Consider the following 121896-nt stretch of genomic DNA (forward strand, 5'->3'; position numbering starts at 1 on the left):
CACAGACCCCTTAGGACAAGGGAAAAAGGCAGACTTCCCAGCCCGAGGGCCCCTCAGTGGAGGCCCCGCAGATTTCCCAGGGCTCCCTGCAGAAAGATAGCCTATTCTTACTTTCATTTACTTAAAATAACAGCTTTGGCAGCAATGAAACCACCCAAAATACTCACTCCTTTATTTCCAACTAAACAAGTTGAACTCAATTTGCATTGGATAATTATTTTCAATTAAGTGATAACAATCTTGTTTCGTGCAAAAATAATCTTGTCCAAAGGCCAAACAGTTTATCCCATGCAAGAAACAAGGCTGCAGTGACAGGAGGAGGCCGATCTGCACGCTCTCCATGAGGGTGGAGGGATGCCCCAGCTGAGCTCCTCAGGGACACGTCTCAGCCTACAGGCCAGTTGGGACTGTTGACCTGGAGCTTGGCTCCCCGCTCTTTTGCTCTGAACTAAGAAGAGACCACCTCCTGACAGCTGCCAGTTGCCAGAAACAGCCTCGAGTACAGAAAAGGGCCCAGGACAGAGGCCAGCGACCTGAGTTCCAGTAGCTCTGTGTCCCTGGCTGTCATCCTTCACGTGGGCCTCAGGATCCGCCTCTGTTTAGGAAGTTTTCCATCTCAGATGTTCTGTCTGAGATTCTGTCCAGAGCTACCCAGGTCTAGAGTCAGGTTTTCTCTAAGGGAACCAGCCCAGCAGCAAAGCCTCACTTGCGGGGTATTCTGAGCACAGCTGAGGTGGAGCTTTACCCCCAGCAAGCAGAGAGAGGAAGGTCTGAGTTCTGAAGCCTCATTCAGGAGCATATGTCATCCTTTTAAAAAATTTTTTTTAATTTAAGTATCACTACATTATAGCATGATCTAAGTTTCAGCTGTGCATCATAGAATATACATTACATTCACTCAAGCCCAAGTCTTTTTTTTTTTTAAAGATTTATTTTTATTTATACAAGAACTGGGGTACAGGCCAGATGAAGGGAAGGGTGAGAGGATTCACCAGAGACAGTGCAGGGAGCAGAACAGGCAGACTGATGAAATACACTGCTGAGGGGAGCAGCGGGCGAGATAGGAGAGGTCTGCTCACCATGTGGGTTGCTCCGAGGCTGGTGGGGATCGAACCGGCACTGCAGAGGCTGTGAACAGCTTCACAGTGCTGCGCTTGACCGCCTGCACCGCCAGGGAGGCCCCCAAGTCTTTTTTTAAAAAGATTTATTTATTTATGCATACAAGAACTGGAGTGCAGGCCAGAGGTGTGGGGGGTGAGAGGATTCCCTAGAGACAGAGTGGGGAGCAGAACTGGCAGATCTACCTAAATACACTGCTGAGGGGAGCAGCGGGCCACTGTGCCTGGTGATAGCTTGATAGCACTGAGACTTTAACCCCTGCGCCACCAGGGAGGCCCCTCAAAGCCCAATTCTTTTCTTCACTATACAGTTGTCCCCTTTGTTCCAACTTACCCATTCCTCTGCCCCTCCCCTTAGTTAGACACTAATTGGTCTTCTAGACCTACATCACTCATCCTGTCCTACGGAAATTGTGTCACATGCAGAGCAGAGAGAGTGGTGAGCAGAGGGACCCACAGGCATGCGCGGGTGATGTTAGCTGTGTCTCTCCAGACCAGGCAGCCATCACAACGCAGCCAATGATTGCTGGTCTCTGTTAAGTGTCTTGTCTTGTAATCTCAACATGTATTTTTGACCTTGCTTGATGTTCATTGTCTGTTAAATGCACTACAAAATTTAATCCCCTTGGTTTGTGACTGAGTAAAGGATGTTTTGAAAGAAAGACACACACTTTCTAGTCCAAGAGTCCTTGTAATTTTTTTTAAAAGATTCTATTTTCTAGAGCTGTTTTATTTTTTTTTTTAAAGATTTATTTATGCATTAAAGAGCTGGGGTATAGGCCAGAGATGTGGGGGTGAGAGGATTCACCAGAGACAGAGTGGGGAGCAGAACAGGCAGACTGACTGAAATACACTGCTGAGGGGAGCAGTGGGTGAGTCAGGAGAGGTCTGCTGCGCCATGTGGGTAGCTCCCTGGCCAGCCGGGGATCAAACTCGTTCTGCAGAAGCTGCGGATTGCTTCATAGTGCGGTGTTTAACCCCTAGCACCAGCAGGGAGGCCCTGTAGAGCTGTTTTAAATGAACAGAAAAATTGAGAGGAAGGTACAGAGATTTCCCACATACCCTCTCCCCCACCATCAACATCCTGCAGCAGTAGGGTACATTTTTAACCAAGGATGAACTTACATTGGCACACCATTGTGACCCGAAGCCTGTTGTGTTAAATCAGGGTCCACTCTTGGTGTTATACATTCTATGAGTGTGAACAAATATATAATGACATGGATCCACTATTTATACTACCAAATAGAGTTTCCACTGCCCTAGAAATCCTTCGTGCTTTGACTATTCATTGTTCCTTCCCCAGGGAACCACAAATCTTCTTCTGTCTCCATAGTTCTGCCTTTTCCAAATGTCATAAAGGTGGGTTCATACACTGAGCCCATATCAGGTGGACTTCTTTCATGTAGGAATATGCTTTTAGGTTCATGACTTGATAATCCATTTCTTTTTAATGCTGAACAATATTTTGTTTGAGTTTACCAAATTTATTTATCCATTCACCCTGGTTCCATTCATTTGGTTGCTTCCAAGTTTGGAGAATCATGAATGGAGCTGCTCTATACATGTGTGTGCAGCTGTTGGCATGGAGACAAGTTTTCAACTCCTTTGGATAAATACCCAGGAGCATAATTGCTGGATTTCATGGTAAGAATATTTGGTTTCCTAAGAAATTACCAAATCGTCCTCCAAAGTGGATGTAGCATCACACAGTCCCATCTAGTTTGTTTTAAAGAATATTCTCCTTGTAATTGCCACAGAATAGTACTATGGATCAGAAGTTGACAAACTTTTTCCTGTAAAGTATGGAAGGCTTTGTAGACACATGGTTTCTATCACAACCCCTCAACTCTGCTGCTGTAGCACAAAAGTAGCCACAGTGTATAGAGGAATAAACCTGGCTGCATTCCAATAAACCTTTATAGGCGCAAGTGTCATATAATTTCCCTGTGTTACAAAATGTGTGAAAAATCATTCTTAGCAATCAGGTTATGTAAAAACAGACACCTGGCTGGATTTGGCCCACAGGTTTGCTAATCCCTGGTATAGATGGTCCCTGGTCATTACCATCCACAGGGAGGAACGTGGCAGCTCTCCCTGACTGGATTCCTGGAGCTGGAACCTTCTCCTGCCTTCGCTATGAGGATCAGGGATTTGGGTGACTTGTGGCTTATCAGGAGGGGGAGGGTCTTGGGGACCACACAGCACAACCCCATGACTGTAAACCCAGGGAACTGAGTGTGCTGTCCTTCCAGAGGTCTTCACCAAACCACCCAGAAGGGGCAAGAAGAGGCTTATTTCTGAAGCCATAATCCTCCAGGTGCTGACCTCACATTCATGCATCCTCATGCACTTGGCTCTTAGCTGCACCCCCAAACACCCCCCAAATTTGCCAAGCTGAGACAGAGAGGCAGTGGCCTTTTCCCTCCCCCGTGAGGCCCAGATCTCTGCCACACGCTGTGGGCCTCATGCTCTAGGTCCCCTCAGCCCCATACCAGCCCAGCCCATAGAGTGGGAAGGCACCTTTGTACTCGGGTCTGTTTCACGGGCCCAGATGGCTCCAAGCTCGTCTTCTCCATCTGCAAGAGATAACGGATGTGCATTTAAAAAAAGGAATAAATACATATTTAATGATTTAGTTTAAGTAACTGGGCAAATATTCATTTTCTTACAATGTTAATACATAATTAACTGATAATAAAATTAATTGGGTAAAACAGTCTAAAAATAATGCAATACTTATTACATGAGGGAATATAACTGTATCAAAAGAGGTTTAATTGTCCCAGAGACAAATGAGTCCCCAAAAGCAGTGCAGCCACCGGATAAGGCTCTGGGGGTGGGAATCCTGAACCCCCTGATACGGTGGATGAATGTGAAAACTACCTTTGCAACTCAACAACCAACCGGACAATGGATGTAGGGAGCCATCCCATCCACCCCAGCCCTGCCCGCACCCAGTTACCACCAACAACTTCGAAAAAGAAAGAAAAGGAAAAAATCCACAATGCACAATCCTGTGTTAGATTATAAGAGAAAATATATGGAGACACTGTGAACGCGTTCTTACCTTCCTAGTGCCCGTGCCAGGCTGGGCACAGCAGGGAGGCTGCCTGGGTGAGGCTCTCCTCTAAGGTCTGGTGCTGGGGGAAGAAAGACATGGATACAAAATTCTCTTAATAATTGCAGAAAAGAAGGGCGCTTTCAGGGCGGTGGGGGTGCAGTCCGGGAAGGGGGGAGGTATTCTGGGACAGGCCTGGGAAGCAGTGGGCTTTGAGGTTACTGATGAGGGACAAGCAGGGGGAAGCCTGAGGCAGGGAGAGAGATGACCTGCAGGAAACAAGATTTTCTGTGGCTGCCACAGGGCCGGGCAGAGGTGAGGCTGGAAGCTGGGGAAGAGTCTTGGCCCACAGGTTGGCGAGGAGCGCCGCTCTGCTGCGGCCACCACACCCAGGACAGCCCAGCGCACCCTGGGTCCCTCTGTAGACCCTGACTTTTATTATTCATCTCTTGTGAATTCAGGTGGGAAAGGCCCGCTGAGAGTCATGCCAGAATTCACAGGAGAAAGACTCTGTAATTTCTTTTAGCTCTGTGACTCGGGACAAAGTATTCAGTATTAATGCAGTTGACCATGACGTCTTCTGTGTGCGCGACTGACAGACCAAATTACCTTTCCTTATCTCCTGGAGAGAAAAAAGGACCATTTATTTGACATATTTCATAATCATTTCACCTGCTTGCCCCCTACGGAGCGCACCGGTGACCTGCTCCCTCGCTCCCGCGCGATGCAGGAAGCATGTCATCTAATAAAGCCTCGCTTCTAAAGAATGTTTTTAATCTTGGAATAGTGAGCATGATTTTCTATTGTATTTTTAATACTCTATCTACTTTTTAAAAGCCCACGTTTCCCTTCCTGTTAATTCTCATCTCAGCTCATCAGAGCTGGGAGGAAGCTTGGACACCTCATGCTCCCATCTCCTTCCTGGGCATTTGACAGGCCAGTAAGGAAGTAGACAAAGTCGCTTGGGATTCAGAGATGCCCACTTGAAAATCCCAGAAGCATGTTCTTTTTGCAGTTCTGGTAAGACTCATAAAACTTACCATCTTAGCGATGCTTCAGTGCTCGGCTCAGTGACACTGAGCACATTCACGCTGTCTTGCAGCTGCCCCTCCATCCACCGGCAGAACTCTTAGCATCTTGCAGTAGTGAAACTCTGTCCACATTAAACACTAACTTCCCCCCAACTCCCTTATCCTCCAACCCCCCACCCCCAGTAACCACCATTCTACTCTCTATCTCTATGAATTTGACTACCCTGGATACTTCATGTAAGTATAATCACGTTGTATTTGTCTTTTTTGTAACTGACTTATTGCACTTAGCATAATGTCCTCATGTGTGGTAGCACGTGTCGGAATTTCCTTCCTTTTTTAACACTGAATAATATTCCAGTGTGTGTGTGTAATACCACATGTTCATCCTCTCATCCACTGATGGACACTTGGGCGGCTTCCACCTTTTGGCTATTGTGAATATGCTTCTATGAACAGAAATATCTCCTCGAGTCCCTGCTTTCATCTCTGACATACCTAAGAAGTGAGATTGCTTAATTATATGGTGACTCTGTTTTTAATTTTTTTCAGCAGAAGCATTTTTTTCACGTAATCACCTCTCTGGTCTTCTTTCAATCCTCAGGCTTGGAAGCCCAGCCAGGTAGTATAGAGAGTATCAGGGCCCGCCAGGCTCTGTAGAACTTTTCCAATGGGAGGGGAAACCGACTGTGGGGTGGTTTGCCCCTGTCTGCCAGGTTCTGTACATTGCTTCTCAGGGTTGCTTCTGTAAATTTCAAGTCAATGTTTCCTGGGAAAGATATGAAATCTTAAAATTAATTTGAAAAAGAGAAAGTAAAGCTTGTTAAAGCACTACTCTTGCAAAAGAATACAGGTTGTTCTCAGGATGAAACTTGTCAAAGTTTCACATAACAGCTCGTCCCTGTGCTATTTAACCTTTTCCAGAGCTTAGGGAAATTTTAAATCTTTCCAATTAATTTTCACACTTCAAATAACTCAAATACCAAGAATAGAAGAAAAATAAAGAGCAGAAGATAAAAGTATATTTATCTAAAGTCAAGAACTAATATCATTCCAAATGATGCAATGCTAAATTCTAGAGAAATGAAGTCAGAATTAAGACAATTCCATCAGTTAGGTATCAACAATGCTAACTGCTATAACAAACAAAGCCCTGATCTCAATGGCTTAACACAATAGCAACAATAGCAGTTTATTACTTACTCCCTCAAAAGCAATGAGGATTCCTGGTCACCAGGCATTGCCTATGTGGCGATTCAAGGACCCAAGCTCTTTCTGCCCTCTGGTTCCGTCATCATCGAGAACCTCCGCTAGATCCTCTGATGTAAGCAAGGGAGAATCCTTGGGAGGTCCCATACCTCATCTATACCCACACTCCAATGGTTAAAACTCAGTCACATGGACACACCTAACTGCAAGTGGTGCTGGGAAATGTGGTCTAGTGCTGTGCCCAGGTGATTATGCAGTATTTCTTAAAGAGGGCTCCACCGTTGTCTCTAGGACTTTCTTTTACAAGCAGTTGACATTTTCTGCACATTTTGATATGTGTCAGGCAAGCAATGTCTGCCTCTGGAGCACCAGTTATTATAAACACATCCCAATTAAAGAGATTTAAAATGTAAAATACTTAATGAATGAAACACTTAAGTAATGAAATACTGTGTGCGAATACTAGACCAAAAAATGATAAGAAATGCTGTATTTGTAAAAACCTATGAATGAACAAGGACTTTCCTGGCCATGATCCCAAAGGCAAAAAACATAGAAGATAGACTTAACTACATAAAAATGAAAAATACCTTATATCATAAAAGAAAATTAAAAACAGAAGAACCCACCCTGGTGGGGAGGGGAGAGTATTTGTAACATGTGTGATAGACAGAGATTTGGTAAACTTACTATTTTAGGAGTCCTTATAAAAAAGTGAAAGAACGAAGACTCCAAGATAAAAATGAGCAAAGAACTAAAACAGGAAATTAATAAAAGAAGAACTAAAAATGGTTAAATATATTAGATATGTAAAACTATTTGGTAGTCAAAGAAATACAAAATAAAACCACATGACACCTTTATCTAAACCACCGAACCCGCAGAGATCTAAAAATTGATGATGGTGTAGGCGAGGATGGGAAAATAGAGCTGTTAGACTTCTGGAAGGGGCAAGGTTGGTGCACCATTTAGCACTGTGCCTGAGTTCTTTAAAATGTTCTTTTGAAAACAACTGTTAATGAGGTAGCATTGATATAACAACAAAAAAAATGTTTTTATTAAAAAAAAAAAACTGTTAAACAATAACATCCTGCTGACCCAGCAATCCCACTTCTGGAATTTATCCTAAGAAACAAAAGAAATCTTTAAGATCTGCATATGAGACTGCTAATCATGCAGGTGGGGGAAGTTTGGATTTTTAGTTTTTGTTTTTATCAAGATTATACATGCAGGGGCCTCCCTGGTGGTGCAAGGGGTTAAGACACAATCTATGTAGCAATCCGCAGCCTCTGCAGCAAAAGTTCGATCCCCTGGCCGGCCAGGGAGCAACCCACATGGCGCAGCAGACCTCTCCTGACTCGCCCGCTGCTCCCCTCAGCAGTGTATTTCAGTCAATCTGCCTGTTCTGTTCCTCACTCTGTCTCTGGTGAATCCTCTCACCCCCCACACCTCTGGCCTGTACCCCAGTTCTTGTATGCATAAATAAATAAATCTTTTAAAAAAAAAGATTATACATCCACATAATTTTAGAACTTGAAAATTTTACCTAATTTGTTATGAAAATCTGTAATTCCCTGAAGCCCCTTCTTCTCCATTCCCCAATCCTCTTTCTCAGGGTCAGAAATGATGCTTTTAAACCTTTCAATATGCTGTATTTTTCTCTAAATAACATGGTTATATGATTACTGCTTGATTTGGGGCATTATCTAATGATAATGGAAAGGGAGGATTTAGCTCTCTCTCACCAACTTCCTCCCCCTACACACCCTTTCACAAAACACCGAAGCACACTTCCCCCCATCAGCCTCCAAATATAGTTTATTGGTAACTCTGATTAGAGCAATATTTATTTTTTGACACATTATGAAAATGAATTATTTTAAGAACAAAATTCAAATTTTAGAAATCCAATGGACTTTAGTCAATGATTCATGAATCAGGCAGCATCCCATCTAGATACTGCAGAGTGGGCACAAAATGGAGGATAATTATAGACAGAAAGAGGGTGGGACAAAGTTGTTAGCAATAGAAAAGATTGTTTCAGGTAAAACTACCTTCCCTCAGGGGAGTGCAAGGCAGTCTTAGCAAAGGGATGGCTTCACCGCTGCTGATTAGGAAACTCCAGATTGATGGTTTCTGATGACCCTGGGGTTAAAACTGCCATCGGCATTAAATACAGGCGGGAGCCAGCATGAAGGACTCCATTTTGAGCCTTTTTTTCTGTTTTTAACAAAATCTTTGGTCAAACTGTTACAGGGCAACCCCAATATGAAATTGTTGCCTGACTGTGGGTCCTCAACTACGCGCCTGAAAGGTACTTATAATAAGACTCAACTGCAGGCACACACAAAAAGGTTAGTAAAGGGTTTGTTTACAAAAGAAGGGGAAATGAAGAAATGAATAACTCAGGGAGAAAGAGAGGGAGATAAATTGGTGAATGTGTCGTACCAGTTCTGCTGAGCTGGGCCCACAATAGCATGCTGAAAACCAGCAAACACCAAGAGCCCCCCCAAGGCCCACATGTCTGGTTTTATACCAAACCTGGCTGCTTATAATGTCACCCTCAGGTCCCAGCAATCCTCCCTTTGGTGATGATGACATCCTGGGATTTGTAGTTCTTGGTGTCCTGGATCTCTTTGTTCTGGAGTGGGGGTGGGGTCCATAAAACCTATCTGTGGAGTTTGTTCAGGACATCGACATCCTTTCCCCCTAACACTTTCCCCCTAACAAAATGAGCTGTGTAGGATACTATTTTTTTCTTTTCCTGCATTCCATTTGTTTACCCTGGAGTTGGTAATGGACTTATTTTTATCGTTGTCTTCGTTTGCTCGTTTTTTATCACCAATTTTAATACAAACTTTCTCAGCAATTTGATTATGTGACTCTGCTTTGTCTGGCTCCAGTGATGCTATTGATCACTCCAATGGCATTCTGAGCTATCATCCTTTGTATACAATCTATGTTTTCTCTGCAAACTTGCAGGACTTTTCTTGCATCTACCTCACCCCAGGACACTTGGCATGCCTGCTTTCAGGCCCTCTTCATGGTTCTGATGGAGTTTTGTAGAGTGCGGGGTCCTTGGGCTCACTCTAGGAAAGGTGTCACCAGAGCTCCCGTTTCAGCGGCACACGGCGAGTTCCCCAGGCAAGGTTCTCCATGAGGCAGAGACATTAGTCACACTTAAAGGGCAGGTATATTAGGGAAAGGGACAGGTTTTGTTAAGAGAGGTCTGCATAGTTCAGGCGGGCAGCCTTGAGGAGAGCGGCCTCCCCTGAGGGAGGTCCGCGGAGCTGGGACCCCAATAGCATGCTGAAAACCAGCATGGTACAGGTCACAGGCAGGCAGGAAGCTGCTGCCCTGAGGAGGGAGAGAGTTGGTGAAAAGAAGCACCTGCATAGTCACAGGTGGGCAGTGGGAGTGCTGCCCCCAGCCTGTGCAGAGACTGCACTGACAAAGTCCTCTTCTCTTTGGGAGGGCTCACTCCTCCGCGGAAGGGTCTGCTTATTGCTGATGTTGGGTAACAGGCAAAACCAGGAAGGGACCAGAGATTCCAGGGTGGGCCCAATCTCCATATCTTTACCCTCAGGCCTGTGTTCCACTCCCTGTAGCATCTGAGACCGCTTGGGTCTCATGCCTTGTGATAAGGCGCTGGTGCCTAAGCGTCACGACCTCTACAGCTGGGTTAAATGGTCAAGTTATTCCCCTCGACCCCCACCTCCTTGTGTGAGTCAGGTTTTAGTCTCGTGAGGCCTCCTTTCCAGTTTTTCTATTCTTGTCCTCCATCAGTTCTACCACATACATCAGGCTTCTTTGTCATGTGTGGGAACTGGCTTTCTTGAAACTTAAATTCACCTACTTTCAAAAAAATGTTGCTGCTGATGACTCTTCTATCATTCTCCTGTCCTTGGGGCCTTTTTCTTTATTCGTTTGTCTACCTAAGTTTGGAGTAAAATGCCATTGCAGCAAGGTGAGACCTTACGAGTCCCTGAGGAGAGCCTCTGACTACACAGCCTCTCTCCTCCTCCTGCCCAGTCCCAAAGGCAAATACCTGAGGAGTGTATTAATGACCTAAGTGTCCAGTATGAGAAGTTAAAAAAAAATACAATAACCCTCCGCAAAGCAATGTATGAAAAGATATGCTAAAAACAGAATAGAAACAAATGAAGTGGAAGATAAAAAGCCAAAGACTTGATTCTTTGAAAAGACAAAACAGATAAATCTCTGGGGAGACTGATGAAGGGAAAAAAAAAAAGGATACAAGTAAATAATATCATAAATGAAAAGGACAACTATAGTTAGAATAGTCTTAGAGGAGACAATTAAAACAGTCAAATACTTGGCAATTTCATGCAACTATATTTGAAAATAAAAAGTATATTAAAAAAAAGACATGAGGGCCTCCCCAGTGGCGCAGTGGTTGAGCGCAGGGTTGCGAAGCTGCCCACGGCCTCTGCAGCGCCGGTTCGATCCTCGGCTGCTCCCCGGCCACCGGAGGAGGGTCCCGCATGGCGCGCAGACCTCTCCTGCCGCCCGCTGCTCCCCTCAGCAGTGTACTTCGGTCCTTCTGCCTGCTCTGCCTCCAGCTCTGAGTCTGGTGAATTCTCTCACCCTCCCGCGCTTCTGACTGTACCCAGTGCTTGTATAAATAAATAAATAAATCTTTTTTAAAAAAAAAAAGACATGAAAATGTTATCAATAGCTTTATGTCAGCTAATTTGAAGTATTAATAGAAACAGATACTTTCTTGTCAAACCTGGGAAAAATACTCTGAATAATCCTAAAGCTTTTAAAGAAATTGAAGCAAGAATTAAAACCCTTCCTACAAAGAAAACTCAAGGCCTAGGTGGTTTTACAGGTAAATTCTAATACCTTAAGGAGTAGATAATCCCAATCTTAAGTAAATTCCTTGAGGGGCAAGAAAAATAAGGAATACTTCCAAATTCATGATTTGAAACCAGTATAATCTTAATACCAAAATCAGACAACTAAAACATCAGAGAGGAAAAGTACAGGCTCATTTCACTCATCAAAATAGATGTAACAATTCTAAGTAAAACATTATTAAAATAATTCAACTTATATAAAAAAGATAATATACCATAACCAAGTTGAGTTTGTCCCAAGAGGACAATGATGACTTGATATTAGAAAATTTATACATGTTAGTTATATTTATAACAAATATAAATTCAGCAGATTAAAGACAAGTCATGTGATAAGCTAAGTAGGCACAGAAAAGATATTTGATAAAATATGTACTGATTGTTGATAAAACTCTAAGGAGACTTGAAATATAGGGGAATTTCCTTATCCTGATACAGGATATCTGTAAAAATATATATAAAGGAAGCATGACTTATCTGGAAGCAATAGAAACATTTCTTTTAAAATAAAAAAAAAAAGGGGGCCTCCCCGGTGGCGCAGCGGTTGAGCGCTGGGTTGAGAAGCTGCCTGCAGCCTCTGCAGTGCTAGTTCGTACCTGGCCACTGGGTGAGGGTCCCACGTGGTGCACAGACCTCTCCTGCCGCCCGCTGCTCCCCTCAGCAGTGTACTTCGGTCCTTCTGCCTGCTCTGCTCCCCGCTCTGGCTCTGGTGAATTCTCTCACCCTCCCGCGCTTCTGACTGTACCCAGTGCTTGTATAAATAAATAAATAAATCTTTTTTTTTTTAAAAAATCATAAAATAAAATTTAAAAAATAAGGATGCTCGCTCTTACGTTTTTTTATTCAACATCATACTTTTCCATTTATTTTTCTTAGTGGCAGAAGTTTTTAAATAAATAAACAAATGAATGACATACATTTGAAATAAGATAAACTATTATCACAGATGAGATGAATGTCTACCTAGAAAACCCAAAGGAATCTGCATGGCACTGGTTAGTCGACAAGATTTCTGGATATCAAATCAGCAGGCAAAAGTCGGCAAAATCCCTTGTCACCAAAGAAGCAAAACAAATGGCAAACAAACAGGAAAACATGTTCAACCTTAGTCATTTCCTGGGAAATTCAGATTTTAACAAACGTACATTTTATACTTAACAGTTGAGCAAGTATTCAAAAAGCCTGACAATACCAAATGTTGGAGGAGTAACTAGAATCTCATATACTGTCAAGCCATTGGTACCATCCCCTAGGTTACGGGCAAGATGCCTGGGACCTGGGACCAGGGAATTCTGTACTAGGGTGCTGCCCAGAAAAATGCTCACAAAGAGATATTTACAAGAATGCTTATGGGGGCCTCCCTGGTGGCGCAAGGCGTTAAGACGCAACTTATGAAGCAATCTGCAGCCTCTGCAGCACAAGTTTGATCCCTGGCCAGCCAGGGAGCTACCCACATGGCACAGCAGACCTTTCCTGGCTCGCCCGCTGCTCCCCTCAGCAGTGTATTTCAGTCAGTCTGCCGGTTCTATTCTCTGTTCTGTTTCTGGTGAATCCTCTCACCCCCCCCACCCCGCACCTCTGGCTTGTACCCCAGCTCTTGTATCCATAAATAAATAACTCTTAAAAAAAAAAAAAGAATGCTTATCGTTTATAATGTCCACACAAAAGAGGAAAGAAGGGAGAGAGGGAGGGAGGGAAAGAGGTAGGAAGAGGAGGAAGGGACCTTAAGTGTTTAGTGACAAGGAAATGAACGGAGACAGTACATTCGTTAAAAAGAATATAATACCGAGGAAATAAACGATATAGATATGCTCCTACTTAAAATTTCCACACTCCACCCCCCTCCTCTCCAACCATTTTCATTTTCCCCTCTGCATCTCTCACATTCTAACATTCTGCATTATCTATAATCCACAAATTTTGCCTATCATTTGCCTCACCCCACAGGAACGTGCACACCACAAAAGCAGTGATCTTGTTCACTGATGTTCCCAGGGCTTAGAATGGTGCCCAGCATACAGTAGGTGCTCAATAAATATTTGGTGAATGAGTATAAGACAGTATGAAACCACACACTGAAAGTTTAAAAACGTGCAAGTTGTTTGCACGTTTGCACGTTGTTTGCACACTACTCAACTTGGGAAAACACCCAATTCAGGTGTAGGCCACCTCCATGCAGAGGAAGGGGCACCCAGAAACTTCCAAGTGTCCCTATAAGAGTTTATTTCTAAGCTAGACAAAGGAGATGGGAATGTTTGTTGGATCATTAGCAACAACTTTTGCGGTGAAAAAGATTCATGTGACAACATTTTTGAAATTCTAGGAAAAACAAGCACCTGCAGTGGAGCTGGAGTTTCTTCTAAGGGTTTTCCCACATGACCTCAAATGTGTAGAGGGGCTTCCTATAAGCTCAACTCAGACAAGGATGGGGCCTGGGACTGGAGGTTCTTCCAAATCTCCCGAGGGGGAAATCCCATCCGGAGAGGGAGGTAGGGGCTACCCAGGCAGCCGGCAATCCTAGAGGCGAGGGGCTAGTGTGTCAGAAGGGGCCTCAGTCTAATGCCATCTCTTCCCCTTCTCTGGGGCTGGGGGTCTGCTGCCGTTCCCCTGTCAAGGGCAAGCTCCTAGTTTACCCCCACCCTCAGAACTCGGGCTGCATTTCCTCCCCTGAATCACTGATAATAAATGATGACTGGGTTTGGTCTACTTCAAAGGGCTTCAGTGAGGATGAAACGGGTGAGAAAAAATTGCCCGGACAGGGGCCCAGAGTCTCATTGCAGTTTTTGCATTTTCTCCTTTGATTTGAAACCTTTTATTTATCTATTTATTTTCAGATTTATTTTTATTTATGCAAACAAGAGCTGGGGTACAGGTCAGAGGTGGAGGGGTGAGAGGATTCACCAGAGACAGTGGGGAGCAGAACAGGCAGACTTGACCGAAGTACACTGCTGAGGGGAGCAGCAGGCAAGTCAGGAGAGGTCTGCTCCGCATGTGGACTGCTCCCTGGCCGGCTGGGGATCGAACTCGTGCTGCAGAGGCTGCGGACTGCCTCATAGGTTGTGTTTTAACACCTTGCGCCACCAAGGAGGCCCTGATTTGAACCCTTTTAAACATGAACATCATCCACGTAGTCAGCCTTAAAAATGATCGGTTTTCATTGTCTGAAAACCATCAAGGACTTGAGTGTATTCGACTAAGTTATTCCCCTGTTGCTATAGATTGCAACGTTTCCTCATCTCTAAACAACACTGTAATAAATATCTTTATGTACTTAAAATTTTGCTTTGCTTTTTTTGAAATACCTCACCAGGATAAATTCCCCAGAGAAGCACTTAAACAAGTTTGCAGCCTGGGCCTGAGAGGTCCATTTGTCATGCAGGGAAGTAGGGGCGCTGTAACCTGCCGCCTTGCCTGCAGCCAGCTGATAATTGTGTGCACCATTTTTAAAATTTTCTTTCAAGATTTATTTATTTATGCACACAAGAACTGGGGTCCAGGGCAAAGGTGGAGGGGTTGTGGGGGAGGGGGAGAGGATTCATCAGAGACAGAGTGGGGAACAGAAAAGGCGGAGTGACTGAAATGCACTGCTGAGGGGAGCAGCAGGCACGACAGGAGAGGTCTGCTGTGCCATGTGGGTCACCTCCCTGGCCAGGGACCCAACTCATGCTGCAGTGGCTCCTGCAGCTTCATAGTGCTGAGACTTAACCCCTTGCGCCACCAGGGAGGTTCCTGTGTGCAGTTTATTAAGAATTTACTTTCTGCCAACCACTTTTCTTGTGATAGCTTATTTTTTCATTCATCCTATTAGTGAGACACAATTTTCGCACTTTACTGATGAGGAAACTGAGGCACAGCGCTTAGGAATATAGCCCTTACAGATCTGGCAGGCAGACCTAGACAACAGAGGCAGGCCTGGCATCAAGCAGCCCTGCTCTGCTCCCGCCGGCATCAATCAGCTCTGCTCCCACCGCCAGCTCATCACCCAATCCTTCTAGACCTTGTCTATGCTCAGGGAGAGGCTGAGGACCCTCCACACCCCACAGTTGGGACCCCCTGGTCATCTGAAAAGGAAAGTTACTATCTTTTCTTCCTCTACACAGACCACCAGGAGAGTCGCCATCCAGGGGGGCTCAGCCTAACTGGGGATCAGCGCTGCATTGTGCTGGCACATGCTGCGGCTACAAGGTCTGAAGTGCTCACGGAGGAGCTGGAAACTCAGACTTGCTCTTTTACTTATTCTCCAAACACTCGCTGAGCACTGCCAGTGAAAGCAACCGTGCTGCCTTGGCGGGGAGGAACCTGGCTCCACTCCACCTGGGGACCCAGGCATGGGGCGTGGGTAAGTCACTTCTGTGGCCTCTGACCGCAGTTTCCTCATCTGTAAAATGGGGATAATAATGATCACCTCGGAGGGTTGTTGTGTGGCTTCAGTGAGAAGGGCGTGCCTGAGGCCACAGTGGCAGCCCTTAAAGCTGAGCTGAAACAGTCTCCCAGGTGCGCTCTGGGTATGACTCAGGTAAGCTGCCTGACACTTTCTGACCTGACACTGACTCCAAGACAGACCACAAAGGTGAAAGTGTGGGAGTGGGGGTGGAGGAGAGGAGACGACACAAACATTGCCTGAGGATTGGGAAGCGTTCTGGGAGGACTCCTTGGAAGAGGTGGTATTTGCACCAAAGGAAAATCAGTCCTGATTTTGGCTGATCAGAGCTGTTGCCTGCAGCCAGAACATTCAGGAACTTCCACACAGATGCTGGCCTGAAGACTTTTGCAGGGAGTATCAAGGGGGTGACTCAACACATACATAGGGGATGCCCCCGGAACATCTTGGGGAACTCTGCCCACCCTCTCCTTCAAATGACAGTTATGGTTTATTCATTCATTTAATAAATATTATTGAGCACCTGCTGCTAGCCAGGCCTTGCTCTTGGCACTGGAGATTTGGCAGCAAACAAAACAAGTCCTGTGTCCTCAGAGCTTGCACTCTGGTGTGGAATAGAGGGAAACTGAACAAAAAACAAAAAGAATCTACTGGGTTGCTGGTGAGTGCCAAGGGGAGAGACAAAGCAGGGTGAAGGCGTAGAGAGGGAATGGTGGGGAGGAGTGGTGCGAGCAGGGAAGGCTGGGAAGGCTGGAAGGGCTGCCTTCTGAGAGAGATCTGTAAGCAATGAGAGGAAGAGCGTTCCAGGCAGGAGAAACAGCAAGTGGAGGGGCCCAGAGTGCAGGATTAAGGGCAAGGCAGCAGGGATTCCTGGGAAGAAGGAGGGAGGGGTGGGGGCAGAGGGCATCGTGAGGGTGTGCTAGGACAGGATAGGACTCTGGGTTCCTCGAGGGAGATGGAGAGCTTCTCGGAGGGGTGACACACCTGCCTGACTGTCTGGGAGAAGGGACTAGCACCAGGCAGGTGGAAGCGGAAACACCACGCCAGGAACCCTGTGCAGAGGGGCTGGCTGCTCAGAACTGGCTGCAGACAGACGGGAGGGAGCCTAAGGTAGAGCCAAAGGCTTCTGCCCCCACCCCCACCCCTCCTGGGGCCACAGGAGGGCAGGGTCCCTGTGGCCTCACCCAGCACCGCTGGGAATCTCCTTCTGCAAGTGATTGTGAAGACCTTAAATGCTTCATTTGGGGTTTTATTTTTTTTCCTGAAATAAAACCAAATATAAGCACTGTAAGAAAAAGCTCCACCCCCAGGGGCGCTGCTCCCTCCGGTAGAGGCAGGATTAGGTAAGCTTTGCAGGAATGTGTTGACTCCTAATTTAGATGCTTTCCATAAATTAGTTATAGAGGCAAAGGGGGGGAAGGAGGCTCGGCCAGGTCCTGGGTAGCTCTTTCCAGACAGCTAGGCTACTGTCTGCCATGCCCTGCAGGCTCGGGGGAGCTGCTGCCCAACTCCTGATTCCGCCTGAGTTTGCTGCTCTCAGTACCCGTGGGTTAAGCATCTTCATCACCAGGAGAGAACTTAGAGGAACCGCAGGACTTGGATCTTTCTCCCGAGGGCATTGGGGACCCATGGGAGATGGCAAGCAAGGGAGGGGACTGAAAACTGGCATTTCTAGGAGATCAGAGGCAAGGCTGAAGGCTGTCAGGGGCAGGTGGAGCCTCATGGTGGGTAGAAGAGAAGTGAGGTCAATTCAAGGGCAGAGAATTGCACAGAATAATACAGACCCACCTCCCTGGGATGCCCCTAGTCACTTATGGCTCTGCCCTTTGGACCCAGACCTGAAACCACCTTGTCTGGGGCCCTGAGCACCTGTTGGTGCAGCCTCTTGAGACCAGGTCAGGTGAGTGACTCATTTCTGAACATTTTTAGCTAAATAAAATAGTTCTACCTTTCACCTGAGCTCTCTATCCCTCCTTATGACATATTAGGGTTTTGGCCACAAACAGCACAGATGAGAGAGGGATTTCCAGATATAGTTTATGGGACTTTTGCTGAAACAGTTGAGTGAACTTCACCCATGCCTGCAGGGAGCCAACCCCTCTCTGAGCTCCACACTCCTCCTTGGCCTGTCTAAAATCAGGGGTGCAGCCTTGGCGTTCATCCAGGTAGGAAACGGCCACCTTGACCTTCCAGAAAAGTATCAGAGTTCCCACCTCCAGTCCTGCCCAAACCCTCAGGAGAACCTGCATATCCTGCTGTCACCAGGTGGCAAGGCCACACCTCCTCCAGGAAGCGGTCCTCTGCCCGGATCTCCCTGGATGGTGTGGAAAGTCTGGAAGCCCAACTCCCTTGCCTGGGGTTCTGACAATCACAAGATGCACCCATACTTCAGAGGACCCCATGGGATCAGACTGAGGCTACCCTATCCAGAAATGGGGCCATTTATCCATGCCCCCCCTTCCCGCCCCCACACACAGTCAGGCTCTTTTCCTTATACCTTCCCTTTAGTGCTCCCTGGATAAATCACTCGTACACGAAGGCTAAGAGCCTGCAGTGGGGACGGCTGAGGACACAGCTTCCATGCCTTTACTCCTGCTGTTTCCTTTTCTTAGACCATCTTCCGGGCAACTCCCTTACCAGTGAGGAGGCCGGACAGGTCCCACACAACCTCCCTTCCTGCACAAAACCTTCCCAATGGGAACAGCCCTGCCTGCGGTCCTGATGACCAGCCTGGGCTCCTGGGAGGTGGACCACTCCCTTTCGCTCTGCCCTGCTGCACCCACAGTCCAGTCTGCATACAGAATGGCACTGCCCCCAGCTGGTGACTCTGCCCCCAGCCTGCCAGTGTCCCTGGGCCTCTGTGGTGCCATCTGTGTAACGAGGCGGTAGACTCTGGTCTGTATGAGCAATGGTCTTGTTCTGGATCCTGCCCCCTACCTCCACCCCGGGACAGCTGAACAAAAGAGGAACTTGGCTAGTTTAAGAATGAGCAGTTGTTCCTCACTCACAGAGCCAAATGTTCTGGCTGTTATAGCTCATGGCCGAATCCCAGCCATGCCCTGAGAAGGATTAAGGAAATGGTTCTGGTAAAAATGCTCAACAGAAGTAATTCACTCCCACCCCAGGGAGCCTAGAAATCTGACCACAGAAATCTGGCTGGCTACTCCCAAGCACATTCTGGGGGTTTTCACACCCCGGGGTCAGCCAGCACCAGGGACCTGACGTCCTCTCAGTCTTGCCGGCAGAAAGTGGCCCAAACTGGCAACTTGGGGATCCGTGGGCAGGACTTTGGGCAGCACAGCTGCTGGGGGAGTTTTCTCAGGCCCAGGCACCATGGAGCGAACCTGGGGCTGATTCACAGGAAGGCCGGGCAGGACATTCCTCTGCCTGGAGGCTGCTGGGACCCCTAGGCCCCCTCAGCTTTCCATCCTCGCTCCCACAGAGATCATGCCTACTGAGTGTCCGTGCTGGCTCGGTACTGGGGCCTCAGAAAAGGCTTGGACCCTACACTTTCCTTGACCTGGTCCTGCCCCCTATTTGTGGATTGACGGGCAGAGAAGGGGAGCACAAAGGGTCAGAGGGAGAAATGGGGTATGAGGGTGGGGGCCACCCTAGGATGAAGCCTGAAGCTTGCAGGCAGTATCCCAAGCTAGGGCGGCCTGGCAGGAAGTTGCTCAGGAAGATGCCCTGAGGCCAAGGAAGAATCACAGCCGTGGAAACTGCTCTGGACTCGGCACAGAGCACAGGTCAGCAGCTAGTCATCAGTTGTGGTCAAATGCTTTGGTGTCACTCTGACTCGTGTCAAAATTGGTGACCGTGGGCAAATCCTTTTGCCTCTCTGAGGCTTGGTGTTCTCTTCTAGGAAGTGCGGATCGTATAGGTGTCCACTGTCAGCCTGTGAGGTGGTGAAGATGGGCTCAGCCTGAATCCGCCTCCCCCAGGTGAGGGTCCTCTGCTTCCCAGATCAGGCCAAGGGGGCTCGGTGGTTGGACACAGAGCAGGTGGTGGGAGGCAGGGCTGCAGCTGGACCAAAAGTCTAGAGGCCACCCCTCTCGGCTGTCCAGCTGGGAAACCTGGGTGGCCCTCCTGCCCTTCCCTCTGCCCTGCTGAGCCACATATGGGGCCAGTCCTCGTGAGCCTCCCTTCCTTCCTTGGGGAGACCTCAAGCTCCCAGCTTGTGGCTCCATAGACTCAGCCCCTCCCCAGATACCCACCTCATTGGGAACTGAAACTCAGACACATTTCCCAGTATGGCCCAGTATGGCCAAAGGGGACCAGCTGGGTCCCCTGCCACCCTCTGCACCCAGGCTTTCGTTGGAGGATAACATTAGTTTCCCATTGCTGGACAGAAGCCTGACCCAGACCAGGGTGAATGCTGCACTGAGCCTAGCTCAGTGTGCACCACGTGGGCAGTTCTTGTCCCTCTCTGGACCTCAGATCCCCTATCTGTATCATGGCAGAGTAAGTGATCTCTGCGATTCCTTTACCAGTCATGACAGCCATTTTACTCTGTGGCCCGGAGGGAGGAAAGCCCGGGCAAGATCTGGGACTACGGCTCAGGGCTCCTGCCACGCAGGCATCCTGCCACCCAGCCCCAGGTCTATGACCTGACAAGGGTAGGCACCCAGCCCCGGGTCTATGACCTGACAAGGGTAGGCAGAGGGGGGCCCCCAGGCCCTGAGACAGTGAGGAGGAGTCAGAAGCTCAGGGCTCTGGGTGTCTTGCACCTCAGCCCCTGGCCTCTCACACACACCCACCAACATACCCCCAATTCTAAGCACCCACAGCAGGGAAGAGAGAATCCGTCCAATACTCTAGGTTCAAATCCAGTTATGCCTCTTACCAGCTATGTGACCTGGGGCAAGTCATTTTTATTAATCTATGCTTCAGCTTCATCAGCTGTAAGGTGGGGGTCCTAAAACTAACCTTTGCTGTGTATGAAGTTCCTGGCTCGGATCAAATACTCTCTTTCCTCGGGACCTCTTACTCTCATCCCGTCTCATTGTCTGGCCTCATCTGCCCCCCGCTGCCCATCTCATCCACCCTGTTTCTCTTCCTTTTGGGCACATGCATGCTTTCCAGCCTCCAGGCCTTTGCTCATGCTGCCCATCCTGCCAGGAACGCCTTTTCCCCCTGGAATGCCTTTCCTCCCTCTCTCCATTCCCCCCATTCCAAATTTTATTGCTTCATTATTTGGCTCAAATGCTGTCACCTGAACAAATTGTCTCCTCCAAAGGGCTCTGTGTCCGCAAACAAGAGCACAGATAACAGGGGCAGCAGAAGGGGTAGTTTCCAGCCCACCACGCCCCCTCTCCCTGCAGCCTGGCTTTCAAACACAGGTGGAGCCTTTTTCTCCCCCACCCTGCAGTTCACAAAGGTGCCCACTAGGTGGTGATAGAATGACAGAGTCCCTGCAGGGATCAGCGATAATAAGAGGAAGACACCACCTGCATCACTTATTCATGTCTTTAGCAAATATTTACTGAGCACCTACCATGTGCAGGGCTGTTGGACACTGAGGGGAAGCAAAGCAACAAAGCCCCTGCTCTCAAGGAGCTTATGGTTTAGTGAGGGAAGCAGCGCCACCAAAAAAAAGGCCTGAAATAAGGCCAGAAAACCTTAGGACAGAAGTGAAGGTTGAAAATACAGAAAATGCCAGGGCCCACTTGCATCCAGACCTATGAGAGAGCAGTTCTTCAATGTACAGCAGGATGGGTAATCACAGCAGCACTCAGAATCTGCGAGACTAGCAAGGCTGGAAGTCTCCCTAGGCCCTTGCTATTCTAAGTGTGATAAGGAAACTGTGGCTTAAAAAATTTTAAGAAATTTGCTGCAGTCTTATGGAGAGTAAGCAACTGATGTTTAAATTAAAGTATGAATGACCTTAGGAATGGGCTTTTATCTCCTCTGCTCCCCCTTCAACAGGAGAGGAAAGCTCTAATTCAGTAGACTTGGGGGATACCAGAGAATCTATATGTCCTATCAGCTTCCACATGATGCCATGCTGTAAGTCCACCCCAACGCTGACCTTGTGACCTCACCCCTTCCCCACACCCACTCAGGCTTCGACTGAATCGGCCAGAGCATGTGGCCCAGAGACCCCTGAATATCGAACAGCCAGGGGGAAGCTGAAGACTGGGAGGCAGGACAAGGTGAAGGTCAGTAAGAGGTGACTGTGGAAAAGTGCCTGTCAGTACTGGGCACAGTGCAGGTGCCTGTGCTAGTCAACATATCCTGTGCACCCCCTGAGGCCCTGGCCTGAGCTTAACACCTACTGACCCCTGACATCAAATGATTGCCCACCCATTTGTGGTTTGGGCACCAAGGATCAGACGGAAGAGCTTTGCCTCCTGGCCATTGTGAGGCCAAAGCAGATCTGTTCAGCCAGCCTTGTTCTCCAGAAACCTCGGAAATGACACAGCCACAAGTACCCAACGTTCTGCTTCTAAAGGGTGTGTCTTCACTTCTATGAATGTACTATTGTTGCATAACAAATAAGCACAGATTTAGCGGCTTACAAACCCTCCGCTATCTCACAAGTGACTAATCACGCAAGACCAGATAGCTCAATAGAACAGAACAGAATATAAAGTTTAGAAATAGACTGTACTTGACACAAATTTAGTATAAGATAGTGGTAGAATTTCAAATCAGCGGGGGAAAGAGGAATTGTTTTATAGAAGGTGTTGGACTACTTACTATCTGAAAAAAAAAATGGATCAAAATGTCAGTAAAAATTAAACCATAAAAGTACCAGTTCTATGGAGCTTCCCTGGTGGCGCAAGGGGTTGAGGCGCAGCCTATGAGGTTGTCCGCAGTCTCTGCAGCACAAGTTCGATCCCCCGGCCAGCCAGGGGGCAGCCCACATGGTGCAGCAGACCTCTCCTGACTTGCCTGCTGCTCCCCTCAGCAGTGTACTTTGGTCCATTTTTCTGCATGTTCCATAGCGCACTCTGTCTCTGGTGAATCCTCTCAGCCCCCGCACCTCTGGCCTGTATCCCAGCTCTTGTATGCATAAATAAATAAATCTTTTTTTTTAAAGTACAAGGTCTAGAAAGCAGGAAATACACCTTTTTTTAAGATTTATTTTATTTATTGATACATATGCGGTGTAGGCCAGAGGTGCAGGGGCTGAGAGGATTCACTAGAGACAGAGTGGGGAGAAGAACAAACAGATCTACTGAGATACACTGCTGAGGGGAGCAGTGGGCAAGAGAGGAGAGATCTTTTGCACCATATGTGGCCTGGGATCCCTGGCCTGGGATCGAACTCATGTCGCAGTTGCTGGTGGTAGCTTGATAGTGCTTAGACTTTAACCCCTGGGCCACCAGGGATGCCCTATACCTTTTTTTAAAAAACTAAACCTTCTGTGAAAAATGCCTTTTTATGTGTGGCAGTTTTAAACATGACCCCAAAATTCTTTCATGCTATCCCCATAAAGAGTAGGGTCTATTCATTCTCTCACTTTACTTTATCAGAACAGGTCATTTGTGCAATGCACTTCACCCTCTTTTATTGTCAAATGCAGGATCCCAAAGGCAGTAGATGCAAATCGCATGACTCAAATCTGGCACAGAAATGGCTGGGGGAAGCTAGGAAAGATAGTTCTGAAGGCCAAGGTAAGGTTTAACAGGCAGTAATTGCTGAGTAGGTGTCTGCATCTCAGAGATCACTGTCCTGAAGGTAAGAGCTAAGCAATAGATCGTAACAACAGCAACAATGGGGCTCTATCAGCGCCTCTCCTAGAATGGGGACGCTGTGACTGTGACCCACAGGATATGGCAGAGGACATGCAGCACCGTGTCTGGCTCAGGCCTTAAGAGACGAAAGCTGGTCTCTTCTGTCTCTTAGAACCCAGGCTCCAGGCTGTGAGGCAGTCCAGGCCACCAGGAGGACCTTCAGAGAGGTGGCGGTGGCAGCCCAGCCCAGGCGCTACACAGGCAGCGTCAGCAACCCACAAACGAGCTTGCCTGCAGGCGGCTCCAGCCAACCTGCTTGTAACTATACAGAATGACAGAGCCTGAAAGAGAAGCTCTAGCTGAGCCCAGCTACCTCCGGAGTCATAGTAGTGATCGCTGTGTAGAGCCACTGCATTTTAGAATAATTCCTATGCAGCAGTGATACCTGTCATACTGTGTATGACAAAACCTAGAAGCCATAAGACTAAAAATTCTCTACATTAAAAATAATTACAACAAACAACAAACTGGGGTAAAGACCATCTTTGTAACTCAGATTACAAAGGGCTAATTTCCTTACTGTATAAATTGTTCTTACAAATCACTAAGACGAGATGTCCTGCTCCCCTGAATTGGCAAAAGGCAGCAATAGATAGCGTATAGAAACAAACACAGCTCTGAAATATATGGGAAGTGATCATTTGGCTCATAAGAGAACTGTAAATTGAAATTACAGTAAGATGCCTTTAAAAAAATACACTGGACAAAGACTGTTTTCATATATTACTGGTAGAAAAGTAAGTTGAACAACTTTTAAAAGGCATTTTATCAGTATCTATCCAAGCTTATAGTGCATGTATTTTTTTGACCCAGTAATTTGTTTCTAGGAATTTATCTTACAGATATATTAGCACATGTGCAAAATGACTGCCAAAGGCTTTTCATTGTGGCGTTGTAATAATAACAGGTGGACACAGCCCAAATGTCCATGAAAGGGGCTGCTCATTATTTATGGTTCAAAATACTGAAACAGGGGCCTCCCTGGTGGCTCAAGGGGTTAAGTGTCAGCACTGTGAAATTATCCGCAGCTACTGAAGCACTGAATTTGATCCTCTGCCAGGGCGGTGACCCATATGGCACAACAGACCTCTCCTGTCCTGCCCACTGCTCCCCTCAGCAGTGTACTTCTGTCAGTCCACTGTTCTGCTCCCCACTCTGTCTCTGGTGAATCCTCTCACCCCACCATACCTCTGCCCTGCACTCCAGTTCTTGTATGCATAAATAAATAAAATAAATCTTAAAAAAAAAATAAACATCAGTCCCCAGGCGGAGTTGTTGCCCTGCCCTTCCGTCACCAGGTGTCTCCCAGGCTCCCACTTGCACACACATGACCCTGGAATAGCAGCTCCAGCTGCCACCTCTCAGTGGCCTTCTTTGCTCCAGGTCTCCTCCACCTGACATCCCCCAGGCATCTGGCACTCTCCTCCTACCAAGCTGAACTCAGCCTCTCCTGGCTGCGCCCCTCCTGGAGATCCGTCAAATTGACAAAGTGGCAGTTACCTCCAAGAGTGCTCCCAAGTCAATACCTAGAAGTCACAGCTCACTTCCCCCTTCACCTTAGGCTATGGGTCTGAACGTTTGCATCTCCCAACCCCCACGGCAAATTCATATGTTGAAATCCTCGTTGCCCACAGGACAGCATTTGGCTCCTTCATGAGGATGGAGTGGGATTAGTGCCCTTGGAAGAGAGACGCCAGTGAGATCACCTTGGCCCTTCTTTTGTCAAGGGCACAGCAAAAAGAACACTCTCTATAAACCAGGAAATGGTCCCTCACGGGATACGGAATCTGCCGCTGCCTTGATTCTGGACTTCCTAGTCTCCAGAAGCGTGAGAAAGAAATGTTCCTGGCTTAGCCCACCTGTCTATGGAATTTTTGTTATACCCGCCCGAATGGACTAAGATACCCTCTTGGTTCTGGAGTCAGAGAGGCTTCATCCAGCTCTGCCTCTTTGTTACTGTGTGACAAAGCCAGGTGTAGCGCCAGCAAGGCACAGAGCAGGATTTCTATGATCGCCACAGGGCAGACGACAGGTAAAGGAGAGTCCTGGAGCCCTTGGTGACTTTTTCAGGCTTTTATTGAGTTTTCACAAGGCAGAGGGGTGGGAGGGGGGCCAGGCCGGCGAGTCTTCACTTTCTGGGCTCTTTGCCGTTCTCTTGGGGTCTCTGCTGTGGCTTTGCGTTCTTGTTCTGCTGCTCTTCTTTTGTTCTCTGCTGGCGTCTCCGTGACACTGCCCTTATAAGCCCAGTCTCAGCCAGGTGTGCCCACCTATGCATGCCCACACGCTACTCCAGGTGTCCGCCATCAGGCATGCGTGTAGGACCGCAGGGATCCATCATAATGCTAATGGCGGGAAGGCAGAAAAGCCTGATAATTTTTCACTTATCCTACACCAGGTAAGCAACAGTGTGACTTGGAGGAGCTTGAGACGTGAGTTATCATGTTCTGTCATGTACAGTGCTCAGGACATGCTTGGAAATTGCTCCAGACATCTTGCTACTTATTTGACCCACAGTTTTACCCAGGGAAGCCCAGATCAGGCCTCCTATCCTCTCCAGTTTGAACCCTTTCTTTCCCTACCACTTCACCAGATCCCTCCTGCTGGGCTCTTAGCTCGCTGTGTTCTGGCTTCAAGGCCTCCACTGGTAGCACTTACTGAGCTTTGCCTTGAGGGAAGGGGACCATTCAAGCATCATGAGCCCTGCTGCCCTGGTGGACCTGCTTGCCTGGTGACCTTTCTCCTAGTGTAGCCCAGCTGGGGGAGCTGGGCTCAGTTGTGACCACTTATTAACAGAGGATGGAGTCAGATGGCCGTGCTTTCTCCCAGAGGGCCTGACCTGGGGACAGAAAAATACCTGGTTTGGTCAATATTTGAGGTATTTCAGAAATTGCCCCAAAGGTGGCCTAGCAGTGTAAATATGAGACATTCATTAACGTATTACTTAGGAGAGGGGAGATGGCAGGGTAGAGCACTGGCTAGAGTCCAGGTAACCCTGTGGACCGTTTCTGGCTTCTCTAGTGACTAGCTGTGTGTCCAGGCTAGATGTCCCTTCTCTGTGCCAGTCTCTGTTTCTTATTTAGGATCCCAGGAGCAAAATGGATTCAGGTAAAGTCAGCAAAGAAAAAACATGCAGGATTTTTGCACTCCGAGTGCTCCCATGCCTGGGAACAAGTACCTGAACAGCCTCTGGCAGAAATGAAGCTAGTAGAGCTGAGGGACAGGCCTGGTTCTCTCCCACCTGTCCTAAGCCTGGCTTCAGCATCTGCATCTCTGACCAATTGCCAGCCAGGGCCCAAGGGTATGGGTTTTGTTGGATGTGTTACTATTTGCCAAGCACCCACAACATGTATTACATGTAGCCATAAGCACTATACATAGTTCATCCTCTCAACAAGCTCTGAGGCAGGTACTACCATTATCCGCATATTACAGATGACGGAACTGAGGCACACAGAAGCTTACTGAGTTGTTACGGGTGGCAGAGCTGGGATTTAAACCCTGACTCCAGAACCTGAGCCCGTCACCTCTCCTCTACAATCTTGGTAATGCAAATGCTGCTTGCTTGGGAATCACAGTAACCTGCAGAGACCCATTCTGAAGGAACTGAGGCTTAGTAAGATGATGTGAACTCACCAAACCACACAGCTTGTAGGAGGCAGAGCCAGGATTCAGACCCAGGTCCGTCTGACTGCAACCACAGGTTCATCCATGACCCCATGCAGGCCTACCCAGCACCTTGGTCCTGGCCCTATGCATGACTGCCTCCAGCTGTCAGCAGGTGTCTAGCAAGCTGGGTGGCCCATGACCAGTTAACTTTCTTTCACAACTGTGTGCTTCATGGGCGGAACTGCACCAAGTGTTAAACACTGGTCCCAGATCAGACTGTCCTGGTCAGTTTTTGTGCATGCACCAAGGGCCAGGCTTATCCCGGTCTCTGTGCCCTAACACCCCTGCCTGGAGCAGTGTGACCATAAAGGAAAAGACCTAAGGGCATGAGGTCCTGACTGCATCCCCTCCCCCAACACAGACACAGAGTAGTAGAGCAGCCTGCCCGACATCCACACATGTTCACACAGGACTCTCCCCGGGTGCCTCTTTACCCTCCCCAGCCCAAGCACCCCTGCCAGTCTCTGAGCCTCTGGGGCAGTGGGTGCTCAGAGGGAGGCGCTGGGGGCCCGTGCCAAATCACAATCCTGGCCACATCACCCCAGAACCAGAACCAGTTTTATTTAGGCTTGACCACACACACACAGATGCACAAGGCGCACACTCAAAGCCCCACAGTTACACCCCACACAAAGACACGCTGTCACTGCCCCGGCCGAACACACACAGCTAGGAACAGCAGCAAACCCGCGTGTCCGCCCCTAGCGCCCGCCCCGCCCCCTCCAACGCTGACCCGCCCCTTCCCGGCCCCGCCCCGCGTCCCGCCCCGCCCCTCCAGCGCCGGCCCGCCCCTTCCTAGCCCCGCCCCGAGCCACACCACGCCCCCTCCAGCGCCGACCCGCCCCTTTCTGGCCCCGCCCCCGCGTCCCGCTCCGCCCCCTCCAGCGCCGACCCGCCCCTTCCTAGCCCCGCCCCCGAGCCCGTCCCGCTTCCGGCCGGCGGGGTCCGGGGCAGGTCGGTGTCCAGTAGCTGCTGGGTGCATGAGGCCAGTACGACTCATGAAGGTGTTCGTCACTCGTAGGATCCCCCCGGAGGGCAGGGCCGCGCTGGCCAAGGCGGCAGAGTAAGAGTCGGGCGCCCGCGCGCCGAGACCCCTCCCGCGGGCACTCGGGCGGGGGTGGGCGGGGGAAGGCGCCGCGCGCCCTGGGCACCTCCCTGGCATCGCGGCGGCCTGCGCTCAAGGAGAATCGGCGTCTCCGGGCGGGCCTTTTCTTCGGAGGCGTGGAGGGCTGCACCCCAGCGGGCTCGGGAGGGCCTCCGGGGACTCATTTTTCTTTTTTTTTTTTAAGATTAATTTATTTATGCATACAAGAGCTGGGGTACAGGCCAGAGGTGCGGGGGGGGGGGGGTGAGACGATTCACCAGAGACAGAGTGGGAAACAGAATGGGCAGATTGACCAAAGTGCACTGCTGAGGGGAGCAGCAGGCGAGTCAGGAGAGGTCTGCTGCGCCATTTGGGTAGCCCCCTGGCCTGCCGGGGATCGAACTCAAGTTGCAGAGGCTGCTGCGGACAGCTTCATAGTGCGGTGCTTAACCCCTTGCACCACCAGGGAGACCCCTCATTTTTCTTTGAGGAGTAGGACGGGGTGTTCCCAGGCACCAGAGAGAACAGGGATCCCGAGCTTTGACCTTGGCTGTACTTTCCAGCTTGTACCCGACGGTCTTGGAGTTTGAGGGAGGCTTAGAGAAAGTTCGCGGAGACCTAATTATCTCGCCATTTGTGGTGGGGGTGGGGATGTTGGAATGGCTGGAGCCCTTACCGTCTTGGGCCTGGAAAGTGGGGAGACAAGGGCCCATCTGTTAAAGTTTTACTCTGCGAGGTCACTTGGAAGGGTCAGGGACCTTGGCAGCCACCGTTGGACAGTTAACAGGGGACTTTGGTGACCTATATTAAGTTGAACCCTGCCTGTCAGACTTGCCAGGCAAGTCTTTATATAAATAAATCCTTTTAATCCTTGCAACACTGGAAGTTACTACTGGAGTTCCCATTTTACAGGTGAGATAAGTGGGAGCGGCTAAGTACCTTGGCCAAAAGTCATACCTGTCTGCAGAACTGGGATTGGAACTCAGCTCTGTCGGGCTGGGGTCTGAGCACTGCCTTATACAGACTTGCTTTGCCAGTGTCAGGCCGGGAAAAGAAAGTGGAACCCAGCCTCAGAAACCAGTGCCTGGGGAAAATGAGATTTATTTGTTCAATGCAACAGATCCTTTGCTGAGGACCTGCTGTGAACTGAGAGTGAGGGGGGAGGCAGTGAAGGCAAAAACAATGGTAGTAATAACGGCAGTAGTCACACTGCTATAGTGTGTATGTCACGCTCATGGACTGGAGGGTGCGAAGTGGCCTGTGCTTGGGGCTTAATTGGCCAGGTGTCCATTAAGGCTGTTGCAAAGTGTTCTGGGTAGGTCCTCATCCAGCCTTGCAGCAGTCTGGCTTTACGACCTGGAGCAAGGCCCCGCACCCCCATGGAGGGAGAGGTGGCTTAGTGCCAAGTACCAGCAGGCCCCACAGGCCCCACGATTGAGTTACCTTTGTCACAGCCAGGGGGCAAGGTAAACATTATCTTATGAAGTTGTTGTCACAATGGCTTTGAGAAAAGGTTTATGGTTAGAGATTTCTAGGAGGGGAGTCAGCACCACCCTGTGTCCTGCACATGTGGGTTCTTGATACATGTTGGCTGTATGAATAAATGGCAAGGGCTGGGAGGCTGGCATCGTGCCCAGTGCCACAGGCTGCCATGGAAGTGTACCCTAAAACTCTTCCATCATGCTTTGATCTTGATGAGAGTTTCCATTTCATGGGCTCACTGACCAGGACATACAATTGGACATGGAATCCATGTAGAAACCCCCTCGCCCCCCACACTGGCCTTTGTTACCATCAGTTGGTGGACCCTGGACTGGGAGCTCTGCCCCATGAGGGTGAGAAAGCTCTTCCTCTGACTTTCTCCTTTCTGCTTTGGGTGGTTCCACAGCCTGTCAGCATTCTCCACTCTATGGCAGCCATTTACCTTTCAGCCACCCTCTCAGGACTGTTGTAAGGCTGCCCACCACAGACCCTTACTCAGCCAGAGCAAGCAGAGGCAAAATGTGCTGCAGATGTGACTGGGACTTTGCAAATCAAAGTCCCCAGGTGCACCTGTAAGGCTTCTCTGTTTCTGAGTGGTGTTTCCTTTGTCTTCAGCTGTGAAGTGGAGCAGTGGGATTCCGACGAGCCCATCCCCACTAAGGAGCTGGAACGAGGTGTGGCCGGGGCGCACGGCCTGCTTTGCCTGCTCACTGACCGTGTGGACAAGAAGATCCTGGACACCGCGGGTCTGTGTACTGGGCAGGACCGGGAGGATGCCGAGGGTATCCTGGCTCAATGGGGCACATCAGCCTGCAGCTGGCTGCCCGAGCAGGTCTGCAGGACATTCTAAGGGCATTCACTGCACTACCAGGCCTGAGGGAGTGGTTGTGGGCTCCCCTTCCGACACATGCATTGCTCTCTCTTTTGGCCGTGAATTTCGGCGGGGGGGGAGGCCCTAGAAGGGCAAAGACCGAGGCGTGAGGGTAGCCAGGTACTAGGGAGAGCACCCAAAGCCCTGGGTCCTTGTCCAGCCCCTGCAGCAATCCGGCTTTATGACCTGGAGCAAGGCCCATGTGGGGAGAAGGTGGCTTAGTGCCAAGTACCAGCAGACCCCATGATGAGTTACCTTAGTCTCAGCCAGGGGGCAAGGTAAACATTACCTTGTGAGGTTGTTGTCACAATGGCTTTGAGACAAGGTTCATGCATAGAGATTGCTAGGAGGGGGTCAGTGATGAGCCAACCTGTGCCTCAGTGTCGGCCCAGAGCTTAGAGGTGAGGGTATGAGGGTCATGCCCCAGCTGCCTCTGAGAGCTCTCAGAGTTTCCACAGGGAGGTTCCAGGTGTGGCCGAAGGACAGGCAAGCTGTTAAGAGTGGGCCTCGGTGTCCAGGCCCACTTGGCGCCTTGTGACAGAGGCAAGCCGCCTAACCTCCCTGGCCTGCAGTCTGTGCCTGTCAAATAGCAGCATTTGGAGTTTTCACTGAGATACAGAGATGTCAGTCTTTGGTTCTAACACGGCAGTAAGCAGGCATCCCGCAGTGGTCCCCAGTGTCTGGCGTTGAAGCCCACGGCGAGACACAGACAGTGCTTCTTCCACACAGGAGCCAATCTCAAAGTCATCAGCACGCTGTCCGTGGGTGTCGACCACTTGGCTTTGGATGAAATCAAGAAGCGGTAAATGCAGCTGGGGCTCTGGGAGGGGGCAGGAGTGAGGGGCCCAGAGAGAGGGGAAGAGGAGCTGTGTTTCATGTCATATCCCCGTCATTCAGTGGGAATGGGAGGTGGCTGATGGACGAAGCCTGCCCCCACCCGCACAGGCCAGTTAATATAAGCATGGTAGGTCAGAAACAGTGGGACCATCTGTGCAGGTAGCACGTTTTCATATGCTTTTTGGTTTTGCCCCCACAACAATCCCCTGAGTAGAACAGGTGGGTCTTATTATTTCCCTCTGGATGAGGAACTTCAGAAAGGCTAAGTAGCTTCTTTCCCCATACTCTGGGGCCTGGTCTTCCACCTTCATATTCTTCTCAAAGTGGGAGATAATGAAAATGGGACTGGGGGCTCACCACCTGTAAGTGCTCATTTACAGCTCTGAGCTTCCCGGCAGGCAGTGCAATGAGGGAGCAAAGCAGCAGCATGGAAATTGGTGAAGGTGCTTGAGGCCAGTGTTACCACCAGTGTTTGATTCATAGCGGGATCCGTGTGGGCTACACCCCAGACGTCCTGACAGACGCCACAGCGGAACTGGCCGTCTCCCTGCTGCTCACCACTTGTCGCCGGTTGCCGGAGGCCATCGAGGAGGTGAAGAAGTGAGTGGCGCCTGGTGGGAAAGTCTGCTCTGCCTAACAGAGCCAGTTCCTGGAACACCTAGCATGGTCCTGGCCCAGGCGTGACCCTAAATCCAGATGTTTGCCATATAATTTGGGGCGGGGGGCAGAATCAGCCAAAATACCAAAGTACTAGGCAGAGCTGAAATAAACAACCTGAAGGGAAATTGTGAGAACAGAGTCAGGTGGAAGGAGTGTGGATCAGGGAAGGCTTCTTGGAGGAAGTAGCTCCTGAGCACTTAGAGGGACTGTTCACCATCCCACCTTGCATTCGAGAATCCCAAAAGCTCTGAAAACTGAAGGTTCATCGATCTTTTCTTAGCCAAACCTGACCAGAAATAACAGGAGGCTATATTTTGTTTTTTATTTCTCCTACTCAGTGTGAATATTCATGTGTTGTTGCAGAAACACTCATGTGTTTGATAGAGTACTCCCCACCCCTTCTCGCTGCTGTGCATGTTTTGTACAATACGGCATAAGTACCACGTCACCTTTCTAAAGCTGAAAACTTTTCAAGTCTGGCCTGAGGGTTTCAATCAGGGATTTTGGTCTGTATATCCAGAGCTGGGGAGGCATTCCAGGAGCAGGAAGCGCTGGAGCGAAGTCCAGAAGGCATGCAAATGCAGGCCCTTGGAGAGTCCAGAGCTCTGGGGTAGGGTGGAGTATGGCAGAGGTATTGAGGGGCTGATGAGACCCAGTGTCCTGCTCCCCCTCTGACCAAGGGAGCCAGCACCTTCATTGTTGGTGACTTTGCCTTTCCACCCAGGGAGCTAGGGGGGTGGTATGGTTTCATTTCTTGTTGCTTCTTTGGTGCCCTGTTTTCTGGTTTTGGAATCCCAAACCTGAGTTTACTCTCAGCTCTCACCTGGCTTTTTGTTCTCAGGCAGCTTTCCCTTTCTGGTCTCAGTTTCGCCACCTGCAGAATGGGATGGGAAATTCTCAGGTCTCTTCTGCTATCAGATCTGTGTCTCCACTGACTTGTAAGGACGGTTACTCCTGCTGCTTGTCTGCAGCACTGAGTGACTGTGGGTGTTCCTCATGTCACTCTCAGTTCTCTGACCTGGAGGCCAGGGTCTACCCTTTGGACCATAGGCCTGGCCCTGCAGTGCCGGGCCTGTGAGTTCCAGTGGGCCTCATCCTTGTACAAGTCCAGGGCTCACCCGCCTCATTTCCTCCCTGCAGTGGTGGCTGGACCTCATGGAAGCCCCTGTGGATGTGTGGCTATGGCCTCTCGCAGAGCACCGTGGGCATCATCGGCCTGGGACGCATAGGTGAGGCTCCACCCGACTGCTTGCCTGCCCCAGCGTCCATGCTCAGTCTCCACCTCTGCAACAATCCCCTGGAAAGGGCCCTGGGTTATCAGTGCCTTTGGCATACAGTAGGGATATCTGTAATGCAAAGACGTGGCTTCATAAAACACAGGCCAAAACAGCAAACCAGCCAGAAGCTACTTAAGAACTCACTTGGTGGGCCTCCCCGTGGCGCAGCCATTGAGCGCTGGGTTGCGAAGCTGCCTGCAGCCTCTGCAGCGCCGGTTCGATCCCCGGCTGCTCCCCGGCCACCGGAGGAGGGTCCCACATGGCGCGCAGACCTCTCCTGCCGCCCGCTGCTCCCCTCAGCAGTGTACTTCGGTCCTTCTGCCTGCTGTGCTCCCCGCTCTGGCTCTGGTGAATTCTCTCACCCTCCCGCACTTCTGACTATACCCGGTGCTGGTATAAATAAATAAATAAATAAATCTTAAAAAATAAATAAAATAAAATGTCTTTTAAAAAAAAATGCTTAAAGGACCCTACCAGCTTCAGCACATGTTCAGAATCTGAAAATTTAACTGTCTGGATCTGTCTCAGCCACAGTCTATGTGAAGTGGTCTCTGTGGAGAACTGGCTGCTTGGCAATGACACCACAAAATCAAATGGGGACTGAGGCTGCATTAAGAGAAGCAGAGGGAGCCTCCCTGGTGGCCTACGGATTAAGTCTCAGCGCTGTCACCACCACAGCCTGAGTTCTGTCCCCAGCCAGGGAGCTACCCACATGGTACAGCAAACCTCTCTTGACTCACCCGCTGCTCCCCTCAGCAGTGTATTTCATCAGTCTGCCTGCTCTGTTCCCCACTCTGTCTCTGGTGAATCCTCTTACCCCCTGCACTTCTGGCCTATAGTCCAGTTCTTCTAAAGAAAGAAATAAAAACAGAGAAGCAGAGGGTGCAGAAGGAGGGCGGGGACTGTTTGGTCAGACCTCTGTAGGATGCCAGGTCCAGCTCTAGGGAAGGTTAGCAGTAGCCCTAGAAGGCTGGACCGTGTAAGGAAAGCATCTGCCTCCAGAGGTGAAAGGCTCTCTTGTGGACCATGGAGCTGGTTGTGTGAGCACTGGCCTGGCTGAGGGCTAGATACCCTAGGACAGGACTAGCAAACGCTGGGCTGTGCTGATAGATCTGCCACTAGGGCCTCCCTGGCCCTGGAGCTGCTGAGGGGTGGGGAGCGTGGGGGAGGGGTACGTGGTTGGGGACAAGCCATGACTCTTGACTCCTTGCCACCAGGCCAGGCCATTGCTCGGCGTCTGAAACCATTTGGTGTCCAGAAATTTCTGTACTCCGGGCGCCAGCCCAGACCTCAGGAAGCAGCAGAATTCCAGGCAGAGTTTGGTAAGTAAAACCTTGATTTCCACAGGAGCCCATCTGTCAAGGGACTCTCCCTGTTTTCTGTGGTGGCAGCATTTACACACAAAGTATGAACACAGCAGCTGTAGGTTTCCCAGGACCTGCAGCCTCCCTTAGGTGTGATGTCATGTATCGGCTCCTGAGGGTGCTTACCCAGGCCCCACGGTGAGTTCTCTCAGTGCTAGGAGAGCGCTGATGTCCTGTCTTTCAGAGACCGTCACCATTGGTGGCGTGTGAAGGGAGCAGCAGGGGTGCTGACAGATGTCAGGAAGAGCTGGAAACTTTCTTTGACTCAGTTTCCTTAGTAAACTCATGAGCACTGTCCCCCAGCCTGCATGTGCCCCTCCGTCCAGGTGCAAGGTGGGCTTAGCCCCCTGGTAGGGTTGATAGCTTGTTGAGGGCAGGCTGGATTTCAGCCATTCCTCGCCTCCTTGGCATAGCGGGCCTGGAAGAAGAAAGAACTAAAGTGGCCAGACCCCTCTGTGATCTTGAACAAGTTTCTGCCCTTCTCTGCCTCAACTTCCCCATCTGTTAGACCAGGGGATGGGTTAGACCAAGGGATGGGTGAATGATGTCATATACCATAATCCCATAAGCAGCTATTGACTTTGTACAGTTATCAGAGTTCTCCAGGCCTTCAGGAAGCATCTTGGGAGTTTCCATTACGGGAGGAGGACAGGTCTACTCTCCCACCCTCTTGCATCTAACTGTCTTCCCCTAGTGCCCACCTCTCAGCTGGCCGCAGAGTCTGATTTCATCGTTTTGGCCTGCTCCTTAACGCCTGCCACCAAGGGACTCTGCAACAAGGACTTCTTCCAGCGGATGAAAAAAACGGCTGTGCTTGTCAATATCAGCAGGTTAGCCTGGGGCCTCCCAACATCTTGGGGGGGGGGGGTCACTGGGCAGTCCGGGAGAGGGACTGGCTTTCCTTCCCCCTGGATTGTCGAGAAGACTCAGGCTGAGCTCATCACTCTACATAAACCAATCTACCAGCCAAGCCAGAAATACAGTAAAGGCCATGCACATGTACTCCAGGCTGGGGGGAAGTGCTCTCAGAACATGCTCAGAACCCCCAGCCTTGCTTGGGCCCAGCACACAGTAGCGTTGGTTTGGGGACTGAAGGCATGATGGCAGCGAGTTAGCAGGTAGCCTTGGGCAGGCCTGTGTAACTCTGCATCACTTTACTATCCTTAGGGCCCTTTGGAGGCCTTCACTGTGCTGCACTTGGGTCCATGTGTCAGTAAAACCTGGAACCTTTGTGCTCTTGGGGAGTAAGACTCAAAACCCAATTGTCTTGGTTCCTCAAAATATCTCCAGAGGACCTTCAGGTGCCTGAGCATTGTATGGGTGCAGATCTGCCTTCTCTGCCTCTCCACCCGCTTCCTAGCAGGTGGAGGTGTAGACAGGCTAAGGGAAGGGATTGGATGAGGTCACCTGAGAGCTTGGCTACCCAGAGGCAGCTGTAGTCACTAATGTTTAGCTAAAAGGCTAGGGGGTGGAGCGAAACTTGCAGGAACACAGGGTTCACACCGACAGCCAACAGTGCCATAGCTTCTCACTGAGCCCCCACAGGTAGCGGGTACAGTGCAGGGCACTGCACTTTGGTTGTTATTCTTTTTTAGTCTCTAGCAAATCTGTTCTTTACTTCAGTGGTTCATTCACAGGAAGGATGGCTGCTCACGTGGATGGGTCTAGTTAGGTCTATCCTGGGTCTCTGCCCCCAGCTGGCAGGTGCCTGATGGCAAGCTGCAGTGGTTTTCAGCCAGTGGTTCTGGCTCTGGGGACCAACCAGATCAGAAACACCTGGAAGGGACCCAACAAATGCAGATTTTTGAGCTGTGTTCATGCAATAGTGGGTATAGGTAAACTTGAACCCTTCATGTCCTCCTGGGAGTAGGTGGTACCCCCTGTCTGACAGAGGAAGAACTTGGGGCCATAGAGAATTTGACACACTTGCTAAAGTCACAAGTGGCAGGTCTGGGTTGTCTAAGACCATCTTCCTGTATGACTTACTGTAGCTGGTTTGAAAGTCAGTGCCAAGACCCAGACTGGTGGAGAAATTCATTCTGTGGGTTGTTCTGCCCTAAAGGTGACCTGAGTGGAGGGAGTTTTGGGGGCACTCACATCCTACTGTCATTCCCAGGGGAGACGTCGTAAACCAGGACGACCTGTACCAGGCCTTGACCAGTGGTCAGATTGCAGGGGCTGGACTGGATGTGACGACCCCGGAACCACTGCCTACAAACCACCCTCTCCTGACCCTGAAGAACTGTGGTAAGACAGACCTGTGCTTTTCCAGTGTGGTCCCCGCCACCACTGTAGGACCAAGGCAGCTAGAGGGCTGAAGGTGCCGGGTGTGAGGCTACCTCAAGGGCACCCACACAGGCAGGGACCACGTGTTTATAGTTAGCAGCGCTGGTGGCAGGGAGAGGCCTTCTGCGCTTGCTCCACTAGGTCCGTGTCCCTCGAGAAGTAACTGTAGGGGTGACCGGGTTTATTTAAAAACAGTGGATGTGGCGGTCACCCCAGCTATCCCCACGCCCCTCCCGTCCTGGGTAAACCTGTTTGTCTAAATGTGAGCAACTAAAGGTGGAATTACTGTACCTTGTGCCTTTACAACGCATGCCAGTTAGTAAACCTTTCTCCCTTGGCTCCAAACCCATCTTTGTATATTCTGCTTTGTGCTGCAGGGGCTGGGCCCGGTCAGGGAGGAGCCTGGAGGCAGCAGGACTTAAACCTCCTGCCTCCACATCTGTCAGCGGCACTTGGCAACTTCAGTTGGTGGCAGCAGCTCCTCCCTGTAGCAGCTGGCGAATCTGGTTTAGTTTTTGCAGCGTTTGGTTAACCATGTGCCCCCTCAGGGACAAGGTCCCAGCCAGTCAGCGCTGCCATGGGCTACAGCTCCAGCAGGGCCTCCCTTCACTCTTGCCTTTCCCATCCCGACCCCAGCCCTAGGGCAGTCACTGCCTGACCTTACCTGTGGTGGTCACCTGGGGGGACTGATCAAATGCGGGGTGTCGGGTCCCGAAGGGTTGCTGCTTCCACAGGCTGGGTGCTGGGACCTGGTATATGCACTTCTAACGCGCTCCCAGATGACGCTGCTTTCCAGGGCCACACTAGTTAACAGTTCTTCATATCAGCTTCTCTTCAGGCAGCTGGTGTGGTTTGTCTCCAGACTAAGATGTAGCCATGAATGCTTAGGTCGCCTGGGCCTGTCCCTGTCCTTTAGTTCCTTTATGGAATGGAAACCCAGAGGGAAGGCCACGGCCTGCCTTCCCCACCATGAATGCTCCCATTCTTGTAGCCCCTGGGAACTCTACCGTCCCCACCCCCCAAGCCAGCCTGAAAGGACTAGCTGTGATGTCAGGCCTGCCCCCAGCCAGGACAGCTGTCCCCATCCCCCAGAGCCTGGGAGTGGAGCTCAGGCTCCTGGGTACTACTTGAAAAGGTGTTCCTTGGGGACAAGTGACCTCACTTGCTCCACAGAGGGGCCGAAGGGAGCTCGCCTGTCCAGCATTTCATGTCATTTGTATAGCTCAGAAGCCCTGTGGCATCACTTTCAGGGGTGCAGGGAGTGGATGACAATGCAGAAATTCCTAAGCCATACTGGCACGTCTCACCATCCAGTAACTGAAGGGCTCTAGCGCTCTGCTAGCTTGACATTCTGGTATTTAGGATACATACCCTTTGTCGCCCTTGCCCGTGTTTCATAGCCTGGAGTCCTTTTCCTGTTGCTCTGGCCCTCAGCCCCAGGGGGCGGGATGTTGAGTGACGGTGTAGGAAGGCGAATCGAGACAGGGTCTCTTTGTTCTTACTGGCAAACCCTCACCCTGCTAAAGGCCTGCTTTAAAAAGGCTCTTGAGCCACCATTCTTACCTCCCTTCTCCTTTCCAGTGATCCTGCCCCACATTGGCAGTGCCACCCACGGAACCCGAAACACCATGTCTCTGTTGGCCGCTAACAACTTGCTGGCTGGCCTGCGAGGGGAGCCGATGCCCAGTGAACTCAAGCTGTAACCAGACAGGGAACCTGGAGGGTCAGGAGGAAACAGACGCCGCCAGGCTTGGTTCGGACCCACAGGACGGGAGCCAAGGAAGAAAACCTGATCTGTGCTGATTCTGTGGAGGGAGGCTGGTGCTGAGGGCTGTGCTTGCTGCGTCTGTGATTGGAAACATCTGCGCCCAAAGCGTTTAATTAAATGATTCTCTGCAAGAGTGTCTCTGCCTGTAACTGGGAGAAGCTAAGCAAGGAGCAACTGCCTACTTTTCCTCCTGAGGAAAGTGCCCTGCGGGCTGCTGCCCGACCCAGTCCTCACGCCTCGGCGTTTTCATTCCCAGAACCTGCCCAAGCCACTCCACCCCTCCCCTTCTGCTCACATTCCTTCGTGTGTCCCTCGTGGAGGCTAGGACAGCCGCACCCCGTGGTCACCATCTTGTATCTGCTGCCTGGACCCAATTAAATAAGCTGCTGCAATTAAATATGCACAGCCAAGAGAGCTACCTAAGGTCACAACACTTTTCTCGGTCAAGACTAACCAGGTAGGTAGGCGTCTTAATTTTTGTTTTAAAAATGTGTTTCAGCACCTTCGCACTCCTTTGTCCACTTCTTCCCACCCCCACCTGTGCCGCCCGTGGAGTGATGCCCTTTTTCTAATCATCTCCTCACTCGCTCCACCCCAAGGCCTGGCCGTCGGCACTACCAAGGCCCAGCTCCTGCCAAAGCAGGCAGGATCCAGCTCTTCCCACAGCCAAGCCAAAGTGGCAGACGGAGCTTCCAACCTGGGAGGCAGGTGAGTGAGCAGCAGAAAGCAGGTCCTCGAAGAAGGAAACTGGGTGGACTGAGAACAAAGCCTTACACGTTCAAAGACAAAGGGCAGGGAGGGCAGAGGGACTAAATTGAGGGGAGCAACCAGTAATTGCTACTTAACTGACAGCATTAGCGGACTTTCTAGGTAAAGTAAACAAAACAAAAAAACAGGTAAAAGCAGGGTTAGCAGAGTAGTAGTACTTCCCTTTTTTGCTTTAACTTTAATAACCTAAGCAAAGAAAAAGCACATATTAGATAGAGGCATGAATGTGGTAAGTTTTTTATTTCAAAATCTCACCTATTGGCTAGCATAGCACCACTGACATAGGCGCCCTGACAGAACTTTGATATTTAATCACCAGGAATGATTATGCCAGGCTTTCATTAAGGCTAACCAACAAAATCCAGGTACTCGATACCAGTTAGAATTCAGGTAGGAACTATGATCATAAGGACCCTGGAGCTGGTTTCCAGGGAACCTCTGAATTAATATTTTAAGTGCTACAGCGTGTACAAGGACTCTGGCCCACAGCTTGCTTCTCACATGTAGGAACTGATAGACTAAGAGGTAGATGAGATTCCAGATTCCATCTAGCAGTGGAGAGGCAGGGCTCCAGCCGCTGTATGGAGCCTCCGAAAGCCAAGTCTGCTTAAGCCCGAGCTGAGGTGAAGGGGCAGCCAGGCACCTCCTCGCAATGGCCGAGGAGGAGGGCGGCCACCACCTTCCCAGTGTCACTGGTTCCTCTCCCCAGGCCCAGGCCGGGCCTCTCGTTCTCCACGCTGACCCACCTGCCTCCCAAGGTTAATCTGACCAGACAGTGGTCGCCACGTCATGCAGAGGGTGGATGCAGAGCTGCCTCACATCGAGTCAGAACATGACTGCCAACAATTAGCCACACACACAACTGAATTCCCCAGGTGATCCCATCTCTTCCAGCGTCTCTTCCCCACGTCTGCTGCAAAGGAGAGGAATCAGAGGCTTCCCTTAGGCTTTCCTCCCTGGGAATCAGTTCATAGGAGATGCTATGACCATTATGAGTTTATCCACAGACAGATGTTTAACTGCACACACTAGACTGAGAGGAGGAAACACACTAATTTTTGTTTTAGGCTATACCTACATAGCTTTCTAACATCTGAAGGGTTTCTCTCAATTATGCACTATGGTTCAGTGTCTTCTAAAAAAGCTAGGATAGAAAATGAACTCCTGCTCATGCATGAACTAAAACTCTGCAGACACATTAACCTGTGCTATTCCCTGGGAAGACATGAGCCAGGGTGCAGCCAGACACAGGTGCCACCACAGCTCTGCTGGCACGAGGAGGTCAGAAGACAGCCAGGTGAGGCTGGGGAAGTCGGGGGGAGCCCAGAGAGGCCTTGGCAGTGACCCAGATGTCTCCTGGAACAGTCTCAGATGCTACCTGGTGACATCTATGCTCTGGGCTGCCCAACCATCTTACAGTGTGGACCCTGCTAAGGCTGGGTTACCAACAGTTGTACACATACAGTACTGGGTTGGGGAAAGCAAAAGTTCTGCATCTGTACTTGTAAACCACAATATGTATCAGTAATAAAACCCACGGTAGAGGGGGCTGACATTACTTTTGGTTAGTTTGTAACCGAAAACAATCTAGGCCTGGGACAGATGCCCCTCAGGCAACAGAGTGTGAAGAAGCAAAGCAGAGAATGGATGGGTTTGTCACTGGGTGAGGTGTGTCGGGCCAGACTGCATGGGCAATGGGTAAACGCACCAAGAAAGCTTCCAGGTCCCGTGTCCCACAAAACATGACTCCATATCATCAGAACCAAGACAAACACTAGCTCTTTTCTGACTTCCAAACATGGAACTGTAACATATGTAATACAAGTTGGTTAAAATATTGCTAAAACAGCACATACAGAAACAATACCTTACTTGTCACTCCCTACAAGTACATACTCCATTTACAACTCTGATTTTAAAACCAGGAAAAATTGTTAAAACATCTGTCCATTAGTGATGTCTTCAAAAGTATATACACCTAGTAGTCCAGAGAATGTTCCCTCTGGACCCAGTGTCAGCACCATCAGAGTGCAGTGTCTGTGACTGCAAATCAGACAAAAATAAAAAATACAGTACTTTCTGAGGCCTAGGACTAGCTCATGATACACTTTAAAGCATTTGTGGCAGACAGGCATGTCTTCAAGGGTCCTCCTTGTAGACAGACACAAAGTGCCACTGGTTACACATAAGTGCATTTTGCATCACTATACAGGTATATAATCCTATCCAGGAGTATAGGAAATTTAATTAAATGCTTGAGTTTTACAAAAATCGCTAAAAAAATTTTTTTTTGCACTTCCATTTTTAATTTTTCAATGTGCCACTTTTAACAACATCAATTGCAAACTACTTTCTGACTCAATCCTAAGGAAGAACTTGGTTTCAGGGATCTCATCCCTCTGAGAATGCGCATTTCAAAAGAAATGCAAGGGCACAAGCGCTACGAGTATTAGTTCTCTACTTATTACTCGTGGAAACTTGCAAGAGCCACTGGGCAGCCTGAAGCCTAAACCTAATGGCGTTAGCCACCAACCATGAGATTTAATTTCAGTCCTACAACCGGCGTGGGCACTATTTCAAGAAGCTGGGGTTAGAGCAAAGTGCTGGGGAGATTGCTGCTCTGCCAGCGCAGGCAGGTAGTCTTCGAGTGTTTATACAGGTGGCTGGACTGGCTGAACCTCTTGCCACACTTCAGGCAGGCATAGGGTTTCTCACCTGTGTGAACACGGATGTGCTTCTTGCAATCAGTCAAGGTCAGAAAAGTCTTGCAGCAGATTTTGCAGGCATACTTGCGAGCTCCCTCGACAACCAAGACGTTGTGCTCTGATAAGGCCTTCTTGCACTTTGACAGGACATCAGCAGATGCCCTGGTCAACTGTGGAGGGCCAGGCTGGGAAGGATGGCCGTTTTCAAACGAGGATGTGGCCCCATTCATCAGTAGCTGGGAACTGGCAGGGTTTTCTGGGATCTGTGAGCTTCTGACAGAAGTTACCACTGGCATCTTGGGAGCTATGCGGCGGTAGTATGGAAAGTTGCTGGCTCCTCCTCTTGGGGAGCCCATCATTACCCTGGAGAAGGAGGAGTGGAGCCCCAAACCAGACCTGGAAAAATCCAACCCAAACTGTTCTCCTCCTTGGTAGCCCGAAGTCTGCACACAAGGCAGGCCCATCACTTCCTGCATTGGCCTAACGAAGTGGGAGTCGGCAGGCTCACTGAATGGGTTCTCCACGTGAGAGCCAGAGGCTGAGGAGGGCGCTCCTGCAGGCCCAGCCTCTGGACTCAACAAATAGGGGGCCTCGCCTTCCAGTCTGCAGTCACTAGTGGTGTTTGGGATATTGTCATCATTGTTCTGATTTGCACTAAAGTTACTTCCTCTGCTCTTGTTAAGAAAATTTGAAATGCTAAAAGTGGATTTATGTTCTAGGTTATTTGTGACTTCCAAAATATGGATGTCACCTACCCTATCAGTGCTAGACTGGGGATCTGAAAAACTCCGGTCACTGCTTTCAGGGCTGAGGTCTATCTTCTCGGCACTGACCACAACTCCTTCCACTTCCACAGATTCGCTGCCTTCTGCCTGTGAGGTCACATCGCTCACTTCATCCTGAGGTTCAGGAGAGCTCAGGGGCTCAGATTTTACCACCACTCTCATGTGCTCCTTTTCACCAAGGCCGGCCTCAGGATTTTCACACTGAAAAGCGCTTTTTTCAGTCACAGCTTCCTGTTCAAAACTAGTCTCAACCTGAGTTGCACGAGAGGCCATGGACAACTGTGCCATGTTGCCGGCACCGTTGTCAGACTGGCTGGGCACCTGGGCATCTTCTTGAGCACCAAAAGACTGGTCAAATATGATGGCACTGTCTTCCTGGTTGTCGGTCATGCCGTCAGCCTTAGGGTTATCCACAATTTTCAGAGAATCTGGTGAAAAGAACTCCTCTCGAGAATGAACCCCCGATGGCCCATTCTCAGGCGTGACATCAGAAATGGCAGACTCATCCATGGTGGGCCGGAGGCGCTGTCTGGCCCGCTCCTCTGCAGACTGCTTGCGCTTATGAAGGCGTCTCATGGGGAAGGGTGTCCGCTGGTCCAGGTTACTGCGGATCGATGAGCTCATGGGGGCCGGCTGCTCCTCCCCACTCTGGCTGGAATTGAGGGCTGAGCTCACGATGCTTAGACCCAGCTGCTGCAGCATAAAAGAGCGCTGCATGCGGGCACTCTGCTCCTGAACGCGCTCACTGGGGGGAGACATGGGCAGTGTCCTTGTTGTTAGGTAATGTTTACATGCCTTAACAACAGAGTTCAAATGCAGGTGAGAGGCTGCCAATAAGACATCCATAACATTGCTCTCCCCCAGCATGAGGGTGGAGGTATACATCATGTCAATCAGTGCGGCAAAGGCCTCTGCTGTCACTACCTCGCTATCCAACTGGATCATGTTCATGGTCTGATCTCCCTCTGCTACTGAGAACAGGGCTCGGAAATGCGTGCTGCATGCTGCCAGTACGGAGCGGTGAGCTTTAAAATGCCGATTCCCCACCACAATAACACAATCACACAGCTGGCCATGAAGTCTCTGGTAATTCAGCTGCTGGAAGATCTGTTCAAAGTGTCCTGGGAAATCCATGATCCTATGGGAAAGAAAAGGAAAGTGTTAAGACTTAGGAAAGCTTCAGGGAAAGTCAGAGCACACAGGGCATGACAAGGAGAGACACATGGACAGTCAACCTTGGACTCGGAAAGCTTGCGATATTTCTAATAATAAGCACATGGACTAACAACCTGTCAAATAAGGAACAAATGCAAATTTGGCTAACAGACCTGGAAGCATGCACACATGGGGAGCAACTACTGGCTGTTTACAGACTCCTCTTCAGTCCACTTTTAACACTTTTTTTTTTAAAGATTTATTTATTTATTTATACAAGCACTGGGTACAGTCAGAAGCGCGGGAGGGTGAGAGAATTCACCAGAGCCAGAGCGGGGAACAGAACAGGCAGAAGGACCGAAGCACACTGCTGAGGGGAGCAGCGGGCGGCAGGAGAGGTCTGCACGCCATGTGGGACCCTCCTCCGGTGGCCGGGGAGCAGCTGGGGATCGAACCGGTGCCGCAGAGGCTGCGGGCAACTTCACAACCCAGCGCTCAACCGCTGCGCCACCGGGGAGGCCCCCCACTTTTAACACTTAACACTTGTGTGAAAAAAGACCAACATGTGGGTGAGGCATATCTACACCACAGAAGTTGGTTGGACTTCTGCATTCTGAGGACAATAAAAAAGTCCAAGAAGTTGCAGTCTTTAGCAACCTTAAATAATTGAAAAGGGCAAATCAATATTAGTGAAGAAGATTTCCTGTTACAGATGGTAGTAGACTGTATTTACTTCCCACTCCTTCCTGAACTCCAATTAAAAGACACTAAAGCTTTTTGGTTTTGTTATTTTAAACAAACCCATGAGGGAAAAAAAAATGGGAAAAAACATCAATAGTGTTTTAGAAGCTGATGAGCAGGTAAATGAACGCTGACTTAGCATACCTGGGAAGCTAAATACCAAACTGGTAATGGATAAGCAACCTGACATCTCATCCATAAGCTCCTTACCTATTAAAAGCTAGGGAACTGGGTGCTGCGGTACCAGGGAAGAGTGACGGTGACACCGAGAACCGGCTGGAAATCTGGTCAGTAAATAATAATGTACTGGACTCTGCTGTACCACAGAAAAGGCAAACCTATGGAAACAGAGTAGACTAATGGAAATCTCAGGTTACACTACAACTTTTTAAAATAAGGAAAGAAAAAACCAGATGAACAAACTAGAACCATTTTTTCTCTAAAACTAAATTGCTTGGAATACCACATATATCACTGATATTACAGATTTATTGTTATTTTTTCCCCCCTTAGGTGTGATAATGGCATTCAGATTTTTTGACTATTTTTTAAAGACAAAATATTACACTTACAGATGTAAATGAAAGTTTTCATAAGTGTTAAAATTTAAAAAGGAGTCCACGTGGCCTAGGGGGGGATCATTTCCAGGGCTGAATCGGAACCATCCCGCATCTGCGCATTTTCACCTGTACTCAACAAAAACAAGTATTTGCTTATTTCAGCTACACCTCCTAGGAACATGACCGCTGATTCAGTTTCTGACTAGTGCTCCTGACAGACTTTCATGTAGTTAGATAACAGGGTCAATAACCCCAAAATGGCATTCCTCAGTGCCTTCTGCCCACTGGCTCTGTAGAAGTCGAAGGAGCCAGAATTAAAAGTCCCATTTTTCCCTCTCAGGAGAATGAACCTCTGGTCTTCTGGGATGGAGGGGACACAGAACCCGATGGCTAAGCCCCTGGATACAAACATATGTAGATTTACTATCTACTGTGCCTGGCACTAGAAATAAAAGGTTCAACAAGACAGATCCAATCCGATTCCAAAAAAGCATTGTAAGTGTTCCGATGGCACAAGGTGCCATCGGAAAAAAAGAAAGGCACCTGCCTCATCCATGGGGGCAGGGAGTGTGGAAGGTCTCCTGGGGAAGAAGCCTGCATTCTGCTGGGCTTAGGGCTGAACCAGAAAGACTCGGTGCTCGGAACAGATGAGCTGCCACAATGAAAACTAAGTTAAAGCCATACAGAAGGTAAGACATACCCCTCTTTTCCCTTCACTCCCTCCCTGTACCTGCTCAGCTACTAGAAGACTAGCAGCCAGATTACTGAGGTCCCCATCTTGCTATGGGGAAGCCCACTAGTCCTCAAGGCACAACCATCCATTCAGCCTCCAATCAGGGCTTTATTTTTAAATACCTACAGTTAAGGAGCATACACACTGAGGGGAAAGGAGGGTCTCTAACATGAAAGAAAAAGCACCAAACAATGTGGCAATTGGAGGAAACAAACAGTGCAGAGAAAAGGAAAACAGGAGGGGGGAAAAAAAAACCAGTATAATTAACATCCTCACAGAGAGAAGTCACCATATCCATGAAAGAAAAAAGAGAATATATATATACTTCTATATGTGTGTGTATACATACATAATATACTTATATACACCTATATACGTGTGTATATGTATATATGGAATATTCACGAAACAAGAAAACTACTGGAAATGAGTTCCAAGAACTGAAGTTACTTATTCAGACTAAAAAGATCCACCAAGTGCTCAGCAACATGAATAAAGAAATCCCCAGAGCAGGTTCATTACAGTGACATTTTAGAACACCTAGGATAAAGACCCCTAAAGCTTCTGGGGGTTGACAGGTTACAAAGAATCAGGAAAAAAAGGGGTATCAGACTTTTCAAAAGCAATACTGAAGCTAAAAGGTGATAGTTCCTTCAAAATTCTCCAAGAAAAGTATATCCATCTTAGCCATATCCAGTCAAACAATCAATCGTGGGTAGACGAAAGCCATTTTCAGGCAAGAATCCAAGTTTCCCTCTCATCTATCCTTCCTTAGGAAGCTACTAAAGGTTGTGCTTAAATAAGGTGGGAATAAACCAAGAAAAGGAGGACAAAGAATGTAGAAATTGGAGATCAAGCACAGAAGACAGGCAGAGAATCCTGAAGATGAAGGCCCAAGGTGACAGCTCGGCAGAAGGGCTGGAGAGTAACCAGTTCAGACTGGAGTAGGAAGAGGGAAAACTCCAAGGAGCTCCTCAAGGGAAATGACCTCCTGTATTTTTTCTACTTTTGATAAGTGTCCAACGACAAAATGTATCACTAAAACACACTTTCCCACTGCCATCGTCTTGCTTTATCAAGGTTCCCCGCCAGAAGCAATGTGTCAACAGTGGCAGGCCCACCCAACTTACTCAGGGAACAACAAGTTCAAGGCTTGGGGTTAAACAAAATGTAGTTATTGCTCACAAATCTGCAGCCCCTGCTTAACCGGGTAAACTCATAGACTAAGTGCTATGTGCCAAGGAGGTGATTATTTTACAGCAGTAACAGAGAAGAAAGACTCACTCATTCAAGAAGCAAAACAATTAACCAGGGAGTTAAAGCCTTCTATGTGTTAGTCATCATGCATATATTTTTCATTTACATTCTTTCCAAATTTCAAAATAGCCCTGCCAGGTTGAACTTACTATCGTAATTTAACATATGAGGGGGAACATAAGAGATGCACTTCCCAAACAAATATTTCAACCAAGCAAACCAATATTGAAAGCAGCAGCAGAAATATGATTATCCAAAAAAAAAAAAATCATCATTTTTTGAATGTCAGTTACCTTGAGTATAAGAAACCACCTCTCCTTTCCATAAAAGATCATCCACTCATTGAATTCTTTTTTGTTCAATTTGCCAAATTCTTTTTCCTTCAGTCCCCACTGTCAATAGAAAAGGCATAAGCAATAAGGAAATTACAGTCCCAGAAGCACTATTTTGAGGAAATTCACAGGGACCAGAGACCTTTGAGATTACTGAGGTAGCTAAACATGACCCCAACAAAGACAGAGGTTTAAATATTTGAAGAGATTAAAGAGAAGGCAATTATGCTGTGAAAAATTAAACAGTACATTGGAAGATAGGTAAAAAGGCCATACTGTCTTTTAACTTCCCATAAGCCTAAAGATGTCTGCCCTGCCCTGGATGCCCTCCCATAGACCCTGAGATCACAATTCAAGTACTCCAGACTCCTGAAAACATGAGGGATGCCTGGAACTTCCTGCTATGCCTTGGTGGCAGGCAATCTTCACGGCAGTACACAGGTTAAGAATTCTTTCCTCTTAAGGAGCTCTACAAGTTCTGATTACCAACATGGTAATAATCAAACCAACATGATTAAAACCTGGAGATATGACTGTCCTCTAAGTTAACATTATCTGTTTGGAGATACTCCAAACTAAATTCTCCTTAGTGGTAATAATAATTTCATCTCAATATTATTTAATAAGTCAATTTATGATCACTTAAATTAGCAATAGAAATCAAGCCCATTAAGATCAAAGAATCTTAGGAGTAAAATGGCCAACCAGATTATTCTAGTTTTTCTTTCCTATATCAAGACTGTCAAAAAGCATTATTAGTGTAACTCAGAGTTCGTAAATGAGTAAAAAGGGTCCACTCAACTGATTTAATTACCATTTGAACCTTTAAAGTAGAAAGTTTCCTATGATGCAGTAGTGAAGTAGTTCCGACATGCCAACCAATGCAATTACATACTGATCAACCTTTCTGAATGGATAGGAAACGAGTTGTGCAAAGTGAAAAACAAAAGGATTTGTGATTAGAGGATCTTAGAAAGTTCATAAAATCTTCATGAGGGTGGGAGAAGTACATGCACGTACCCTAGAAACCCAACTGCGTCATGGAACCATTCTAAATAAACCATTACTGCCACTGCTACCTGCTGCTTTGTGTGGATCTTGCTTTAGGTTAGGTGCTCAGAAGAGTAGCTGCCATCACACCTTCTAGACCAGAACAGTGCAACAGATCTTTTGCAGTGACGGACATCATCAGCATAACCACATGATGTGCACTAGTCACATGTGGCTACTGAGCATCTAAAATGTGGCTAGTGCAACTGAAGAACTTAGTTTTTAATTTTATTTAATGGCTCCTCTATTGGATAGATTAGCTCTAAATGCTCACTCCTATTTCATATTGCTCACATCAAAACCTCACTTAGGTATATGAGATTAAGAGAACCTAATTCTTATATCTGCAGTATAATGATGATTCTATCTTGGGAATGTGGGACTCACAATTTGCAGGCTATCCAAAGGTTAAGAAGGAGATGTTCAAAAGATCCCAGACCTCTGCAAATGACAAATGTCCACTACAGTGTTCCTCTGACAATGAGAAGCCTCCACCTGTCCGTAGTGGGCTGGTGACTTTGGAAATGCATAGCTGTACTGGGAAAGAGGTGATCATTCTAGAAGTGAAAGAAAGAACCCAAAGAGCAGAAGGCTGGTAGAGTTAGCATCTTACCACCTGTGTATAGGCGGCCAGGCATCTTCATCTGACACTTACTTGAGCCCTGACTCCTCTTCCATGGGCTGTATTAAAGAATTAGGGTTAAATAATAGAAAAAATTAGGGTTAAGTAATAAAAAAAAACAAAAAACAAAACTCTAGGATATTTAAATCCAAGAAAAAAAATTGTTGATTTATTTTTAAATAATAAACAATTGCATATCAACAAAAAACTTTTATGAAAATATGTATTTTCAAATAAAATGAGAATAGTGGGTGGCATGGTTTTACATTTCTTGCACCAACAGAAGACAGCTGGATCTTATACTTGCTTCTACATTCAGGTCTTTACAGTATCACATCACTTGGTCTCTGGAAAACACTGTACACTTACAAAAGAAAGTGATTAAAAAAAAAAAGAAAAAAGTCTTTGTATTCTTATGAAAATAGTTTTGACCTCATAGGCCTCAGGGGACATTATGGGTCCTTGGATTATACTTTGAGAACTGCTGATAGCACAAAGCTAAAATGGTATAAGAAAAAATTAACAAATTCATAAAAAAAAAACTCTTATCACTAACCAAGGGGAAGTCAATAGATAATGCCTAAACTGAAAAATCAGAATTAGTTAATAGCTGAAAGTAGTAAACTTGAGGAAGAGAAAATGGGGTGTTTGTCTTAAGAAATCTTGTGAACTATCTGACTCTCAAAGAAACATGTACTTAGAAAACTGCATATACTTTTGGTAAAATTTCTTTTCAAGAATTTGAGTGCCTGAGCAGGTTATACATCTACACATACACATAAAGTTAGAAAAAGCTGCCCCCAAAATTATTTGCCCCAGAAAAGATATCAGTACCAAATCATACTGATATTTTTATAGGAAATATCTATCAAATGCTATGGAAAAGGTAACTCCTAATTTAAACAGTTCTCTATGATACAATAGTGAAATAGTTTCTACATACCAACCAATGCAATTAAATACTGACTGGTCAACCTTTCTGAATGGAAAAGAAAGGATGAGTTATACATAGTGAAAGGCAAGCTACTGCTGTTTATGCTCTGACTTTTAAGAGAAGCTATTTAATATCTAAATAATGCAGGCATAACTCAGTTAAGGTAACAATGGAGCCATGAGTTAAAATGAGAAATTCAGCCGATGCACTAGTGTGAATTTTAATATATATTTTGTTCATCCCAAAGTGTCAAAAGTCAATATTCTGAGAATGAGCTGGAAACAGCAAGATATTACTATGATGCACAAAAGTGATGGCAGAGTAGGAAGAAGGCTTAGATTCATACGGTCTTAGGCAGGGATTCCTGGAAGCAGATCATGAGAGGATTCAAATGCAAGTGCTTTATCAAGGAGAAACTGGGAGTAGCTACAGAGAGGGAAGCAACAGCAGTCAATCAAGAATGCAATTGGAGGCAAAATTTCAGTCTTAGCCTGGTATAGCAGGGGAGCTCTGGAGAATAAATCACTGAGTTTGCGCATTAGTTAATCAACAGCTGAGAGCCTTTCCTGGGGGATGGAAGCTGCTAGGTACTTGCGACTCTTTAGGCCCATGTGAAAAGTGATGCCAGTCACCCAAAGACAGGTCTCAAAAGAGTCCCAGACATAAGCCATTAGAAGCAAAAGAACACAGAAGCTGAAGGCCGGGTGCACAGAAGCGGCAAAAGGGATCAAGAGGATCTGGTCAGAACCCAGACAATATCTGCTATAGACATTAGGTGATACTAGAAAATAAAGCCTTGTGTAACCACATGGAGAAACAGATGCTGTCTTTTAGTGAACAGCTGTTGCCTTAAGATAAACATATTTAGTATATGTTTCATTCTTAATCCCGCTGCTGCCCCAAAACTAAGTCAACAAGAAATCTCAATTCCTTTCTTCGATTCTGATGCTACTTAGCATTGAGATCCAGTGTAGAAAAGTCAGTACACACTGCTCTAACAAAATAACTTATCATAACATCCTTTCTCAATTGAGTTTTCCAGCATAACTAAAGAAATCTATTAAAATACAACTAGCAACACATTACTATGATGTGCAAATGTAGTTATTCCAAACCCTCAATAAATCCTAGCAAACTCAAAGATGCAGTATCAAAGTTATACAAGAGCTCATGCTCTTCTCTAAGAGTTTGATTTTTCTGTTGTTGTCTGTTTGCCTGTTTTTTTTTTTTTTAAATAACCAAAAGTTGCCTGTCTGCAGCCTTTAAATCAAGGGAAAATGCTTCAGGTCTCTTTAAAAGATTTTAAAGTATTACAGTATGAATCTATACAGTTGGAGAGCTGTGGCTAAGTAATCCACCAATTTGTATCTGAACCAAAGCAAATGTACACTACAGAATTGGTAATCTGCAGGAACAGATTTTTAGTAATTTCCAAAGTAAGTATAATTAAGAAAATACGCTCAGGGCTTCCCCAGTGGCGCAGCGGTTGAGCGCTGGGTTGCGAAGCTGCCCACAGCCTCTGCAGCGCCGGTTCAATCCCTGGCTGCTTCCCGGCCACCGGAGGAGGGTCCTACATGACGCACAGACCTCTCCTGCTGCCCGCTGCTCCCCTCAGCAGTGTACTTCAGTCCTTCTGCCTGCTCTGCTCCCCACTCTGGCTCTGGTGAATTCTCTCACCCTCCCGCGCTTCTGACTGTACCCAGTGCTTGTACAAATAAATAAATAAATAAATAAATAAATAAATAAACAAACCTTAAAAAAAAAAAGAAAATACACTCATACCACTGCTCATTACATTAACGTGAATAATCAAGAGTCCTGTTTTGTCAGTAGATTTACTTCCTAATCCTTTACTTAGCCTAATAAAAAAGTTCACTTTTGTTCTAGAACAAGCCAGCTAATAGCACATTTTAAACTACTTGACTAACATATTGACCTATCCACAAGTTTTTCAACATACTTAGTTTATGAAGAAAAGTATACTTGGACCTCCCTGGTGGTGCAGGGGTTAGGTTAAAGTCTCAGCGCTAACAAGCTGATACCACCCACTGTGACCTGAGACTGTGACCAGAGTTCGACCCTCACCTAAGAAGCTAATCTACATGGCGCAGCAGACCTCTCCTGTCTCCCCCACTGCTCTCCTCAGCAGTGCATTTCGGTAGATCCATCTGTTTTGCTCCCCACTCTATCTCTGGTGAATCCTCTCACCCCCGGCATCTCTGGCCCATACCCCAGTTTTTTGTATGCATAAATAAATAAATCCTTAAAAAAGAAAAAAGTACACTTACACTCAAACATCTACCATCGTATCAAGTGATTTGCTGCCTGTGTGCCAGGCAGGTCCTGCAAAATTGCCACTTTCAGAAAGTATCCTAACATTCTAAGGAGCTCTTAACATTCACTATGTCTAATCTAGATAAAACCCTAGCAGAAAATAACCAAACAGAACTCTTCCTCTGCTTATAGAAAGAAAACAGAATTAAGAGAGAAAACTTGGCAAGGTCAGGCAAGCTGGGGTTTTTGATGGAGCTACAAGTCTTGGAGGCTTGGAACATCCCTCCATTGTTCTGATTTCACCAACTACTGTTAGGTGATAGAGGGAAAGGTGTGGATTACGTGGGCACACAGGTGTCCAAGGTTAACTCCAAATACCAAATCCATCGGCACAACTAATTCCATAACCTCTCTGGACCTGCTCTCTCAGGGCTCGGTCAGAAACCAGATCAAGCAGGTCTATAAACAAGGGAATCCATCAATGACTAAAGGTGAGAACAAGTGGGGAAATCAAAATAACACCAGAACACTTAACCATCTTACCATACCCTCTAACTTCCCTTGTTTTCCAGTTCAAAATTTCTGGTGACAGAGTGATCTAGAACTTTCTAATTCTGTTTGCGTAAGAAAAACTGTTAGTGGCCTACATATCCCCAGTGCAACACAAAGTGCTTTTTCTACTAAAACAGTTTGCTCAAGCCAAGGACTACATTTCCCCTACTTAGCTGTTTGCTAAGTGCCTAATACACAGTGCTGTGAACTAACTTTTTGAATGAACTTTGTGTATAGATGAACTTGCATGCCATACCCAATAGCTATTTTCCTAAGATTTTCATCTCTAAAATCAGCCAAAATGTCAGACTATCCCAAAGAAAGATCAAAGTCTATGTAGAAAAGATTTCCTCACAGGAAAGTCCCTCAAGCCCTCACACTGTCATTTGTTTTTTAAAAAAAAATTCAAGTGTTTTAGTTTTCCAAACTGAAGATGAGCAATAGCAATCTAGAATGAGTGTAGTAGGTGATGCAAAAGGAGACAGCTACCCACTAAGGGAGAAAAGAAGGCTAGCTGCTATATAGCCCTAGAACTCTCAATAGCCCCTGAAGGTGCTTGTATATTTGGTATACAGAGTCAATCATGCAATGTCTTTTTTTTTTTTAAGATTTATTTATTTATTTGTTTGTTTGTTTATTTATTTATTTATTTATACATACAAGCACTGGGTACAGTCAGAAGCGCGGGAGGGTGAGAGAATTCACCAGAGCCAGAGCGGAGAGCAGAGCAGGCAGAAGGACTGAAGTACACTGCTAAGGGGAGCAGCGAGTGGCAGGAGAGGTCTGCGTGCCACGGAGCTGCAGAGGCTGCAGGCAGCTTGGCAACCCAGAGCTCAACCACTGTGCCACCGGGGAGGCCCACAATCATGCAATGTTTTGAACTGCTTACTTCATTCAAGGTTGCATGCTGTGGAACTGAAATTTGTATGGTGTAGTCCTTACTGGAAATAAGATACAAACAATCACATTACAAAGTAAAGATAAAGTGCACTTGATGGGTTAGAGAAGACAAAGGTTATTTCCAGTTTCATGGTGGCATTGACAACAAAACTGGGTTTTGGATACACTGAAATGTAAAGTACATTCTAGACAGAGGTAGAGATGTGGCGAGATTTGAGGTGGGGAAGCAATGTGCACAATCTGGCTGGAAAGTAGGTAAGGCTAGAAAGGTGGCACTGGGTGATTAATGCTCATAACTGAAATTAATTACTACATGTTCAGAAAAGTTAACCACACAGCACAAAATTCTGAGCTAAAGACTACCATCATTTTTCAATACTTCTGTAAAAAAAATTTTACTCTATTTTTTAAAGCACAGTATCACTCAGGAGTTTGGATGCAGCAACAGAAAGATTCTAGCTAACTTAAGCATAAGTTAAGAGGTTACTGGTTTGCATACAGAATTGATGGGAAGGGTGGACACTTGAGCTTGAACTGGGTAACAGGGAGAAACTGTTGGGAATCCTGCCTCTGTGTGGGACACAGCCATTATTACATGAATGCTGACTCTACAGGGGACCTAACCTTCCCTCCCTCTCATTTCTGTTAGTTAGTCTTGATTTCTTGAATACATGTTTTTAATATTATGTGAAATGAAATGAGAAGTACAGTTGAAGTAACTGTGCTGTACACTGGAATACAACATTATCTCAAGGAAATATGCTTGTGAATTTTTTACTTATAAAGTGAACTAAACGCTTTTTTCATAAAACACCATATTTACTTGGAAGAATAAGAGACAAACTACGATCATTAAGACTTGAGTATCTGCCATACATTTTCTTGAAAATGAATGAAATGAGCTTGTCGTTTCAAGGAAAACAATTTACAGCATTGTTATCGCTCACAAAATTCAAGCTTTCAGGAGAAAACTAGAATTTAGGAAAATTTGTATCTGTCATTGTCAATCTGACAGTTTTCCAATCCTCAAATGCCTTCTGATGAGATCACTGGTAATACTAATGAAATATGACTTTTCAGGGGGCCACCCTGGTGGTGCAAGGGGCTAAGGCTCAGCACTATGAAGCTATCTGCAGCCACCACAACGCCAGGGAACTAACCCACATGACACAGCAAACCTCTCCTGTCTCTCCTGCTGTTCCCCTCAGCAGTGTATTTCAGTCACTCTGCCTGTTCTGCTCCCCACTCTGTCTCTGGTGAATCCTCTCACTCTCTAGCACCTCTGACCTACACCTCAGCTCTTGTATGCATAAACAAACAAATCTTTTTTAAAAATATGAATTTTTAAAATATTCTTGTTCACCTATCTAGTAATTTGGTATTAATAAAGCATTCAACACAAGGATTTAACGAAAAGCTATTGTTATTTAAAATGTTGACCACTCTTTTTTTTTTTAATAATAAATTTTATTTTTATATTCCCCATACAATTGCAGCCCCCCCATTCTGACCCCAATCCCTCCCCTCCCACCCCCGCCCCCCTAAAAGTGTCTCTGGTTCGTAGTTTTTTGTTGATTTTGATTTTCACTTTCTTATAGTTATTCGTTTTCCTGGTCCCTTATTTAAGTTTTCTAGATTCCTGCTATGAGTGAGACCATCCGGTATTTTTCTTTTTCATTTTGGCTTATTTTGCTGAGCATGATCCCTTCCAGTGCCATCCATGTTGCTGCAAATTGCATGTGTTTATCTTTTTTGAATGCTGAGTAATATTCCATGGTATATATGTACCACATCTTCTTGATCCAGTCATCTATTTTAGGGCATTTGGGTTGTTTCCAAAGCTTAGCTATTGTAAACAGTGCTGCTATAAACATAGGGGTGCAGGTGTTCTTTGGAATTGATGTTTCTGTGCCCTTTGGGTAAATACCTAGGAGTGGAATTGCTGGATCATATGGAAGCTCTATGTTTAGTAGGTCCAGAAATCTCCACACAGCTCTCCACAGTGGTTGGACCAGTTTGCACTCCCACCAACAGTGCAGGAGAGTTCCTTTTTCTCCACACCCTCGCCAACATAAAATGTTGACCACTCTTAATGTGCCCTTGTAGTAGCTACATAAAGTCTGTTACTCCACGTTTCTGGCAAATGTACTGGAGAATACAGGTAGGACTGCTCTTTTTAGCTCAGATCCCATTATTTCTGTGGATAACTGTGGGACAGTTAACCCATAACAGCTAATGCAGCTGGAAAAAAGTTTGTGCTTGACCAGATTAGTCATTAGATCAACTTCAGATGTTTGGCAAGTTACTTAATCATTCTAAGATTGAATTATTCGTTCTTTAAAAAAAAGATAGAAATAATATTTCATGGGTTGCTTATAAGTGAGATGATAGAATTACAGATACTATGTATACTGGAATGTGACACAATGTGCTGTTTAGTATATATTATCTTTTACTTTGTGCAATTAATTTATTAAGATTCTCAACTCAGCATATAATTATGAAGCTGGATCAAGGACAACATCAACAGTGATAAGTCATGATAATTGTATGTACGTTAGTGCAATCACATGCTGATGTGATCAAAATGGCATTTTATCTCTGTGGTTAAAAAAACCAAAAACCTAGGGCCTCCCCTGGTGGCGCAGCGGTTGAGCGCTGGGCTGCAAAGCTGCCCGCAGCTTCTGCAGCACTGGTTCGATCCCCGGCCACTGGCGAGGGTCCCACGTGGCGCGCAGACCTCTCCTGCCACCCGCTGCTCCCCTCAGCAGTGTACTTCGGTCCTTCTGCCTGTTCTGCTCCCCGCTCTGGCTCTGGAGAATCCTCTCACCCTCCCGCACTTCTGACTGTACCCAGTGCTTGTATGAATAAATAAATCTTAAAAAAAAAATAAAACCTATAAAAACCCATAGCAACCCTGGTCTAATCATGAGAAAAACATCACACATACCCTAAGTGAGAAACATGCTACAAAAAACCTGGCAGTATTCCTCAAAACTCTTATGAGAAACTGTCATAGACAAGAGCAGCCTCAGGAGACACAATGACTGAAAGTAAAGTAATACCCGAGGTGAGATCTTGGAACAGAAAAAGGACAAGCTGTGAAAACTAGGAAAACCTGAACAAACAATGGATTTGGTTAATAATATATTGATAACGGTTCATTAGTTGCAACATACTACCGCTAAGATGGTGATAATAGGGAAACTAGGTATGGGTATATGCGAACTCTGTACTACCCTCACAATCTTTGTATAAACTGAAAATTGTTGCAAAACACAAAGTTCTTTTTCTGAAATGCCACTCTTTTCACTATTTGTTTTGGAAAAGTTATTTCCATAAAAATGTGTTACTTACGTGTTAACATAATGAATGCTTACATTTTTCTCAATTTTAATTTCTAATACGTCAAATCCGAATAGCTATAACTCATTAAAAAAAGTTCTCTGGAGTCATCAATCATTGTTAGATGTGCAAAGAAACACTTACTAAATCAGTAATGTTCAACAAGTGACCTGCTAAGCTGCTTTTGACTTTCTACTCAAAATAAATATAATGTATATTAGTGAATGTGGTTAGATTTTTGTACATTCCATAGGTTTCTCTCACAACTGAACTCGAAAATACTGTATTTTCTTCTCCCTGTCCTACCTCAAATCCACTGTTCAGGAGTAACTAAAACTGTAATGACAGGAGGATTTAAAAATTGAAGCTCCTGAATGTTTAGAGAAAGATGGCTGTGTGGATTTGAAATTATTTTCAGTACCTAAAGATGAACTGAAAAACTAATTATGCCAAATTAACAGTATCATATACAGAAGGGGAGGGGGAATTCACCCTAATCATTTTAAACCTAGTAAGTTGTAAATAATGCAATGCTGTTATCAAGTACAGAATAACAGACAACCAAGTAAAATTTCTGAAATGCAGACCCATTGTTAATTTCCATTTTCATAAGAATAAAATATCCCTTCCAACAGGATTTCTTTCAATAACAAACTTTCTTCAGGATACAAAGCCAAATTTGGAAAATTAAGTGGTTACAATTACAATGAATTGAGTACACAGTCCTAACTGTATCAAGTTTTATTAAATCTAAGATACCAGTGACTACGAAATGCAACATTATAACACTAGGAAAGAAAGCTGCCAATTAAGCTTAAGGCATAATGCTTACTGTCTTCAAGATTAAAATGTGAACAAAATGTGGGTTACAATCAAGAAAATACTGGAACCTTAAACATACAATTAAAATGTCAGAAAATTATCAATATTAGAAAATCACAAAGAAGGGCCTCCCTGGTGGTGCAGGAGTTAAAGACAGCACTATAAAGCTATCTTCAGCCACTGCAGCAGGAGCTCAATCCCCTGCCAGGGAGCCACCCACATGTCGCAGCAGACCTCTCCTGCCTCGCCCACTGCTCCCCTCAGCAATGTGTTTCAGTAGATCTGCCTGTTCTGTCTCCCACTCTGTCTCTGGTGAATCCTCTCACCACCACCACCCCGACTCCTCTGGCTTACACCCCAGTTTTTGTATGCATAAATAAATAAATCTTCATAAAAAAAGAAAATTATCTACTAATAATCTTGGACACTTAAAAAGTAATTTATCTATGCCCTATATATTACAATATAGTCAGTACTTGAACAGAAATCCTAACCTGTTTGAACTGTCAGAAAGGTAATCCACGCTTTGAGCAAATACATGTGTAATTAATGAAATGAAAAGGCACCTCCCAAAACAGGATCTTGAGATTGAAAGTCACTATTCAGTAATAAAAATGATGAAAACAACTGTAAAGAGCAAGAGTTCACTCAGAAACAGTTGGTCTGTTAGCATATGAAAAGTTACTTCAAACTTAGACAAAAGGTACAGGGGAGTATCACATTTCATTTCACTTGCCCCGTTAAGGAAAAGTAGCTCTACTGAACAGCCTCCGCGGCTGAATAGAGTAAGAGAAAGTCTATGCTTAAAATTGACAGGGAGAAAGTGTTTGTTTACAACAGATTTATATTAAGAAATAAAAGTTAAATGTTAACAGCCGATCGAAAGGTTTTTCTTTTTCCTTTCGAAGGAGAAACTGAAGCAGATTCAAGATTCTATGTCAGGATACAACCAACTTTGTCAGATCTCACTGTACATAAAATATGCTGCAATCTTACCCACACAGAATTCAATATAATTCATGTCAAGTATTTTAAATACTACAATAAAACCTTTAAGTGCTTGTATCCAAATGAAATTTTTAAATAAACTGTACTGATCTCTCAACTTAGAAAAATGCCCCACTCTAAGATGGTTTTTTAACAAATCTTAACATTTTCAGAATTTTTCAAGATACCTCAAAACCAGAAAACAGCTTGCCATACCTCCTGCTAACTATACTGCCTGACACACTAATAGGAGAGGAAAAAGGCAAATCAGAAAACAAGTTGACTTCAGGACTCTTGAAAGTTCTGGTTCATTTACTCAGCAAAACCCAAGGGCCCAGAGTCTTACCTGGCAGGTCACCAAGTTGGCTGTGGTGGCCAGACCTGTCTTCCCTAATTTGCAGGGATTTCCAGAGGGAGATAAAGCAATAGCAGAAAGTTTTCCCTTGATTTAGAGAATTTCCCCTAGAACTCTCTCTTCTCTTCTGGCCTCTTCCCCCACCTTCTTCCACTCTTTGAGCTTACAGCCAACTACCTTCACCACAAAAATCACCAAGACTTTACCAAATGAAAAGCAAGTTCAGAAAACGACGAGGCGCCCAGCCCACCCTTTTGAAAATACCTAAGGCACAACACCCCACACAAGGACAACAAATCATCAGTGAAGACAGGCACAGCATTCTCTCCAGCCTCTAATGAAAGATCCCGCTGCATGGGGTGGCGTTTGACTTAATGCAACGGAAAAGCTTATTAACGAATTTGGGGAGAAAGTTTCCATTCTTGAAGGTGAAAGATTTCTTCTATTCACTCAAATTAGCCAGAATCCAAACATACCCGTGAGCAACCAAGACTTCACGGCGTCTTTACCTAAAAATTTTCCTCCAAAATATTCAGAACTTGTCTGCCATCCAAACATTAGCATCTACAGTAATCTACAGTACTCTTCGCAATGCCAGACTGCAGACGGGCTTAATAACAAACGACCTTTCGAGAAAGAAGACGAAGAAGAAGAAGAAGAAGAAGAAGAAAAAGAACCTTCAATCCCCTTAAGTTAGGTATCCACGGACAAATCTGCCCGGCCTCCCAGCAAGAGCGGAACGGCTGATCTCACCCCTGCATCGCCCACAGCTCCTAGCTCGAAGCCTGGAAGTAGCGGGCATTCAGTGCGTGTCCAGAAACACTCTGGTCCTCTGATAACAAGTTGGGGCATTCCAGAGCACCGGCTCCACCCCTCCCGGGTCAGCCGCCCGCGGCCGATTCCAGACCGCCTCGGTCTCGCTCCGGTGAAATGAAACCCCGTCGCTCAAGGAGACCCGGGCTGAGGGCAAGGCGGCCACTCGGTCCCACCCCACGGGGCGACAGATGCTCTATTCACCCCATCAGGCTGCTGGTCCGCAGGCCTCCCCACCGCATCCCCGTCACCGCCGACGCCCGCCCGCAGATGCGAGGGGGCGAGCGCCCCCGCCCCACCCGGCAGACAGCCTGGCGTCGGGACACGGGGGACGCCTGCGCAGAAGAACCCGCCTCCCACCGGTCTAGTCCCTCGGCTCCGAAGGGTAACAATACCCCCTCGGAGAGCCCGGCAGGGGCACCCGTACGCGTCTGCGCGCGCCCCGAAGCCTCGGCGCGACCCTACTGACGCCACCCGCCCTGCGCCCCCGGAGCGCAACCGTCTACACGTGAGCGCGCGCGCGCCACCACCGCTCGCGCTGACAGGGTCGCCTCACCTGAGCCGGGCTCCGCCCCCCTTCTCACTGGAGGAGGCGGTGACCCTTCTCCGAGCCGACCCGACAGTGGCGGAGGAGGTGGGAACGTCCAGGCTGGCGTCTCCGCGGTGGGATTTTCTCCCCCTTCCGCCCACCCCCCCCGCCCACCCTGCCTCTTGTCCGCCAGCTCCTTCAGCCCGTTCGCCGCCGTACTCAGAGAATACAGCGGCGGCGGCGGCAGACAGTAAACGGAAGTGACGCATGCGAGAGCGCCTACGCCTCTCTTTGCCTCCGCCCCTCTCGCGGAATTGCAGCCAATCATCAAGGGGCGGGGCGGGGCCTGGCTAGAAGAACAGCCAGCCGGAACGCGGATTCCGGAGGAATTTCCTTGGCCCCACAGAACACTGACCAATCACGGTCCCAAGAGCCTCGCTATGTTTACTACCGACCGAATCCCTGAGCGCAATGACCAATCACTGTTGGCCTTACAACACGTAAAACTGTTATCAAACGCCTTTTAAGGCGGGATTTATCACGGAGGCTGTTTGAGCTGGAGGAAAGCGACTGTAGGCCGCAGCCAATCAGGGCCCGTTATGGCTGAGAAAAGCGGGTTTTCCGCCTAATTCCACCAATCAAAATCGCAACTGCCTTAAGTCTGCGGGAGCCGCAAGGCGGACCCTCAAGGCAGTGCGAACCGTCATCATTGGCTGAACCTGAAAGATTTTCCCATCCTCGGGGCGCCCGTCCCTTCTGTGAACCCCCACGCCCCAAACAAGTTCTCTGCGCGGGACCTGCACACGCACGGGGTCAGAGGTTCGGTTCCGACCTCGTAGACTTCAGAAAAAATAAATTCCGAGTTGTCTAGGTTCAGTGAGCCAAAATCCTGGCTGAAAATGGTCATTCAAAAATGCGGTCCGTCTACTGACAGTTGGCCCCGACGCCGCCCTCGCCTAGTGCAGGCGGCTGCCGCTCAGAGCCTTGGGGTCTGAGGGGTCCCGCGCGCCCGGCTCCCGATTCGCCTTTGCCTCCGCAGTCTATGCGGTGGGTTAAATGGGTCTCCAGAATCAGCCTCCCGAAAAGCAAAATCGGAAACGTGGAAGGATCCTGGGCTCCCATAGGAGGCTGTCAGCAAAGAGCAAGCACCAGGGCGGCTGTTGGGCTCCCGGGTGAGCGCCAGGATGCTGAGCCCCAACCCTGAGCAGACCCGCCCTCCCAGACTGCCGCGCCCGGGGGCAAGGAAGACGCCCACCTTCCACGCGGGAAGAGGCGAGCTCGAGAGAGGCCTCCCCGGCGGGAGCTGTCCAGGAATGGCACCCGCCGGAGATGAAGGCTGGGCCACGCTCTGCCATCTGTGTTAGGGTGTGTGTGGGAAGGGGGGAGGGGGGAGTGCCTTTTGAAAATGGAATGAAATGCTTTAGAATTTAACAACCAAAAGCCGTTACAACTGATTCTTCTCCCTTCAGCCGTTACAGGTTGGAAATGTTGCCTCTGGGGTTTATTTCTTTAAGGCTTCAATGAAGTCTGATGTTAAAGTCTGTTAAGATTCCCTGACATTGTAGAGTCCTTACACGCAATTTACCGCCACATTGGGCGGTAAAATAAAGACAATATGGAAGGCTGACTTAGCAGAAACCAGGTTAAAAATTTTGCTTATCATTAACTCCTAATTAGTTAATATATAGGTGCTTAGAATAAATGCACATATTGGTTTTCTTAGGAGAGGTATGGCGTGAAGCACAGGATCCTCTCTCTTCTGTGCTACATAGCCCAGAGCTTAAGCATGTGGGACCCAGACCCAGCATGTGGGACCCCACAATGAGAGAAGGATCTGGATATACTGCCCTGTGTCCAGCAGTGTTGGATAAATAGGTCAGGGTCAGGAGAGACCTAGAAATGTTGGTGTATGAAATAAATAGCTGAGGGGCTGGAAAGAGGTGCTGAGAAGAGGCTTAGGTAAATACAAGGTCAGAGTATTCAGGCTTTTGAAGGACTCAGGGCAGAGGAGGTGATTGTTTTCTGTGTGGCCTTTGCCAGCAGAACAGGAACTACAAGAAGAAACTACAGAAGGCAGCTCTGTATAAGGAGAAATCTGTTTAAGGTGAAATGTCTGCCTTATAAGGAATGACCATCGGTGTCTATAGGTATACAAGAAGAGTCTGCATCGGGGACAGGAAGAGAGAGTGAGACTCAGAAAAAGGGAGTGGGGGAATGAGGCAGAATCAAAGAAAGAAAGAGAAAAGGAGCAGCAGAAGAAACAGCTTTGAAATTATGCGGTGAGTTGCTGCCAACACACTGTAGGATCTGACCTGCCTTTTCAGGTCTTCATTAGCGATATCCTAAAACACCAGCAGATGGAGATATTACCCCAAGAAAGGAGGACTCCGCCTCATCACACCCACCCCCACCCCAGCCCCACTTACTCACAAAATTCCATTTCCTCCTCTGAAAGTGATGCTAAAGAGAACGCCAGAAGTATCTGAATTTCCAAACTGAATTTATAAACAAACATTTATGGTAAATTCTGCCTGTGATTTTCCCCAATTCTAATTTAGAAAAAGTCCCTATATATAGCTTTTTACATTTGGTTACTGCAGGTGGCTCCCTCCACCTTCCCCCACCCCAGTTATATAAACATGTATTTATATGTATATGATATCTGTGCATTTGGAATAATTGTTAAATAGTTAATTTAAATAACATAGGAGTACCTGGCCCTAACACTTTCCCTCCCCAGATAGAATCTCTATAACTTTGAGTTCTTATCAGTGGTAATTCTGGCAGTTTTTGTCTCAGTCCATGTCTGATAATCTTTACTCTTCCACCTGGCTGAAAAGCAGAATGAACCTTATGGTACTGGATTGGAATTAGAGGTCAGCGTGAACTCAGAGTTCTATGTATACATATATTTAGAAATTCTAAATTTTAGGAATGAATCACTTCTATTAAATTACTTTTAGTTCTGAAAGTATGTATGTGTATACATATTCCCTAGTTAAGTCCACCGAGAAGACCTGGAAGCAGTAACACTGCCAATATAGTCCACACCTAGCACGCTGATCTTGATATCTAAATACCCTTCCCTACCAAAAGAAATGAGAACTCCCTGAGGAAATGGCTGATTTCAGGGCTGCAGCAGGTAAAGGGCACAATGAAATGAGACATTTTGTGCCAGAAAGTAATGGCATGTTCAAAAAATGTTGTGGACATATTTTTTTAAAGATTTATTTATGTATGCATACAAGAGTTGGGGTACAGGCCAGAGATGCGGGGGATGAGAGGATTCACCAGAGACCGAGTGGGGAACAGAACAGGCAGATTGACCAAAGTGCACTGCTGAGGGAAGCAGCGGGTGCGTCAGGAGAGGTCTGCTGCGCCAAGTGGGTTTTTCCCTGGCCTGCTGGGGATCGAACTCATGCTGCAGAGACCGTCGATTGCTTCATAGTCCGGTGCTTAACCCCTTGCGCCACCAGGGAGCCCATGTTGGGGACATATTAAAAGAACACTGAAGCCAGCTTGATGGGCTTTCCATAGGTTCAATATGGGAAATGCTGAACATGAATGATGATAGCAGATTCTAATCTGTTGAACAAAATTGGGATCCACAAGTCTCTACTTATATAAATAAGTAGGAAGTAGAATGAACAGAATTACTTAGTTTCTAAGTACCTGCTCCTTAAAAAACAATTTCAAGGGGAAAAAATAATTTTTCAGTGGAAAAACTTGGTTAATACCACTTTAATTAAGTGACCAAAGTTAATACAACCGGTAATTGGGCAAGTTGAAGTTTGGTGCTCCCTGATAGGATATGGAGAGAAGAGCATCATATCGGTGATTTGCCTGCCAAAGTTGTATCACCTTGAAACTAATCATTTGGAAACAGTAGACAAATGCTGATTGAGGGACATTCTACAAAACAAGTGGCCCGTAAAATTTAACATTTAAATTGAAAGTCGAAGAGTGAGGAACTGTTCCAGGTTGAAAGAGACTAAAGAGCTTACAACTAAATGCGATTCTGAACGTATGATTTGCTATAGGGTAATCGGTGAATTTAGAGTTTAAAATGGGCTTAAAGGCCCTACTTTGGCCCTCCTCCTGCTCTGATAACTCCCACGTTGAGGGAGGGTTGAATTCACAGGGACATAGAAACATATCCTTCAGATCGGGATCCCCCTTTTAGTTCACAGCAGAATTCCCTGCCCAAAACCGTGCTTGATCCTGCCGGAACTCTCCCCTGGTCCATCCTCGCGGAATTGATAGGGCCACAGGTGTATGCAACGCTTACGCCAGAGAATTGATCATGGAGGGGCCTGTTGACAGGATTGTGGACAAAGCTTAGATTTCACGATTGGCTGTCCATGGCTGTGAATAGAAAGTCCTAGAGAGCAGCTGGTCTCTGCCAGCCACATTTAGTTGGTACTCAAGTAGTTTAGGTTAGAGAATTCTAAATTTGAACTAGGCCTTTAAGATCTTACTAAGATGTATTTGTCCACATAGGTGAGCTGAACCATACTTTGGCCAGACCGTGCTGTGCAAGGAGAAAACTCATGGAAAGATTAGGCACAAGTCTCACGGCTTACAAAAGCCTTGGGACCTTAGGGCCACACCCCCATAGGCGCTGGGCCAATCAGGTGCTGCGCCTGGGGGAGGGGCGGAGCAAGTGTGGGCGGAGACCACGCCTTACTGCGCGAAGGGGCGGGGCGAAGTGTGGGCGGATGTTCGCACCTCTGGTTCCGGGAGGAGCGCCTAGAGGAAGGGGGCGGAGACGGTGACGGTGGTGTGGTCACGTGACGGTGACCGGCGAGGACCCGCCTCTTCCTGCCTGCCTCCTCGGCACACTGTCTCCTTTCACGCGTGTGGACAATTTCGCTGGTAGCTGCTGCTCTCTCGACTCCTGGGCTTGGCGGCCAGACAAGCGAGATGGCGGCGGAGTTGTTGCCCAGCGCGAGGTGGCAGTATTGTGGGGAGCCCGACAAGAGCCAGAGAGCTGTACTGGGTAAAAATTGCGGAGTTGGGCTAATACCCCGCCCTAGTTCTCCCCTTCCGTGTCGGTACTTTTACAGCCCTTCCGCCTCCTATCGGGTCCCTTTCCCAGCTCCGCCTAGACCCCCCTCAAGTCATCACCGCTACTTGGGGCTCGGTCAGGGCGCTTCATCCCCCCATTTGTATAACCAGCTTCCCAGCTGGATGGGGACACCTCAGCTACCCCTCCCCAGGACTGTACTCAGACCCTGTCATACCTCACCTGCCAGGTATCAAACTTGGCCCTTCTCTCCACTAGGCAGGGGTTTTCTGTTTCTCTTGACCACTATTGTCAGCCTCATCCCCGTAGTCATTCCCTCCAGTCACAGCTCCTCCCTAAGACTCCCCTCACTTCCCCATTCTCTCTTCCCAACTGCTCCAGGACTTCCTTCAGAACCTCTTTAGGTCAGGATCAGGACTTCCTTGCCATCCCCATTCCTGCAGTCTCTCCTGCCCAACAATAATACAATTCCTCCCCTCCACACGCTGGGTCTTTCTGCTCTCATCTCATTCTTGGGTTGTAATCTTGCAGTCCAGTTCTCCAATGGGAAGCTGCAAAATCCAGGCAATATGCGCTTTACCTTGTACAAGAGCAGCGACTCCACAAACCCTAGGAAGCGGAGTCAGCGGATCCTGGTAAGTGCTGCAGTGCCCAGTTGCCTCCATTTTGCAGGTCTCACTTTGCAGGGACCCCTTGGGTTTGGTGGATGTAGTTCATACAAGTAGACAAAGCTCAGGGCCCCAGGGAGGGTGAGTTCAGGGCAGAGTAAGTTCAATGGGAGAAGTCTCTGCTTACCTGAATGCCTTTCTGGGGAGGGTGCATTGGAGCTGAGCCCTGTAGGATGGGAGAACTCTTGACAGCTGAGGCTTAGTATTCCAAGTGAAGAAGCTAACAGGGACAAACTCAGGGAAGTGAGAAAGCTTGGCTGTGATTGAGGAATGAATGAGAAGGTGGGCACAGAGGATGAAGAAGGCCTTGGACTTTGGGCCAAGGAGGTTGCCTGTAGAATCATTTTGTTGCATGCCTGTAAGTGCTGGGAGCTCAGGGCCTCTCTCCCTAGTTTTGTGATACAACTCCCCAAAGGACTTTTATTGCAAGATAGAAAATAGCATTATCTGGGGCTTCCCTTTCAAACATCTTACACCTTTTCCCCAGGGGACACCCCAGTTTGACTTAACTATAGTGGGGTTCGGTTATCTTTCAGAGAATCTCTTATTCGAATCTACCGTGGTTCTGGATGCTAAAGCTTTAGCATATGTGGAAAAGAGAGATGAAAGGCTGAATGCCTTTCAATATTGGTTGTAAATGCAGCTTTTCCCACTTTATGTTTTAGGCGGCTGAAACAGACAGACTTTCCTATGTGGGAAACAATTTTGGGACCGGAGCCCTCAAATGCAACACTCTGTGCAGGTACCAAATGCAACACTCTGTGCAAGAGAGAGCGGGGACCTGGAGGGTAGTGATGTTGGGCCTGGCACTGATGTTCTCAGTCTTTATTTTGGGGATGGTGGGAGATTCTAGGAGGTTTATCAAGCCCCTGTGTTTCCAGACCCAGAGGCCCTCACTCCAGCCTGTGGACATTCCAGGAAAGGAAAGATGACTTATTTGTTCAGTTTTCTAAAATCTTCATTAATATGTAATATTCTTTATAACTGTCTAGAAGGCAGTTGTTTCCAGTAACTTTGTTTTTTTAATGATATACCCTTATGTCATTGATATAGGATTTCTTGCCTCAGGTATGGTCACCATAGTTTTCCAACCACTAAAACCACCATAGTCCTCCACCATTTTGCATTGTGCTCTCCCACCCCTACCCCCGCCAATTGTTTTCTCTCCTCTTCTACTCCCTCTCTTCCTGGATACCTCAGATCTCTGGTCAGTTGTCAAGGGTTGGTTTTAAAGTTTGTCTTTAGTTTCTCTATATGCCTCCAGTAATTTGGAATATGGAATTATCAGGCCACAGTTTGTCTGCATTGTGCCTTGGAACTAACTACAAGAAAAGATTCAGCAATGTCAAAGACTCCGGGCTAGAAGAGTGCAGCCTGTGGTTCCCATCCAGCTCTGCCACTGGTTCACTGAGTGACCTTACCTTCACTGCCCTTCCTTATCTCCAGTCTCTCTTGGTACAATGAAGACTGTCCAGACTGAACAGTCTTAACTGTAGGGTCTGGCTTAATGCAGACAGTGTCCCTGTGATGATACCTAACAGTGAACCACAAACAAGACTTTTTGGGAGCCCCCCAAAACCACCCTAACACTGCATCATCCTTAGCAGAAACTCTCAAGATCAGACTGGTCTTACCAAGGTTTTACTTGTCTTTACTGCTATAAAATTTACGTGTGAAGTAAATTCTAGTATAATTCTAGATTCTTACATCCCAAAAGGGATTCTCATTACAGCAGTGAGCCCAAATGTGATCAGCTACCAACATCACCTGGTTGGTTTTTCCCCACATAACTATCTCACATGCCTTTTTTTCCCCTTTGTATTTCCTACCCCTACCCAAATGCTGCTGTGTGTATGTTGGGGGTGGGGGGTGGTAATTGTTACTCATGAACATGTGATACATTCATTCCTCAGGAATGAGTTGGGGCTGAAGGGCGAGTAAGAACTTTTAAAGAGGAAAAAAGGAAACTGTATAAACAGTATCTTTTGAATAATCCATTGTCATTGGTATTATTCCTTCTGTATTAAGGCACTTTGTTGGAATTTTGAATAAGACTTCTGGTCAAATGGAAGTATACGATGCTGAATTGTTCAACATGCAGCCTCTTTTTTCAGGTAGGTCCCAAACTGAAGGCTCAGAGAAACACTGTTAGGTTTCTTGGTTGAGCTGGCTTGAGTTTTTGTTTTGTAAAACACATTTTGTAGTTATTTCTAAAAGGATGCTTTCCAGCCAAGTTTGTTGTTACTGCCATTTTCATTTGAAAACTTTTAAGGGGTTTTCTACTTGGTAAATATCTATTTATGTCCTGCTGTATACCAGGCACAAATTAGGAGCTTTGGTTGTAGTAGTAGTAAGCACAGCAGCACAGATCTATCTCCACAGCGTTTGCAGACTTGAGATCAGAAGGGAATTGTGTTTAAAGCAAGTTGAGCATTACTGGAGCAGAATGTTGAAGGCACATCTGACATTCTTTCCCATCAAAGGCCTTTCTTAGTTATTAGCTGTTATAGTTGAAGTAACGTTTTTAGAATCTCTGGTAGGCAGTGGAAGTTGATTATAGGTTTTGGACAGTAACTTTCAGGGTGATGAGAGCTCTATAGTCTAATTTGGGAGGGCATCTATTTTTTCCCCTAGTATAGTGGGAGAAGTTGCACTGCTTCTCTGCTTTGGCACCTTAGACTATGTACAGGGCTAGAGTGGGCTCTTGCGAAATGATAGGTGCGAGGGTCATATTGAAGGGACCCCTTCCTGTTCCCTGAATCTTAAATACTGAGAACCATGGCTGGGAGGGTGTTGGATAAGGAAGGTGACCAAATCTGCTGATACCTTAAGAAGCTTTAGTTATTAGTTCTAATTTCAAAGCAGTGGTCCCATCCCTTTCAAGAATCTGAGAAGCACTGGGACCTTCTTTCCAGAAACATACCTAGTATATAAAAATAGGAGTTTTTGCCTCTAGTTTTAAAGGACTCTTAAGTTCCAGAGCCCATCTGACTTTCTTATAGGTCCTTAGTTTTTAGGGCAAGAATGCCCTGCTTTGTAAACAAATAATTACATTTAAATTATCCATCAAATGCGCTTCTAACTTCAAAAGCCCAGAGAAAAGTATTCACTGATTTGTTGGTTAAACACAGTTTGTTTTTTCATGTAAAAAAATTTATAAATACTGGTTTATTCTAGTCAGCATGTACATACATACAAACATATGTATCGGTTCTCATTTCATGTGAAGCACTGGTTTCAATACTTTTTTTTTTTAAATCTGCATATGTTTATTAAGCCCGGGACAATATTTTTCTTGAAATCACTTTTCAGAAATAGTGAAACTTTTTTCTTTTAAGATTTATTTATTTATGCATACAAGAGCTGGGGTACAGGCCAGAGGTGTGGGGGGTGAGAGGATTCACCAGAGACAGAGTGGGGAACAGAACAGGCAGATTGACTGAAGTACACTGCTGAGGGGAGCAGCGGGCAAGGCAGGGAGAGGTCTGCTGCACCATGTGGGTAGCTCCCTGGCTGGCCGGGGATTAAACATGTGTTGCAGAGGCTGCGGACAGCTTCATAGGTTGGGTCTTAACCCCTTGTGCCACCAGGGAGGCCCTGGTCTCAATATTTTCAATGCACCACATCACTTCCCAGAGCAACCCTCTGTGGCAGTGTTCCTTTTTTATTGAGGTTTTATTTGGCACAGAGGTGAATGCTTTGGCAGGGACATACTATTGATTTACATGAGCCTGGGATTTAAATTTTGGCGAAGTCAGTCTGAGCTAGAGCTCCTGTCCACTAGATGATACTGCCCCTTTATGAACACCTTGTGGGAGGTTGGAGAAGTTTGTGTAAATGATATGTACTTCATGTTTAGGCTTGGTTTTAGGTCTTTTACAAAGAGGGCAAAGCTTTACTAGATGCTGTTGAAGACTTAGATGGGTCTGTGCCATTGCCTGGTGAACTGCCTGGGACAAGTCATTTCATCTGGAGGCTCTTTTTTTTGTGTGTGTGTGATTTGCAAAATGAGGAGGTAGCACCAGATGGCCCCTTCATTTGACTTCTTAATTTATCTCTGCATACTAAAGTTACATACTGAATGTTCACAGTATACACTCGTTAAGCTCTGGGAGGCTCTGTAAGAAAGAAGCCTTTTCTTCTTATTATCTGAAAAACAAATATTAAACACTGTTAGTATTTGCAGGTCTTATGGTTTGCTTTCTTTTCTGTGTGTTTGTTTTGTGTTCTCATAGATGAATCAATAGAGAGTGAATCTACAGAGAATCAGACCAAAACTTTCAGAGAAAAGGTAAGTGTGACAGAATAAGACATGGGCCTTAAGCAAAGTCCTTTCAAAAGCTGAGGTTTGTCCATAAGTAAAATGAACTGATTGAACACAGGGTCTCCCTGGCCGCTCCCAGTGCATTTCATCTGTGGTTCTCTGCACAGTTTCTTCCTGCAGTGGCCGTGCTGATGTTGGCACCGGTTCTCTGAACTGATTCAGGTGTAGGCTAACGCTTGTTTTTAAGATTTAGGCCAGTATTGCAAAATATTGGCTGTCTCCTAGAGACTATCATATAAAAATAAACTAGGATTTTCAGTATAGAAGATTCCTACCAATGTCATTTCATCCCAGGATGGCAGATTGATTGACTCTTCAATTGACTGATGAACCGCTGTCTTTTTTTTTTTTTTTTTAAAAGATTTATTTATTTATATAAGCACTGGGTACAGTCAGAAGCGCAGGAGGGTGAGAGAATTCACCAGAGCCAGAGTGGGGAACAGAATGGGCAGAAGGACCGAAATACACTGCTGAGGGGAGCAGCGGGCGGCAGGAGAGGTCTGCGCACCATGTGGGACCCTCCTCCGGTGGCCGGGGAGCAGCCGGGGATCGAACCGGCGCCGCAGAGGCCGCGGGCAGCTTCGCAACCCAGCGCTCAACCGCTGCGCCACCGGGGAGGCCCACTGAACCTCTGTCTTGAGAAGAGGTGTGAAGCTACCTTTAGACACAGAGGGACTATTTCCAGTGTCTGCTGTGGATGTAGGACGGTGGAATAGTAGTATGCCATAGTCTACCAACCTTAGTTGTAGTCGAGTCTTTTCATTTTATGGGAGACACTGTTGCCTTATGTAGGGGCAGGACAGGACACAGTGCAGGTTTTCTGATCCAGCAGACTGGGTAAAGAAGGAGTCCTGGAGCTCTCAATGGCTTTTGCAGGCTTTTATTGGGATTTACCAGGTACATGGCAGGCAGGGGCGCTGGGGGGCCGGGAGGCCTCCCAACCCCCAGCAAGTTTTCACTCCGGGCTCTCCGGCCTTCTCTCATGTTCTCTCTGTTCTTCTCATGGATCTGCTTCTCTCTTGGCTTCTTCTGGCGTCCCCAGATGCCACCCTTAAAAGCCCAGTTTCAGCCCAGGTGAATCCCATCTACTCATGCCCACACCCTATTCCAGGTGCCTGTCATCAGGCATGCATTTGGGACCACAGGGTTCTGTCATCTGTCCCAATGGCGGGAGGGCAGAAAAGCCTGATACTTTTTACCTTACTCTGCACCTTACAAATAGATCTTTACAATTTATAAAGTTTGTAATGAATCTGTTTATATCGTTTGATTCTTACAACAAGTCTATGAAGTAGATAGGTAGGACTCAGCCTGACTTAGAGGTGAGAGAATGCTTTAGAGGCCTAGAGTCTCTCCGTAGTCACACAGCTGGGAGGAACAGTGCCTGTCTGTTCCCAGTAACCAAGTTTGTTTTTTGCACAGATGGACTCTTGCATTGAAGCCTTTGGTACCGTCAAACAGAAGCGGGCCCTGAACTCCAGGAGGATGAACAGTGTTGGCAGTGACTCTTTGAACCGTGCAGTTGCTAAAGCTGCAGAGAGTATCATTGATACAAAGGGTGTGACTGGTAAGCAAGTGGAACTTGGGGTAAGAATTGGTTCCTGAAGACAGCTTTTCCTCTGGAACCTGTTCCCACCCCACAGGTGGAAATGATGGGAATTAGATTCCTTCCTACTCCTTGCTGAGGCCTTCTCGGAAACAGAGATAGTAAGGAACACCTGCCCTCAGTGAGCTCACGGTCAGCAAGAGGAGATAGACTTGGGAACGTTTATGTGCACGTGTCCTTGGTCCCTGAATTCAAGGTTGCAGGGCAGAGCGGAGGGAGAAGGCCCAAGATACTGATGTGACAATGATGAACTGAGCCTCTGGAGGCACTGTTGTGTGTTGTTGTATTTTTTTTTTTCGGCTTCTAAATTTCATTCCCTCCACCCGTATTTGTCTACTTCAAAATATATTTATTAAGTGATTTTTTTTTAAAGATTTATTTATTTATACAAGAGCTGGGGTACAGGCCAGATAAGCAGGAGGGTGAGAGAATTCACCAGAGACAGAGCAGGGAGCAGAACAGGCAGATGGACTGAAGGCATTGCTGAGGGGAGCAATGGGCGAGACATGAGAGGTCAGCTGCACCATATGGATATCTCCCTGGCCGGCCGGGAGTTGAACCTGCGCTGCAGAGGCTGCGGACAGCTTCACAGCGCTGCGCTCAACCCACTGCGCCACTGGGGAGGCCCTTAAGTGATTATTATTTTTTAAAAAAGAGAAAGGATTTGTAAGAGCAGTTTCTGTTAAAATGGAATTTTAGTAATTTTTAGGAAATCCATACCCCATGATTATATGGATATTTTTCTATTTCTACCTAGTATGTGGAAAAGTTTTCTCAAGTTAAGCCATTGCAGACTCTTTTGATTATCCCTTATTTTTAACTTCTCTCTTATTGTCTTGTGAATATTTATGAGCACATGTGACTCTCCAAACTGTAATGCAAGGTTCCTGTGGGGGAATGTGCAGTGGGTGCCTTCTCTAGCACCTGAGAAAGCGTGTGTCAGGAGTTGACAGCTCTGGAGTTGGTAGTTGCTGGGGCAGTTGGGCTACACAGCCAGACACATTCATGTTAGAGGTTTCTGGATCGATTGTGATCTCAGTGCATTGGTTGCAAAGAGTATTGGAGAATCCGAAGCCACACAGGGTCACACCGACACTGACTTTTTCCTGTATTGAAAAGCTCTGGTCAATGATGCCATCCAGGATGACTCGCAAGATGACTCCGCCTACCTCCCTCCCTGTCATGCTGATGCAACCAAGCCTGAAGATGTATATAAGTTTGAAGACCGTATCCTTCTTGCATTAGAAAAACTGCTTTCATAAGTTGGGGTGCTTGCTTACATATTAGTGGCACAGATAGACTTTGAAGGTGTCAGTGGTCCTGTGACATTCACAGCAGCTGTGTCTAGAACCCTGCTCTTTCTGGGCTGTGAGCTAGGCTTCCTCACTGGCTGGGGACCTACTCTGGCACCAGCACCTGTGATTCAAATCCTTTTGCAGCAAAATACCAAATGTCCACTTCTCGGCCCCGGGAGGGTATTCACCCCACCATGAATATAAAAAAATGTCAAAATATGACACTTAAGTCTATCCCTGTCCAAGAGCTAGGGCAGACTGATTTTGTAAAAGGAAAGGTTAGCATAAAATATCCCTACTTGCGGGTCTAGTGAGATGTAAAGTGCCTGGCAGTGGCTTTGTGGTAAGAAAGAGAAGGCAGAAAAGCCTAGGCAAAGAAGGAGGTCTAGACTGGGAGTCTGGACAGCTGAGTCCTTGAGCCCTGCTCATATACTGAGTGCTCTTCCCCTCAGCCTTTGTTTTCTCCTGTGTAAAATGAGGCTGCTACAGGTTGATCGAGCTAGTTGGAAGTTTCCATTTGTGGTCAGATCGTATCCTTGACCTGTAACTAGTTCTTTCCCCTTCGGAATATGAAGCTCTTCAGAGCCCATCTGAAGCTTTTAAGAATGTCACATCGGAAGAAATACTAAAGATGATCGAGGAGAACAGGTACCCCCCTCTTGGATCAATGGAGTGTCTGCGGGAGCCATATGGGCCACAACAGTAGTCAGAAGCGGACCTTTGGGTGTCAGTCAGAGAGGACATACGTCTGTTCAGCACCACAACACAAATGAGCCAGTGTTTCCTTGAACGTTTGGGCTTCCAGGCCTGTAGTCCCAAGGCCATGAGTGGCATTCAAGGGAGAAAGTTGGCCTCTGAGCATGGACTCTGACAGAGGGTGATGAGGTCTTATGATCTGGGGCCAGAAGCTGGAGCTGGCCCGTGTCCCACAGTGTCCTGCTGATGCTGGTTGTCACTGGCGGGGCACGAGTGCTGGTCTGGGAGTAGGTGCCAGCTGAAGTGGTCGTTTGTCCGTGATCACGTACTGAGTGAGCTTCTTTTGAAATTAAACTTAGTATTTTACGTATTGTATGTTTTAAATAATTATGAGATTATTGTCCTTTCTCCTCCCCCTCGCCCCTCAGCACCCTTGCACTAACCCACATTCCTCCTGCTCTAAGGGGCATTGGCGGCCGACCCTTCCTCAGGGGCTGAGTATGTGTCAGCTGTGAGTGGGCGCTGGTTCCGGACAGAGTGTGTTCTTTACCAGATACATTCACCCCTTTCCCTCCCTTGTTTTAGCCACTGCTGCTTTGTCATAGAAGCTCTGAAAAATTTACCATTCGACAAGGAGAGCCGAGACCGCCAGGCCCGGTGCATATGGTTTCTGGACACCCTCATCAAATTTCGAGCCCAGAAAGTAATTAAGCGGAAAAGTAAGTCCACGATGGACCTTTTTTTCTAGTTCATTATTTGTAGTTCTTAGACCAACTCTGATGAGAGAAGGAAATGGGTATGTCTGCCCAGGTCTTTATTTTTAACTGTAATGATGAAGCTCCTGTTGCTACTGCTGATGTGCTGAGAGGACTCAGCTAGCTCTTCCCCAGCTGAGAATAGGAACAGGTTGGAATACATGATTGTTCAGACCTAACATTCACTACCTCTGTTCTGCAGTAGGCAAGGTCTGCTATCCAGCCAGACCAGGTAAAAATGGGGAAAGTATTAGACAAACATCAGTCATACAGCAAGAAACATTGGCCTTGCTCACGAAAGCTTGTGACAGGTTATTTCTGTGTTGGGTCAGTTCATGTCTGTCTGCCTGGGAGAGGAGTCCCACCCCATTCTCAACTGTAGCTGGGGCTGAAGGGAGCTGTCATGCTCACGTGTACCTGGAGGTGAACGCCCAACAGTTTTAGGGGTGGGCGTGTGTAGTCATTACTATGATCAGGTACCCAAGAGTCTATTCATGCTTTTCAGTTATTGTTTAATTCTTATTTTCACAATCTAGTCTCCTTTCTCTCTCTCCTTGGATTTTCTGTAGTCATTTTGCATTCTAACATTTAATGACTTCTTGTGTCTTTAGACCTCACTGGAGTCAATTCTTACTCTTTCTTATCACCACCCTATTGCAGATCTCTGCTGTTCATATATGGTCTGTAGGCTGAAGCACACCTGAGTGGATTTTCAGTGCAAAAGTGGCTGTTCTGTTTGCTGGGGCCCTGCTTCTCTGACCACTTGGTTCTGATCATTCTAGTGACTCAGCTGTTGCCTTCTCCCCGCACATGGATGAGGTGTGTGGTCCGAGGGTTTTGCAAGAAAATGTTTAAATTCATCTTTGTATTATAGGTGCCCTGGGGCCTGGAATCCCACACATCATCAACACCAAATTGCTGAAGCACTTTACCTGCTTGACTTACAGCAATGGCAGGTCAGTAGGGTTGATTTCTGGGGTTCTGCCCTATACAGGTGATAGCAGCTGGGGAGGGTGAGCACGGCGAGGAGGGTTTTGTATTTAATTCCATATCCACAGAGATGCTGTGCTGAAGAGAGCAATGCATTTGGAGGGGTTCTGGGGTCAAGTAAGTTAAGGAAGCACTGTATGTTATGTACCCTGTTCCCTTTGGAGAAGTTCACCTAAAGGCCCTAGCACGTCCTGCAGCAGACTTCCCTTCACACTCTTGCCATCCTCCCTGAGGTCCCGAGGAACTAGTGTTCTATGGGAGCACATTGCTGTAGTCAAAGGCAGCTGTGTGATGATTTGGGGGGAGAGAAGACTAAACAGCGCTCCCGGGCTTTCTTCCTGCTGTTCACTTGGGAAGTGTCTCGTGCTGAGTGTGCTTGGCAGATTTATCAGCAGCTGGGTTTGGGATGACTTTCGCAGCAGCCATGCTGAGGAAGGGAACAGATTCAGAAGGTCCTCACTTGCAAGGCACTAACTGTGCCTGGGGAAAGTGTGGCTGCGCCTTTCTCTCCCCTTTGAGGGAACACTGGGATTAGCTCACTGCTGCTGTGCAAAGGCTCGTTCTCCTTGAAGGACAGGGGTGTCGCTTGAATTCCTTTTCTTCTCTCCAGGATGGGAAGACATGGAGTGGGCAGGGGGACAGGCGTGGCTGTTTTTATTTTACCTTTGGAGAAATCATCCTGGAGTTTAACATTGTCTCTCCTTTGCTGTTACTGATCCTGCAGTTTACGGAACTTCATTTCGGATTCTATGAAGGCAAAGATCACTGCATACGTGATCATACTCGCCTTGCACATAAATGACTTCCAGATTGACCTGACAATATTACAGAGGGACTTGAAACTCAGTGAGAGGAGGTGAGCCCAACAGACTCAAACACCCCTGTGGCTACCTTAACGTGCCCCCAGTAACACTGTGAAGCTTGAGGCACCTTTGTGGGACCTGGGGATGTTCAATATGGGAAAGACTGGGAAACAGGTGCCAGTTTTCAGTGAGTGAATGATTGGATGAGCACCCAGATATTCCAGTGCCTTCTCTGTGCTAGGTATGGTGTTCGTCCCGTTACGCTAATATTTCGGTGATTTCTCTAAAAGACATTTGAAGAATTTTAGTTTCAGAGAAGTCAGTGACCTTTGCAACACCAGTCAGGGAGGGGGATAGCTGGGCTTCACCCCTGAGCCTTCCCATAGTATCTGTTCTTGTTAACCAAGCAGCCTTGAGAAGCTCTGGAAACTTCCTTGTTGGGACTCCTCACAGTCCTTGAGGGGATTATTCAGAAGGCTAGTCTCACAGGCAGTGAGGTTAAAAAGAAAAGATAAACAGATACTTGGAGCCTGTAGAATTTGAACAAATGCTCAATCCACATTCTAGGAAGTGCATGACATTATTAATGGGATCTAGATATCTCAGTTTCCTTTACCTATGTAGACATTTTCTAATGGCAGCCCATTGAAGTGAAATTATCTGATGCTCTGGTGCAGAGTGGGAAGCCGGGGGACCTGTCTGTCGGGGGTTTTGCTTTTGGTGGATTGACTTCCTGGGCTGGAGCATGAGTGGGCCGCCCCCTCTTGCCAAGCCTCCCTGAGTGGGCACATTGTGGAGACTCTTCATTCTTGTGTACTTTCTCCTTAGGATGATTGAGATCGCAAAAGCCATGAGGCTCAGGATCTCCAAAAGAAGGGTGGCCCTGGCAGCTGGCATGGAGGAGGATCACAAACTGGGCACGCTGCACATCCCACTGCCTCCAGCCCAGAACGCTGAGCGCCAGTCAAAACGGAGGAAAATCACCTAGAGGTGTGCTTTCCAGACTCAGCATTTTGGCCACATTGTAGCACTCTTTTTTATTCATTTCCAGTTTTATTTTTCAAACAAGACAAAGGAAGAAGCCCTGTTTTGGCATGGGCGTAAAGTCAGAAGTCAGCATCTGTCACGCTGGTGTCAAGCCGACACAGAATGTGACCACCACCGTGAACTTCCTCCCCCACGGTGTTGCTGGGACTACAAATGGAAGTTGTTCCTGGTGTTGGTTCACACATGGGGATGTGGGGGGGTGGGGTCCAGGGAATTTGGGGTCAAAAGATCTCACTAGGCTGAACCCTGGGCCATATGTAATGGATGAAGATTAATAAAGAGAAACATGAAGTGACGTGCTTAGGTCTGGAAAGACCAGTAGAATAGATAGTGAGGAGGCCTCTGCTCAGGGGCTGGATCTTCACAGAGCCCTGGGACAGCGGGCCTGAATGCAGTACAAGTTCTGACTGGCTTGAGGACACATCCCTCTGAGCCAGAACTGTGGAGCTACGAGCTGGATGGCCGGGCTGTGTAACCCTGGACTGTCCTGCCTCCTCCAGTGGCAGCGGTGGGGCCTGGGGAAGGTAGAGCAGTCCTGGCCTGTACCCAGCCACCTCTGAACTCCAGCCTGTGCCCAGACCAAGGAAAGTCCTCCTCCCCAAAGCACCTTTTAAAATACACCACTTTATTTTGGTTGCTGAGATTTTCATAAGCACTTGGTTCACAGAAAAGTCATTTCATACAAAATTATAAAGGCAGCATTTTGTACAGCGACTCACATTGAGGCCACCAGAGAAGTGCAAAGGACAGCGCTGGGGATGGGGGGGTGGGGACTGTACTCTTGTGCCAGAGTCCTCAGGGAGAAGCCAGTGCTCCTGGGTCCTTCTAGCTCCCTCCCACCCCACCAGGCAGAGCAGCACCAGGGGCCTTGGCAGAACCAGCCTGGAAAGGCACAGTGACCCCAACAGGCTGGTGAGAGCCCCACATGAAAGGCCGAGTGGGAAGGGGAGTGTTCAGGCTGAGCTATCCTGCATTCAGCCCCCTTCAAGCAGTTGAGGCCTGAGCCTGCCTGGCTCTGGAAGCTTGACACATTCACAGTAGGAATCAGTAAAGCCCTTTGGGAACTGGCCTTCGTCTCTTCACTCAGCTACTAGCCCCACTGCAGTCCCAGCAGGGGAACACAGGCAGTGAGACGTGGTCCCACCCTCAGCGCCCCCGGGCAGGTGAGTGGGACAGAGATGGGCCTGGAGAATCCAAAGCAAGGCAGAAAGTGCTCAGTACCTGAGAGGAAGGGGCAGAGGAGGCTCAGAGGGGGAAGAGCATTGTCACCTGGAGGGTGGGGAGTGCTCTGTGGAGAAGGCAGTGTCTGAGCTGAACCTTGAAGAGGGGGTGTGATCGGGATGTATAGGTGAGGAGAAGGCATGCCGGGAAGAGGGACAAGCACGAGCCAAGGCACAGAATGGGGAAGTCACGGTGGGGTCAGTGAAGGCAGGTAGTGGTCCACGAGAACATGGATACAGATGGGGGCCGGAGGCACTTCCATCTCCACCAGTCTGGTGCCCAGGAGGGACAGCTGATGGGGGTGGGCGCAGGGGAACTGAATCCCCGTTGTGTGGCAGGCGCAGAGCTAACATCCTCCTGAGTTCAGGAATTTGGGGAGGTCAGCGTGGAGCTGCATGCATCCCTGCACTGCCCAGGAGCACCTACCTGCACAGCCAAGCTGCTCAAAGGATGCCTTCTCCACAGGCCCCTCCTCTTTTCGGCAAGCCCCTTATCATCCCTGGGGCAGCCTTTCAAAAGGAGCTCCCTTTCGAGTTCCTTTCTTCCAGATACATTCATGTCCAAATCTAAGAACTGTGTCCTCAAGGAAACCAAGCTCGACTCCCCTCCACAGGCTGGTCTAGGAAAGGGAAAATTCTGGGGCAGTCATCTCTTCCCACCTCACTGGAATTACTGCCCTCCTTCAGGAGTAAATCTGCTCTTTCCTGAGAAGAGTCTGGGTTTGGTGTGTGTAAAATGCAGTTCCCTGTAACTCAAACAGAAAACCCTGACCAACACTTCAGTATCTGTTTCCTGAACTCAATCTCTACAAGAGTCTGAGTGACTGGAAACCTGCCAACTCTTTCCTTTTTCTCCTTACAAATCACTTCCAAGTCCCTTTCTGCTGAGGCAGTTGTGGAGTGGAAGGGCTTGAGAGGTACCTTGTACTTAGTTCCCAGGAGGTGTGAGAGCCTGTTTTCTCAGTGGGGTGGTGAATAAGGATGGAGAGGGGCCCAGCACCCCTGCAATACTACTGCTTCCATCCCGAAAATCTCACCTCTTGGCATGGCTGAGCCCCTATCAGCGCCAAGCCTGAGAGCAGGGTGTGTGGTCACTGCTCCTGGAGTCTTTGGACAGTGTGCCCCCCATTAGCCCATTTTGAGGTGCCCCCATCCTTATAGGATGGTGCAGAAGATGCTACGGTTGCTGTGGTAGCCCCCTTCCACACGGGCAGTGATCCTGGTGGCCATGGCTGTCACCTTCTGTCCACTGTGGGCTGCAGAGGGGCCTCGGAGAGAGTTTTCAAGGTGAGGCCGTGCTGGTGGATTCACCAGGCGCCATGTATCAGACCTGGAGATAGAAAAAGAGAGTTGATGAACACCTAGGGTCCACAGCACTTGCTGAATGCCCTGCACTATGTTACCTTTGACTCAAGACCACGGGATCCAGGTGTTTATTAATCTTAGTGTCACCTCTGTCTCTTAAGTTAGTGAAAGCCCAAGGAGGTGGGATGTGGGAAACCAAGGGGCAATAGTTGCATTTTCTAGTTCCAGCGCTGCCTTCAATTCTGCATGTATCTTGGACAAGTTCCCTCTGTGGGCCTCAATTTCCTCATCTTTAAATTAAGATGTGGATAAGGTAAGTGGTTTTATTTTTTCCTTTTATTTTCCAGGCAGCATGACCAGGAATGTTTATAGAAGCTTTATTTATAATCACCCAAAACTAGAAACGACCTAGGGGCTTCCCTGGTGGCACAGGCAGTTGAGTGCAGCGCTGTGAAGCTGTCCGCAGCCTCTGCAGTGCCGGTTCGATCCCCACCGGCCACGGAGCAACCCACATGGCACAGCAGACCTCTCCTGTCTTGCCCGCTCAGCAGTGTGTTTCGTCAGTCTGCCTGTTCTGCTCCCCACTCTGTCTCTGGTGAATCCTCTCACCCTCCTGCGCATCTGGCCTATATCCCGGTTCTTGTATAAATAAAAAATAAATCTTTTAAAAAAACCCAAAAAAACTAGAAACTACCTAAATGCCCTTCAGCTCATGCATTGATTGATAAACTGTGGTACCTTCATTTATGAATGACAGATGAATGCCATGGGTGAAACTCGGGTGCATCAGGCTAAGGCATAGAAGCCAAACTCAAGACTACATTGTGTAAGAGTTCTATAGGACAGGCTAGAATGTGCAAACCTACAGGGGACTGAATTGGTGGGTTTCTAGTTCCTCTAGCTCTTAATGGAGATGATAAAGGATCAGGGTCAGAGAAGCTTTGGTCATGGCTTTGTTTGAATTGAAAGGAATCGTCTCCCACACATACATGATCCTAAATTGCTTAGGTCAGCAACAATGTTTTATATGTATGTGGGGGAGATGGAGAAGGGGGTGTGGTGGTAGCCTAAAGTCAGATTAGGTAAGAGGCTGTGGCTACAGGACAGGAGAAACACCAACACTGATAATTATTTTTATAACCAAGTTTAGCAAAGCACCAGCCAATCAGAACAGAGTTAATCCATAAAAGACTGGAACAGCTGTTCTGGTAATTCAGTAGGAGTTGGGGGAGAGGGGGTGATCTGATACTGGGACCTGAACTAGGGTGGCGGCAGCTGGGGAGAGGAGGTACCAGATACAAGGACGTTTTAGAAGCAGAATCCAGAGGACCTGGTAAAGGGCTAGGAAGGGGGAGGAAGGGGGAGGAGCCAAAGGTTTTGCTGCCAGAACAGAATGGATAGAGATGTTATTAAAATGGGGAACAGGGAAAAGGATTTGGGGAAGATGTGTGCAAGGCAGTTATTGTAGTCTGAGGCAGATGTAAGGTTCTAAACGTGATTGACAACAGTAGTGGCAGCAATGAACATTTTGTGATACCTCAGATATCCTGCTACGTGCATGATCTTATTTTATCTTAAATTGGTGCTCCAATTTAAGAGTGACTGGATTTTACTAAGGCTCAGAGATGTTGAGTCACTTGCCCAAGGTCACATAGTAACTGGCAGAGCTGATCTTTGAAGCCTCGTATCCCTGATTCAAAGCCCCTTCCCTCCCATGCAGTCAGGCGCAGGTCCTCAGCCCAGGCCTTTATCTGATCAGAGTCCAGGACTGCAGGGAACAAGTATAGCTGCAATCACTGGGTCTGTGACTCACTGTGGTTCTAGAAGGTAGGTTTAAGCACTAAAAACACTTACTTTTTCTTGAAGACCAAGAACTTGTTGTTTTGCATGATGCATTCTCGGTTGTTTGAGATCTGCTGAAAGATGGTCTTATTGGTCTTCCCCTGGAAGATGATGTTCTCCTGCACCAGGGCCTTGGCACGGCCCCGCACTGCAATGCCATAGGCCCGGAATGAATGGATCCGGTTCTTTATTACCTAGGAGAGGTGGTCAGAGATGGTCACACAACAGAGATTCCCAGCCTTGGGGAGGGGGCAAGTGAACCACTATTTATAAAACTGGAGGGTAAGAGATGTTAGGTCAGCAGTGAGCCATGGGAGCCCAGAGAAAGGATACTGAGGTCAGCAGGGGGTGGGGGGGGTGTGCTTGGGAGGGCTAGCAGGGGTGATGGGTAAACAGCAGTTTATCAGGTGCAGAGGGAGAGAGTTGTTCCAGGAAGAAGGAACTGTGTGCAAAGCCCTGGCAATGAGGGGAGTGGTGTCAGAAGCCAGGGCCACTGGCAATGCAACAGAGGTGACAGCATGCTCCCACCTCCCCTCTCTGCTCCCACAGTGCTCAGATGCAAGACAAGGAATTCTTTACTCCTTGCCTAAGTTACCAACTTATGAAGCCACAGAGCCAAACTGAGGCTCAGGGATCACAGTATGACAAGGGTAGGGGCGGGTCTATTGAGTTCAACACTGAACCCTAGCACCCAGCACAGTGCTTTGCATAAAAATGGAGCTCAGAGCTCAGTGCCCTAATGGGGAGACAAGCAAAGGAACAAGTAGTGGGACGTGCTGTGTGAGACAGGGGTGGACATGGCCTCAAACTGTCTGGGGTGGCAGGTGGTCAGAAGGGGTTTCCAGAAATGACACTCAAAACTATTGAACTGAAGTACTGGGGTTGGAAAAATCGTGTCGCATTTTTAAATAATGTCATGACTTTTCCAACAACCCAATAGAAAACAGGGAAGAAGGGGTTTTCTGGTTATACAGGAAGTAGACTGTGCAAAGGCCCCAAAGCGAGACTTCACTCCTTAAGCACTTACTGCATACCAGTTCCTGTGTGGGATTATTCTGGTAGGGGAAAAGAGATGAAACAGCCCTCCCTGACCTTGACCTGGAGACCCCAGAGATTCCTCAGGTGGCAACTCCTGTATCCTTCAGGACCGAGTGTACACGTCCCCTCCCTTGTGAAGCCCCACCTGCATCTCCCAGGTTGTGTTTTGGCAGAAGGAATGATATCCCTTGCAGCGCTGAGTGCTTAAAGCCCTGCTTCTCAGCACAGAGAGAATGAGGGCTCTCCCGGGGCCGTGCCCGTGCTGGAACCACCCATCACACGTGCACACATATACACACCTTAGTATCAGACCTGGGCAGCAGCTGCAGCCCACTGCCCCGGTTGCCAATGATGTCGTTTTCAATGACAACTGTGCTGTCACCTTTGGTGATGACACCGTGGCCTCTGTTGTCATAGATACCATTGCCCCGGAGCTCCACCTTGCACTGGGCCTCCACTTTGACCCCACTCTGGCGGTTGCAGGAGATGCTGTTGTTGGCCACACGGGTGAGCTGGCTGCTCTGGGCCACAGTGATGCCTCTGTCTCCATTAGCATGGATCACATTGGTGATGACGTGCAGCGCCTCACTGCTCTGGACATAGAGTCCTGAGGCTACAGGTGGGAGCAGAGAGAGCACAAAGTGGTCAAGTGGTCAGGAAAGCCTTCCTGGAACTGTGCACCCCAGGAAAGAAGTGTGGAGGAAACCCTGAGCTGGGAGGGGATAGACCCCACTTTTCAGACAATCAGGCTGGGGCTGCCGGTCACCACCTTCTCTGCCCTCTGCCACTCCCAGAGAAATGAGCTTATTACCAGGGCCCAGAAGCTTATTTACCAGTCCTTCCTCCATCAGCCCCCCTTACTGATTCTGGCAACCAGCCAAGTTTGGGAGCTCTGGCGTTAGATGAACTCCACAATAATTTTTTTTCAATTTAAGAAACATCAAAGGCCTTTTACTTTTACCAAGATAACGTGAATTTAAAACATAATCTAATAAAAAATCATTGCCAATTAAACTATTGTGCCATTAATTACAAGAAGCTTCTCATTAGAAATGTTAAAATGTGAAAAATATGTCTCACAAATTGCTTAGCAATATGTATGCCACATGTAGGATTTGGTACAGGGGGCACTGACAGGAGTGGGATTCAGTCCCTTTCCTCAAGTTTACAGCCAATCAGAGTTGATAAAATGCCCCAAAACCAGTATATTCTCAGACCCTGTAACCAACGAGGATGAGGGGAGGGTACAGTCAAGAGGAGGAGGATGGAGTGTGCAAAGGGACCCTGCGAAGGCCAATTGGCTTGGGATGTGTAGAGGGGAGAGCAGGAATTTCAGGCAGGAGAACTTGAGCTAAGTAGGGAGGTACAAGCAAGCAAGAAAGGATTCACATTCAGGGAACTTAAAGGCCAGGGTGCTGGGGTATTAGGTCGGTGACTGTGAAGGGCCCACAAGGCAGTGAGAGAGAGCACAGAGGCCCCTGCGCAGGGTCTGGGGGGAGGGTAGGGGTGGGGGCCTCACCTCCATTGTGGTTAATACTGTTAGACTCCACCAGGGCGATGGTGACTGGCCGGCGCAGCGGGTCATCATCCTTCTCCAGCTCTGTCTCCCAAAGGATAGCGTCCCCGTCCTCGCTGAAGTTCTCCTGGGCCCCATGGCCTCCAGGGAACTCACTGGAGCCGTCCTTCTGGCTAAACACTGCCACTCCATACAGGCCATTGTAACTGACGTGATTGCTGGTGACATGGGGCAGGCTGGATGACATCATCCACACACCACAGCCCTTATTAGCTGGACAATGAAAGGATCTGGTCACTGACACTGAGGCAGCTCCCTGAAAAAGATACTGGTCTAGAAGATTGTCCCTGATTTGCTATTGGCTTTGGACAACTTACTCGATGGCTCTGGCTGTAGGCTTCTCCTCACACAAGAGGATAGTTAACAGTTAGCTCAGTCATGCCTGGCATCATTCCACAGTGTGAAAGTGCTCTGGGATTGTCAAGGCCACACTTTCAGACCATAAGCGTGAGGGACCCCTCATGACAGTCCAGAGGGACCCGATCTCTCCTGGCACAGAGGTCGAGGTGGCCTCAGTCTGAAGCCCAGACCTGCCATGATCTAACTGTGTGATGTTGAGCAGGGGCGGGGAACCTGTCTGTGCTGTGCTTTCCTAGTCTTTAAAATAGGGCTAATAACTGTATCAACCTCAGAAAGCAGTCATGCAATAATGCATATATAGGACCTAGCAGAGCATCAGGCCTGAATACATATGTCATCCTTATTATCTCATGATTAGAGGTACAGTTCAGAAAGATTACTGTTTGGCCCACAGTCCCAAAGTGACTGAGTTTTCTTTCTTTGATTATCCTATTTTCCCCATTATATTTTCAGTTCTCTGGATCAAAAGAAAGGATGAGAGGAGTTAGATGTTCATGTCAGAGCTTAATTCCAACTTCTGCCTTTTGTTATTTCAGGTGGGGATAAAGCTCTGTGTTGCTGAGCTCATGGGGTCGGATCCATTCTGTTCTTCAGATGTGGTCTTTGAGGCCCAGGGAAAGGCAGTGACTTTCTCAGCACCCACAAGCAGGAGATAGAACCTGGGCTCCCTGCCTCCCCTGCTGCTCTTGATCCCAAGCCCCTTTTCCCCAGGATGTGCCCTCACCATAGATGGTGTTTCCTTCTATCAGCCCTTTGCCTTCATCCCCCACGACCACACCATCTGAATAGCCAAAGCAGATGAGGTTGCTCCTGAGGACGGGGATGCCTCCGCGGCGGATGTCCACGCCTCCCCACTGATTCTCACGGATGACGTTCTCTGTGGAGGCAGAAAAGAGGGTCGATATCCAAGGGCCACCTCTGTGCTGGCAACAAAGACTTGGACAGGTGAGAAAGGACACTTTGGACGGGATGCCTAGGCCCGACCCTGTCAGCAGTCAGTTACCCCAAATCTAGTGTGGCCGTTGACATTTTGAGGACTTGTCTTCTGTCCTTTCCCCCAGGACAAGGCTTGTGTCTGTCTCATGCGCTCCTATAAACCGTTAACCATTGTACCCCTTGGCCTTAAGCACTGATGACCAAGAATAAACTGGCCTTAGAGTGCCTGGACCATGGCCAGGCAGGGGATGTCCACCCTTGGGGCTGATTCCGGGAGGGTTCGGAGGTGGACTCCTGCCAGCCCCACACAAGCCTGCAAGGTGCCAGCCTGTCCGCTCAGCCTCAGCTCTGGGCCCTGACTGCACATTCCCTCTCCATTCCCGCACCTCTCCAGGAGTGGGCTGAAGGGCCACAAGTCAGAGGGGTGGTCTTGGGACATTGCTGCCTGGCGCCAGGGAGGGAAGAAAGCAAAGGCTTGAGATACCCTATGAGTCACCAGTCCTGTCCTGTCTGAGACCCCATCTCATATCCCTCGTCCTCACTCACCACACTCCAGTCACACAAGCAATGGAGGTCCCTGCTCCCCAAGCATGCAGGGTCTCTTCCCACAGGCAGTCTGGTGTGGAATTTGGTCTCTTCCAGGCTCCTTCCCATCATCAGGTCCTCACATGTCACCTTCTCAGGAAAGCCCGCCCTGACCACACAATCACTTGCAGTGAATATCGCCATCTGACACTCTGGTGAATGAAACTCTATGACCCTCAGGTGTAACTTCTCTTCTTTAGTTCTTTGCTTTTCCTCCTAAAATGTCAGTTCCCAGGAGAAGGGCTGGTATCTATTTTGTTCACTGCTGTGTCCCTGGTTCCTGTATACAGCCTGTGCTCAATAAATGTCTGATGAATGAAGAAGGCTGCACTCAGTCAGGGGGAGCCTGATAGTCACTAAATCGCTTTTATGTCTTAGATATGGCTGTACTCTGTGCTAAGGCTAAATCGATGTACCAGACACACTTGATCCTTGCCTCATGGAATTTACCACTCGACAGCAAAGGAGACTGACATTAAACAGATCACTAAGAAATGAAGTAAAATGTCCCACAGAGCAGGCCTTCTAGACAAAGTGAGTGTTTATGTGTGTAATGGTGGTGGTGGGGGGATTCAGGGCATGCTTCCCTGAGGAAGTGACACTTAAGTGCGATCCTAAGGATGAGAAGTTGGCAGGGCAGAGGGGAAGGAGGGTGGCTTTCCAGAACAGGCAGACACATGTAAAAAGTCAGGATGGGGGATTCAGTCACTTTGTGTGGCATGTTTTTGACAGTGTTATATGAGCCACCCAGTGTGACCCTGTAAGCACCAGTCTGGCAACGAGCAGACAGTCACACCCTCTCAGGCCTATGTGTGATAAGTATGGCCAGTATATGAAGCAGCTTCCCGAGCCCTAGCCCACTATTCAGAGAAGGAGGCCAGTCTGTGCAGGGAAAGGGCTGGGCAGGGGTGAAGCCAAGATGCTGACTTGGCTGCTGGACTGGTCACAGCTCCAGGCAGTTCCCACCCCTACCTGTAATGAGGCCTTTGCCATTCTCATTCACTGCTATGCCGGCCGCGCGGCCCTTGAAAATGTGGTTCCCGCTAAAATGGAAGGAGAACAAGACAAAGAGGTGAGACCAGATCAGTCATGCTTCAGACAATGCCCATCCAAGGTGAATGCCTTCTGTGGGCTTCCCCAGCTGGCTCAAGTCCACAAGGGCATAAAGCACGTCCTGAAGTCCTGAAGTGCTGGCAGTAAGAAATCTTTAATTTTTATTCAGACACTTTGACCAAAAACTCAACCCTCAACCCACAACTATGTCAGGTAAGCCTAACAATTTCCAAGTCTCTGTGGACTCTCTTGACTGTCATCCACATATAAACACCCTTATTAAAGGGTGCTATCACGTGCACAGGTTGCAGGTAATGTCTTGGCGGTGTCAAGAAGTCCAAAGAGAATGCTACATTTGCATGGGAGCGATCTATGTCCAAACCTGGATGAGACTTTCTGTAGTGAGCCTACCATCTTCTGTTTGTATTTTACAGCTACTCTACCTTATTTTCTGTTAATCACCTGTGTATTTGAATGATGTGAAATAATGACATGCCTTAGAAAGCCAGATTTCAAAAAGGGAGTTTCAAGAACATCAGACAACACGAATGTGAAACCTCATGGCATGGGGGAGCCACGGTGGAAGAGAAAGGGCACTATAAAGACACATGGCCCTCACTGCCACGCAAAGTCCTGGTGAATGAAACTCAAAACCAGATGCGCGAGTGGTGGTTAACTGTAAAAACAAAGCCAGTTCTGGACCTTAGCAGAAATGGATTATCCTGGAGAATATACATCTGTGGTTTGTTATTTTGATTAACAGGAATGCTGCACTCCCGTTGCCTACTGGAAGGACCCTTCCCCTTTCTCAGGAGGTGGTGGTCTTTTTTTTTTTTAAGTTTTGTTTATTTATTTATTTATTTGTTTGTTTTGTTTATACAAGCACTGGGTACAGTCAGAAGCGCGGGAGGGTGAGAGAATTCACCAGAGCCAGAGCGGGGAGCAGAGCAGGCAGAAGGACCGAAGTACACTGCTGAGGGGAGCAGTGGGCGGCAGGAGAGGTCTGCGCGCCATAGCAGCCGGGGATCGAACCGGCACCACAGAGGCCGCGGGCAGCTTCGCAACCCAGCGCTCAACCGCTGCGCCACCGGGGAGGCCCAGGAGGTGGTGGTCTTACTTCCCATCATGTCACTGAGAGATATGGGCTGAAGTGTCATCTGGCCCTTCAGAGTCTCCCATAGGGCCTGACACCCCATAGAATGTCACTGAACAGGAGTTGGTTGACTATGTTTCCCTGTTTTCTGATGCAGGGCCCAAAAGGTTTACTTCCTTGGGGGAAAACAGTATCTACGTTGATTCTGGGGAAGCCAAATATCAATTCATTTACACTATGCATTTTGGAGTTGAAAAAGTGGAATTATTTGCTTAAAAATCCCCATATTTCCCCTCAGATCTAAACTGGCTTTGATCTGGTAAAGTTCTGTCAACTGACGATGGTTACTACAGGTTTCTAAAATTCACAGATGTGGTCCCTGGGCTGGGGGCTGATAGCTATGACATAGCAACAAAGGCAGACTGGTGTATTTTAATACAAATCTAACTTACAAAGGGTCTGTGGCCACTTGGATAAAGATATGTGTGTATACACAGGGTGAGTAGAATAAAGATAAGAGGTATCAGAGGCCTTCCCTGTGGTGCAGAGGGTTGAGCACAGCTCATGAAGCTGACCCAGCCTCTGGAGCGCGGGTTCGATTCCTGGTCAACCAGGGAGAAACCTACATGGCGCAGCAGACCTTTCCTGTCTTGCCTGCTGCTCCCCTCAGCAGTGCTTTCGGTCATCTGCCTGTTCTGTTCCCCACTCTGTCTCTGGTGAATTTTCTCACCCTCCCGCACCTCTCACCTGTACCCCAGTTCTTGTATAAATAAATCTTTTTTTAAAAAAAAAGTTATCAGAAAGCATTTAAAAAAAAGGGGACCAATCTTTGTAGCAGAATCAAGGAGGGAATATTTACTGCAGATGAGCACAGCTGGAGGCCTGTGTTTCTCTGCAGCCAAGGCAAAAAAGAGATGGAATAGGTTATATAACTCTCACTGGCAAGAAAAAAAAATGCTGTGGTTTGCCTTATTCAGGTCACTTCAGAGATTTTGAAATTCACTCTGTATCCTCCCCCAGATCCCTACATCCTACCACAAAGAAACATAAAGGGTAAAAGAACAACCTGCTCTCTCAAAGTGATTGTTTTAAGAACCAAAGACACTGATTTGATTTTAAAGTCTCAACTTCCTAGCTTGGTCTATAGCTGCTACAACAAATTACCAGAAATTTTGTAGCTCAAAATAACACAAATTTATTATTTTCCAGTTTAGGAGGTCAGGAGTCCCAAATGGATCTTATCAGGCTAACTAGAAGTCTAACTGACCTGGATCTGGAGCTCTAAAGGGGAGTCTGTTTATCTTTTCCAGATTTTAGTGGCTGCCCATTTTTCTTGGCCTGTGGCGTCACCATGCTGACCCCGGCTTCTGTTGTCATGGTTCCTTTTCTCTGCCTCTGTCTCCTGCCTCCCGCTTACAATGACCCTTATGATAACATTGAGAAACCTGGACAATCCAGAACCATATCCCCAATGCAAGGTCCTTAATCACAATTGCAAAGTCCCTTTTGTCACATAAAATAACAGGTTCTAAGGATTAGGACATGGACACCTGCGGAGGGCTATTTTACCTGCCACACATGCATCTAGGCCACCCCCCGCCCCTTCTCCAGCTCCACCTTCCTGTGGAGGCTGAACTTTGGCTTAATTCGCCTGAGCGTCTCGTGCACAGACACACCATGTTGATTAGCATTTTCCCAGACATATCTTAGATTTCACTGTCTCAAGGCCCAGAATGCCTCTTAGCAGGCCATGAAATCCTATTTACCCTTCAAGCAGAACTCAGTTGTTCTTCCCTAACACACTCAGCTGAAAGCTTGGCTGGGATCCTCTGGTATTCTGTATGAAGACCTTATAAAGTGCTCGTTTTGGTGAGTCTTCCCTGTGGTTATTGGATTCTACTTCAAGGAGTAGAAACTGCTTTTATATACTTTACTTAAAATCACTGTCCCATATTTACATACACTTAAATGTGTGTTAAGTGAGTAACATGCATACATACAAACACTCTTATCTTAAAGGCAATAATGCAAAGGATGGAAAAGAGCTTTAACAGTGAAAAGTTGATTCCGAACAGTATAGTAATGGGTTCAAAAAATTAGGGACTATCAAAACACATGCTCTGAAATGTTCCAAAGTTCATAAATACAAAGGTCATACAACAAGATGGGAAAGGACTTGTGGAATAATGCTGGGGAAAGCCTCAGAATATATTTGCTGCAGGTAAATGCCAGTTATTTTCCTGAAGCACAGACATCATTGTGTGAATCTGGATTTCCGTGGTACAGGATATAAATGCCAGCCTCCTTATTTGAAAAGATTTGATTGTTCCGGATGATGCCTTTCCCATTGCCAAGGACAAATTTTCAATAATTTCCCCTATCATCTAAAGAGAATCCACCTTCCTCAGCTTGGTCTACAGAAGGCCTTCCTCAGCCAGGCCAAGACTTGCTTTCCATCACCCAACACACTGCATGGCAGAGATGGGCTGCCAGGGGGGTGTAAAGTGTCACCCTGCAGTGACCACAGGACCCAAGATTTTCAGGGACCATCCCAATTTAAAATATTCTATACCCCTACTGCACCTTTATCATACTCTTTCTCAAGACACAAGGACTGTTTGCTGACTAAGCCCTGAATCTGCTGTGCTTGGCTACCTTTCTTTATGTTTCCTATACTGGGAAGGCCCAATCCCCATCTCAATGAGAGTCCAAGTTCCACCCAGATCCCAACACCAGTGCCACCCCTTAAATGAGGATGTTCTTGCGTCCCCTAGCCAGAAACTTCCCTCCCTCTCTTGCTCCACGTCCATGGCATACCTCACAGTCTGCCCCACCTGAGCAGGAATGGCAAGTACACACTTCCATCCTGCCACTGTCTCTCCCACCCGTGGCCCACAGACTGGTTATGTCCTGCTTGCAGGCTGAGGCCACCTGCAGCCTCCCAACTGTAACATGGTATCCCAGGCAGCCACTATCAATGGGCTGGAGTTGTCAGGTGAGTTGAAACTTCTGTGTCTTCTCTCTGTTAGGTTACTTTGGGGGCACATATGCCCTCCAGGCTAGAGTAAGTGCCCAGGAAGCAGAGACCCTTTGTTACCTTCATACTCACTATTAGAAGGGCTCGGGCCTGTTTGCTGAATAGAATGGCTACCTGCAGTTAACCAGAAAGGCACGCAGAAGCACAAAGCAGTGTCACTGTTATGGGATAATGCCTGCATCTCTACAGTTGTTTCCAAACAACAAGAAACAAGAAATATTTTGAAACAGGAAAAAAACAAACAAACAAACAAAAACAGGGAGTAGGGAAACAGAAAGGTGAGAGGGACCAGAACAAGCAGGATGGCTGGACACAGCAACACATACCTCACAACTGGATTTCCGTGGTACAGGATATAAATGCCAGCCTCCTTATTTGAAAAGATTTGATTGTTCCGGATGATGCCTTTCCCATTGCCAAGGACAACAATGCCAGAGCGAAGGCCGTGGTGGATCTGGTTACACTGCAGGTGAACAAGAGACACCACAGAACAGGTCAGATATTCCTGCAAGAAGTAGGGTGAGAAGTGGAGAAAACAATGTCCCTGGAAGGCCCCTAGTACATGACAGAGTGGACTGTGGGGCTATCCTGCCCTTCCTGCACAGGGGTATACCCCAAAACCCATCAGGGAGGATCTAAAGATAGGTGTCTTCCCTGCCCCACCACTGGGATGTGGTTGACACTTCATCTATAAACCTTGCTACTGAAGGTTTTTGAGCACAGCACCGCCCACCCCCATCCCCACCCAAAGCCTCCAAACACACAATTATCTGGCCAGGCCACTGTCCAGGGCTCAGTGAGCCCTCCTCCCAGCATCCTGTTGGCTAAGCATAGTCCTAAGAGAAGGGCTTTGTCCTAAGAGATTTGGCTTCTTGTCCTCTCTCTCCTCATAAGAGATTTGGCTTCTTGCCCTCTCTCCTCATTCAGGGGAGGATATGCAGAAAGGTGTGGAGAACTTGTGTCACGTGAGCATGAGGCCATAGAGATGGACTGTAAGGACCGTACAAATAAGACTGCCTGATACCTTGTTATACAAATGGAGAAACAGACCCAAGGTCACATAGCATGTGTGCGACAGAGCCAGATTTCAAACCTAGTTTTTCTGTTGCCCACTCAGTTGTTTATGCATAGTGACAAAAATTTTAAATTATAATAAAACCGTTTCACTCTAATTGTTCATTATAGTGCCAACACAATCCCATACATATACCAGGAAGCTCACTGTCTCATCCAAAATGATTTCACAGAAACAAAGTTCTAGTTTGCTTGAAAGCATTTGATGCTGCAAGTACTCCTATTCTTATTCATTTTGCATATTTTCTCAGCTTTGGCAGATTCACCAGGGCAACCACATCCTCAAAGAAGTCCCTCACAGGGTTGGAAAGTGCAGAGAAAGAGAGATGTGGGCATGGCATGCCCATCCCCACACCTGGATAAAGCCAGGCCTGAAATGAAATACCCCAGCACCACTTCCACCTGCTAAACCGGCCTGTCCCCTCTGTCCCATAAGGGAAGCCAAACTCCACTTATCTCTTTGGCAACAATGGCAATCATTTTTTAAGCCAAGGCCAAGCATCAAACACCAGCTGCCTGGCAGAAACACAGAAAGGGGTTGGCAGAGGGCATTGGCTAGACATGTCTCTTTAAACAGAGGGAGGAATTTTCCTTTCTCTGCATTTGTAAGGGCAGTGTCGATATAAGGGGTTCAGAATGTTAACCGTGATTCCAATCCCAGTTCTGTCATTAGTGTGCCTTTGTACCTGCTTTGTGACTCAATGTCTTCACCTATAAAATGGGGATATTAATTCTACCTTAGAGGCTGTGTAAGGACTAAGTCATAATTAAACAAACATATACAAGTATTTAGAATATCCCTTGCATACAGTAGGCACTATGCATAACAGTGGGTATTTTTTCCAAGCTCACAAAGTCTCACATTTCCCAATTTCTGGGAAATCTGTTAATCAGGGAAGGTCAGAGCAGGTAAAGAGGCTGGTCTTGTTTGTCACTTGTCATTGGAGTTGCGTGGCTTTCATGCTGGTGTGAAATCAAACTGTGTCCTTACAGTATCCAAGAATTCTCAGAACTTAGTGTCGTAAATATCCTTTTCATAGAAAAGAGCTAATTTTGTGTTTTGTTTTGTCTCATTTTGGATCCACCTGTCTTTCAGGGCAGATATAGTATCTTTATTCAAAGTCAACCACAGTATATCTGGACCGAGTGAGGGCCCTGAGAAATCTCTCTGGTCCACTTTCTGACCCACAAGGAGACAGCAGGGCAGTGACTTATCCAAACCCACCCCTACCTAACACATGGGGAACAGGGACCCGGAGCCACAGGGACAGAAAAGCGTCAGGAACGAAGCACTGCAAACAGGAAGCATTATCAATTCCAGACAGCACCATTTATTTAAATATCCTCAAAAAAGAATCAAGAGTCAGCCTGAAAAGGGCATGAAGACAGAGAGAAAGTACCAGGATGAGCGGGTTGGACTTTTTCCGGATGTCAACGCCAGCCTCCGCGTTGTGGTAAATGTTGTTGCCGGCGATCAGGCCTCCGCCCTCCAAGCGCAGAAAGATGCCTGAAGCTCTACAGCGGTGAATGTCGTTTCTGAGCATGACGATCTACACGGAGAGAGAAAGCGTTTGTTTTGTTCACATGGTTTTTAAAAACCACTTGGAGGACGCCGACTCTTTTCCTTACCATCTGGTCCATGCTGTTCAACCCACAGGCAAGAGGCGCTTCAGTGCCAGCACAGCCACTTCCCACCGTGCTCACCAGCTCAGCAGTCTCCCTGCCCTTCCCGCCTTTGCCCTCAGGCTCCTCACCAAGCTCACATCCGTTCGCTAATAAAACCTGGATGGAAGCCTGGTTCCCTGGGCTCCTAACGCACAGTTGGCGAACAAAGCAACTGGACGGGGGGATGGAAAGCAGCTCAGAGAAGATGGGATTTGCTGGTCTTCAAACTCTACACACACTGGGGTTACAAGATTTTCCCAGGGGTGCAAGGGCACAGCTACTTTCAATGGAATCAAGTTCCAGATCCACCACTTCCACAGGCACGGAATTCACCAGCCTGAGAAAGCACCAGAGGATTGGGGGTGGAGGGGCTCCCACTCTCCCTTTCACTTCGTAAGACAAAGGCCCATTCTTGCCTGTTTGGAATCTTTCTGGTGCACTATCCTGGGGTAGAAGCAGCAGTGGAGCTCCAAACTAAGAGACAATCAGAAGTACTGGTATAAGGAAGTCCCCTGTAAACAACGCACCAAAATCCAGCACACAGCTTATTAAGGGGATACATTGCCCTTTATATTTTCTTTTCATATTTCATAATTATATTAAAAATCTAGAATATCTTTCTAGAGATGGTTTTAATTGTAAGTCTTAATTACATCAGGATATATTGTATACTACTAGTAATACAGGATGAAATATGGCACTGGAAGTTCACAAACCCTGGATGAGAGTGGCAAGGGGAGAATGCTTGTTTGCATTTACAGAAGAGGAAGGTAAAGCTCACAGTGAATTAGTGGAGAGGTGAGACTCAAGCCTAGGAGCATGCCAAGCTACTTTCCTGTTAGCTGTCTGTGGGATTCGCAGACTGTCCTGCCAAGCAAGGCACTGACACATCCACGGAGGGACACAGCACTTTAGCAGCCAGGCCCAAGGTCTCAGTGGGGTTCTCCAGGCTCTGGGTGAGGGGGCTTCTGCTCACCAACCCAGCCTCATTTCTCAAACTCTTCCTCCACTTCACCCCACTGCTGAATTCAGCCACATAACCACATTCTAGCACAGGATGTTCCTGCTCTCTGGCTTACTCTGCACACCCCCTTCTTAGTACATGCATCCCATCTTCCTTGGCTACCTGCTACTCCTGTTTAGCATAGACAACTCCTTTCCGAGAAGCCTTCTCAATTACCCCACACAGATTTGGAATCAAAGGCAATAATCATGTCTCCCTGAACTCTCTCTCATTCCTTCCACTAGGACTTGGGTGACATGTCAAGAAGCAGCTGATGTAGTGAAAGGAGGGGGAAGATCTGGGTTCCAGTTCTCAGTCTGCCTCTAAATGACGTGTGACCCTGAGTAACTGACCTTCCCTTTCTGGGCCTGTTTTCTCCTGGGAATAACAGTTTTTCCCCTATTCAAATCAGATGATGAACATGAGGCTAGTGTTACAAGCTTAAGAAAAAGATGATTCTTTAGGAAAATGCAAAACAGCCCCAGCAAGACCTTCATGCTTATAGCCATAGGAGCTCTCCTGCCAATCAAAATCTAGGTCCTGATGACCCAGTGCAGCTCAGGGATCTGTAGAGTAAGGCTAGGCAGCACCTTGCTATTATGTATACACCGCACAGCGTAAGTCAGGTTCCGGAAGATGTTTCCTTCCATCTTGGCACGACCATAGGAACAGACGAAGACGCCTCCCTTCCCATCCCGGAAGAGGCACTTGCGGATGAGGCAGCCCTGCACGGAGCTGGCCAGTGCCATGGCCTCCTTGTCCTTCTGTAGCTCCTGCTGCAGTGAGTTCAGCACTAGACAGCTGGGCAGCTGAATGGATGCTCCTGGCAGTGGTGGACCCAGAAAGGAGCCCCCCAGTACAGGGCGTGGGCCCTGTACTTGGTAGGACAGTCTGTATGTGAGCTGGTCCTCATCTTCATCCTCCCCACTGGGACTCAGGCCTCCATCGCTGCTGTCTGGGGTCTGGGCTACCCTTTCCCCATCGCTGCCCACCTCTGCCTCCTGTGAGCCAGCCCTAGAGCGTGGCTTTGGGGAGCTGGAGGCTGGGCTGGTAGGGCTCTGACTGCCCTCAATGACAATGTCACAGGTCCTTGGACTCCAGGCCTGGTCTCTGCTCTCTAAGTCCAGGGACATTAAAGAGTCAGAGTCCTCTGTGGGGAGCAAACTGGGTGAGGACCTGATCAGCCCCAGTAGATATTTGTAAGCCCAGTTCTTGTCTGCAGATGGGTGGCCCTCAACAGTCACAGAGTTGTTTTCACTGCCCACAAATTCACAGTTTTCCAGGACACACAGGGGCACATTGTGCAGGAAGACATGGGTGTTTTTGAAGGTGCAGAACTTCACTTGGCAGGTGCCTGGGCCATGGACCTGAATGTGCCCATTCTCAAAGTTGCAGTTGTCAAACTGGACATGACCTGATGTTGTCTGGGAAGTGAAAATGAGAAAATCGATAAAACAGGGGTGAGATATGTTTTGCTGGTCAAAACTCTAACCGCTCTCAATGGAGGTTCGAGCATGGAGGGGCTCTTTGTCCTACTGTTCCCTTCCCCACCAGGCTGGTGTCAGCTGGCCCCACGAGAAGCTGGGGAGCTGCTCCACTGGAAGGAGGTAGCTGGGAATTGCCTGCCCTTCCCTCCTACCAACCCCAAAGAAGAGAGACAAGAGTGGACATGGATAATGGCAGAAAAGTTTATACTGTGTGGCAGGATCCTTCCTAAAAACTTCAAATCTTATGAAATACTTAGTGAGAAAAAAGTTGGTTGGGGATGAAAATGGGGATGAGGGAAGAAGCTAAATGCTCAGAGGATGCTGGAAGAAATGGAATCAACACATGCTAATACAGGAGGTGAACGAGGAGAGGGTCACACTGGGATAGTCAGATGACTGGGAGAGCTGTGAGTTTTTACAAACATGGACTGTCATGTAAACCCAATTTGACCAAGACTTCTGGAGTCCCAGCTCAGGGTCTTAGTACATAAAGAATGTACCAGCTCATGAGTAACTAATTCTGATAGATTCCTGACCCTCCCTGACAGTCACAGGATGGGGTTGAAGTGTTGGGTTTACAGGCTGCAGAGCTTCCCCTCTCTGGCTCTCTTGGGGCTTGCCACCATGAGCTCCTGAGATGTTCTCTGCGGCCTGTCACCCATGGTGTGCTCCTGAACCTGGCTTTCCCACCTAATTGCTCAACCTGTGGCTCCAGTTGGTCCAATTTGGAAGTACAAAATATAAAGCAATTTTGGCCTCAAGTCCAAGGCTCATTGTTCAATATACCTTTGCCAGGAAGGCCTCTATGGATCCCTGTGCCTATTTCTCAGCTGTACAGAACTTATGAGTATGTGCATCAGGACAACAGTAAATTCTCATTTCCAACAAAAAAGGAGTAATCAACCCACTGAGAAGAGATCAAAGTCCAGGATCAGGACTCAACAGTCCAAACATGTGATGCAGACCCTCACCTTAAACATGAAGGGTGAGAACCAGGCTGGCATGAAGACGAGGTTGCACAGGCGCGTGGTTGAGCAGTGCTGGTCAATGCTCGCTAACAGGGCCACTTCACCTAACTTCCCGTGGCCTACAATCTCCACGGGCACCTTCAGGATGATTTCACCTTGCTCTTCATATACACCTGGGAACAGCACAATTCGGTCATACAGGCTGGCCATGGCCAAGGCGCTGCCCAAGCTATCAAACTCATGGCCTGGTCCCACGCTCAGGGTGCGTCGTTCCCTCCTCCGGCGAAATAGAGAAAAGCAGACAGAGGACTCCAAGTCCAGAGCATTCTTGGTCCACGTCTTGGAGGCAAGGTAATGCTGCTTGAAGGCTTCCCTCCAAGACTCAGGCTCCACATCAGGTTGGTTGGGCCAGTTGGGGTGGCGGCACTCGGTGCAGCCCAGACACAGCTGCCGCCAACGGGTGCTGTCGAGACTGAGGATCAGCTCGTACCAGGCCCTGCACACCAGACTGCAGCGGCCCAGGTCGGGAAGGTGTAGGTAGGCCAAGATCATGCGCCAAAGCTCCAGGGGGAGCCCTCCAGCCTCCATAGTCACCTGGAAGACAGACACAAAACATGAGGTTTTTGTCTATCCTGCTTTATCACCTTGTTAAAATATTCCAAGTGAACAAAGTCCAGTTAATCAGAGGACTTGATCCCCCTCTATTGGAATCCATCTGTACAATTTTCCTACTGGGACCAGAAGGGAAGACTCCTTTCTCTTTGGTCAGATACTGTAAGGATAATACCCCAGAACTTCAGGCAGGCAGATCCCCCAAGTGGTGGAGAAATCTTGGTACCAGAAGCCAAGGAGGAAGAATAGACATGAAAGATGAAAACTGAAAAATAAATAAAGTGAGGACTTATGTGTGTGTCCTGGTGGTACTGAGTCCAATTCCCAAAGAGTCCCTGGAATTTACACCTTTTCTTTTAAATCTGTGAGGTACCTCAATGCACCTCCAATTAATTCTTTTGTTTGAGCTGGTTTGATCTGGGTTTCTGTGACTTGTAACCCAAAGAGCATGGACTAATGCAGAGGGAACCCACCTTTGTCTGTGACGTTTCTAGAGCTCTGGACACACACACTCCCAGGGAAGGGACCTCCATATCTTTACACCGATAGGAACAAGAACAGAGACGATGAGTGTCTGTCTGCCCATCTCTCCTCATTCCAGATTAAGTAATTACCATGGTCGCCCATGTGGTACAGCCTCAGGAAAGCCTGCTATGGTTTTGGGTCCTGGCTCTGCCACTAGTTACCAACATAACCCTAAGTGTCCTAAACATCTACTGGGCTGGGTGCCCAGCCACCTGCACCCTTGTTTTCTCTGGAAATTATCTGTCCTCCCACCAACAATTTATGCCATCTGATTATACCCCACAGCATGTGTGCAAAACAACTCTAGCCCAGCCCCTGACTCCAACTGTTGGATGCCAGGTGGCTCCAACTGGGCCACTGAACCCCAGGGGAATATAATTTGCAGTGGCAGAATCTGGCTTCTTATCTGAATGGAGCAGAATGAATGCCCGATTTCCTAAATTGTAAACTATAAACCAGTTATAGTTGCTGGTAGCCAGTCTCAGCAGGGTAGTGGTGGTGTTACAGAGGATGCTAGTCTATGTCAGAGAAGAATGAGTCAGAGACAGAGAAAAATATTGCAGGGTGGGCCCGGGACATCCCAGCTTCTTGATGGTACGCAAGATCTAGTCTACTCTCAAAGCTCAGCTTTGCACTTGCCATCAGCTACCTCCAAACTCTTACAACACAACCTCGCCTTTGCTTAAGCTGGCTTCTTTGGATTTCTGTTATTCATATTCAATTAAAGCCCTTTTATTTATGAGTGTCAGTCCCCACCTAAAACAACAACAGGCTTGACTTAGATGACCCAGAGCAATGTCCAAGCCTGAAGGTCTAGACAACGGCAGCAATAAACAGGGCCGACTTCACAGCTGACTTTTATCGAATTGGAAACCTCTGCAGGGTCTTGGTTTTCCTCCCAATTTTATAAAACTAAAGATCGTACTTGTCAGCTACCTAAGCTCCAAGAAAGGCAGAAGCACAAATGTGTGCTTTTGTCTGAGGAAAATTTGAGCTTCCCCAAGACAGATGTGGTCTGAACTCTACGGTATGACGGTTTGTCATAACGATGGCACAGTAAGACTTTTTACCAAGTCCTCAGCAGGACTAGAAAAAGCTGGTTCCTGATAGCTGCACCCCCAGCTGAAACTTTATTCACAGTGGTTTCTGTACCTTCTGAATCTCCTGTTTCTCACCTACTTCTTTAGCCACACCTCAGGGTTTCTGAGAGAAAAACGTTCTTCTACTCCTTCTCTCACCACTCTTAATCTAGTTATCATTCTGTAGCTAAATGATCATACAAATTCCCTTGGCTTCAATTACCACTTCAATTACCATAAATTCATGACTACAAAATCTGAATCTTTAGCTCCTGTATCTCTTTCAAGTACCATTCACGAACATCCAATTGCCTGTTGGCATTTCTGCCTGGCTGTTCCACAGACAATAAAACCCCAGCATCCTATCCAAAATGGAACTTCAACTTCCATTTCAACCCAGAATAGAATAACTGCAACTGGATTCTCCCTTCTACCACAAACAACCCCCATAAAGCTGGACAAAGTATATGAGACAAATGAATATATGCTTTTGGGCACTGAAGAGCAAGCTGTGCACAACTGTGATCTTTGAGGGAAGCAAAGCATGAAGGGGAGTCATGACCACCCCAACTTTCATGCCGGGCATTTTCTCACTGTGGTGTAGGGAGATAGAGCCCAAGCTCAGTGCTAGTCTCACTGAGCAGGTACATCTGCATTCTGTGCTGCTGAAGTGGCTGGAATCTGGGGAGGTGCCAGGATGGAGTGAGAGGCACAGAGTAGGAGTGGGGTGGGTGGCCAGTTTCTTGGTGGAAAGCTAGACATGCACAGAGCAAGAAGAGACTACCTATGGGGTCTCCCTGGTAGCGCAAGGGGTTAAGCACAGCACTATGAAGTTATCTGGAGCCTCTGAAGCATGAGTTCGATCCCCGGGCTGGCCAGAGAGCTACCCATATAGCGCAGCAGACCTCTCCTGTCTCGCCCACTGCTCCCTTCAGCAGTATATTTGAGTACATCTGTCTATTCTGTTCCCCACTCTGTCTCTGGTGAATCTTCTCAGCCCCCGCACCTCTGGCCTGTACCCCAGTTCTTGTATGCATAAACAAATCTTTAAAAAAAAAGAGACTATCTGCTAAGGCATCACAGTGACACTGAGTCATGCACATCTGGGAGACAAGGAAATTCCAGCCCAGAATATGAAATGTACACCCTGAGACTCTGAAACCATATACCATAGGAATAAATTTAAATTGGAAGGAGAAAAACAAACCTGATAGAAGCAAAGCGTTCTGCCAGTATTTTTTAAATTTTATTTTAATTTTGGAGGTTACAGCTTTGCTCTTTTTTATATGCACATGTTCCACTCATCGTCCACTAAATCACCCATGCCCATATCTGCCAGTAACTTAACCACCTGCTAGAATAAAACTCAACACTCTTTTTTTAAAAAAATGACAGCATAAATTAGAGACACCCTCAACCTATCAGCAACAGACAATGTGGTACTGGCACAAGAAAAATAGGGTCCAAAAACCGATCCCTACATACACGGGTCAATTATTTTTTGACAAAAAATCAATGAAATTCAAGAGCAAAGAAGTCTTTGCATCATATAGAGCTGGAAAACTTGATATTCATACGCCAAAAATGAACTTTTGACCCATATGCAAAACTAACTTAAGATTGCAGACCTAAACATAAAAACCGTACCTATTATAAAACTTCTAGAAGAAAACAGCAAATATATTCACAGCCTTAAGGTAGGCAAAGGTAATTGAAACAAAAAGCACTAATCACCAAAGAAAAAATTTATAAATTGGTCTGTCAAAGAAAATGAAAAGAGGGCCTCCCTGGCACAAAGTTGTTAAGCATTAGCACTATGAAGCAATCCGCAGCCACTGCAGCACAGGTTCGAACCCCGGCCAGGGCGCTAACCCACATGGTGCAGCAGATGTCTTCTGTCTCGCCTGCTGCTCCCCTCAGCAGTGTATTTCAGTAGATACACCTGTTCTGCTCCCCACTTTGTCTATGGTGAAGTGTCTCTCCACCACCCCTCTGCATCTCTGGCCTATACCCAGCTCTTGTAGGCATCAATAAAATAAATCTTTAAAAAAAAACCCAGTTAATATGGATGGATCACAAAAACAATACACTGAGCCAAAGAAACCAGTCACAATGATAAGGTATCATAGGTTTCTACGTAGGTGAAGTAAAAAACAGGCAACATAATCTATGGTGATTAACATTAGAACAGTGTTTGCCAATGGGTTAGGGATTGAGGTCACAAGGAAAACTTTAGAGGATAAAGGAAATATTTCATATCTTGACTGGCATGTCAGTTACATGGGTACATACATTTAAAAAACCACTGGATTGTATGCCTCCCTTCTGTGCATTTTATTGTATATCAACTTTATCTCACTTTAAGAAACTGTACATATAATCTATTTCCACTCTTGCCCTACCAAAAATATTCCATGTTCCAATCAGTGACACTGTCATCTTCCACCCAGCTGCCCCACTAAGTAACCCAACGGAACCTCCTTTCTTCTCTCTCTCCAGGTTAGTCTCTAATGTCCTGTGTTCCTGCCTCCCGAAGTACTCTCAAATTATCCTTTCCTCCCTGCCCTCTCAGTCACTGTGTTATTTCTGGCCTTACCATCTTTAGATTGGATTACTATAATAGATTCTTAACTGGCCACCCTGGAACCAGTCAGTCCTGCCTCCATCTAATCCATCTGATATACAGCTGTCGTGGGGAGTTTTCTAAAATATAAATCTGGTCATACCACTTGTCAGCTTAAAATTCCTCAGCGGTTCCCCCATGGTTTCTGGATAAAGTTTAGTATGGAGTTTATCTGTTTCTTGAGCTTCATCCCTGACATCTGTCCTACCTGAGCCTGACTCTTCCAATACACCTCTTTTAGATGGGCCTTTCTTCACGCTTTCTCCTCAGACTTACAGTGTCTCCTCTACCCACTCCGTAAAAAGCTCTATCACAGAAAGACATGTGACAGATACCAAAGAAATACAGGGTGCCAAAAAAGACAAGAGGAGAATGTAAGTGGAAGGTACCTATTCCTTTCAATAGTACATCCACTTGCCCCAGGGGCTAGGAAATTGGGATTCTGTTTTTCTCCCAGGTTCTTGGTTCTTTCAGGCAACAATGCCAATCATTAATCCAGTGGCACTGGGAGAACAGGGCAGCAGTACCTCTGGTGAAATTAAGCTAACCCTTTTATATTTTAACACTCACATGACTCATTTGTTCCGGCATAATTTCATATCTTTTCACTCCACACTCCTCCCAAACTTCTTCCCAGGCTTTTCCCAAGGTTGTGGGTGACTCTGCCTGTAATTATTCTTTTCCTAATTTGAATGTTGCTTTTCTCATTACAACATTATTCACGTGGGGAAGGAACTTTGATGCCTGGGCCACTCTTCATGGGTTAGATGCACTTCAGTTTCAGGCCCTCTCCTCCAGCTATGTTCTTGGTTCTTTTTTGTCACCTTGCTTATGGGATAACAATAGTTACTCTGCTGCCCCTGCATAAGGACTTGGTAATGTGTATACTGTTCGCTGAATTCAATGACTCTGTATATCACATTTCTTCTGACAAACCCTGACCCTTGACATAATACATTTCTGCAAAATGGTTCCGCTACAGTCTCCTTCCATATAACAGACGCCCCTCTGCCCATACTGTATACCATAGTTTATAGTTATCTTTCTATTTTTTAATATCCCCATAGAGAAGAGTTCATTTGTAAAGCCTCACTAGCTATCCTTGCTTCACTTCTTTTATTTTCTTTTTTTTTTTAAGATTTATTTATGCATACAAGAACTGGGGTACAGGTCAGAGATGAGGAGGGTGAGAGGATTCACCAGAGACAGAGCAGGGAACAGAACTGGCAGATCGACGGAAATACACTGCTGAGGGGAGCAGCGGCTGAGGCAGGAGAGGTCTGCTGCACCTTGTGGGTAGCTCCCTGGCTGGGGATCAAACTCATGCTGCAGTGGCTGCGGACAGCCTCATAGGTTGTGTCTTAACTTCGGTGCCACCAGGGTTGCTCTTCACTTCTTTTGTCCTTTTTATTTTGCTTCTTCAATTTAAAACTGCCAGAACAGGTCTCCTGCCTGCCTGTCTATGCAGGTACCTCTCTGTTTCTTTCTCCTTTCCTAATAAGCCTGTCCTTTAAAAAAAAAAATTAAAATTAAAAATACAAATAAACCACCAGAAGAATACCATTATTTCCATTTTAACAAGTTCCTATGTGAAAACATATAAACCATCAATCACCCAAAATTTCTTCCCAGAGACTAGCTCATCTTAACCAGGACCAATTGTTGCATGTGGAGGGAGTAGCTTTTGATCATTACTAACAGCTCTGACCTACTTCCTAGACTCTTTGTTCTCCTCATCCCCACCTCCCACTTTGCAATTAATTAGCTTCTCTGATTATGACAGCATGCTGTTCTTCCACGGAGCACCACATACGGTGTACTTGCTGAGGTACCTCATCCATGATGCTCTTACCCTCTCTAAAGGACAGGTGTTCAAAAATGAACCACTAACCGCTGAGGAACCTAATCTGCAGGTACACCCAGGAGAGTACTCTCTGGGGCCTATTGCTAAGGGTCACTATTCCAATTCTCAGGAGGGATATGAGAGATTCAATCACAACTACCCAAATTACAACCACCTACCCTGGTAACTGCATGTCTCATTGACAACTTGAACCCGGTACATTATTTAACAGTATTCAACCCAGCCAACTTGTTGTGTGACCAGTGTGACATCCCAGAGCACTCAGCACTGCCAACTTCTGGCCCAGATGACTTTCCCACAGTTCCCATAGCAGCCCATCAATAAGGAATATCCTGGGCCACCACAACTGAGTTACAGAGAATACAGTAAGAACCCAATACATCATCTAATTTGCTCTTAAGTAATTGAATAAGCACAAGTGAACTATCAACAGCACTACCCACCCCAATTTTTAGATAGTTATTTCCACATTATGTAAATTTGTTATATAAACACAGCTCCAAGGACTCTCCCACCCCTCACATATGAAATTACTGCATCTATACAAATTCCTACATCAAAATTTTTAAATAAAATGAAAAATTATTTGAGCTTACAGAGTTCAAGAGGCAGGAAGTTCTTTAAACCAGAGTTGGTGAGAATTTGAATAACATGGCTCTTGGCCATCCACCTCAGAATCACCCACAGTCTATTCTTAGCTCTACTTCAGATCTCCAGAGGCTGAATCTCTGGAATGGAGCCAATTTTCTGCATTTTTAGAGAGCTCTCTGGTGACTGCAATGAAAAGGCCCCACTCCACACTTCAGTGCAGCATACTCAATAAATGGTTCTCAGCTTCACCCCTATCAATGATGTTGCTCTCCCTGTATCATGAAAAGACTAATAATGTCAAAGTCAGAAGACCTGGGATCAAGTTGTATGTGACCTTAAGCAAATAACTTAAATTCCCACCCATTTTGATTTCCTCCTATATAAATCGGAGATCTTGATGCTCCAAAGTATTGTTATGACAATTAAAAGATCTAATGCATATTGTGTTGGTAATCAGTGCTGTTTTTCCAACTATTTTCAGTTTCCCCTTTTTCTGGACATGTGATTAGATTACACTGATCCGTCCTGTGGTTGGGTGAGGCCACATGACTAGTGCTAGACAATGAATTTTGAGTTAAAGACTCAGGTGCTACTTCTCCACTGGAGCATTTACCTACCTAAGCAAGATCAGTAGGAGCTCTTTTCTCTCTGGTACAGCAATTGGCAACATTTGAGACAATGGATACTCTGGCATCCTGGGTCCTTTTGTTGTAGAGTACCCCCGATACAAACGGGGTGCCTGACTGTGGGTCCTCACCTGCGCGCTTAAAAGGACTTATCAAAGGCCGGAAGGAAACTGAAAGAACTCAGGCTAGGGATGAAACTGTATAGGCTCATGGTTGAGGCCATATTTGAGTCAAAAACGCCCCCACAAGGGCTGTACACACAGGGAAAAACAGACTTTTCAGGACTTGAGACAAATATTATACTGCGAGTCCTGCAGAACTAGTGCGCTTATGGTGACCAACGCAAGGAATGTTACTTTGGGCTGGTCAACCGCGGGTGTAACTTGGAAACCACGCTGGGCGCCAAACTGTTGTAGAGTAACCCCGATACAAAACGGGGTGCCTGACTGTGGGTCCTCACCTGCGAGCTTAAAAGGATTTATCAATACTCTACTGCAGGCACACGCGAAAGGTTAATAAAAGGTTTATTTACAAGGGAAGGGGAAATGAGGAAATGTACAGCTCAGGGAAAAAAGTGGGAAACAAAGTTTTAAATGAGTCCTACCCGATCCGCCGATCAGGAATCCCAAAATGGCGCTCTGAGAGCTGGCTGCAGGCCAGGAGCTGTGTAGTCAGGAGGCACGCAACAGCGAGCCCCTCCAAGGCCCACGTGTTTGGTTTTTACACCCAACCTGGCTGCTTAACTCCACCCTCAGGTCCCAGCCACCCTCCCTTTGGTGGTGATGGGATTTGTCTTTCCCAATGTCGTGATGGCTTTAGTCTGGAGTGGGGGTGGAGTCCACAAAGCCTGCATGGAATTAGCTCAGGACATCCTTTCCCCCTAACAATTTAGTATAAGCAGAACACCCCCTGCCAACCCAAGATGGACACATACCATGCATGAAACATAATCCTTTGTGTTGGGTTAAGCCACAAGAATTTGGACACTGCTTGTTACTACAGCATAACCTAGCCATTCCTGACATGAAACTAAAGGGCACTGTTATGAAGCCCCTGACCACCATGCCCATTCCATAGCTAGATCAAGCAGAATCTAGCTCTGAGTTTCTTCCCCAGGTGGTCCCCATTCTGTCCCCCGAGAGCAACTGCAGCTCTGCTCTCTTATATGTGTCGTATATTTGGTACAGGCCTTGAATGCCAAATTAGTCGCTTGAACTCTGTCTACTGTAGGTTTCTCTGGAGGGGAGTAGCCAGATCAAAACAATATTTTAAGGAGCTCCATCCAGGAAAGGTATATTAAACGATAGGGGAGGAAACACAACTCTGTAAATACTGAATGACAATTTCTTTCCTTCAGGATGATGTTGGGGAGTCTCTAGGGTTTTGGGGTAAATGTGTCTGACACAGAAACTACTGGGGTTTCAGTTTTCTTGGGACTCCAAGGATCCTACCCCAGTGGCAAAGGTCTTAGTGTCTAGGAGGAGGGTTGCTCTGTATTTGCCTTCCTCCAAACTTGCCCAGTCCCCCACACTAGGCAACACACTGGGGTCTGAATTTCAAAGGGGACCCACCATTCTCCCCTCAGGATGGTCTGAGCTCAGGTGAGGTTTCCTTTTATTCAAATGTCACATCCCCTGTTGTTGCACTTGACTTTATTTACTGTATCTTTATACTAATCCATGGGGATCCACAGAGCAACAGGGATTTCTATAACCAGGTAACACTTTAAAAAAAAATGGATTCAAGTTTTACCCTTCCGTTTTGCCACTGGGGCCTCTGAGCTATGGAATTAAAAGTAACAAATGTCCCCTAGGACCTGTGCTCCCTGAGCTCCATGCCTGTGAAAAACTGGAGAAACAACAGTGGAGCTTGTTTGGGACAGGAGGGAACAGATCCTGAGGTAAGCTCCAAGCTGTTTCTTGCTTAATGTGTTCCCTCCCAGCCACTCACTGGAGGTATCCACCTGCCTCAGGGCCAGCTGGTGTCCCCAGCCCCAGTGGGCAAGGCAGAGGCCACCCTCTTGGGAGGTGAATCTCACAAGACTTGGCTCTCAATAGGCAGGCTTTAGTGCTTCCAAGTCCCATGACTTGAGGCAAATCTTTGAGCCAATTTCCTCATCTGTAAACAGGTTGATTTTGATGATGGCTGTCTTACTATACCTCATGAGGATTTTGAGAATTTTCCTTTTTTTTAGATTTATTTATTTACGCATACAAGAACTGGGGTGTAGGCTAGAGGTGTGGGGGTGAGAGGATTCACCAGAGACAGAGTGGGGAGAACAGGCAGAACTACTGAAATACACTGCTGAGGGGAGCAGTGGGGAGGCAGGAGAGGTCTGCTGTGCCTTGTGGGTAGCTCCCTGGCCAGGCATCAAACTCATGCTGTAGTGGCTGCTGATAGCTCCATAGTACTGAGACTTAAACCCCTGCGCCACCAGGAAGGCCCCTTGAGAATTTTCAAAGAAAAAGTAATTTATTCAACAAATGTTTGCTGACTGTCCACTATGTACTAGGCAAGTCCTGGCAAGCAGTAAACAATTCAGAGTCCTTACCTTCAGGGACAGACAACAAACTTAAATAACATAAGTGCTATGAAGAGAAATAAGCAGGCAAGGTATGAGTGTGTATGTGTCACGTGTGTGCACGCATGCTATTTTAGATAGGGTTGTCATTTAAACAGAGATTGGAATAATGTTTTTCTTTTTATTCTGCTCATCTATGGTCTAGATGAGCAAGATGGGAGAAAGGCAGTGCCACCACAGGGCTCCAAAGAACCAGAGGCACAAGGCAGTCCATTCCACCTTATTCAAGGTAAGGGTGGCTAAGACCCATGTAAGGGGATAGAAGGTAGCCATAAGGCCTCATTTTGCTTCCAGACATTTTCCAGGGTCTTTCTATCCATCTGTCACTGATAGTGATAAGCAAAGATGCAGGCCACACCCACAACAGCCCCTTCAAATGCCCAGAATAAGTGTTGTTCCATCAGAGCTAAGCAGCAGCTTTTGTACTCATTCCTTTTAGAGTAGCTGCATATGATTTTCCCCACACACCCTGTTGAACCCCACCTTTCCATCAGTCAGCATGGCCACTCTGAGCTGCTCACTGACAGCTTCTCCTCTCACACAGGAGCCTCTGCTTGGCAGAATTTTAAAAATGACAGCCTTAGGGGAGACCATGCCACCCTGAGCCCCAACTGTGGAGTACTCAGTGTCTCACCAATTGGGATAGACAGCGCTATTTGGTCTCCTGCCCCCAAAGGAGTGCAGAGGCAGTGCTTACTTTGCAAATCAAGTCTGCAAAATGCTGGGGCTGCCTACCCCAGGCAAAGGATCTATGGGGTCAGCCCATAACCACAAGGAGACAAGCCAGTGGGCATTTGTTGTTTGTTGGATGGGGCTGTGAGTTCCCTTCTTCAGACCTGCAGGGCTTTCCCTGAACGACATTTAAAGCCATGAGATGGGATGAGATCACCATCGCATGGTGAAGAGAGAAGTCTGATGACCAAGTTCTCCCCAGTCTAACATTCAAAGGGTATGAAATGGAAAAGGTATCTGTAAAGGAGAAAGCACCCTTAAAAAGCTGTATAGAACTCTAGTCAATGGAAGGCACTGGAAGTAACGCTCCTGTTTTGTTTTGTTTTGCTGTCTTGAGTCCCCCTGCTTCTGAGAGCGTGGGTTCCATGAGTCATTTAGCTTGCTAAGTAGCATGATGGGTCAGCAAATGGGGTCAGGAATAAAAACTCTAGAGATATCTACATGGCTCACTGATATTTCAGCATGTGTGAATTTGTGGGGTGGGTGGGGAAACTGAGGAAGTACCGAGTTACACCTTTGGGGCTGACCATGTGAAAAAAAGAGAGCACACGCAGACGTGGAACATCCCAGTGACAGCCTTAAACACCTATTTATGAGGACATTCCCTGTGACAAACTGGACACATTCTATGCTCTCAAGGAGCCTATTTTATATATAATATGCTTTGTTTATATTTATTATCTGCCTCCACTGAGTAAAATGGAAGCTCCATAAAAGCAGAAACTTTGTATGAATGCCTTGTATTATGTCTACAATTACTGTCTGCCTCAACACATTTATTGAATGAATGATCACCGTCATCATTATCTAGTATATTAGCTCACACTAGCCAAACCATTAGCTGTAGAATCCCAAATGTGATACAGATCCTGGTGGAATAAAACAAGAAGTAAATAAAACCAACCCAAGTAGGTATTCCACTTGGGATGTATGACTGTGTGGTAAATACCACAAGAGAGTCAGGAATCAGATAAAGATTCCTCCCTCAAGTCTGGGAGGAGACGAAGATCTCTATATGACCAAAAAAAGCAACAACAACCACCTCCACAAAAAAACCAAACAAACAAACAAACAAACAAAAAAAGCCATAGAACAAGGAAAAAAGTGCTTAGTGCCATAATAGAGGGGAAGCCCTTGTTTCAAGAATTAAAAAAAGGTGACCTCCAGTTAGGGAAATCAGCCAATAACAATAGAAGGCAACAAAAACAGCAGCAGCTACCATTTATTCACTAAGAGCCACAATTTAAAGGCACAATTTTAAACACTCTTCATGTATCCTTTTACTTTACTCTCTCAACATCTCTCTAGCCTTACAACTTGGAATGCTGTTCCCAGGACCCAGAAGCTGGGTAGAAATGTCAGCTCTTGGCACCATCCTGTGCCTGCTGGATCAGAATGGGCGCCATACATTTGAGAAGCACTGATTTATAGTAATGTCTTCATTTTACAAATGAAGAAACTAATCCTGAGAGAACTTACATGACAAACAACTTAGCTCAATCACTCTGCTACAGCAAAGGCCCCCTTTTGAAGCCAGGGGGTTTTGATCATACCAAAGACTGGGTTTTTAACTACTAAGCCAAGCTTCATGTAACAAGCTGGACTCTTGTTACATGTAGGTTCAGGGCACCAAGAAAATGGGAAAAAGGGGGTTGTAGGCAGAGGAAAGAGTGTCAGCGAAAGTGCCCAGGCAGCAGACCTCTGGGCAGGCTTAGGGCATGGTAACAGTCGTCTGGCTGTCCTCTGGGAATTTAAAGGCTTGGAGGAGAAAGGCAGGTGGGATCAGCTCACACAGCATTTTCTAGTTAATTTGGGGGGCAGTGGGATGCTGCCTTGAGGCCCCGGACACCAAGAGGAAATAACTGAAATGCTCTCCTCTCCTGAAACGACACAGATAAAAGGGAGCCAACAGTTCTTAAGTTAGGGCCTGGGCTCTCTCCCTCGCTGGATAATCCTGAAGGCAGGGGACTTATCAACTCTGCTCTCATGTCCCATGTTTGTATAATGAAAAAATGTACTTACATTCTATCAAGGGGAGACCAGACCAGTACCAAAGTGCGAATTTTACTTTTAATAAAATGGGGGGGTGGTGGCGGGTGGCTAAAAGGATAGGGACAGCTCAGAACTCTATTTAGTATCAGCAAAGGGAAAAAACCACTTCCCTCCCATATTATGAGGCAAACAAAACACCAGAGCATTACTACAGACTGTATTAACTGAGCTATAATGGGTCAATGACTTCAGATCAAAGTAAATTTCCCTAGAGGTTTGTGGATTTTAGTTCGAAATCACACAGCAAACGACTGTGAACCATGAAAGAGCACTGTAAATAGATCTACACTCCCCAGCCCCACCACCCCCCTGGAAATGAAACAAAACTTAAAACTGAAGGTAACAAAACTCTCAGCTAGGTTTTTCAACATTTTTTCTAGAAACCCCAGCTTTCTTCAGCCTGAGAAACAACCAGCTGTTTCTTATTTTCAGCTCTGAAACGTGAGGAGATGAACCAGAGTGCTGAGTTCTGATGAGTGTGTGGCATCTGAGGCTTTTGGCACTATAGGGGCCTCTCTCCCTCCTTTGGGGACCTGCCTGTTCACTGTGATCCACCCAGATGAGTGCACTGGGGTGCACTTGATTCTTATCTGTACACTCATTCCCTCATGACCTTGAAGGGGCGGGGCAAGGTACGCTGAGATCTCACTAAGTGCCAGGCGCTTTTCACATGGCATCTTAATGACCACGTACAGCAATCCAGAGGCAGGAGTTTTCCCTACCTGCAATCCCAGGAAGAGACAGTTACTCTGTCCCTCACTGAGTGAGCTGCTCAGGACTGAGTTCAAAGCCCCTGTTCTTCCCGCCACAGCAAACTGCCTCCTAGTTCCTTCCTGAGATGCTGCGGTTCCTCATGTGAAATTAAGCGTAGAGGACCTTCCAAGCCTGCCATTACAGACACGTAAACACACAGATCACAAGAAGAAATGAACTCAAGGCTGCAATCACTAGGCATTAGAGTATCGCACAGGATGTGACATCGCAGTATTGTTAGGAGTCCTGACCCAAAAATTTAGGACCTCAAGCCAGAATATGTGACAATCAAGGGCAACTCTACGTTAGCCAACGGAGCAGAGTAGCAGCAAGGTATAAATACGGACCTTCAAGGGACCCCAACCAATTCACACGTTTTGGTGGCATCCTTCTCCCAGGCAGCCTGTGTGAGGAAAGGAGAGATCTAAGCAGTGTCTCTTTTCCACTACCTTCTGCCTCCCACTCAGCCACACACTGTTTCCCAGGCCATTCTCTTTAATCACTCTCAGCTTGAGGCAATTCCACACAAGTGAGTGTTACTTTACACCCCAAATTATACAATCAGCGGAGTCAGACCATCCTGTGTCTCAGCTTCCTCATCTATAAAAGTGGGGATAATAATACCTTAGGGAGTTGTTGTGAGGATGAAATGAGAGAATGGGTGGAAATCACTTAACATTGTCCCTGATGCATAGTAAACTCACAATAAATGGGGATGAACGCCTTCTCTCCTAGGACTCTTCCTTTTCCCTAAATTCCTTTCCCTTTCTTCTGTATTGCATTTAAACCAACCCTGTAACATCCCAGGGGGAAAATAAATTATGGGCAGTGAGTTAAGTTAGGGTTTTCTGTAGTGAGGGAACAAGGGTACCATAGATGGAGTAGAGCTCACTGCTCCCCTCTTGGCCTATAACGCAGCCGCTCACACCAGGCCAAGCAGAGGGTATAGAGGATTCTTTATTGTAAGGGAAGCAACCAGATTTGCAGCTGCTGATCATCTGATGGCAGAGAGTCAGTTTTCTTTTCAGAAGTGTAAGATTGGAACAGCCTTGGCAGCAACTGCAATGGATCCATGTAGGCACTGCCCCCAAGTTCCGAATATCTATTCTAATGAGTCTTTTGACTGAAAATGCAAATAAAGCAGGGCTTATCACAAATGTATATGTGGACTGCAAAGGAAATGAATTTTATGAAAATCCAGGAATAGGATCATTGTAGGGCTGGGTCTCCCAGTGCCAGAATGAAAGGTCTGGATCCACAGCAGCCCCAAGGTCCTCAGCAGCTGTAGTCTGTCTTCATTTATCACATAACTCAGCCACCCTCCATGGGTCTGCTCCATTCTCCCCTGACTTGGAGTCTACACAAACTTTTCCCTACCTCATTGCTTCTGCTTCCTCACAGTAGCAGTCAGCTGGGATTCCTCAAAGGTCTGACTCTATCTCATGGTTCCTCTCTCTACCGGTTCAGCTTTAATTTCTGCACTTGAGTGTCCTTCTTTAGCCCCAAACTCAAATTTCTAAGAGATGCATTTTTTTTCCATGAGGTCCCACTCAGTCCCTGGTGAGCTTATAAACTGACTGTTTTTTGGGTCTGATGTCCATCTCTGGTCCGAATCAGTTTTGCTAGGGGGCAGAGATAGAGCAAGATTTTATGTAGAAAACATGGCTGCTGGGAAGTCTCCCTGCATGATAGGGAGATGCTAATGTAGATGTTTCTCTTAGAATGGGCTGTGAGAATACCAGGCACATAGCTGACATGGTGAATACAGGCATATCTTGTTTTACTGTGCTTCGAAGATACTAAGGTTTGATTGTTTTTTTACAAATTGAAGGTTTGTGACAATTTGCATTGAGCAAGTCTATTGGTGCCATTTCTCCTACAGCATGTGTTCACTTCGTGTCTCTGTCCCACTTTTTAACAAGAAAGTATTTTTTAATTAAGGTATATATATTGATATTTTTCATATAATGCTATCACACACTTAATAAACTATGTTTACATTAATAAACATAATGTAAAATCAGAAACTTTTTATGACTCATTTTATTGCAACATTTGCTTTATTGCGGTGGTCTAGAACTGAACCTGTAGCATTTCTAAGGTGTGCCTGTACAGCCCCCACAGGAGACACCCCCACACTCTCTCACTCTACCACTATGGATGGCCAAGGTGTCCTCAGTCAACAATGCCAAGGTGCGCAGTGGCAGATGGGTAAAGGAACGGTGTGACCCTCTCTTTTTCTATTAGTGGACTCATGAACAGGTGACATCCTCCCCTTTTTTCTTGTACACACTGACTGACATCATTTCAACCGCAACCTCTCTAACCCCTCTTCTTTCTTTGCATCACCCTTCTGGCCATTTCTCAGAGCAGTGGGCTGTGGTGACTCTAACTTCTGTCTGCCCAGCACACCTTCTCTCTTCTCTTCTGCTTCCTTAGAGGAACTGTGCTCCCACTCCAACCGGTCCTGGTGGTACTGTCCCTATCATACATTATTTTCATTTGTAAGTGATATTTATAGCTAGATCCTCTCTGCTGGCTGACACACCCACACCCCATATAGAAATGTCAGCCTAACTCATAGATGTCCCTTTCGCCAGAGAACCTCACCTCTTCATCTCCTGCATTTGCTTTTGTCATTCTCTTTGTTTTGAGCACTTCTGCCAATTTATCACTTTAACAAAAATCTCCAATACTGGCCCTGCTTCTACAGAACAGGATCTAAAACACCACCATTTATGAAAAGGGTGAAAAGAAGTCACAGAGTAGAAGATACTATTAAAATACTTAACTGACATACTAACCAAATGTATAAAGAATTCTGATAACTCAGTAAGAAAAATGGAAAAACAGGCAAGACTTGACTAGGTAGTTCACAAAAGAGGCTATTGAACCAATCAAGCAGTGCTCAATATTAGCAGTAACCAAGGAAAGAAAAGTGAAAACATAAGAGATATTATAAACCCACAAGAATAGTTTAAAATTTTGAAATTCAAAATGCTAAGAATTTGCAAGAATATTAAACAAGTGGAACTCTTATACACGGCTGGTAAGAAAGTAAATTGGTACAATCACTTAGAAAACTGGCATTATCTAGCAAAGCAATTTTGCTTTATAATACATAAGCTTAAAAAAAGTTGTTCACATACACAACAGAAATGTCTAAGGATATTCTTGTTTGTGCTGCTCTTTCAAATCAGAAACTGTAAGCAATTCAAGTATCCATCAACTACAGCAGGAATAAATATGCTGTGACATATCCCTATCGTGAAGCAGTTAGCAAAATCAACAAATGAGATCACCAACTGGATGAAGCTTACAAACAAATTAAGCAAAAGCAGCAAGATACAAATTGCATATAGTATGATTCTAACCATGAGAATTTAAATTCTTTAATTCACTAATTTCACAATTAGTGAAAATATTGTTTAAGGATACAAATATAGGTGTCAAAACTACCCAAAAAAGAAAATGATTACTACGAAAGTGGGTTTTTTGGGGGGAGGAAGTTGTGATTTGGAGGAAGTTGTGATTTGGGGCAGCTACTAGCCAGGTTTCATTTCTTGACATAGGTGCTGGTTATATTTCCCTTAGAATGGCTGAGGTATCTAAATCTGTGTGGGCTTTTCTCTGGCATGCCTCCTTGATATGTCTCAGATTTTAAAAAGTTCAGGACAAAGACAGTGAAAGAATCATACTGGTTATTTGATCCTTAGAGAAGCTGAGGAAGCTGAAAATCCTTCACTTTAAAATTAAGACTTTGCCCCTCAAATCCCTAACAAGGTATACAGCAAGTGAATTTTCAATACATAATGCCTAGCCCTCTCAGGACTATAGAGGAGAGACAGTCTCCTGGGAACATACCTATGCTTTGCCAAGAGTCACCAGAGGATCCCTCTTACATAGGAAAAGTAAGGTGAACAGGCACCCACAGTCCTAGCAGAACTATCTTGTTGAAGGATGCTATTCCTGAGAATCCTTGGTAGGCAGACTCCTGGAGAAGCAGAAACAATTTGCCAAAAGTTAGGAAGAGGAAAAAGGATTGAGCCACCAAACCTTAATAAAAGATTTGAAGATGGGGACATCTTTTGGGTGGTGTAGGCTGACCCTGAAAAAGGCCACTAGCAGGAAAGGGTCCTACAATTCCCCAAAAGAGAATTCACTGAGAAGATGGGGAACACAGCCAGGTGATAGATGCAACACATGGCCAGAGCATGGTGTCTGGGGAGAAAGGCTAAGTAGAGAAGCGTAAACTTTAAAAGCTCTGACCTTGAAATCTAAGCATGAGGTTGAGCTGCAAAACCTGGTCCAATTAGAGTCTGGGCTAGCAGTGACCACACATCTTTAGCCCGTGCAGGACAGCTCTTCAATAATGCTAGCATATTGTTGTGTCAGAAATAATAACCACAGTTCTCTCTCCTCTGGAGAGTGGAAGATTGACTCATTTGGGTTGTTTAAGCCCCCAGGATGCTTGGAAGTAAGAGACATGTGACTTCTCACTAACAAGGGCATTATAGGACTTGGGGGTGAATCTTTGGAAAAGAAAATAAATAGGTGACTGCATTAGAACCCAATTGGTGAAACGAGACACACAGGATAAACATCTAAGATGAAACAAACAAAATCTCATTCAAATGTCTATTTATCTACCTTTATGTTTACAATATCATGTGTATGGGTAGAATACTAACTACTTCATTAAGCTAGTAGAAAGAACGAGAAAAATTAGCAGGCATTTCAAACAAAGGTGTTGAAAGTCATGACAGGTGACTCAAGAAAAAGGTTTGTTCATTAAGGCAAACCGCAAGAATGAAATGCTTTTTTGTGCCATCAAAGGTTTCTGTGTGACTGAGACATGTAAAAGGAACTTGTTCTTTTACATCTTCCTTGAAAAGCATCTTAGTATATGATTACTCTTGGTTGCCCAGCACACCATTCCTCCCACCTCTGAGAGTTCTCTCTGGCTTCCTATCTATACCTTTATCAGAGCCCCATTGATTTGCTCCTTGCATGTAATGATCCCCTCAGTTTATCCCCCCCAGAGATTCCGAGGTACCTATGCTGGAGTCTATCTATGCTTTTATTTGTACTTATGCCCAGTTTTCTTTACCCTTCTACCAATACACGTTTGTTGAAAAGAAGAAAGAAGAGGAGAGTGATTGGGAGGAGGAGAGGAAGGGAATGGGGAAACGATGGAGGAAGAGAGGGAAGAAACTGGAGAGGGAGGGAGGGAGGGAAGGAGAAAAGGACAGAATGCACTGCTACTGGAAAAAACTGGACCACCACAAAACCAGAAACCCAGAAAGAACTGGGGATGTCTGGCCACCTATTACTTAACAGCTACTAGTGCTATCATAAAAATACAATTCATCTGATAACCATGGAAACCAAAAATGAAGGCACTGTGGTGAGGGTAGCTCTTTTCAGAAATGTGAAAACAAGAAGAGAGGCCTGAAGCCACAAAGACAAAGAAATCCAAGTGTTCCAGGCCAGAAGGAAATCCTTTCCTAAAAGCCCTGACAAAGCAGCATTTTCTCCAGTCTCTAACCTCTCACGAGGCTTCAACAGGGCTCTGGAACTACTGTGACTGATCATGCAACAATTCAGGCCTCTCTGTGTGCTTCTGTCCCTTGGGGTCAGATGTTATGAGACAAGCTCAGTGGGAGATGAAACTTATTGTTGTTATACAATATACTGAGAATCAGCAGAGGGAGAGTGTGAGAGTGTGTGTGTGTACATGCATATAAAATTTCTAAAATCTCCAGTTCCTGTTAGGTGTACTAACAGTGGGCACTCCATAGATACTTGCTGAATAAATGAAGAATTAGGTTAGAACTCAGGAAAAGCACAGTAATTGGTAAATAGCGTACATTCTTTCCACCCACTGTCAAGATTCTATGGGGTCCTGAGCAAAATCAAAATCCTGCCCTCCTTCTGGGTCCAGTTTCTCCATGTGCAAAAGGAGACAGCTGAATTAGTCCAAGGCCTCTTCCAGCTGATAGTCAATCACTGCACTGTGCTTTTTTTTGGTGGCAGCACACACTTGGCACTTTTCTTTCCCTTCAGAGGGAATCTGATACCCATCTGCTTCACTAAATTAATGTTCCCATCCTGCCTGGCTCATTTGGAAGGAACAACAGGTTCACATGCCAATTGTAAAGAAGGCAAGGAGGCCCAGAAAGAGAAAAGGGGGAAAGGGTCCCACTTGGCTCCTTTCTTAGGAAACCAAAGCAGCACTGTTTAAAAGACTAAATGTGTAGAAAACGAATTGGAATGATACTAAAAACCCTTCACGAAGCACTCTCTAGCTTACCAAGTTAGTAAGACTTAATGTTAATCTATTGAGCATTTCTGTGAGGGACACTGAGCTGAGGCCTTAACACTTAAACCTCACAGCAACCTCATGAGCTAAGTACTAATATTAGCTTCCTTCAACAGAAATGAGTTCTATCTGGCTCAAGGTCACACAGCTAGTAAGTGGCAGAACTAGGACTTGAACCCGGGTTTGACCGACTCTGGAGTTCTGGCTCTTCAAATGGCTTTCCCATCTGTTCCTTACAGATTGGAACAGGACTAGGGCTAGGCAGGACAAGGGCTGTCACCTTTACTTCAAAGATGGAGAAACCCCATCTCCACGAGGCTTGCAATTTTCACAAAATGCAGACACCTTAGTAGGTGTCCGGCCCCAGACACTGGCTCCCGCGTTCCTTAGGTGAAGGTTTACCCATCCCAAGAGCGTGCTTCTTCCTCTTGACTTCACTTACACCGCGCAAAAGCTCCGGGCTGATGGCAACGGTGCAGATGCACCTTCCCGGCCGCGTCGTTGGTTTCACAGTAGGGGAAACCAAGGCACGGCTCCGTGGCGGCGCGGCTGAGCCCCCAGGCGCCAGCAGAGTGGGGGCGCGCGGGGCCGCGAGCGGCCTGAGGTACCCCCTCCCGATCCCGCCGGGGCCGGCGGCTCAGCCGCAGCCGGGGCCGAGCGGCGCCTGCTCCTCCGCGGGTCTCGAGGCGCCCCAGGTCCCTGGAAACAGCCCAGACGCCCGAGCCCCCTCCCCGGGCCGCCCCCTGCTCCCGGCCCCGGCGTCGCGGGGATGCGGGCGGAGTAACTTCGCCCGCAGCCTCCGCGGCCGGCCGCCTCTTACCTCGCCGGGAGCCCTCCGGGGCGCTCGCCCACAGCAGTGCGGGCCGCGGGCGCCGGAGCCGCAGCGGAGCGGCGAGGACTGCGGCGCGCGGCCAGGGGCGGGCGGACGCGCCGAGAGCCCCGCCCGGGGGCGGACAGTCGCCCGGCTGGTGCGGGGCGGGCGCCGTCACGTGACGCGCCGGGCGGGGGATGCCGGGAGCGCCGGGCCGGGGCTCCCCGACCCCGGCGCCGGGAAGGAGCCCGGGAAGGAACCCCGGGAAGGAACCCCGGGGAGTCTCCGCGGGACCGAGGGACGCGGGGGGCGGGGCGGCGCTCCGAGGCTGCCAAGTCGGGCTTGTGGAAGGACGGCGAAGGCTCGTACCGCGTGGCCCCAGGAGAGGCAGAAATAGAATCCGTGGGCGGAAACTGCAGGGAGGAATGCGGGGGTCACTATGGAAGGAAGATTCTTTCAACCACCAGGGTTGTCTCTCCGTGTCGTGGGGTGTCGGGAGGTGGCGGGCAACTTGTAGGTGTGCACCCTGGGGCTGGGCTCATTCAACAAACTGACCGCTGGTCTGCGCCAGGCAATATACTGGGGTTATTTACTAAATTATAGGTAGAGCGTTTAGTACAATGCCTGCCAGTTAGTGTTGTCCAAGTTATTATGAGCACATTGGTGAACAAAACAGATGGTTCCTGTCCTCTTGAAGTCAGTTCTCGGGGAAAGTAGATATTAATCAGCTATCGTATCTAAATAAATACGTAGTTAAAATTACAGTGAGCGCACTGTTAAGAACTCTATTTTGAAATTAGGGGACACGAGGAAGATCTTGGGGGGAAGTAAATGGAAGAGGAAGGGCAAGGCCCTGAAAAGGCTCGACTGGGGCGGGCCAGGGCAGAGAAGATTGTTCTTCAGGCAAATGCAAACTGTCCAGTTTGCCTGAAGCCTATTGTCAAGAGTACAACAGTGTTTAAGTGAAGTTAGAGAGACAGGGGTGAGATTATTCAGCACTTAGTAGGTCCCAGTAAAGATTTTTAAATTTTATGCAAAAGAAAGCTATTGAGGGGATGAAGGATGGGGTTGAATTGATACCTTTTTAAAAAAAGTATGCGAGTCATTATGTGGGGCATAGACCAACATCTGAGAGGTAGCCGGAACACTGGTTGACTTGTACTGAAGTAATGATAGAAGACAGAAATGGATTTGAAATACATTTTTGAGGTTGAGTCACTTTGGCTTAATGTGGGAAATTAAGGAGAATCCCAGTTTCTGGCTTAAGCTACTGACTGAGTCCACAGAGATGCTGTTTACTGAAATGGTAGCTACTGAAAGGAGAGCATTTAAAGGTGGAAGATAAAAGAACTCCATTTTAGACTAAATTTAAGATGTCTGTGTGTCATCCAAATGAAGCCATCAAAAGGACAGTTGGACCTGGCCTCTGGATTTAGAAGAGAGTGTCAGCTACAGAAATCTTAACTTGAGAATGCTTTGAAAAAGAAATTATTGCAAGAGAAATGGACATTTGGTAGTGGGCCTGGTGAGATACATAGTTGCTGAGGTGAGAAAATGTACTTCTGAAACTTAGTGTTGTACACCAATGTTAGCTCAATTTTAAAAAATGAAATAATCACATGGATTAATATGAAGTTATTCACTCCTGGATTCCAATATTTTGCTATGTCATGCAATGATCATTTATATTCTGCAAATTACAGATGATTTCTTTATTGCAGCATCAAATTTGACAAAATTTTTCACTGACCCCTAATGAGTTACCCTTATTGGTAGTCATTACTGAATAAGTATTTCAAAACTAACTCATGTATCTGTAAGAAGGCCTACTGAGGTCTTCTAAGAAACGTATGTCAGTACCATTTTGAAAATTTCTATAAATTGGAAGAACAAGAAGAAAAAGAAATTACTGCAGTAGATTGAAGTTTGTAATAGCTATTATAGTGAGCTGGTCAGGATGTGGTCCCATCCTGATTTGTTAGTGTTGGGTTCTATATAATGTATTCTATAAAAGTGTATTCCATGCTTTATTACTGTATGGTGGATTTGATATAATGATTCTGGGTGAGGCCCAAGTTACCATGCAGCTGCTCTCTTTTATAAATAGAAAACCAAACCTAAAAAAAAAAACCCTAAGTTTAAAGCAAGCCAATCATTTATTTTAAGCAAAGACACGAAGCTATACACACAGATCTAGCAGAAAGACCACTGACTTAGGTCAGGGTCAGATCAGAACAGGGGCTATACATACTACAAGGAGCTTGATAAATTTTCTTATTGATGATTGGCAAAGCTATGGTATGTGTCATCCTTTGAAAAGTATCCCACTGTACAAAA

The 121896-nt window shown here is 47.0% G+C and overlaps 4 protein-coding genes across 15 annotated transcripts; 2 read left to right on the forward strand and 2 right to left on the reverse strand.

Moving 5' to 3' along the window:
- The first annotated feature begins 28006 nt into the window (after window positions 1-28006).
- GRHPR (glyoxylate and hydroxypyruvate reductase) lies at window positions 28007-44434 on the forward strand. 2 transcript variants are annotated; one of them, XM_037495285.2, is made up of 11 exons: window positions 28007-28151; window positions 30270-30400; window positions 31255-31327; window positions 31846-31962; window positions 33163-33251; window positions 34517-34621; window positions 35358-35493; window positions 36780-36910; window positions 38531-39174; window positions 39317-39425; window positions 43047-44433. In XM_037495285.2, the coding sequence occupies exons 1-9, from the start codon at window positions 28069-28071 to the stop codon at window positions 38650-38652; spliced, it is 987 nt and encodes a 328-aa protein (XP_037351182.1). In that variant the 5' UTR covers window positions 28007-28068; the 3' UTR covers window positions 38653-39174; window positions 39317-39425; window positions 43047-44433. The 2 variants fall into 2 exon arrangements, with proteins under 2 accessions (XP_037351182.1, XP_054545334.1); XM_054689359.1 differs by lacking the exon at window positions 31846-31962 and having other exon boundaries at window positions 28024-28151; window positions 43047-44434.
- Window positions 41800-62320, reverse strand: ZBTB5 (zinc finger and BTB domain containing 5). Of its 6 annotated transcripts, none has more exons than XM_037495278.2 (3): window positions 60348-60586; window positions 45082-45209; window positions 41800-44113 (listed from the first exon to the last, which is right to left on the reverse strand). In XM_037495278.2, the coding sequence occupies exons 1-3, from the start codon at window positions 60444-60446 to the stop codon at window positions 42076-42078; spliced, it is 2265 nt and encodes a 754-aa protein (XP_037351175.1). In that variant the 5' UTR covers window positions 60447-60586; the 3' UTR covers window positions 41800-42075. The 6 variants fall into 6 exon arrangements, with proteins under 6 accessions (XP_037351175.1, XP_037351176.1, XP_037351179.1 ...); XM_037495279.2 differs by lacking the exon at window positions 60348-60586 and adding an exon at window positions 47715-47813; XM_037495282.2 differs by lacking the exons at window positions 45082-45209; window positions 60348-60586 and adding an exon at window positions 62192-62320.
- Window positions 62321-62357: 37 nt separating this feature from the next.
- Window positions 62358-78894, forward strand: POLR1E (RNA polymerase I subunit E). 2 transcript variants are annotated; one of them, XM_054689358.1, is made up of 12 exons: window positions 62358-62578; window positions 66494-66597; window positions 67296-67372; window positions 68659-68744; window positions 70866-70921; window positions 72377-72521; window positions 73680-73787; window positions 74407-74503; window positions 75137-75270; window positions 76181-76262; window positions 77021-77152; window positions 77928-78894. In XM_054689358.1, exons 2-12 carry the CDS (start codon window positions 66532-66534, stop codon window positions 78085-78087), a joined length of 1143 nt encoding a protein of 380 aa, XP_054545333.1. In that variant the 5' UTR covers window positions 62358-62578; window positions 66494-66531; the 3' UTR covers window positions 78088-78894. The 2 variants fall into 2 exon arrangements, with proteins under 2 accessions (XP_054545333.1, XP_037350740.1); XM_037494843.2 differs by lacking the exon at window positions 62358-62578 and adding an exon at window positions 65718-65935.
- Window positions 78198-119618, reverse strand: FBXO10 (F-box protein 10). 5 transcript variants are annotated; one of them, XM_054689356.1, is made up of 12 exons: window positions 119569-119613; window positions 112774-112829; window positions 98392-98982; window positions 96524-97357; window positions 94666-94815; window positions 92518-92654; window positions 87981-88051; window positions 86212-86364; window positions 85071-85340; window positions 83851-84164; window positions 82526-82707; window positions 78198-80696 (listed from the first exon to the last, which is right to left on the reverse strand). In XM_054689356.1, exons 3-12 carry the CDS (start codon window positions 98974-98976, stop codon window positions 80522-80524), a joined length of 2871 nt encoding a protein of 956 aa, XP_054545331.1. In that variant the 5' UTR covers window positions 98977-98982; window positions 112774-112829; window positions 119569-119613; the 3' UTR covers window positions 78198-80521. The 5 variants fall into 5 exon arrangements, with proteins under 5 accessions (XP_054545331.1, XP_037350737.1, XP_037350739.1 ...); XM_037494840.2 differs by lacking the exon at window positions 112774-112829 and having other exon boundaries at window positions 119569-119618; XM_037494842.2 differs by lacking the exons at window positions 112774-112829; window positions 119569-119613 and adding an exon at window positions 116291-116412.
- Between the last annotated feature and the right edge of the window lie 2278 nt (window positions 119619-121896).

The sequence above is a fragment of the Talpa occidentalis genome, unplaced genomic scaffold (genome assembly GCF_014898055.3).
Source record: "Talpa occidentalis isolate TD23 unplaced genomic scaffold, MPIMG_talOcc4v2.1 talOcc4.7, whole genome shotgun sequence".
Taxonomy (NCBI): Eukaryota; Metazoa; Chordata; class Mammalia; order Eulipotyphla; family Talpidae; genus Talpa; species Talpa occidentalis.

Bases quoted from the DNA above. Each gene is read 5' to 3' on its own strand.
- ZBTB5 (XM_037495278.2), bottom strand. From the start codon at position 60,446: ATGCCCCAACTTGTTATCAGAGGACCAGAGTGTTTCTGGACACGCACT. The intron at 45,210-60,347 runs GTGAGATCAGCC...CTGTTTCCATAG, and splicing joins GAGCTGTGGGCGATGCAGGG to GTTTGCCTTTTCTGTGGTAC. The intron at 44,114-45,081 runs GTAAGGAGCTTA...TCTTTCCCATAG, and splicing joins AGTTCCCTAGCTTTTAATAG to GATCATGGATTTCCCAGGAC.
- GRHPR (XM_037495285.2), top strand. From the start codon at position 28,069: ATGAGGCCAGTACGACTCATGAAGGTGTTCGTCACTCGTAGGATCCCC. The intron at 30,401-31,254 runs GTCTGTGTACTG...TCTTCCACACAG, and splicing joins GAAGATCCTGGACACCGCGG to GAGCCAATCTCAAAGTCATC. The intron at 36,911-38,530 runs GTAAGACAGACC...TCTCCTTTCCAG, and splicing joins CCTGACCCTGAAGAACTGTG to TGATCCTGCCCCACATTGGC.
- FBXO10 (XM_054689355.1), bottom strand. From the start codon at position 104,552: ATGAGTTTGATCCCCAGCCAGGGAGCTACCCACAAG. The intron at 97,358-98,391 runs GTGAGGGTCTGC...TTCACTTCCCAG, and splicing joins TCTCACCCTTCATGTTTAAG to ACAACATCAGGTCATGTCCA. The intron at 80,697-82,525 runs GTAAGTGTTTTT...TTCTATCTCCAG, and splicing joins TTCTTGGTCTTCAAGAAAAA to GTCTGATACATGGCGCCTGG.
- POLR1E (XM_037494843.2), top strand. From the start codon at position 65,860: ATGGCGGCGGAGTTGTTGCCCAGCGCGAGGTGGCAGTATTGTGGGGAG. The intron at 65,936-66,493 runs GTAAAAATTGCG...GTAATCTTGCAG, and splicing joins GAGCCAGAGAGCTGTACTGG to TCCAGTTCTCCAATGGGAAG. The intron at 66,598-67,295 runs GTAAGTGCTGCA...TTTATGTTTTAG, and splicing joins AGCGGAGTCAGCGGATCCTG to GCGGCTGAAACAGACAGACT.